This window comes from Acipenser ruthenus, chromosome 5, assembly GCF_902713425.1.
Source record: "Acipenser ruthenus chromosome 5, fAciRut3.2 maternal haplotype, whole genome shotgun sequence".
Lineage (NCBI taxonomy): Eukaryota > Metazoa > Chordata > Actinopteri > Acipenseriformes > Acipenseridae > Acipenser > Acipenser ruthenus.
Genome location: NC_081193.1, coordinates 51,399,700 through 51,543,878, shown reverse-complemented (window position 1 = coordinate 51,543,878; position 144,179 = coordinate 51,399,700). Strand labels below are relative to the sequence as shown.

Below are 144,179 nucleotides of genomic sequence, written 5' to 3'. Positions count from 1 at the left end.
TTGAACAAAGATCAGAAAGAGAAAGATTATTTAATGCACAACTCCTAACATATCTTTCCATCATATATGGAACACCATTGAACCCATGGCATTGTAAGAGATTTTGAAGTATTAGGGATAAATACTATATTACTAATAGATACTGCTTGCACATAGGTTTCAGCAGTTTGTCCCAGTGCTTCATGGCTCAAGTCGTGCCTTTTGTATACAGCAGCTACCTCTAGTGGTTATTGTATTTATTTTATTTATACACGGTGCCTGAAAACCAAAGAACCAACCTCACAGTTTGTAAGAAAAACAGTTTGTAACAATGTACCAGGATACATGTAGGGATACACTAAGGCTATGCGAATATTTACTGTAATATATAGAAATAATTTAGGAAATAGAATTGAAATGAGGCAGGATGAAAACAAGTGTATCAATCTGAATTGCAAATCAATGTCTACTGTAATCTAGAAAGAAAACAGGTACCATTGTATCTACAACCACTACTATGACACATTTGAATACATTTAGATTCAGTGTAATAATAGAAGGGATCACGTTAAAATGATCACTGTTCTGGGTAGTATAAGCTCGCAGCAGTCTCGTTCTCCTGCAGTCTTGAATGCAGCTAAATTTAAAAAACATTCTCTTCACGTCGGTTGAGCCACACTGACCGGGAGCTGAGAAAACACTGAGGTGAACGCACTGACCGGGAGCTGACAGAACACTGAGGGGAACGCACTGACCGGGAGCTGAGAGAACACTGAGGGGAACGCACTGACCGGGAGCTGAGAGAACACTGAGGGGAACGCACTGACCGGGAGCTGAGAAAACACTGACCGGGAGCTGAGAGAACACTGACCGGGAGCTGAGAGAACACTGAGGTGAACGCACTGACTGGGAGCTGAGAAAACACTGACCGGGAGCTGAGAGAACACTGACCGGGAGCTGAGAGAACACTGAGGTGAACGCACTGACCGGGAGCTGAGAAAACACTGACCGGGAGCTGAGAGAACACTGACCGGGAGCTGAGAGAACACTGAGGGGAACGCAATGACCGGGAGCTGAGAGAACACTGAGGGGAACGCACTGGCCGGGAGCGGAGAGAACACTGAGGGGAACGCACTGACCGGGAGCTGAGAAAACACTGACCGGGAGCTGAGAGAACACTGACCGGGAGCTGAGAGAACACTGAGGTGAACGCACTGACCGGGAGCTGAGAAAACACTGACCGGGAGCTGAGAGAACACTGACCGGGAGCTGAGAGAACACTGAGGTGAACGCACTGACCGGGAGCTGAGAGAACACTGAGGGGAACGCAATGACCGGGAGCTGAGAGAACACTGAGGGGAACGCACTGACCGGGAGCTGAGAGAACACTGAGGGGAACGCACTGACCGGGAGCTGACAGAACACTGAGGGGAACGCACTGACCGGGAACTGAGAGAACACTGAGGGGAACGCACTGACCGAGAGCTGAGAGAACACTGAGGGGAACGCACTGACCGGGAGCTGAGAGAACACTGAGGGGAACGCAGTGACCGGGAGCTGAGAGAACACTGATCGGGAGCTGAGAGAACACTGAGGGGAACGCACTGACCGGGAGCGGAGAGAACACTGAGTGGAACGCACTGACCGGGAGCGGAGAGAACACTGAGGAGAACGAACTGACCGGGAGCGGAGAGAACACTGAGGGGAACGCACTGACCGGGAGCTGAGAGAACACTGAGGGGAACCCACTGACCGTGAGCTGAGAGAACACTGAGTGGAACGCACTGACCGGGAGCGGAGAGAACACTGAGGGGAACGCACTGACCGGGAGCTGAGAGAACACTGAGGGGAACCCACTGACCGGGAGCGGAGAGAACACTGAGGGGAACGCACTGACCGGGAGCTGAGAGAACACTGAGGGGAACCCACTGACCGGGAGCTGAGAGAACACTGAGGGGAACGCACTGACCGGGAGCGGAGAAAACACTGAGGGGAACGCACTGACCGGGAGCGGAGAGAACACTGAGGGGAACGCACTGACCGGGAGCTGAGAGAACACTGAGGGGAACCCACTGACCGGGAGCTGAGAGAACACTGAGGGGAACGCACTGACCGGGAGCGGAGAAAACACTGAGGGGAACGCACTGACAGGGAGCGGAGAGAACACTGAGGGGAACGCACTGACCGGGAGCTGAGAGAACACTGGGGGGAACGCACTGACCGGGAGCGGAGAGAACACTGAGTGGAACGCACTGACCGGGAGCGGAGAGAACACTGAGGGGAACGCACTGACCGGGAGCTGAGAGAACACTGAGGGGAACCCACTGACCGGGAGCTGAGAGAACACTGAGGGGAACGCACTGACCGGGAGCTGAGAGAACACTGAGGGGAACGCACTGACCGGGAGTGGAGAGAACACTGTGGGGAACGCACTGACCTGGAGCAGAGGCGCTGAGAGACGAGACGAGACGAGACTGCAATAGACCAAATGGAATCAACCTTGTCGAATATCTGCTAATATAACGCTGTTGTCGGATTGTTTACCTGCTGACTCGAGTGTCTGGACCGATCCGTGGGCTTGTGCTGGTTCTGTGCTGGCTGCAGTAAGGAAGCTGAATTGGGAGAGAGACATGGCTACCGTCTGAAGTTTAAATAAGCGCAATTGCTGTGAAGCAGTTTGCGGTGTACTTGTTTCTAGTACAGTATAACTTTAAAGTGGTTGATTTTATCTCGCACTCGTTCTCTGTTTACATATCTAAACTTTGGGAGGTGGGAGCTGCAGGCATTCTCCCTCATGTGGTGGTTGTGGGAGCTGCAGATAGTCTCCCTCTGGCGGTGGAAGCAGAGGCATCTCCTGCTGCTCTCCCTCTGTTGGTGAAGGCAGAGATAGCTCCTGCTGCTCTTCTCTTGGTGGTAGAGGCAGCTCCTGCTGCTCTCCCTCTGGCGGTGGAGGCAGAGGCAGCTCCTGCTGCTCCCCTCTGGCAGTGGAGGTGGTGGAGGCAGAGGCATCTCCTGCTGCTCTCCCTCTGGTGGTGAAGGCACTGGAGGCAGAGGTAGCTCATGCTGCTATCCATCTGGCGGTGGACGCTTGTGCTCCTCCGTCTGGGCGCTGGACACTCGTGCTCCCCCCGTCTGGGCGCTGGACGCTCGTGCTCCCCCCGCCTGGGTGCTGGACGCTCGTGCTCCCCCCGTCCGGGCGCTGGACGCTCGTGCTCCCCCCGTTCGGGTGTTGGACGCTCGTGCTCCCCTGTCTGGGCGCTGGACAAGATGACTTTGGTGTTGACGTCAGACCAGAAAGGAACACGCAGACAGGCAGTGCTGGCGGGTGAAACTGAGGCGCAATGGCGCTCAGTGTTTTATTAAACAAACGAAAAATAAAAGATTTATACAAAACAAAAGACACAAAACAAAATGGCACATTGGCCAAACAAAACAAACAAACAATTAAACAATTATACTAACAAATAGTATAATTGGCGGTTCCAGCACAATAGCAATTGTTTTAGTTCTTTTACCTTTTTCATTTCTCCTCTCCTTAACTCCTGTTCATTACTCCCTGAACGCTCTCTTCCCGTGCAGTCAATCTGCAGGTCTTTTATATTCTGGCCGAGGGGTTAACTAGCTAGTTATTATCCTATTACCCCTCGGCCAGAGTCTGCACGAGTTTAATAATGATGTGCGACTGTCAGCTAATTAAATACTCAGTAGCTGATCAGTCACGCATCTTCACAAGGTTCTAAAAACACACAAAAACAATAACACATAATGGTGGCGGCTTTCATCCGCGCCACAACGATAATAATACAATAAATCATCATAATAATAATACAAAGGGGCGGGACACTCCGCCACAACCATAGAGTACATACATTATATATTTAATTGTATTGAAACATGTATTTACCTTTTTTAATTTAATATTAAAAGTAAATAGGCCAATCTTGATGCTTGACAAGATTGGCCTAATTGCTTCTCCTAACCTGGACTTTTGTGTTTGATATCACCCCTTTAAACAGCTGTTGCGTTTTTCTAACTTGTATTTTTACATTGACAATATATATATATATAGTGTTGTGAAAAAGTATTTGCCCCCTGTCTGATTTTCTGCATTTTTGCACATTTTTCACATTGTACTTGGTCAGAATTTTTTGTGGGTTGTAGTAGTATATAGAGGGAGTCTGAGAGAAAAAATGACACCAAAGTTTGGTGCTTCTTTCATTTGTTTGGTGTGCAAGGTAATCAAACATGCAATCTTCAGGTGTGAAAAAGTTATTGCCCCCCCCTAGTTAACTCAACCCAATTAAAGGGATAATTAGGATCAGCTGTTTGAGTACTTCGGTTAACAACCAGGCCTGATTTGGGCCAGTCCTGCCCAATATAAATCTGACTAACTTTGGCCCTTACCATCAGAGTGAAGTTGTCAGCACACAGGTTCTAGAGGCACATCATGCCCTGAACAAAAGAAATTCCTGAAGACCTCCGGAAAAAAATTGTTGATGCCTATCAGGCTGGAAAGGGTTACAAAGCCATTTCTAAGGCTCTGGGGCTCCACCGATCCACAGTCAGAGCCATATTGTCCAAATGGAGAAAGTTTGGGACAGTAGTGAATCTCTCCAAGAGCAAGGTGTAAAATTGTCCAGGAAGTCACAAAGAACCCTAGAACAACATCCAGGGATCTGCAGGCCTCTCCGCCTCGGCTAAGGTCAGTGTTCATGACTCCACTATCAGAAAGACACTGGGCAAAAATGGGATTCATGGCAGAGTAGCAAGGCGGAAACCATTGCTCACTAAGAAGAACATGAATGCTCGCCTCAAGTTTGCCAAAAAGCACCTGGATGATCCTCAAGAGTTCTGGAACAATGTTCTATGGACAGATGAGTCAAAAGTGGAACTTTTTGGCCGACATGGGCCCCGTTATGTCTGGCGAAAACCAAACACTGCATTCCACAGTAAGAACCTCATACCAACGGTCAAGCATGGTGGTGGTAGTGTCATGGTTTGGGGATGCTTTGCTGCATCAGGACCTGGACGCCTTGCCATCATTGAAGGAACCATGAATTCTGCTCTGTATCAGAGAATTCTACAGGAGAATGTCAGGCCATCCGTCCGTGAGCTGAAGCTGAAGCGCAGCTGGGTCATGCAGCAAGACAATGATCCGAAACACACAAGCAAGTCTACATCAGAATGGTTGAAGAACAAGAAATTTAAAGTTTTGGAATGGCCTAGTCAAAATCCAGACCTAAACCCCATTGAGATGTTGTGGCAGGACCTGAAACGAGCAGTTCATGCTCGAAAGCCCACAAATGTCACTGAGTTGAAGCAGTTCTGCATGGAGGAGTGGGCCAAAATTCCTCCACGGCGCAGTGAGAGACTAATCAATAACTACAGGAAGTGTTTGGTTGCAGTTATTGCTGCTAAAGGTGGTGTAACCAGTTACTGAGTCTAAGGGGGTGATTACTTTTTCACACAGGGGCATTGGGTGTTGCATAACTTTCTTTAATAAATAAATGAAATATGTATCAAATTTTTGTGTTATTTTGTTCACTCAAGGTCCCTTTTATCTAATATTAGGATTTGGTTGAAGATCTGATAACATTCAGTGTCAAAAATATGCAGAAATGCAGAAAATCAGACGGGGCAAATACTTTTCCACGGCACTGTGTGTATATATATATATATATATATTATTTAACACCAGTTTTAAGCTATGGTAATTTTTCACAATTAACTTTTTAGTACTTACATTCACTGTGGGGTGCAGTCCAATTAATCAGTAGGAGATGTTGCAGTTCTTCTCAGTTACCAGCTGAGGGATATTGGGCTCCAGAGAAGACGTGGCTACTCTAAGCACTGCATGCAGGTTATCATCTGTGACTTGTTTAGCTTCATAAGGGAAAACACCTGTTCACAGATATAAGTGCTTCCAAACAAAGACAGCAATTTCAAAAGTTCTCTGCTAAGATTAGGAAACTGATTGTGGTCCAGTGATCGGTAGAATTGTAGGAGAGGCAGGTCCCTGTGTTTGCTGTTCAATGCAGTGGAACACTGCAGTACAGTAACTTCAAGCTGGAGATCGTCACTTACACTTTATGCATCAACATAGAAGGGAGCCACGAAGAGTTTAAAAGAGGCTCGCAAGCTCCTGAATTGCTCAAATCTGCTGGAAAACGCCCCATGTAGTTCTTTCACTTTCAGGACATTTGCATGGCGTTTCCAGTTGTATGTCTCTTCACGTGGAAAGGCTTATTGACATGTTTCAAAGTGTGTCAGCTGCCCTTTCTCGAGCTGGTTTGTGAACAGTTTTAATTTCATTTCAAACGCACACACTGCTTCAAACAAATCACAAATGAGATGCTGACTTCCTTGTAACTTTAGGTTTAAATCATTTAAATGTCCTGTGATATCAGTCAGAAAAGCCAGATCAGCAATCCAGTCGCTTTCTTCCATGACAGACGTGTCTCTTCCCTTCTCTTGCAGAAAATGTTTTATTTCTTTTCACAGTGAAAAGAACCTCTTAAGGACGTTGCCCCGGCTAAGCCATCTCACTTCAGTGTGTTAAATCAGGTCACTGTAAGTGGCGCTGATATTCTCCAAAAAAAGACTGAAATTCACAGTGATTCAAAGATCGCGAAAGAATAAAGTTAACGGTGGATGCAACAAAGTCCATAATTTCTTTGAACTTCAGGTATTTTGCACACAAGGCCTCCTGGTGTATTATACAGTGAAACTGCTTCAGCAGCGCAGCTTGATCCCCAATGTGCTTTTTTAAACACCCTATAAAACCGTTAGTCTTGCCAACCATAGCCGGAGCACCGTCGGTTGTCACCCCCACCAATTTATCCCACTGCAAATGCCAGCTCCTGGTGTACTTCATATGTTTGTCACTCCACAAACGAAAATTAAAGTTGGGCTGTATCAGTGGCATCATTGCTTTCGTCCAGAGCAGCAGAGAAATATACAATATTTTTGCATTTGCTTTTTATTTTTTCTTTATTTTCTTTGCAAACACCATCACATATATGCATCAGGCCATAGGCATAGGAAATCGGTTTAGTCGGGCTGTAGCCCAACTAAATATTTTGACATTTTTTTCATTTGCATGCTTTTGTATGCTGTTTACAGTCTTTTAGAAAAACGTGCATTTCAAAACTCTCATGTACGAAAGAAATGCCCCTCCCCCACAAGACACAGGCAGTGTCAGCGTGTGTAGAGAGACGCAGTTATCTTTCGGGTTCCCGCGGAGCCTTAAAAAGTCTTATATTTGTTTTTCCATTTTAAAGGCTGTGAAAGGTCTTAAATATGACAGATTTGCAGCTGAAGGTCTTAAAAAGGTCTTCAATTTATTTTTATTCTCTAACACCGTTCGGCGCCCTGCGGATCTGTACAGTGGTGCGAATCAGCGACAGGCAGCTGTACCTTGTTGACTAAAATAACAAGAAACTTGAAAAAATGTCACCACAATAAGCAGCACAACTGCTGCTTTCGATTGTTCTATTAAACATATGCTGTCATTTAAGTTTTTTTTTAGCAAATCACATTTGAAAGTGAAGTTGCTAACAGCCAAACAAAACAGAGAAGGAAGCGATGCTTGCGCTGTGAAGTAATTGGTGCAGTCTGTTAGTATCTCTCGTTAAGAACTGAGGTTAGTTTCTGATATTTAATTAAATATAAAATGATTTTTTTTATAAACAACTATCAATAAGATAGTATTGCTGGATAACCAATCATAGCCACGAGACGTTGATGTAGCTAGCTATCAAGGGAAGTCCGCTTCAGTTTTGGAAAACATCATGGAAAAGCAACACTAAAAAATGCAAAGGTGGGGCTGAAAAGTTAAGGGAGAAAAAAGTAAAGTCCCTTGAGTCAGATGCAGCCACATGTAGGAAATTAAACGACTGGTAGTAGTGCTGCTAGTAGTGCCAATGCCAACAACGTGCATGTAGGAGTCCATGCCGAGGAGCATGCCCCAGCCCCGGTTCAAACTAGAGTAGTAGCAGAAGAAGGAGACAGCGACAGCATAGCCGACGACGATTGTGAGTTTAGCACAAGCAAAGTGAGTGCAGCAGCTGCATCCGAAGCGGTAGGCAGTGGGGAGCCAGGGCAGGGAGGGAGACAGATAACACAGCATCAATATTGTGCTAGCTAACTAGGCTAACTAACTGTACCAGTAACATGATTCCAGCCAGACAGTTTGTTGATTAATGTACATGCCAGCCATATCAGTCATTTCAAGCCCTATTCCTCAACTTTTGTTGAATAGGAACTACACCATATATGATATTTCATATTTTCATCATATTTTTACTATGTACTTGAGCTTGTGTCCTCAAAAGTGAGTACACCTCAGCAATTTATAACTATTTTTACCAGAAAGGTGAGATTTTAATCTTTCTTGGAGTATGCAGCATTAATAGTTATTGTGTATGGCCCTCTCATGATAAATAATTACTTTTGGGTATGTCTATTTAGGTGGAAATCTGCATTTTTACATTACATTCAACAGGTTAATGTTCGTTTGAAGCCCTACTATTTACATTAGTCAGTCCTTGACACAGCACAGCCACCTTTTATAAATTAAATTCATGATGATTCAGCCTGACTATAAGCTATTGTTTCCACTATGTTGCTATATTTATAATCTGTAACTAAAACAACTATGAAATACAACTGAATTTTAGTGCTAAGCTACTTTTCTCCAGCCCCATTCATGCTATACAAATAAAGGTTTATTATTATTATTTATTCATTCATTTGATCAAATGGGGGGGCTGCTGTGTTTTTGTATTTTGTCAAAATACTGGGCCTTTATCATTAATTAGTTTATTCATTAATTCATATCCAGGTTGAGGTTGATGATAGGCCCAGTACAGCTGCAGTGGAAGAGAGAGTCAGGGAGAGCCAGGATGCCAGCCCAACTTTTGATTATTTCAAGAGACCCAAGTCAGATGACCTAAACGTGTTTTTTAGTTTCCACCCTCAACAGAAATCCAAAAACCCTGTGGTGCAGAAGGTTTTCTGTTTTAAAGATGGCACCAATCGAAAGTGACTGTCATACAGTGGATAAAGCCATGCTTTATACTGTTCAATTTGTATGGCATTTGCCAAGCCCACCGACAGCAGTATTTTCATGAGTGGAATGACAGATTGGAAATATATTCACCAAAGAGTAGAAGAGCATGAGAAGAGCAACATGCACAGAAGTAGTGCTGAGGCATATGTTTTAAGGGCCTCCAAAGCAGATATTGAAAATCTGCTCAGTGGCAGTCTGATGTCTGCTCATAGAGAGCAGGTTCGCAAGAGGAGGCAATCATGACAATTCAGTATGTGCTCTGTAGAACTCTTATAACAGTGTACAGAGTGTGTGTGTTCTGTAGCACTCTGAAAATAGTACTGCATTAGTGTACAACAATAGCTGTGATGCAGCTAGGTGGTGGTATTAGGGGCTGGTGTGTGAACGTGCGTGCGTCGGTGGGGCGGGGGCGGTGGAGTATCCGCGGGCCGGTTGTGGTGGGCCGGTCTGGGTCAAAGTCCAGGGCCGTTTTTTAGTCCCCGTCCGTCCCTGACTGTAATATAACTAGTGATACTATCTCTTTGCATTCCGAGTTAACAGTATATGGCATTATTTATATTTGTATACTGGATTGACTTTAACTGAGTTTGTGGGGGAACTCCTTTGGACTGACAGTAATGGCATTGGTCATGCATCCATCCATCCATCCATCCATCCATGATCTGTATCTGCTTTTCCTATAGAGGGTTGCAGTGAGCCGGAGCCTAACCCGGCAGACATAGGGGCACAAGGCGGGACTACACCCTGGACATGACACCAGTCCATCGCAGGGATGGAGAGAGTCCAATCCACCTAGCCAGCATGTCTTTGGAAGGAAACCGGAGTGCCCTGAGAGAAAACCCACGTGAACACGAGGAGAACATGCAAACTCCACACAGACAGACCCCTGAGGCCGGAATCGAACCCAGGACCCTGGAGCTGTGTGACAGCAGCGCTAACCACCACACCACTGTGCCGCCCTTGGTCATGCATTATATTGTTATTTATTTATGATAAATAAAATGAATACTTGACTAATTTTAAATGACCCAGAACATAAAGTAAGTCTGCTTTTATTGACAGGAATACTTGTCTTTGACAGCAATTTTCAAGTGAAAATGAATTGGCTCTTTTATCATGGCCTGTTACATAGCAAAATGCTATCATACCATAACCCACATCTGACACATCTGTATTTTTTTTACTTCAACTTGTACATATGATGATACAGTAATGATTAGATATTGCATTTTACTAAAAATAATATGATTAAAGTGCTGCATTATTTAAATAATTCAACGCATCCTGATAACATAATTTAGGTTTCATCATTAAATCAAAACATTGTATATTGAAGAGCTCCCTCTAGTGGTTTATGTGTACATTTGTGTACCTTTTTAATTGAAACGTTCACTTTAGCTGCTTCTCAGGGTCAAAGTAGAACTGGTACAGCACCTGTTTGCTACTATCACTGACCTCGTAGTTAGCTGCTTTTAACTATCTATAGCCTTTGACAACATATGTGACCTGCTCTGACCTGTTCGGGGGCCGGTAGTACAAATGAGATCATAAAATGGGATCAGATCACTGGAGCTGGATCAGGCTCCACTGATCTGTAATCATGGTCTGATCCTGGAGCTGCACACCCCGTATCTAGGGAAACTGACCAATGACAAAACTGACCAATGTGTGGCACGTAGTTTAAAGACCCTGGATGTAAAATCTGTATACAGCCTGAGATCACAGGAAAAATAGCAAACAGGTGGACAGAGACAGAGACAGAGACAGAGACAGAGGTGTGCTATACTTATCCAACTTTATTTTATGTAAACAACAGGAAAACATTTAATGTTTGGACCTTGTTGTATTATTCACTAATATCATTTAGAATTTACATATTTTTCCTGGGTAGGTTATGGAATAAAATTAGGATTTTAAGGACATTTCGCTGACCTGTTTAAACATTAAATAAACCTAAGTAGATAATATTTCAGAGCACTATAAAAGCCTAAAAATAGTGGTACTTGCTTCCTTACTAAAACAGAGTGCTGTAATTTGTTAAAGGCAATCATGCAACATGTCTCTGTGTTGAGAAGACTTGCCCATACATTGAGAGTGCACATTCTGCATCTACTGAATTGGTTGGAAGTGTAAGGCAATGCTTTGCTAAGTTAGCAACTTTGCTAAGTTGCTAAGTTGATTAGAAAGAGTCCCAAAACTCGGTTACCCAAGGGCATCTGGCAGTCTTTAATAAAGGCCATCTATGCAGCACGTTCGTTGTCATGTTGTTTGTCGGTTGGGTCTGGTAACAAAATTATTAAAGCAAATCACTCTAGCAATGACATAGTGGCTGGAAATATAGCCTTACCAGTTTCTGTATTCCACAGACAAACAGTTGCTTCTCCTTTGGATCTGCACTCCAGTTAACAAAATTAACCCAATGTATACACATATATCAACATGATCAAGTTCTTTCCATTTTGCACCAAGTGCGTGCCTGCCATCTAAGTTGGTCATTTCCAGTATTATATTTTTGATTGCTGGTGGTAATAAAAGATTAAATGCTCATGCTATATCATGAATGTGACTAACAACATATCTGGTAGGCCCAGGAACCATTTTGATGACATTGGAATTTGACAGCCTACCTTGATTCATACATGGAGATGGTGCCCAATTAAAAATGACCAAGTGAAAGCATTTTATTTTCTTCATGCATACAAAGCTACATAGATAAATACTGTACCTCACGTTATAAAGAAAAGAGCTTGTAACCAGGAGGTCCCCGGTTCAAATCCCACCTCAGCCACTGACTCATTGTGTGACCCTGAGCAAGTCACTTAACCTCCTTGTGCTCCGTCTTTCGGGTGAGACGTAATTGTAAGTGACTCTGCAGCTGATGCATAGTTCACACACCCTAGTCTCTGTAAGTCGCCTTGGATAAAGGCATCTGCTAAATAAAATCTGCTAAATATAGGTTTGTGACCCTAACCCAGAACAAGTCATATAAAGGGTGAAGAAAAGTTACATTTGAGACCATAATAGGAGGGTTAAGCTGCGCCAAGTTTTGATTTCTTGCAACATCACTGCTCCGCCCCCTCGCAAGCAAATAGACTTAATCCCTTATCATGCGGCATCATTTACAAAATGGCCAGAATTACAGAATTTATTCAGCGTATTCAAGAAAAGTAATTTTGACAATATTAAGTCATTCTGTGCAAATGTTGTATTCTTGAATATGCTGGCACATTTTCTTAAACCACTGGAGCCATATTTTAATATGATTGGCGACTGTTTGTGTTAATTATGTAAGGAGTACTATCTGGCAAGGTTGAAACCAGGACTTTGTTTAAGGTTTTGAGGAAAACATTGGGACACCAGGACAGTTGATGGGGAAACAAATGCAATACTGAATGCAATATATAAAAATGGCATTAAAAGCGACAAAGCTCCACTTTTTGCTATTGAACCGTATTGTAATTGTATATTGTAATATATATATATATATACAGTATATATATATATATATATATATATATATATATATATATATATATATATATATATATATATATATTTCAACAACAATAAAATATAATAATTCTTATATTTTCACTCATAAAATTATTTATTTCCCGCCTTACGAGCCAAGGCACAAAACTAACCTGGCTGCTGGTTATCAATTTAAAACAATAATAATATACTGAGCATCAGAAGAAACTTATCACTTATATTTCAGCATCAAAAGAAACATATCACTTATATTTCAGCAGCAAAAGAAACTTAGCACTTATATTTGGATAAATTTCACTAGAAAAATGACAAACTCTGTTTTAGAGCAGGTGCAGTGACTTTTTATTGTGCTGATTAACAATTGACATCACGAAGATACTGCAAAATGATCTGTCGATCTTGGGCAGGTGTTGTGACTCATGGTCTCCCAGTTCGTGGCCTGTCATTGACAGGGTGTGTCTGGTTCTACCGTCTCGCCAGGTTTGAAATTGCTGGCTGTGAGTACCCAAGACAGCGAGCCACAGTACGCAAAGTTTCAGAGTCATGTAAACCCCCTGACTGTGACCTTGCTCACTGTATCTCACCTTTACAATGCACTCAGGATTCTAGTATTATTTCTTGAATTTACATATGAGTTTGAGTTTTCTTTTTGAAAAGTTAATTTAAATATGAACCCAGGTTGTTCATGAAGTGTTAATCTTTTTACAGATTGAGTTACCACAACAAGCATACCTGTTTATGCCTATGTTAGGACCCCAAGCCGAAATACAACCCCATCGGGATCCGGTCGATCCCATCCACTTGTCCGGTTGATCCCGAAATCTTGTCGTGTTGGGCTTGGGGTTGTCTTGCGTATGACTCCATCATGATGCAGAGAATTCACTTCACCCGAAGCCGATCTGAAGAAGAAGATCCACTTTACTTTTGAAATGTAAATAAATAAATAAATCGGATGGTTTGATCATTTTATTTAAAAGCATAGGTCTGCAATGTATTTATTAGGCTGCCGCATTAAGGTTTTATTTTTATTTTTGTTATTATTTGTATTTATTTCCAAATAGTTTGACACAATTGGGGTTACCCTAAAGAATAATTCTAACTAGTTATGAAGGAATGAAAACTAAATAAACATGGTCTATGGGTAGAACACAGATGTTTTTTATAAGTTTTACATAAGATTTATAATTGAGTGTTTAAAGTTGTGAATGAACATTCACTAAAAACAATACAGTAGCTTGCATTTCTTTCTTATAGTAAGTTAGTTTTCATTTCACTTCATACAGGATCATCTTCAGTTTCATACAATATTTATAAATAAATAAACAAACAAACAAATAAATAAATAAATCAATAAATAAATCAGTTGGTTTGAGCATTTTATTTAAAAGCATAGATACGTGACGTATTTATTAGCCTGAGAATAATTCAAACTCAAATCAGTAATTCAAAGTAGTCTCACTGGCCCAGAATATCAAAAGTGCTTTCCGACCGTCCGAAACTCACTGTCTCCGTCTGTTTTAACCCGACTCTTATCCCGAATGTTGTTTTCATCATAAAATGAAACCTTTTTCTGCTGTTTTCCGACAGGTGGAATGGGTGCAATTTACATAAAAGTGGCAGAAAAACTATTTATTTAAATGAGAAATCTTTATGTTAATGATGCAAATGACAGTTTTTACGTCATTTCAGGATTTCAATCAATGGACAGGTGGGATTGAAAGGTAGTAAAGGCAGAGAAAAACAAAACAGGTGTGTGTTTCATGAGATATGGAGAGAGAAGATACTTTTAATAGAACACAATAATAAAGCAAGTACATCAAGACAAAGAGAAAAAAAGTACAGTTAGAGAGCTCCTATTTTAATGTAGCCATTTTTTTAAAAAAATGTATACTGTATTCAATTATAGTTTCGGTTATGGAGGATATTTTATGCTAAAATGTAAAATACATTAATAAATTAATTAATGCATAAATAAATATATAAATAAATGGCAAACTAAATAAATACATATATAGACATTTATTTATTTGTTTATTTATTTATTTTGACAAAGCAGCTACATTATCCCTTTCATTATTATTATTTGTTTATTTAGAAGACACCTTTATCCAAGACAACTTACAGAGACTAGGGTGTGTGAACTATGCATCAGCTGCAGAGTCACTTACAACTACAGCTCACCGAAAGACGGAGCACAAGGAGGTTAATTGACTTGCTCAGGGTCACACAATGAGTCAGTGGCTGAGGTGGGATGTGAACTGGGGACTTCCTGGTTACAAAGGGGACTTCCCTTTTCTTTAACCACTGGACCACACAGCCTTTCATCCTCAATATCATAGCAATCTCCAGCAGCACATTGGGGTCCAGTGCCAAAGTAGTCCGTCACTGCACCCCCATCAGACCCTTTTATAGACGAAGCCCGTTTGAAATAGGTTTCCATCTCCATTAGGACTTTTTGAAACAGGCGGAACCACTTCAGAGGGAAAATACTCAATCTGACCCTTTTGATTTTTGCATGGGGGCTATTTTAATGGGGTTTTGCAACTGTTCTCATCCTTCCTGGCCATTTTTGATTTTTGCTCAGAACACGAAAAACAGTCAGAAACTTAAAATCCCTCCACAAAAGCCCTCCCCGACGGTCGGAAAAGCTTTGATATTCAGAGCCACTTTGACATGAAGATGGTCGGAACTTCTGGTATCGGATGGTATCTTCTTCTTCAGATTGGCTTTGGGTAAAGTAACATTTCTGCATCGCGATGGGACCACCCCACCCTGAACACGAAAAGATTCCACGCTTTTAAAAAAGTCAATGAACCACAATTCAATGGTACAATAAATCCTTTCCTCATATGTTGATACATATTTTAGGTACGCAATACTATTAACATGGAAAAGTGAAAAGCATAAACATACTTGCTTATAGAAATGTATGCATATATATATATATATATATATATATATATATATATATATATATATATATATATATATATATATATATATATAATCTGAAGAATTGAAAGAATCAAGGAATTGTTCATTCTTTGCCCGGATGAGTGTTTGTATTTATCCTCTATAATTGCCATCACTAACTGTGGGTTCTCAGCAGGGTGAGAATTGTTTTATTTTCCCTAAGAATACAGACATGACCCCACCTGATAAAAATGTCTACTTACTGATAGTTAACATCCCTTTATCACATTTTAACCCCACCCTTGTCCTTATCAATTGTTTACAATGCAGTTAAGACCTACACTTTTAAAGCTTATATTTATCCTAAAGGATATAGCATGCTGTTTGACCTTAAATCAAGTCTTGGACTACTCCTGGGCTCCACTTGAAAACAATAAGGCAATTGCTTCTTAATGTGGGATAGTCCCTGCATTTGCAGTTTTATAATTGAAAATCAGGAATATGAGGTGAAAAATTGACCACAGTTTGAGTGTTTTTGCCAGGGAGAGTGATTGTTACTTTACTGAAAACAAAATTAAAGTTGTATATTATGTTAAAAGGATTACAATGTATTTTTGAGGGATAAGTGTTCTTTACCATTGTAAACACTGGCTGAGCCCATGGAATCATGCTAAGGAGTTTAATGAGTATAGAGATTATTTTAGATTGACTTCACTGAAGAATTAATACTGTAGATTTTACAAAAAAGAGGTACATGCCATGATGGTAGTGACCCTGTCCTTTTGTATTTTGACATGGGTCAACCAGCTTCTAAGTGCAGCACCAGTGGGTGTCATTTTATGATAATTACGCAGGGGCTATGTAGGTGGGTGTGGCAAAGTGGTTAAGAATGTGCAGGTGCAGGTGATCAATAATCAAACAAACAATGATAATCCAGGTGCAATGAAGGTTTAATCGTATAATCCAATGCCTGATGGCTAACAGCAGTAAACAATAACAATGTTAATTAAGCATTACAGCGGCGTGTATTGCTTATTTATAATTCGCGGGTTTGCCCTGAAATAATAACAGTCTTGTTTTAGTTCACCCACACGTAACACATACATAAACACAAACACCAGTCCACAGTGCGTGCTCTAGTGCTCGTGGTGAGAACAGTTCTTTAGTGACAACAAAAGTGCAGTGCTGTTGATCCAGGTTTAGTGCTGGCCTTTGGCGACAGCTCTGGATCGTGTTAGCCGTCCAAATAATTACAAACAGTATTATTAACGACAAACAAAAACAAACAAAACACTCACGTTTCACAGCACAGGTTCTCCTTCTGGTCATTTAACGTAACCATTCACAAAGGAAGAGATTGCATCACTATGACTCCTTTTTATAATGTCACCCATGACCCCATGCTCAATGAGCGCATCTGCTCCTCCAATCTACAGTTACCACGCCATTGAGTTCGTATACTGTAACTTTGCCCCCTTTCTAGATGGCCGACTTCCACCTAACCCTGGGAATAAACTGTCGTGCCATTTAGTCCAGGGTATTCTGTTCCCTTTATGCAGCTGCCTCGCAGGTCAAGAGGGAGATCTAACACCAAGAATCATTTGATCTCTGTCACAGAGGGGCTTATATTTTAGATCTCACGCATGATAAGAACCATACCATAAATAAAATGTGAATTGCATTAAAATTAGAATGTTTCTGTAATATTCTAAGATTTCAGCAAGCTACATACGGTTTTATTGATTTGAGGTGGACTCAGTTGCCCCAATGCAGTGGTACTACTGTGAGTACTGCGGGAAGGAAAACCACCACCACTGGAAGGAATGTCCAGAGATCCAAGACTGGTGTGGCCATTTATGGCAGAAGTGCTTGCAGCCCGATGGGATGTCTGGGGAGCTGGTGGAGGAAGTCCCTGTTCGGGAGGAAGAGGAACAACTGCTGGCCCGAAGAGGAAGAAGGGGAGGAGTGGCCATCCTCGGAAGAAGTTGGTGCAAGCTCCAGTGCCCACAAGGGTGGAGCCTGAGCATTTCCACTGACAGCATTGCCACTGGAGGAGGACCTCCCTCTGCTGTCAGCATTTTCGCTGACAGGATTGCCCCAGCTGGAAGAGCCAGCCTCACCAAGGTCAGCATTTCCACGGTCAGCCTTGCCACTGCCAGCATTGGTGCTGACAGCATGGCTGTCCACGGGCCCATTGATGCCTCCGTTCCTGGCCCAGGACCCTGACCAAGTCTTTTGGGCTTTTAAGGGAGGTCTTTGAGGCCATGTGTGCTACACACAAGGGGGGAGAAATGTGACGGGGTACACCCTCCCCCTGTGTGTATTTTGTATTATTTTATTATTATTGTTTATAGCCTGGATGGGGTTCAAATGCCCCATCCAGATAAAATCGTGAGAATGCGTGGTCAACAGCAAGTGATTATTGACAAACTGGCTGTTGAGCACGCATATGAGAAAACCTGTGCCGACTGTGGTCGAGGAATAAACTAGGTAATTGATAGCCAGTTAATCCCTTGGCCACAATATAAAGACCTGCAGCTTGACTGAACATGGTTAGTGTGTTCAAGATGTGAGTTGTGAAAAGTGAAACTAAAACTAAAAGAAGATAACAATTGCTACCCGTGTCTGTTTTGTTTGTCTATTTATTTTGGTCACCATGCCATTTTGTTTGATCAGTGTTTTGTTTTGTGAAAACTGTTGGTTTAATAAATATGCGCACCAGCAACCACAACACTGTGTCCTGCATTTTCGGTCTGACGTCACCCACAAAGCCATCTTGCCACAGGTAGTCAAAGGAATTATATAATGACATCAACATAACTCAAAATGGATACGCATACAGCAAATTTCATACTGGGTATCAACTTTGGTTTATTGGAGGACAATGGACAAATTAATCTACTTCCAAGTAATTTTCTAAAACTGTACATGTTTGGTTGCTGCAGTTATATCAGGTTTTACTCTTGCATTGCTGAAAATGCTCTTGTGATGACATAACATGATAAAATTATACACTTATAGTGCAGCTTTAGAAAGCTTTTGTGATAAGATAAATTAGCACTGGAGTAAAAAGCTGTTTCTCTTTTCATTTTGTATTTTTTTAAAGGATAACAAAACAATATTTGTATAATATATTTTTTTATCTGATTTCACTCATATAGGCTCTGCCTAAAACACTTCACCCATTTACTGAAAAAATGTAATAAACAATGATTTTATTTCCAACTCAAAGAATAGCCTCTTTATAAACATCCTGTCATACTTATTCAGCCTAATATTGTTTTCCTCATGTAAAAGCTTAATAATAGCTGACTTAATCACTGAGAGAAAACAGGAAGACGCAGCTTTGTTTAAATCCTGGGATAAATAGTATATTTTCAGAATTCTTCGGCAACTTCCTCTCCAGTGGTGTAGTCCTAAATCTGAAGGTACCAAAACAGCACTAAAATATTAATTAATATTTTATTTGTACACTGAACTTCTAGAAACACATACAATAGGTAATGCATTTATCTAATTTCTACAAGTATTACCACTTTCTCCATCTTGTCAGAATGATTTTCTTTACGTATCTGTGTGTCAGTGGCTTAGTTTGTGTCCACAGTTATAGCTGATACACTGTTGCTGTCTTCGTAAAATAAGTAGTTCTAGAGAAGTTCCTAATGCTCTTTTTATTGCTTCAAGGCGACTGCTGATCAAATCAGACAGTTGTGCAGGAGATGTGAGTCATGTGACTTAGCTTGCCTATTATGTGAGTTCTGGCTCAACTACACCACAGCTGCCTATAGAAAATAGTATCGACTACACCATTGTTCCTCTACTATTTATATAACTGTTAGTAACTCCCATTGCTGCATTTGCCAATTCCAGTTGAATAACAAAATCATTAAAACAATTGTATGAAGTTAGGCCAGACCTAAATATATATTTATTAGAAATCAATAAATTACATACCAAAACTGTAATAATACCATACACTAGTAAGATATGTTGTACATGGTCCACAACTGTTAAAAAACACTTGTGCAAGTCTTGGACCACTTTGATGTTCTACTGGTATTATATTTATTTCTATAAAAGTATTACTTTTGAAAAACAAAAACATAAAAATCAGTGAAATACAAACTGCCTTTTTAAAAATAAAAAAATAAAGGCAGTGTCAAACTTGACCATACTACCAGAGTACATGTAGGACAGAATCATGACAAAATGAAGTGTCTGACCTTCTTTAGTGCACTTGTTGTCAGTTTGGTAAGTCCCCATGTTTTCATCATTGCCTCTCTGCTTACAATGGGACGCACCACTGCATAGCGCCTCTCCAAGTCCTTGACATAGTCACTGGTGTCTGAGCTGAGAAGACACCTGAACATAAAGCTGCCTCCATGGGACTAGTGCAATTTAAGGACTTGTGGACCATTAATGTTGCATATGCTGCAAATTAGGTTCATTGTAATGGGTTGTATATAAAATAATAGTAAAAATCAGTGTTTCTATAAACAGTTTACACATCTTCTGAGATAAAAAAAAAAAACAGATCGTAAAGCCAAATGCAACTGATGTTGTTCTATACACAATTCTAGAGCAATTCCATCTGTAGATGGCTGCAATCCCATATACTTACATTGCTGTCATATACAGTATACAGCTATGGCCAAAGGTTTTGCATCACCCTATAAAACTAATTAATTTTGCTTCATAAAGTCGAATGAAACCTGCTGAATAATGTTATGTTAACATATTGGATTACATACTGCTTTGTAGTTTTCCATATACTTAAAAGAAAACTGAAAAAAATTGAAAAAATATGACATTTCGAAATCTAACATGAAATACTATGGCTTCCGGTAGACTTTTGCAATATCATTTTGCAAATGTAAATACTTAATTTTTTAAAATATTTTTCACGAAGTAAAACTAAAATATATCTCTTTGCCTTTATTGTAGTCAAGGAGATTATACTTTCACCATTAATATTACATGAAAGATGCCTACATTATGTACAGTTGGTTTTCATAACCTTGACACACAAGGGATCAGAATGAATTATTTGAACACATTATTTAAGTCTTCCAATTTGTACACCTTTTATTGACCACTTATAAGGCTGTGCAGTGCCTCTAATACCTACAACTGTAATGGCTGTTAGGTTGCGGGGGGTATAGTAATATGTCAGGCTGTATACTTCCCCTTTAAAGGGCTTCACAGAGTGTAATAAGTGATACAACAGCATGAATGTTTGATATCTGAGCCATGTACTGTATCCCCTGGTGAAGACATGTGAAACCCTTTAAACTCTGCATGACAGGTCTCCAAGTTAGCAGCTCCATTATTACAAAATGAATTTTCATTTGCTCTAGACAGGCAATTTGTTAAACTTGGCCTGGAAGCATGTTAAAGTTGAATACTGTGGAGGAATGCAAAAGTACAAATATCCATGGGAGTCAGATCTGAGCAAATCTTCTCAAAGGCACCATTACACAACAAATAAATTCCAGATGGCACTAGTCTTGTGATACCATGAATAATTGTTTCTTGCAAACTGAAAATTTGAAAAATATATACAGTGAACACTTATGAACTCTGACTAGTGTTTGTGCTTGCTGGGTCTGTATCACTTGCTGACTGGAACTTTACATTATATACTTTGGTCAAAGAACCCACCTGCCTGGCTCTAGCCACATTGAAAATGTAAACTAAATGTATTTACTGTGACATAATGAATGGGTGTGCTACGAGTTAATAATGCAATAAAGCCTGATGAATTATTTGAGCACGGGAGTTTCATTGTTAGCAAGGAATATGGCACAGCAATGTCATTATCACTATCAAACAACATCTTTTTAAATTGATTTATTTACCTTTGTTTGTCTTCAATTGTCATTGTGGTTAAGAGCAGGCTTGAGTGTTCAAGGCAACAGGTGTCATTAATTAGTGTCATCTCAGACATACTTTATTTGGTGCAACAAAATAAAGTATGTCCTGTTGTTTAATCACAAATAAAGAATGTACTGGGACTAATTCAATTCAATTCAGGTTTTAAAAATCATATTAGAAATTACAACATGATCACTGCATATTGTGCTGTAAATAGCAAGCCTTACAAAAATATTGTTTTTTTGTGATCAAATGTTTATTGTGGAGAATACAAAAACATATCATTTTAAATACAATATAATAATTCCCCAACAAAAATATAGACAACAGTTTTGATGAGAAAACATTATTTACAAAACGTTTAACTCATGCTTTTTTAGTTAAAAGTTCATGATAGTTTGGAAAAATAATTGTTAATCTTTTTTATGTTTTTTGTTTAGATCTAAGAGAACTGGCATTAAAACAAGAACATTATTCAAAGGCCAGCTGGTTGTCCTTTTGCATCAGATAGTGTCATGGGGATTCAAAAGAGTAATGTACTGCCAATACAAACAGGCACAAATGATAGGTCAGACGAGGACTTTTAAAAGTAACTCCATGTTTTATTATTATTATTATTATTATTATTATTATTATTATTATTATTATTATTATTATTATTAACTGATTATTAAACTAACCGATTGTGTGAGATCAGATCATGCTTTTTGTTCTGTAATGGAATGTTACAGTTTTTATAATTTTTAAACTGTACTAATCAATTGATCATCTTAAAAACATCAATAACTACCATGACCATACAAGAATCTCTATTTTATAAAGTGCTTTCCATGACAGGATCATTGAAAGTGCTGTTCAATACAAACAAAATATAAAATTGAAGTAAATCCTTAGAGACAGAATTAGATTACAATTTGTTTGCATACTCATGCAAACAAATTGTCTTGTGGTAATTCGAAAGCACGGCAGGGCTGAGTTTGCAAAGTAGGTTTAATACTTATAGATTAATGGGAACTTGCCAGTAATAGGCTTGTAGATTAACCAATGAATGTACTTGTCTTATAGATTTCCTGCCTGAAAACCTCACAAGCTTTCTATTATTGTCAGTCATTGACAACGAGAAACAAAACAGTTTTTTGTTTTTCTTTCTATTTGTGAATCAGAATGGGAATTTCATCAGTAAAGGAAGTAACATACTGTTTGCTGGTTTGTAACATGCACAAAACCTGTATGGGAGAATTTTTTTTAACAGTCAGTGTTGGGAAAGTAATCCGTTACAGTTACAAGTTACTTAAACAAGATGTAACTAGTTACAGTTACAAGTAGTTACTTCTCAAGCACAGCTTACATTTTACAAAGGTACATCTAGCCTTTATATATTGAGAAAGATATGTATAGCATATTGAAAAGTTGGGCAGCTGGCTCTTTGAGCTAATATATATATATATATATATATATATATATATATATATATATATATATATATATATATATATATGGCTATATGATCAACCTTTATAAGTATGATTTGAACACAAATCGGCACAGGTGATATTTCAACAACTACAACAACACCACCTCCTTCTACCCATCTAACACAATGCTGTTGTCAGTTTGCCCCTTATATCTGGGCTGGCCACACCCATGATCCCCGTGCAGGTGTGTTGACCACACCCTGGGTGCTTGCATGGCATTGTGGATATTGTAGTTTCTGCAGGCAGTCATTTTGTGGACTGTAGTCCCTCCTCCGGCTGCTAGAGGACACAGTACCAGCAAAACCTCCACCCTCACATACTTCCCATTAATGACTCTGCTCCAAGGTTTACTACATATCGTCCACCCAGCTTTGACAACATGGGTCGAGTGACAGCTGCAAAGAAGGCATGTACATGGGATAGCCCACCATGTCCTTCCCAGACCTATGTTTGAGGGTAAAATGATACGACTGTAAGCTCAAGAACCATCGCATCACCCTGACATTTTTGTCCTTTGACCTGTGCATCCAGGTGAGCGGGGTGAAGTGTCAACCAAAAAAGTAATACTTCAGGCTTTCTAGGGCCCATTTAACTGCTAAACCTTCTTTTTCTATGACCACGTAGTTCATTTCACGGGGCTCTAGCTTCCAACTTAAAAAAGAACCAGGTGTTCTACCACATCTACCTCCTGCAATAGGACTGCTCCTAACCCCACCTCTGAGGCATCTGTCCGCACTATGAAGTATTTTCTGCACTATGAAGTATAGTCTGGGACTATACCAACACTGGGTTGCTACATAGCGCCTCCTGGAGGTTTGTGAATGCTTGTTCTGCCTTTTTGTCCCACTTAACCAAATTAAGACCTCGGGCCCTAGTCATGTCTGTTAGTGGGGTGGCTATTGTGGCATAGTATGAACCTGCAGTAGTACCCTGTCAGGCCGAGGACGCCCTTACCTTTGTTTTATTAACGGGTTTCATCCAACTCTTTATGGCCTCTACCTTGGATACCTGGGGTCTGACTATTCCCCTCTCTATCATATAGCCCAAGTATTTAGCTTCTTCTAAACCCAGTTGTATTTTGCTGGGTTAGCCGTTAGCCCTGCCTCTTTATTGGCATTGAGCACCGCCTGGACTCGGTGCAATGGCGTTTTGCGCCGTTTTATTTTGAAACAACAAAAATAAAATAAAAGGTTTTAACAAAAACACTTGCTCACATCTCCCCACTTAGTCCCAAAGTCCCGGAAGAGGGGAAGCAAGTGGTCCATGGGGGCGGTCATGGTGGGAGGTCCTCCTTCTCCAATTGCTGAGGGAGGACGCAGGCAGATTGGATGGGCCGTCAGAAGCAGGCAGGCGACCTGTCGGCTGCAGCCCCAGGCAGAGGTGTGAGTCCAGGCGACAGTGCAGGGACGTCTGAGCAACCAGGGGGAGCGGAGCAGAAGACCTGGGGGTCAGGCCCAGCGACCAGAGGTCCAGACATGCAGCCTGGGTGTCTGGGAGCCCAGGTTGAGGGAACCAACCCTCAGGCGCCAGGCTATGGCACAGGGGTGGTGGTCGGAGCTGTGGTGGAGATGGTCTCCTCACCCCCCCCCCTCCCCTTCTTCGTGGCCGGCAGCTCCCCTTTGTGGGGCTCCGGCCACAGTATTCCCTGCTGACATGCAGGACTGGCAGCGACCCCAGATGAAGCAGAGCCGGCAGCGACCCCAGGCGAAGCAGAGCCGGCAGCGACCCCAGGCGACAGCGGCAGCGGACCCTCGGGAGGCTGGGCAGTAGCCTTCACTGATCCTACTTATTTTTATCTTTATTTTTACCCTCCTCTCTCGCTCTTGCTCGCTCCTCCGAACACCCATCCAGAGCGCCGAAAGCTGCAGGCTTTTAGCAGGTGATCATCTCCCGATTAGCAACAATTAAACAATTAATTAACTCGGGAGATGGTCACCTTCTGCACAAGGTTATTAATGTGGATGGGTTTTTAATGTGGAAAGGTTAGGGCTCTGGACTCTTGACCGGAGAGTCGTGGTTCAATCCCAGGTGGGGGACACTGCTGCTGTACCCTTGAGCAAGGTACTTTGCCTAGATTGCTCCAGTGAAAAAAAAAAACTGTATAAATGGGTAATTGTATGTAAAAATAATGTGATATCTTGTAACAATTGTAAGTCGCCCTGGATAAGGGCGTCTGCTAAGAAATAATAATAATAATAATAATAATAATAATAATAATAATAATAATAATAATAATAATAATAATATCATGCACCGCCACCTGTGTCTTACCTGGCATCCCTGAAAATACTTCCTTATTTTTCTCCACAAAGTTCCTCACCTCATGTGTCTGCCCTGGGGAAAGGGTAGGTGCTATATTCACCTCAGGTGTTGCTAGTGGTTGAGTTGGGTATGTCATAATTCACATCAATGCTTCTCTGTCTTTCCAAGCTTTTAACACTAGAACCGCCAATTTGGCCCATTTTGGATTTAAAATATTAATTACTCTTCCGTTGTAAATCGTATGTGTATGTCCGTTTTTGACTTTTCCTAAATATATGAATTAAGCATCCAGACGGCATTTGATAGCCAGAATCGCAAAAATGATATAGTTATAAACAGTTCTACCTAGAACTGCCACGTGGGTCAATGTGCCCCATGCATTCTTTTTCTTTTTTTTTTATATATAACGTAAGATATTCTATTTTTTTGTAAATACAGCAAACAAGACATGCCTCCTCCTCTTAGCACACGATTGTGGATTTGTCAAGATGCAAACTCAGTGAAAGCCTAGTTGCTTATTTTTCAATGTACCTGACAGACAACAATCCATTGTTTTGTTCCACAAATGCAACTGGGAATATATCAGAAGGAAATATTTAATCTTGAAAGTAGTCATTTTTATTGGAATACGGCAAGCTGCACTCAGATGCATACAGCAAACTGAAATGACAGGTAGGATAACAACTTATGTACCTAATATGAAATGTATGTGATATATTCATTTTTTATATATTACTTTTAGAAAAAGAAAAAAAAAATTGGTTTTACAGGTTTGTATGTACCAGTTTACATGTGTTTACAACACAGCTCCTGGATGCAGGCACAGTCAGCTGGCAGACGCGTACGCTCCTCCATAGAGTACAATGCAGCCCTCATACTGGAAGTAGTGTTATGTTTTCTTTTTATGTAGTATTAGAAACAGTGATTTTGGTTTTATAGTTTTGTGTGTACATATACCCATTTACACCTGTACACAGGTATATGTACATACCCGTTTCTTTTTAAATGTGTATTTTATTATAATGTTTGTAGTCCTTTACAATGTTTGGTAACCTCTCCATATGCCCCCAACCTCCTTAATACCTTCCCTAATTTTTTTCTATTCCTAGGTGACCTCCTAATATGACCATGTGCTAGTAGGAGACATCTCTAAATCCGGTAAATCTAATTCCTTCACCACTAGTACTGGGTTCTTCATGATCTATGGCTAGTTCTGTATTCTCGCTAGTGCTAGGTACATTACTTTCCACAGTATTACCATTTTCTTGGTCGTTTTCTCTGACCAAAACCTTTACCGGTGGCTCATCGGAGAATACTCCACTTTTTAGCTTCGGTTGTGGGATAGAGGCTTTTTGGTGGACGGTTCCAAAATGCCCTGTTTTTCTCACAGTTGATACATGTAACACTGATGTCTTGATATTTCTCCAATATAATATTGCATTATCAATTCCATAGAACAAGTATTCCAACAGTTTTTAAATCCATGATAAATGAATAAAGTAAATAGAAACATATAGCTTTAAGTTTTTAATAAAAGTTTTCTGGGTTTATCAAAAAGCCATTTCATATGTTTAAGATACACCACCTAAATACAGATGTAGCAAGAACATTTGGTAAAATCAGTTGTGTAAATCCAAAGGAAACATTGACCTTTATTTCCACCATGCTGCCAGTTCCAAGTGAAAGAAAAGTCAAACTTAACACCCTATAATAAACTGCTACATATTCTACTGTACTTCTTCCCTGTAGGTGTGCTAAATATTGTTGAGACTCACCAAACAGTCATTATTGAGAATGTATTGCTTTTATACATAAATAAGATATTCAATCCTTTTGAAATGTTAACAATAAGCGGTTACCTTTTATTATTATTTTTTTATGTATTGAAGATATTAGGTAAATGTTGATACATGAGAATGCATGGCTGATTAAGAAAAAAAAATATTGGTCATAACAGACTTCACTGCATGAGAAAGGCTTCTTGGGTAACATTGATGTTGAAACTGTTTCTTGAAATCCCATGCAAAAAGGATATAGTGGAGTGGGTGCCTGTATGTGCATTTTTCACACTTCACATGTTATCATATAGCTGGAGAAATGCTTATCCAGTTGTCATGAAACTTGGTGTTCACATTATTAAGCATAAGTAATTGAGAAACAGAGATTCTGGGGGTGTGCAATATGGGGGTGACTGTCTGTCTGCCCATCGGTCCATCTGTAAAGGTAAGTATAGGTTTTTGTCCAGTGCCATTGACTTATTTAAGGAGTTATAAAACAGTGACGGAGGGTCATAAACTAAAGGTGAATCTAAATGTACATGCTTGCCTTTTTACTCTTCATGTAGCACTCTTCAATATAAATGTTTTTTTTTATATAGTTAGTACTAGTATGTTTTAATTTTAAGTAATCCTGTATAAACTATGTAGCTTTTTTCCCCCAGGAATGCAGTACCAAGACTTTTATATATCCTGGACTACTGCCTGTCTTCTATTCCCACAGAATATAACTTTACTACAGTTTAAATTCCTTTGTTTCAGTTTATGCTGCTTCTCAAGGTACAGTAGTTTTCATTCATCTTTAAATGTTTCCAGTAAATAACTTGTAAGTTTCTGCCATGTTGTGTTTGCATTTACTGGTAAAAAGTATTAGATCTGGAATCCTGTACATTTTCCAAATCTGGACAAAAGGGAAAGCTTAAGAATGTATATTCTTCTAAGACAATGCAATAAAATAAACAATCCTGCCCTGTTTATGTTTTGAAAAGACAGCACATCAATGTGAGGAAAGTGACAAATATAATTCTGCTATTGTGCTGGAAACTTCAGACGCTGTTTATAATAAACGCCAGCCCCTTGTATACGAATGGACATGTGGCTGACACCTTGGCATTCCTTGTTTGATCACTTTATCCTTAAAGGGATATGGGGTCAGAGTAAGGAATTCAGCTCCTTGACGTCAAACAGGAATAAGTTATGCAACTGACTGGATTCCTTCTTTCAAACTGCAAGAAAAAGTAAAGAAATCTGGAGTCAGACTGTCTCATAAACTACATTTGATGGGTTATTGCTCTTAGAATCTGTGTAACCCTCGGTTCCTTAAATGTGTAAAAGCAGCACTTCTCTATTGGGCCCCCAGAGCATTAGAAATTGACCAACTGGCAGCTTAAAGATACCAAGCCCAGTGTATCCATTTGTTTGTACAAGTTTAAGCTTATGAGGACTTGGAAAGTGTTGAATAATGCATCCCATTATAAGCTTGATACCTCAGTATGCTGCATCTCCTTATCCTGCAATGTTACTTACTGTACATTAGCATCATATTGACATATGGAGTGATTGGAACGGGCTTACATTAAAAGAAAGAAGACAATACAAAAAATATCAAGTATTTTGTAAATTGTCCTCCTGACCTAAAGCAACATGTCAGGTATTGGCTTACTAAAGTTTTTAATTATAAACATTTGGTCATGTTCCCAAAACATATTAATGTGTTTAATCAGGTGTGGGGTCTTTTTCATTTCAAGACTTCTTTTTACAATATCCCAATGGACATGATGCTATTTCCTCAGCACTTCAGTCTAAATATAATTATTTGAACCTGATTGTCACTTTTACATGTGGTTGATGTAAGCCATTGGCTTATTTAATATGCAGTGGTGCCCAAAAATATTGACACTCTAATTCACGGTTGATTGTATTACCACTTAGGAAATATGGAAGTGTCCACAAAAGAAAAAAAAAGAAAACTGTAACATTTGGAAAAATAAATTCACCTTGTTTATTAAAGGTTAAATATAGATTCAAATGTATGCATTATTCCTTTCCCTTACATTTTCTTTCTTTGTGAGTGGTTCCAATACATATTTTTATATGTTTTGCTGTAGCATTTATTGTACCATGTAACTTGTATCCTCATCTAACTCAAAAAAGGTAAACTGTACGGAAAGGTTTTAATAAAGATACACTATCTTATCTAGCCACTGCATTGTAATGCCATTCCAACAGATACCACGCAGAAACACAGATACAGTTGTAGTCAAAAGTTTACATACCCCAATGAAAATTTATAATTTCTAGAAATTTCTCAAAAACAAAGAATTTTAGGGAAAATCTTTTGTAGCTAAAGTTTTGCTTTAGTGGATGAGGAAAAAAAGTTACAAGAAATAGATGTCTACAATTATTTATTTCAGCAATTTTTATTTTTTTTGCAAAACTCAAAAAATGCTAATTCAAAATCATTCATACCCTTTGATGCTATGATAGTATCGTCTACAACTTGCTAGAAATTTCAATATGCTAATGCGGAACCTAATTCTAGAAAAGTATAGAAAATGCTGGATTGTAGGTGAACATTCTTAAAGAGTATAAAAGGGTTAGGCATGGGATGATTGCTGTCATTACCAATAAGTCAATATGGGAAAAAGTAAAGAGCTATCTGAAGACCTTAGGCAGATAATTATTTATTGTCATAAAGCTGGAGAAGGATATAAGAAGATTTCCAAGCATTTGAGTATCCCAATTTCAACTCTTGTTTCTATTATCAACAAGTACAAGACTCATGGTACTGTCACAACACTCCCTTAGTCTGGAAGAAAGAAGGTTCTTTCACCAAGAACAAATAGAAGAATTGTGAGGACGGTTAATAACAATCTGAGATTGACTGAAAAATATATTCAAAGTGAATTGGCTGCAAGTGGGACTGGGGTTTCCATTTCAACCATAGATCGCATATTGCATGGTGAAGGTCTCAATAGTTGCAAGCCAAGGAAAATGTCACAAGGACAATTGCTTAAAGTTTGCAAAACAGCATTTGAATGATGGATATGAGTTCTGGTCAAAGGTTTTGTGGAGTGATGAAACAAAAATCAAGCTACTTGGTCACACTGATTGTCGTTATGTTTGGAGAAAGTCTGGTGAGGCGTACAAAGAAAAGAACACCATACCTACTGTCACTCCTTCTATGGGGCTGTTTTTCCTCTAATGACACAGAAAATGTAGTTCCAATACATAGTAAAATGGATTCCATAGCATACCAATCATTCAGATGATTGGCCAATCATTGGCCAATCATCTGAAACCCTCCGCTACAAAACTTGGTTTAAACCTGGAATAATTCTCATCGCTCTTCTTTGCACTCTTTCTACAGCAGCAATATCCTTTTTTGTAGCGAGGTGACCAGAACTGAACACAATATTCTAGATGAGGTCTTACAGTTTGTAAAGTTTTAACATTACTTGATTTAAATTCAACACTTTTCACTATATATCCGAGCATCTTGTTGGCCTTTTTTAGGAAGGGGAAGCTACTATCAACGTGCAGACAAAATTTGAGAAAATGTCCCCACAAAGATAGTAACTCCTGAAAAAATGATGTTGTGGGGACACGTTTTTAATAACTAAATATGCCTTTAAAAAAAAGTCGACTTTCACCCTGTGTGGAGTTTTGTCTGAGTGAGAATGTGTGTGTGCGTGTGCGTGTGGTTCCTTTCAAAATAGTTTAATTTAACATTTTGGCAGTTGCCCAATACCACTGCCAGTTTTTTTGTAAAACTATTTACAATTTTAGAATAAAGAACAACGAGAACAGGGCACATTTTTCATGGTATCCAAGCTACATCGTACAAAACAAACAACAATGTTTGAGACATCTTTACTGTGATTGCATTACTGAGTTAACTGAAACCCTGCAAAACAGACTAGACATTAAGTCCAGATGTATTTCACTATTCACATGATGAAAATAAATCATACCTGAAAGAGATTTAGAATTTGTGAAGACTAATTTGCTCACTGTAAGGATAATTATATTAGTTTTTCAAATTATGTTTTATTTCTCATTTTATAGAAGACAAAACCATGAACTTCAGTGTAGACTCTTTTCTGCCCAGTAGATGGAGGCAAAAACAATAGTTTTTTGTTCAACTGTATTCAGGCATGTTATGTGTAAAAATCATTATTTTCGTGTTGAACTTAAAGAATACTTTTTATATACAACATGTATACAAGAGAAGCAAAGCATATAAGATAGCCAGAATGAATGAATTGATTTGTAAAACATGGTAAACTTTAATTTGACTTATTGAAATAGGTTGCAAAATGCATCAACACATGTTTTGTTTTTTGTTTATCATTATTATAAGCTCCATATTTATAAACTAATACATTTTAAACAATAATCAATCTGCAAAACATATTTTAAAATGCTTTTAAACAAATGTAGCTCTATTCATGATATCATATACTTCAGGTCTGATGCTTTCACTAAATAGTTAGATAAAAATGCATTTTCAAAGATGTAACATTTTGCTTTTGATGTGAGACTATTTTAAAATGTGTGAAATAGTAAAACAACATTAAAGGTATAAAATGGGATCACAGTAGTTCTGAATAAGAACAATAAAATTCACAATAAAATGTGAATGCAATAAAAATACATCTGTAGGTCTCAATTGAATATGTTTTTATTAAAAGAGCATGCAAAATCACTTGTGACTAACATCAAACTGCAATTAAGCACCTATAGTAATACATTACTGATTCAAGGTTATTCAAGTTAGACAGAGTATGTTAAATCATTACACAATCAAGATTTATGAATGAAATATTTACCACAATTAACATATGTGCATTTAAAGATATCTCATGTTATGTAGCACTACATAAATGTTTAATTACCTCTTGTACAAAGAGTTTCATGTACCAGAAAATGTAGCATTGTGTTAAAGCAGGAGAGTCATTTTCCACAGCTTTCAGTTTTATTTGACCTTTGGTATATCGACCACTTATCCAGTGGTGTCTGTTACACTACATCAGTTTGATTTCTGCCTGTCAGCAAGACATTGACATCCCGTCTTCATGTCACTCTCTAGTGTGCGGTGAGTGAAGGACTCCCCAGCCAACCTAACCCCTAGCCCACCCGGGCAGCGCTTGGCCAATTGTGTGCCACCCTTGGGAACTCCCGTCCACGGTCGGCAGTGGCATAGCTTGGATTCGAACCGGCAGTCTCCAAGCTATAGGGCGCATTTACCAGATGCGCCACTCGGGAGCCCTTATTTAACTTTTTAATGTTAGAATTCCTTTTCAGTCAGAACAGTCTTGCATTAAATAACCACTTTTATCGTAAAACAAAATCTTACAGATTTCCAAAAACATTGAACCCAAACAATGGGTGAAGAAAAATAAAAATAAAAATAGTTGGAGCACAGCCTCATCCCTTGCAGCATCCTGTTGCCGCCTGCTAAAAAACAAACAATAAATTAATGAATCTATGCAACGTGTTCTCGTATACTCCCCCCCAAAGGAAAAGAGAGGCTGAGAGATTCGGAGAATCCCTATTCGCTCAGAATTGGTGCGTTGTTTTCATCTTGGTAAACAAAAAACAAAAAACAAATAGAAACCAGGACCTGGAGACAGCCGGGTACTGCTCAGTTAGAAACAGCAGGTCCTGAGCTGCAGATCGGGGTCTGGAGGCCAGATATTTCAGCATGGAAGTGAGGGGACAAAAAAAAAAAAAAGAATTAGTGCGAGCAATGTGAACAGTTCTCCTTCCCTTAATTTTTCAGATTTACTTCGTTTACGAAAGATAGAAAACACTCCCTGAACTGCAGCAGGATCCTGCCAGGCAGCCAGAAGGGGCAGAAAAGGGCAAACGCAATCCGCACAACATACTACGTGCTCATCACCCGAGACCTAAGTTCAAGGTGCACATGAACTGCAGCAACACCTCGAGCAGCTAGAAGCAGAAAGAGCAATTCATATGATTAGTACAACATTTTTACATGCTTTAAATGTACGGAATACATGACCTGAGACTGAAGTTTAAGGTCTACGATGCAGGGTCCGATAATGGATCAAGGAACAGGTTTCGGTGTAGCAGAGATGATGTAGTTTCTAGAAGGACATTCTTGAATGGGGAGAAGCATCCAGAGCGCAGAACGTTGACAGAACTCCAGGACTCCTTTGTGATGGTGGTTTGGAAGATGAAGGTTAGAATAGATCTTTAGATGTCCTGCAGCGACATTTGTGACATTTCCGAATTAGAATGGATTTTCTATTGGATCTGTTGAGATGGTTTGCTGATCTGGAGGATTGGTGTATGAGTGAGTGATAGAACATCCAGTTTATCAGGGGTTAGGAGCAATACATTAGAGAAGCAAGTATAATAGATTCTAAGGCGACGAGCAGCTTTTGTAAAAACGTGTAGAGATGTCTCTTTATAACTTAACTGAAGTCATTCCCTCATGGTAAGTTCGTCTAGCCTGTGGTTAGAAAAATAATGCGAATGACAAAATTGAATGTCCCGGGCAAATTACTGTTTGAATTGTTCCTGATCTTGAAGAATTGACTGTTTGGCATTTAGAGAAATGTGGCACATGGAACGAAATGAACCTCACAGTATGATGAAACGGCACTTTTTATGTGTTTATAGCTGAACATTATATTTTGGTTAAATACTGTGAACACCTGTTATAAATGAATCATGGTCAAAACATTTTTGATTAACTATGAATTGGACATTTTGTTCTCCCTTTTTTAACCTGGCCTCATGGTCCACTTCATATCATACACTTAAAATGCCCCCAAATACACGTCATACCGTTATGCCCTCTGCAGACCCGATTGGCAGCAACTCTGGCACGCAGAACACTAAAAAACAATGAAACTATTCCGAGGTGTTTGGAAAGACTAACTTTGTAAAGTATGAATGTTATACTGTGATTCTATGATACGTTACCAACTGTGAACAATGTATTTTCTTTTTCTGAAATTCTGATGTGTGTGACTGCTCTCGCATTAGGCTGTGCTCTATGGCATTGATGCTTCCTGATGGCACTGGATATGTGTCACAGGTTTTAGCACAAGGAGTTGTGCTCAATGCATTTTTGAGGTGAACACCCTCATACCTATTTTTGCCTAAATGCAAGGTGTACTTACAAGCCTTGAAAACAAATGTCTATGACATTTTTTGTTTCCCATGGCTGCCTTGATTGCAGGGTTGGAAATCCAACCTCACCCATGGAGGAGCGCTATAAGGAGGCATATATACGGACCAGGGGTGTGATTGATTTCACCTGGGGTGCTTAAAAGCAGATTTTGCTACCTGGACTGCAGTGGAGCAGAGCTCCAGTACAGGCCCAACACAGTATGCGACTGGCCCATCTTAGTACATCTACCCCTCAATGTTTTACAGTATATACTGGTGCAACTTAAAGTTCAGAGCATGGAGTAAGAAGGATTTGAACACATTTAAACCATCATATTTCTCATCCCCAAGACAGATATAATGTTGTTTTGTTTCTCCCACCACCTCACCTTTCTGCACCTTGCTGCAGGTTTTGGGGGGTTGCTCATCAGGAATTCCCTGGCTGTCTCTTTTGGCAATTGCCTGTTTCCTGACTGAAATATTTCTTTTTCTTCAGCCCTGATGTTAATCAGTGTAGCCAAACTGCATAATGTCATGAACTCTAAGGAAAGATCTGCATTCTGGTTGGGCAGACTATGATCACTATGATCATTATGATTAAGATGTATTCATTAACCTTCAAAAGAACACCTGGGATGTTTTTGTAATTATTATCTATAACAAAAACAAAGTCAATGTTAAAAAACAAGTTAGAAAAACGCAACAGCCGTTTAAAGGGGTGAAATCAAACACAAAAGCCCAAGTTAGGAGAAGCAATTGGGGCAACCTTGTCAAGCATCAAGCAAATAGGCACAATTGGAAAGGTGCTGGGGCTCAACATTCACACAATTGTTGCTTCTAACTTGGCTTCTTCTAAAGTGGAGCAATGAAAAAAAGAAGCCAAGTTAGAAGCAACAATTGTTTGAATGTTGGGCCCCAGCACCTTTCCAATTGTGCCTATTTGCTTGATGCTTGACAAGGTTGCCCCAATTGCTTCTCCTAACTTGGGCTTTTGTGTTTGATATCACCCTGTAACAGGCTGGACGAGTGGTAATGTCAGGTTAGAAGCAGGAACAGAAAAACTGACACCAGTACTGCAGTTAAAGGCACTTGCGCCATTTTATTTAAATAACACAACAATAAATAAAAAGGATTAAACAGAAAACACTTGCTCACAGAGCCAAATAAAAGGTATAAACAAAACAAAATCACGAACACAAAAACAATAAATGATCCAGGTCAGGCTGGGCAGTAGCCTTCACTGATCCTGTATTTACTTTTAAGTTTCATTTCTCTCTCGCTCCTCTCACTCTCTCTGCTCTCGCTCCTAACACCCACTCCCTGTGTGCAGAGAGCTGCAGGCTTTTATGCAGGTGACCAACTAGATTAGCAACAAATTAATCACTTAATATTCGGGAGATGGCCACCTTCTGCACAATAACAAAACACACAGCCTTTCGCCATCATATAAATACAAATAAATCATAAAACACAAATACAAAATAACACAGGGGCGGAGGGGGGAACCCCGTTCTAAAAATAAACAAATAATACATTTAATCAGCAGGGCTTTCTACCGGCCTGCTACACACCCCTTTAAATGGCTGTTGTGTTTTTCTAACTTGTTTTTTAAATTGACAATGTTTTTGTTATAGATTTATTTATACATTTATAATATAGACATGTTTTCATTTCTACATTTATTTATTTATTTAAAAATATTTATTTATAAATGTATTTATTCCTCTGTGCATTTGTTTAAATCATTTATTTATTTCTACCAAATAAATTATTCTGTTATTTATTTTTAATTAAACAAGGAACTACAATTTATCAGAGATCAGAGATTTAGACAAGGAAGCTACATGCCACTCTTGTGTACAATTCCATTCTATGGTATCTACCAAACAAACAGGAAACTGGAAATTTTCAAACAGGAAATAGAACATTTCTAGAATCAAGCAGAGCCTTTAGGTTTTCAGCGAAAGCTAGTCAGGCATGGATGTAAGCTGAAAAAATGAACGCATTTCAACAACAGCGCCGTGGCGCAGGGGGCTAAGGTTGTGTGCTCTTCAAGAATGTCATGTTGCAAGTTCAAACTGCGGTATTTTTTTATTTATTTATTAATTTTATTTTTCCTGCAATATGTGCTGTTTTAAAACATAAATAAATTGTTTAATATAAATGGTGTGGATATCAAACTGCTTGCATTCCCTGGTTTATTTTGATGTTGACCAACATGTGGAATCACATGATTGGTAGATGTCCAGTTATTTAGCTTTTCTGTTTGAAAAGTCGCTACACACCCTTAAAAAGAGGAAGAGGAAGAAAGAGGAGAATAACAATTTTACCTTAGTTTGATGACTTATATCTCATTGTGTATAAGAGGTATGTATGTTTTTTTCACAAAGAAAGTAAGAAAGTTTCAGACTTTTGATACTGGTACAGATGGTAATTCTAAGTGATTTAGTTTTGCCGCTGCAACATTATTATTTATTTATTTATTTATTTATTTATTTATTTATTTATTTATTTCTTAGCAGACGCCCTTATCCAGGGCGACTTACAGTCGTAAACAAATACATTTCAATAATCACAGTACAAGTAATAATACAATTAAGAGCAAGATAAATACAATGACTTTGGTAATATGGTGAACACAGCAAAACTCTTTGAGCTGTATAGAGACTCTCGGTAGTTTCAAACAAGTTCTTCTAACTTGTACGAGGAACTACCGTTCCTCTCAATCTTTCATGAAGCTGTTAAAGGAATATTATTTTATTAAAAAAAATACAGTTAATGTTTACTCTGTAGATTAATAAATAACTTGGTAAACAAATTCCTGAATGATTTTCTTTTCTAGAATTAAAAATATTGTCAGTTTTTTTCATATATTTATTTTATTACAGCATTCCTGATAAATGTTAAAATGTAAACAGATGGGGGTTCCCGAGTGGCGCATCTGGTAAAGACGCTCCGCGTGGAGTGCAGGATGCACCCTATAGCCTGGACGTCACTGGTTCAAGTCCAGGCTATTCCACTGCCAACTGTGGATAGGAGTTCCCGGGGACAGGGCACGATTGGCTGAGCGCTGGTGTCCTCGGATCACCATGCACCAGCAACCCCTGTAGTCTGGCCGGGCACCTGCAGGCTTCCCTGTGAGCTGCCTAGAGGTGCATTGTCCTCCAAAGCTGTAGCTCTGAGATGGCTGCATGGTGGTCCTGCAGTGTGAAAAAGAAGCAGTCAGCTGATGGCACACGCTTCAGAGGACAGCGTGTGTTCGTCTTCGCCGCTCTCAAGTCAGTGCAGGGGTGGTAGCGGTGAGCTGAGCCTAAAAACAATTGGCTATTCCAAATTGGGAGAAAAAAATGATAAAAACAATTGGTGACTACTATATTTAAATTGGCAAACAATTATTATTATTTTTTTTTTTTAATAGATTTTGTACTGGTACAACAGACGACATCTGTACAGTGGAATATTTATGCCTAAAACCAGTGATTTACAGTCCGCAAGAATGTGTTTTGTAGTTTATAGAAGTACTGTACTTTTGCGGATAAAGTACAGGAATGTATTTTATAATAAAATTAAGCAGTTTGCTAAACAAACATTGCAGTCGGAAACAACATAGGAAGCGTTCTGTGCTTTTTGCTATAATATGCCACATATCTGGTGATGATTACAGAGGGGGTGTGGGGAGACACATTTAGAAACTGGAAAAACAATACAAATAAAGAAATTTGAAAGATTTTTTTTATTCCTTCAAGGTTTTGTGACAGCATGGCATTTCAAAACAGGAATCGCTTATCATTTCCTAAGGAAATTCTATTCCTATCTGGAAATGTTAAATCGGCTTTGTCACTAATGGGAAGCTGTTTGAGCCCAATTTATGTTTGTCAGCCAGGCGACTAATAAAAACTTTTATAATGACATCTTCCCACCAAAAATAGCTTGAAAGCAGTGTTATGGGTAACTAGACAGTGTTTCTTGGCCATCTTCCCTAATGCAAATGTTTGCAATAGCCATCATCCCACAGAGAGTTTGAGAGTATATGTTTGGCATCTTCCTCAACAAAACCTTTAAAAAGTTTTTTTATTTTTATAAATCTTCCTAGTAGAAATTTAAGAAAATAGTGATATGAATAACTTGACAGTTTTCTTGTCCATCTTCCCTAATAAATACTTTTATAATATCATCTTCCCACCAAAAATATCTAGAAAGCAGTGATATGACTAACTAGACAGTGTTTCTTGACCATCTTCCCTAATAAAAACTTTGTAATAGCCATCTTCCCAGTAAAAATAGCTAGAAAACAGTTATATGAGTAACTAGACAGTGTTTCTTGGCCATCTTTTACACAATTCAAAACTTGTGCCTGCCAGTGTACTGTATGTAAGGTATACATATACATGTATGAATATGACGTCACTGCATGAATCAGATGGCGGGCCGTACAATATAGGCTTAACAACAACAAACATCATCAAGAAAAATATTTGAAATGCTTACTTCGACTACTTTTCATATTTCTTAAAACCAAAAATTGGTAACTGATAGAAAAACTGTTATTTCATTAGATACAAGTCCTACTCTAGCTTTGAGCAATGAACTAATAATGATACGCTGCTGGCTAGCAAGCAAGACTAAAATGAAATAAAAAGTAGAATTTATTCCTGTTAATAAAGTATTTATTTTAAATATTTATTATAATACATGTACAACAAAACACATTTCCTACCTCCTACCGGTAAACTCTCCACTGCCTTCTTTGCACTCATGAGAGCATAAGACTGAGCCAATCACAATAGCACCATGTCAGTCACATGACACAACTAGTTGCTGGACTTCTAAGCAGGCACAGCAAGCGCTACCCGCATAGATCATGGGGATGATTCATTTTAACAAAAAAAATGAAACTCAACAACGTAATCATATGCAATCATATGCACCTACATATACTAATGTTAAGATGCTGTAAATAATATTAATGATATTAAAATGAATACTTGTTTCCGTTCATTTGTTAGACTTATCAAACATATCATGTATTCACTTTTCTAAAATGACCGTGCACCAGTGGGCCTATTGAAAAATACTGTAATGCCTGACTGTAAGTGGGTTCTGACAGGTCGGAGGCGAGAATAACCAGGCAGAAATAAATAAATAATAATAACAAAACAAATCCCTCTGACACTTGACACTCTGTGTGCAATGCCCCTTTGTACATGCTATCTTTTTTTTTTTTTTTTTTTTTTTACCAATTAACCCCTGGGCATTATCAAATCCTTTTTTCATTGTTTGTTCTAAATAAGAACACACATTACAAATACATTTTCCTAGCTGTAATGGCAACAACGTCCTTTATCAAACACGTCTTAATAAATTCCATCCCCACCCCTCAATTAGTTTTTAGTGTTTTGTGTTACAGTAAATATTTTTTTAACAAAATGTACCCGATATCTAATCGCACCCATATTTGTAATATTTTGTAAAAAAAAAAAAAAAGAAAAAACTAATCTCTCTCATCCATGGCAAGACATAGCAGCTTGTAATATTATTAATATTGGATACAAACATGTACATAAAAATAGGGTATTTTAGATGTGGGTAGATGTAGTTTAATTGTCATTATTATTATATTATTATTCCATTCAGAAATAGTGTATTTTACTGGGTGAAAAATAGAAAACCGAATTCACAAAATGATGAATGGTATTAGAAACAATCGTGCTGAATATTTATATAATCGCTTGACACCAAAATTGCTATAGGATTAAGAAACCTAAGTATTATTATTATTATTATTATTATTATTATTATTATTATTATTATTATTAATAATAATAATAATAATAATAATAATAATAATAATAATAATAATAATATGTATTTAGCAGAGCCCATGTATTAATGTTTTGTCCTATATACAGACATGATTAGAGACAGATTTCTGGTTTTATTTCTAACGATTTTATCCCCCTTGTCTTTACCGAAGGGCAAACATTTGGTATGGTAATAATATGGTAACATCTCTTCAGTAAAAAGCATGCCTCTACTAAGTGTGATTTTGTATTATTCAGTTGAACTTATAAGGGCCCCCATAAGGGCTGAAGAACAACGAGGAGGTGGTGTTATAAAAAACATAAAGCTGTTATTAACCATGCACAATTAAGGAACTAGGAAGACAGCTACTTGAATTTCAGTTTTAGTTGTACGGGAAGTGGAGATATACCTCAACCGCAGTGTGTAATTTGTGCAGAACTACTGTCTAATGAAGTTTGAAACCCTCCAAATTACAGACATTTAATTACCAAGTATGAAATATATAAAAACAACTAACATTCATTTTTTGAGCAAAAGGCTAAGGAATTGCTTGGTAAGGCTAAAGCCGTAATGAAATCCACAACTAGCGTGGATAAAAAGCCATCGTACACAGTGGTACAGAAAACTGCTAAAGCAAAAAAAAAAAATCACATACGATTGCTGAGGAGTTGATAATGCCGTGTGCCATTGAAACTGCAAAGGAAATGTTTGGAGAGCAGAAGGCCAAGGAACTGGCAAAAATACCAATGTCAAATGACACTGTCAAACGACAGATCGCTTTTATGTCAGAAGACATAGTTTCACAGTGTACTGATCAGCTGCGTGACAATGATTTTGCTATACAACTCAGTGAATCCACAGACATTTCTAAAATGTCCCATTTACTCGCCTATGTTCAGTATGTGTGGAATAAGTGAATAAAGGAAGACTTTTTGTTTTGCAAGGAGCTCAAGACAACAACAGTCAGACGATATTTTCAAACGGTTGATGACTGTATGACTTTATTAGAAATCAGCTGGACTAATTGCACTGGAATCTGCACTGATGGAGCCGCAGCAATGACCGGAAAGCATTCTGGTCTTGCGCAAAAAATAAAAGCTGTTGCACCTCGCGCTATTTGGACACATTGCTTTTTACACCGAGAGGTACTTGCTGTGAAAGATATTGAACCAGGTCTTCACAGTGTTCTGAACACAGCGGTAACACTTGTTGATTTTATTAAATCCAGAATGTTTTTGCTGCACTTTGTGAGGAAGTGGGCACAGAACACTATTCTTTGCTCATGCATACAGAGGTGAGATGGCTCAAAGTAGAATGCTTACCCATATATTTAATCTCAAGGAAGAGTTATGCACTTTCTTAGCTGATAAGAAACCCGAACTTGCCGAAGTGTTGAAAGATGACGTGTGGCTGGCAAAACTGGGTTTGCAGACATATTCAGTAAAATGAAGAAGCTGAATAAAACTATGCAAGATGGGAGCACTCATTTTATTGCCCAGCGTGAAAGAATTGGCGCATTCAAAAGGAAACTACAACTCTGGAAAGAGTTTGAGGTCTTACATTCTTTCATTCAAGAACAAAACATTGACTTTGACGTAATCAAACCGCAGCTGGCAGCTCATCTGTCTGGTCTACTCAACAAATGTAATATTTACTTTCCTGAACTCACGACAGAACAAGCCGCTACCCACCTGTGGGCTACAAACCCCATTAGTGAGAATATTGAAGCTAAACTGCCACCCTCTGTCCAATCAAAGCTGTTAGAGCTCACTGACATTTCATCTGACAGCTCCCTCAGAACCAAGTTCAGTGAAATGCAGCTGGAAACACTGTGGTGTGAGTGCTTGTGAACAGGTTGGCTGAGTGGTGACGTCAGAACCAGGAAAGGAAACACACACAGGACGGTGAAATGAAATGATGAAGGCGCTTGCTTGTGCAGGTTTATTATAAATAAAAAGGTTTGAACAAAACAGAAAACAGGACACGGCACTTTACACCAAAATAAAATAGACAAACAAAATGTACTAACACTTAAACAAACAGTGGACTAACAGACAAACAAACATGGTGAGTACAGTGCCTTGCATAAGTATTCACCCCCCTTTTTCCACATTTTGTGTGTTACAACCTGGAATTAAAATTGATTTAATTGGGATTTTTACCATTTGATTTACACAACATACTTAACACTTTGAAGGTGCAAAATATTTTTTATTGTGACACAAAAGTTAATTAAACAAAAAAAAAGACATTTGTTGGTTGCATAAGTATTCACCCCCCTGAATCAATACTGGTAGAAGCACCTTTGGCAGCAATTACAGCTGTGAGTCTTTTTGGGTAAGTCTCTACCAGCTTTGCACATCTGGATCCTGCAATTTTTGCCCATTCTTCTTGGCAAAATTGCTCAAGATCTGTCAAGTTGGATGGGGACTGTTGGTGAACAGCAATTTTCAAGTCTTGCCACAGATTCTCAATCGGTTTGAGGTCTGGGCTTTGACTGGGCCATTCTAAGACATTCAGGTTCTTGTTTTTAAACCACTCCAGTGTAGCTTCGGCTGTGTGTTTAGGGTCATTGTCCTGCTGGAAGGTGAACCTCCGCCCCAGTCCCAGGTCCCTTTGGCTGACTGAAACAGGTTTTCCTCTAGAATTTCCCTGTATTTGGCTTCATCCATTTTGCCCTCAATCCTGACCAGTTTCCCAGTCCCTGCTGATGAAAAGCATCCCCATAACATGCCATCACCATACTTCACCGTGGGGATAGTGTTCTCAGGGTGATGAGCAGTGTTGGTTTTGCACCACACATAGCGTTTTGCGCTAAGGCCAAAAAGTTCAATTTTGGTCTCATCAGACCAGAGAACCTTTTTCAACATGTTAGCTGTGTCTCCTACATGCCTTTTGGCAAAATCCAAACAAGATTTGATATTGTTTTTTTTCAGCAATGGCTTTCTTCTCGCCACTCTTCCATAAAGCCCAGCTTTGTGGAGCGTCCGGATTATAGTTGTCCAATGGACGGTTTCTCCCATCTCAGCTGTGGATCTCTCCAGCTTCTTCAGAGTTACCATTGGCCTCTTGGTTGCTTCTCTGACTAATGCCCTCCTTACCTGGTCACTGAGTTTTGGTGGACGGCCTTCTCTAGGCAGAGTTGCGGTTGTGCCATATTCTTTCCATTTTTTAATAATGGATTTAACGGTGCTCCGGGGGATGTTCAAAGTTTGGGATATTTTTTTATAACCCAACCCTGATTGGTGCTTCTCCAGAACTTCATCCCGGACTTGTTTTGATAGCTCCTTGGTCTTCATGATGCTGTTTGTTTAGATATGCTCTCTAACAAACTATGGGGCCTTCCAGAAACAGGTGTATTTAACCTGAGATCATGTGACACTTTAATTGCACACAGGTGGACTCCATTCAACTAATTATGTGACTTCTGAAGGCAATTGGTTGCACCAGAGCTTATTTAGGGGTATCACAGCAAAGGGGTGAATACTTATGCAATCAAGACATTTCAGTTTTTTACTAAATAATTTTGAAAAATATGTAGATTTTTTTCCCCACTTTGACATTATGGACTATTTTGTGTAGATCAGTGACAATAAATCCTAATTAAATCCATTTTAATTCCAGGTTGTAACACTACAAAATGTGAAAAAGTCCAAGGGGGGTGAATACTTATGCAAGGCACTGTAAGAATAAATAAATAACAATTATTCTTTTAGTATACTTTACTTTTCCTCCTTCTCCACACCCGTTCTCCACTCACCGAACACACAACCGCGAGTAAAACGTGCATCTATATATACTGTTGTGCCGGGATTCAATTACTAATTCATTATTCACTTGAATCCCAGCACGTGAACTAATTCTGTGCAACCCCGTGCTCACATATTATTACATACTTTAAATGCACGTGAAGTGAAGTGCAATCCCCGTGCCTAAATACATTATACATTTTAAACACTCGTGCTCATTACCCGCATTGTATCCCGTGTACCAACTACAATACACCAACATTAACACACGACATACAACATAAAACACAAAAATACACACAGGGGCAGGGCATATTGCCACAGTGCTCCGATGAATACAGCACTGCTTCTTCTGCAGCACTGAAAGTGCTGGTCCCATTCAGTACAACCTAGATTTTCAGCCATGACATTGATGAAAACAAAGTGCCAAGCCAGGATGAAGATTGACCATGGCATGTGTGTGTGTTTGGCAAAGATACTTCCACATCTTGACAGAATTGTTGCTCAGCACCAGCAACAAGTTTCACATAGATTAAGTAAAACTTAAATAATGGACTGTGGACTGAGGCATAGGCGGATATGTGAAAAAGTTGGATTTGCAAACATCTACAGAACATAACATTTACACATGCATAAATTAGGTTAGTGGACAAAAACTACACGTAAACTGCTTTAAACATAAGGACATTCTTTATTGTACTTTAAAAGTAAGCCAACATAAACTAGATTAATACAAATACAATAGGTACTGTATTATACATTGCTATGCATTAACTATATAAGCCATCTGCATGTAGAACTTTTTTTTAAAGAAATATAAAACAAACGGTAAATGTACAATACTGTTACTAACAATTGAAGGCTTCTTAACTCTTAAAGAAGTCCTTAATGCTTTTCTGTTTAAAAGATCTCTTTTTTGCAGCCATGGTAATCAACGATTGTACAAGCATTAGCTGCGCTGGATCTGCTTTAAGCTGTTGCTCGAGCCAGTTCAGTCCCTTTTGGAAACACTCCATTGCTTCCCCGTGTGAAACGCCAGTCCGCTCCTCCGAATCGGAATCCCCATCTTCCAATTCTGATGCTTCATTTTCAGTTACTAAAGCGACAATGTCCTCGTCTTCCAAAATGCGGTTTTCAGGTTCATCACTGTCACAATGTATCCATTCCTCCATTATTATTATCATTTATTTCTTAGCAGACGCCCTTATCCAGGGCGACTTAGTCGTAAACAAATACATTTCAAGAATCACAGTGCAAGTAATAATACAATTAAGAGCAAGATAAATACAATGATGAATACATTATCTCAGATGAGAATTGACTCGAGCACTTTTCGTCTGTAATGCCATTTTGTAGCTTCGATTACACCCTGGTGCATTGGCTGGATCAAAGAGGTGGTGTTCTTGGGAAGAAACATGCACTTTATCTCTCCAGATGATAGCTTATCTTCCGAAGGGTGAGCTGATGCATTATCGAGCAACAGGATAGCACTCTCTGGTCGGTTTAATTCACGTAGCTTGCGCTTCACGTCTGGTACAAAATTATTGTGAAACCAGTCTTTAAATAGTCCCCCATCCATCCATGCATTTTAACTTGATCTGTAGCTCACGGGAAGTGCTGTGGTGCTTATAATTTTAAAACAGCGAGGCTTGGATGACTTTCCCACAATCATTAAAGGCAGTTTGTGTGAACCTGATGCACTGGCCCATAGCAGTAGAGTTACATGATCTTTAGCAACTTTGAATCCTCGTGCTGATTTTTCAGTTCCAGCACTCGAAAGACATTTACAAAAAAGGCCAGTTTTGTCACAATTATAAATTTGGTCTCTTGTTAAATTGCTTTCTGATACCAGTGCATGCAGATCGTTAACAAACGTCTCTACAGCTTCTGCTGCTGCAGAGAGTTTCTCACCTTGGATACACAGTTGTCATATTGTGTGATGCTGCTGGAAGTGCTTCAGTCAGCCAGTTGAAGCCTTGAATTGAGGATCGCCGCCCAGCATAGTGTTGAACTGTTATGCTTTATTGCTCAGAACTGGACCAGATATCGGCATACTTTCGTTTCTCCTCTGTACAAACCAGGTAAAAACTGCTCTGTCCAGTTGATCATCTTGAGCACTTTGCATTACATTTCTCTGTTTGCAAGCATTGAATGATTCTGTTGATCCTACAAATGATTTTAGATTGGCTTCTGTTTTCTTAATATCTGTCACTGTACTTTTGCCTATCCCAAAATCAGCTACTATCTTTTCTCTCAATTTCTGTTCGATTGTTAAAACAACGCTCTTTCTTTTTGTTGCCATTGCGGACACTGTACTTGCTGCCGATGCCATTACTCCCATAGCCTACACAGTATTTACTTATTTATTTAGAGTGGCGGTTGATTGGTCAGGACGGTTACACGACGGTCGGATGTGCGACGTTCCACTGTACATACATACATGTATATATATATATATATATATATATATATATATATAAATATATATATATATATATATATATACACACACACACACAGTCACCTCTAAAATTATTGGCACCCTTGATAAAGATGAGCAAAAAAGGCTGTATAAAATAATCAACACAGGTAATGAGCTATATTTTATGCTCAAATATGGGAAAACCATATTCTTTTATTCTAATACAATTGCTCAAAAAAAAGTTTTTTTTATTAACAAGTAATAAAAAAAATCTCAAAAAGATAGGTGTCAGAATTATTGGCACCCCTAAAGATTCTTATAAATAAAAGCAAACAAAATTAATTCTGCATTAACATTCTACTGCTTTAAGTTCATCTCAGTCTTAAGGAACTGTATTGTGGCCATTCCATGGCTTCCTGTTTCACTGGAGTATAAAAATGAGGTAACACGCATATGAAATCCATTTGTCATCCATCACCATGGGGAAAGGCAAAGAACTCACAAATGAAAAGAGACAAATGGTTGTTGACCTTCATAAATCAGGCAATCTTAGGCAATAATTAAGAAGCTCAAAACCACTGAAACAGTGGTAAACTTGCTTGGTAGAGGACGCAAGTGTATCTTGCCCCCATACACAGTGAGGCAGATGGTTTGGGAGGCAAAGGGAAATCCAAGGGCCACAGTTGGAGAATTACAGAACTTGGTTGCATCTTGGGGTCACCAAGTCTCCAAATCGACAATTAGACACCACCTCCACACCAATAGGCTATTTGAAAGGGTTGACAAAAAAAGCCTTTATTGAGAGCAACCAACAAAAGTAAGAGCCTGGAGTTTGCTAAACAGCATTGGCACGTCGATTGGAACCGGGTGCTATGGTCAAATGAGACGAAAATAGAGCTCTTTGGCCACGCACACCAGTGGTGGGTTTGGCGTCGAAAGAAGGATACATGTGCAGAAAAGAACCTCATACCTACTGTCAAATATGGTGGTGGATCTTTGATGTTATGTGGCTGTTTTGCTTCCACTGGTCCTGGGGCCCTTGTTAAGGTCAATGGCATCATGAACTCTACCCAGTACCAGGACATTTTAGCCAAAAACCTGGTTGCCTCTGCCAGGAAGCTGAAACTTGTCTGCAAGTGGATCTTCCAGCAAGACAATGACCCCAAGCACACATCAAAATCCACAGAACCCCACCAAGGGGAGCTGCTGGCCACGAAGAGGGGGGGGGGGGGGGGGAGGTCCAGAGACCACCAACCCCAGTAGCAGTTTCGCTGCCGGAGATCGTGGGGGAGGTCAGGAGACCTGCTCCCACTGCAGCACTTGCGCTGCAGGAAGTGCTGTGGCCGGAGCCCCACGGGGGGGGGGATCTGACGGCTACGAAGAAGGGGGACGTCGGGGAACTACCTGCCCCCACAGGTGGCCCCAGGACTGCCCCCAGGACTGCCCCGGCTGAAGGAGTCAGCCTGGGAGCTGTCAGCAGTTATGCTGACAGCATTGCCAGTAGCAGCTTGGATTAATTAGTGAATAATTAATTGGTAATTGAATCCCAGCACAATTGTATATATAGATGCACGTTTCACTCACTCGGTGTTCGGTGAGTGAAGAACAGGTGTGGAGAAGGAGGAAAAGTAAAATATACTAAAAGAATAATTGTTATTTATTTATTCTTAATCACCGTGTTTGTTTGTCTGTTAGTCCACTGTTTATTTAGTGTTAGTCATTTTGTTTATTTGTTCAAACCTTTTTATTTATAACTAGTTGCCAGCAACTATAAAGGCTTCCAAGCAGTTATCGCGAAATTTAAGCGCATTGGTTATTCAAGATGAAACGTAATCATCAAAACTGTGCTAATTGTGTCCTCTACATCCTTGTCAAATTTTGTGTGTTTTGGTGCAGCCAATAAAAAGTTAAAGGCAGTTTTATAGCCAGTTGCGTATGTTGATGATGTCATGCATCACGTTTGACCTTTAGGAGAGGTCAGAGGTCACGGACGATGACATTTTTTCATAGAGCACATATTATTCTGACCCATATTGATTCTGCATAATAAACACAGCAATAACTAGAGTTGCGAGCAACTTTACGGCTTCCAAGCAGTTATCGTGAAATTTAAGCACATTGGTTATAATAAATGAAGAGTTATCACAACTGTGCTAACTGTCAATTTTGGCACACATATTGGAATTATTGGTTAGTAGGCAATTTAAATTTTATTTGGATGCACACAAAATTCTAAATAGTATGCAGTCATATAGACTTTGAAAATAATGTATATAAGAGGCTAACATTGTTCTAAATTCTAGATCTTTGTTTGAGTTTGTGTGCGTGTGTGAGCGTGTGGTGCCCTATTCTTAATTTTGCAATATAAAATAAAGTCTACAGCATGTATTGGTTTTTGTATATTTTAATGCCACTATCATTTAATGTGCATTTTTTTAAAGCAATTGAAAGTGATAATAGTGTAACGATTGGCTATCAGGGGTGCCTGGCAAATACACAATTCAGCATATGTAATTGTCAGCAAACTGCTACTAGGACATAACATGTGCACGATTCATGAGTAACACCAATCGAATCGTATGCCGAGGAATTATAAACAGGACAGAGGAGAGAAGAAGCTGGAACAGAACCCAGAGATACAGTAGAAATTGAGCAGTTATTGTGCTCTGCAGGTAATAGACCTTTTGGAGAGTTGGCTCAAATACAGAACAAATTATTTCATAATACATCCAAATTTATATTATAGCACTCAATAGTTAACCATCTGGCCCAACAAACATATCTGGCTGAATCAAAACATCACATTGCACACTAGATAAGCAGTAATTAAAACGGTAATTATTGCACATCAATAGTAGCCCAGTTATATTGCACACCTTAAAAACCCTTTGCGGTCAATTTATTCAGCGCGTCTCAGGTGCGTCAGGTCCAATTTTTTTTCACACGTGCAGTTTATTTTAGACGTGCTGTTTAAAAGTATTTTTTTTCACAGTAAAACAGGTTTAAAAGGCTCTGCATATCAACAGGACACTCAGTACTGCATCTCCAGCACTACCCCACCCCTTGTTCGCTATATTTTTCAAAAAACTCAATAATAGTACATACTGATAAATCATCTTGATAACTCGTTTTATCACCAAACTCCTCAATAATGCGATCCAAGTCATTATTTTATTACTATAACATCTAAAAAAAACTCTGCAAATGTCTGTGATATTCTTTGAGCGCTGGATGTGGAAGCAGCTATCTTGTTTGTTTATGTCCGTGTCATCTATCAGTATTCATGAGATACGCCCTCTTTTTTTTGGCTTCTCTCAGCTCCTATCGGTCTCACTCGGCCATTGAATGGTTTTCTCGGCTTTTTCCGGAGAAAAAACGACTAGAGACCTCTTTTTGAGTCTTTTTGATGAAGTTGGACAGGGTCCGACATAGGACCGCAAATGGTTAATCATGTATATTACACATAAGCTAGTTATATTGCACACCTTGGTTAATCATGTATATTGTGATCAGAGAAAAAAAACCAAAAAAAACTCCATACGTCTTAAATACACTGACTGCTTCGTTGCCACCTATTGAGGATTTGCAATTGTGTTTTTTATCAGTTTAGTCTTAATTATAACTATGAATGTAGTTATGAAATAAAAAAAAAAATAACATATCATATCAGTAAGTATTTTTGTCAGTACAGTATACCCATTCACTTGAATTCTGTATGTAGATAATATTGAATCAGAGCCGATTTATCTGTAAACACAGCCCTATAAATACAATTTAATGTAATTAAAATGAATGATAGAACGTAACTGACATCTGCCATATATCTGCCGAAGTTATACTCATGGTAGCTTTAATAAAACGAATTTGTTCATAAGTTTTACAAACTGCGTATAATTTATCTCGAGACTTTGAATTTTCCCATTGACTTGTCAACACATTGTGGCGGTAGGTTTATACTAGAAACACATACAAAAAAACAAAGGCATTATTGCAGGCAAAAGACGCGACGTGCAAGTTTTTTTAAATAATAAAATAAAAGGTTAAACAAACACTTTGCTCACAGAGCAAAAATAAAATATAAACAAAACAAATCACGAACACAATACACCACAGGTCCTTTAAGGTCAGGCTGGGCAGTAGCTTTGACGGTTCCTTTTTAAGTTGTGTTGTCTTTCTTTTATTTCTACTCTCCACTGTTGCTGTCGTTCCTTCTCTGCACGAACTGGATGCGCTGGAGGTTTTTATACAGGTGACCATTTCCCGATTAGCAACAATTTGGAAGCCCTGAACCGCAGATGAAAAAAAAAAACAAAACAAAACACAGAATATCTCTTAAGTACGTGATAGTTTCACGTACGTACGTGATAAATTTCACGTACGTACGTGATAATCTCTAAAATCATGACGGATTTCGATACAGTGCTTCATAATGTAATTTATCTTGACCCGGGACCTTCCTAAAGACGTGTTTGGTGCATAGGGTAAATTGAAATTATTATTATTTTTTAATAGAGTAACGTATAGTATAGTATAGTATTATATTCACGGTATTTATTATAATAATTAAGCTTATGATTGTCATATTGCTATTGATATTTAATGTAATATATTCCCGAAATGGTTTTGTTAGGGTTTTCTCATAACACACATTTGTTTATGTATCATTTATGGGTGACCCATGATGAATACTGGTAGCTTTATTGAAGTCTTCGCAATTAACAGCTTTGTAGAGTCGGTATTGTAGTTTTGCGTCTGTAGTTCAGGCAGTAAGTAGTTGCAGCTTTTTGTAAATGCGTTCGATCCCTGTAGATCTGGAATGTGTATGTCACATAGTAAATACGCGGAGCACAAAATCTTATAGGACACACTGCGATCTGCTGAAAAGAAATGGAAGAGAACCAAACTCCCTGCTGCCCTAGACCTTTACCGCACTCTCCTCTCCTCCTTCTCCTCTACTCTCTCCTCTGCTAAATGTGCTTATTTCCAATCTGTAATCCAAGCCTCCACTAACAACCCACGTAAACTATTCTCTACCTTCTCCTCCCTCCTAAACCCTCCCCCCTCCTCCTCCCTCCTCTATCTCCCCTGATGACTTTGCCTCCTTCTTCTCTTCTAAAATCTCAGATATCCGCAAACTCTTTAACACCTCTCCCTCCCCCGCACCCCCTCCCGCTCCAACTCCTACACCCACTGCAACCCCTACTAACTCACCCTCCTTCTCCACCTTCTTGCCCCTCTCAGACTCTGACCTCTCCTCCCTGCTCCAGGGTCACAAACCCACCACGTGTGCCTTGGACCCCCTCCCCACTCACCTCTTTCAAGCTGCTGCTCCTGCTCTACTCCCCTTCATCTCCTCCCTCCTCAACACCTCTCTACTTTCTGGTATCTTTCCCTCTGCCTTCAAAAAAGCCTCTATCACTCCCCTCCTCAAAAAACCTACCCTCGACCCCACCTCCCTCCAGAGCTACCGTCCTGTCTCCCTCCTACCCTTCCTCTCCAAAACCCTCGAGCGGACTGTACACCGCCAGCTCTCTGCTTTCCTGTCCAACCACTCTCTGTTTGACCCTCTCCAATCTGGCTTCCGCTCTGCTCACTCCACTGAAACCGCCCTCCTGTCTGTCACCAACTCACTTAAGTGTGCCCGAGCTGCCTCTCTCTCCTCTGTCCTAATTCTCCTCGACCTCTCTGCTGCCTTTGACACTGTTGATCACTCTATTCTACTATCATCTCTTGCTGACCTGGGGATCTCTGGCACTGCTCTGGCCTGGTTCTCCTCCTACCTCTCCAACCGCACTTACCAGGTAACCTGGCATGGAGCAACCTCCACACCTCACCCTCTCTTAACTGGAGTCCCCCAAGGGTCAGTCTTGGGTCCTCTCCTGTTCTCTCTCTACACCCGCTCCCTGGGCCCCCTCATCGCATCCTATGGTTCCTCATACCATTTCTATGCTGATGATGCTCAGATTTTCCTCTCCTTCCCCACCTCTGACTCTACCATCTCCTCCCGTATCTCTACCTGTCTGTCTGCTATTTCCTCCTGGATGCACTCGCATCACCTCAAACTCAACCTCTCTAAATCTGACCTCCTTTTCTTTCCCTCCTCCCCCTCCTCTGATCTCTCTATCTCTGTTCCTCTGGAATCTACCACACTCTCTCCCTCTTCCTCAGCTAAGAACCTTGGAGTCACCCTGGACCCCTGCCTCTCTTATTCCCAGCACATCTCCACTCTGGCACGCACTTGCCGATTCTTCCTGAGCAACATCCGAAGAATCCGACCCTTCCTCACCAACTATGCTACCCAGCTCCTGGTCCAGGCCCTGGTACTCTCCCGCCTAGACTACTGCAACTCCCTCCTGGCTGGCCTCCCTGCGTCCGCCACCCGTCCGCTCCAGCTCATCCAGAACTCTGCTGCCCGCCTGGTGTTCTCTCTGCCTCGCTTCACCCACGCTACTCCACTACTCCGCTCGCTCCACTGGCTCCCGATCACCGCTCGCATCCAGTTCAAGACTTTTGTACTAGCCTACAGATGCCTTGAGCAGACTGCACCCAGCTACCTCCAGACCCTCATCTCTCCCTACACCCCCACTCGACCTCTCCGCTCCGCCTGCACTAGAAGACTGGCTCTACCTCCGCTACGCTCCCCTGCCTCCAGAGCCCGCTCCTTCTCCACCCTTGCTCCGCAGTGGTGGAATGACCTTCCTACAGATGTCAGGACTGCCCAGTCCCTGACCACATTCCGGCGCCTCCTCAAGACTCACCTCTTCAAAGAGCACCTGCAGAACTCCTCTGTTTGTATCCTGGGACACTATCACCCTTCATGTAAATGTGCTTTATTTTGCTCTTATCTGCCCCCTATTTTACTGCATGTAATCCTGTACTTCAGAATACTGTAATCTGCCAAGTGTTTAACCTGTAGTACTTTGTATTTAATCACATCCTGATGTAACTATCACTACTTAATCATATCCTGATGTAACTATCACTATTATCTGCTGTATTATTGAATTGTGGTTTGTCACACTTATACTTTGCTTGAACAAAAGTTATTGTATTTCTTGCTCTTATTGTATTACTTGTATTGTAACACTTGAAATGTATTTGCTTACGATTGTAAGTCGCCCTGGATAAGGGCGTCTGCTAAGAAATAAATAATAATAATAATAATAATAATAATATGTATGTATATACGAATTGGTGCAAGATTGTCCAGTCAGTTGAAAGTAATCATTAATGTATGTGCACATTCGTTACTTTACAGTAGTTTGGTGTGTCGATATTTGTTTATTGCACTGCATTTATTGCAGAGGGCATTCTCACTTCATTCATTCAAAATTAAGATAATAAGAAAAACGTTTCTGGAAACAAACGCAGCATTCAGTATATGTGATACATGTACTTAGTAAGCCGTGCTGTGTGTGTGTTTCATAGTATCGCGCAAATCGTATTTATTTGGTTGGTTGGTTTGTTTGCGCTCATGTAACTAATAGTGGTGAACGGTTGATGTGGGGGACCTTTTCCATAACGAACTCCCAAAAATAAATAAATAAATAATAATAACTTGGTGCCCCTCCCCCAAAGAAAAAGATACATATTTGTATTTAGTATATATTCAGGCAACTTGTAAAGACAATATAAACACTTACTCCTAAAAAAAAAAAAAAAGTGTTTAAACAAAGATGTTATGCCAGATGTGGCAGTAGTTTGCTCTGCTTCATACACAAGTCTTGTTGGAACAGAAAGTTTCTTACATTTAAATTCCTAGCTGACTTCTTCAAATTCCCCTGTAGACTTTCCCTGTACATTTCTATATTCATGTTGCCTTCTATTATTACAAGTACACGCCAAACGTTAATTCTGTCTGCTCCATGTTTCATGGTGGGTTGCAGGTACTCCTCTGTACATTTCACTCTCTCATCTGAGCCAAACAAATTACATTTGGATTCATCTGACCAAATTACTTTGCTTGGAAAAGCTTCTGGCTTCTGAAAATACCTTTGGGCAAAATATTTTCTTCTTGTTGATTGAACTGATGAAGGGCTTCTTTTTAGCAACCCATCCATTCAATCCCTTCTCTACACTCTATTCTTACTGTTTGTTTGACACCTTATTCCTCAACTAGCTCCTGCACAATATCTGAAGCACTCACTTTTCTGTTTCTGCCTAAATAATTGTTTAAAAACATTGGTCTTAAAATCTTTGTTCAAAAACTTTAATATGGGAGAAAAACTGTTAATATTTGCTTTGCAGGTTGCCTAAATACAGCACGTCTCAAAACAAAATTATACACAATTCAGGCATCAAGAATTCAGAGATATTGCTTGACAGTGTTGATTACTGTTTCCTTAGAAAGCCAACAGTAATGCCATGTGCGCTGCCACCTCACCTGACACATGTGCACACGTGTGTTGCTCTGTTGCTGGCCGCTATAATAAGTGCCTCGATGTCAGTGGTGGACACTTTGAACATCTACAGTAGTGTACATCGTAAGTTATGCTTCTTGCTTTCCAATAAAATAAGAATCAGTACAGTAGATAACATGTCTATATTTCTAACAATTAAATTGTCTATACATTTTTTTGAGACACCCTGTGTATACCAAATACAAATTAGTAGTTTTTTCTATGCAATATTTAGATTTAATAGGAAAAATTACAACAACAAAAAACAACAAACGTGGCACTGTCTGAATAATTGTTATAGTCACTGCATATAATTTACCTAAAATTGTTAGAGAAACATTTTAATTACTATGTCATTTAGCATAAACAACCCTATGATATCTGGATCTTCTATATTGTTATTAACTACCACTACTATTACTGCTACTATTTTTTATTTATCATAATTATTATGCATAATAGTATTATAAATATATTTAAATAAAATCACTTATAAACTTAAATTCTGTTTATGTCCTTGAAACTCTAGATTATATGCAAGAATGGCAGACCAAAAGGACATATTTCCATTTCTTCAGGAGCGTGGAGTTGGTGATGAGGCCATTCAGCAGATGCAAAGTCAGAAGGTACACTTGTTCAAAGAATGATTTTTTAACATAAAAAGAACACTTTAAGAGCAAAGAATGTTGTAAAACTTAAATAGAATGCAAGTCTGGGTATACTGTTTACTGATTCTTAAAGACCCAGGGAGAATCTAACCATACAGATACATTATTAACTCCCTTCTTTGTGCAAACCTCAAGCTACAATATGACTTCATGCTTTGCATATTTAAAGATAAACATCTAGCACAGTGGATCATAGGTGGAATACAGAGGAAATGTCCTTCTTGTTGATGACACTTCTAGCTGCACCACACATCAAAATGGAATAGATGAGCTTCAGGTGCAAAAAAGGTACTGCAGAAAGTGAGCTGCAGTGCACAGATACCAACAGGCTGACTGACTGAGATAGTGAGGACGCTAGTTGCCAGAGTGATGTAAGGGACACTGACCGAAGAGTAAAAGAAGATCTCAAACACCTTGTAAGCCAAAAACATTACTGTAGTCACTGTGATTTGTCTCCATGTTTTAATGTATTTATTCTTAAATGTGTATTGTTTTTTATTTTTACAGATTGACTCTTCAACCATTCTGCTGATGGATGATGAAACTTTAGCGAGATACTTGCCTGCTGTAGGGGATAGACTGGCTTTGAAAAGTTATTGCACAAAACAAGCTGGCAGTAATTCACATGATGGAAAGAACACCAACCATGTGAGGAAAAATGTGCTTCTTGAAAAACTCAGGAAAAAAATGAAGTTAAAGCAATCATCAGCAGTCAGTTCTGATTCAAGTGATGATGAAAATCATTCACAACACAAAGTAGGGAAATCAATGGTTGGAAACAAATATGCTGCAAAAAGCAACAGGAAAATAGAGTTTGGCTGGATACATAATGGGAGACAAGTCCGTGTTCGTGGTGGGGGGGACAATCAAAAAGGGAATGAAAAAGAGTTCATTTTTAAAATCTGGGATTTTAAAGAAAATGTGTTACCACTTGGTGTGACTGTAGGGGATGTGTATGAAAAAGTTAAAATGGGGATTGTTCGTTTCTACTTAGCGTCTCTGGATCAAAATAGAGTTGAAACAACTGTGCAAGTGGTAGACAATGTCCCAGAAGAAAGGTCAAGTACTGTAGACTGCAATGTGCCTTTCGATGCTGCTGAGTCTGCACAAGTTCATCTTCCAGAAAAAGTCAGCATGCACCCAGTATCTGAAACATGTACCTCAAATTCTTCCAGAAATGTAAGAAGTGATTCACTGAAAGAAATGCCTGCCAGTCACTGTTTTCTAACTGATTCTGCTGCCACTGAATGTGACATTGGCCTCTGCAGCTCTGGAAACATTATAACATCTGCTTTTGTAAGCGCTATATTTTCTTCTGATTTGGAGGTAGAGTTTTATCCATTCAATGTTGAAAGTGAAGTGTGTGATGACACTGTGCCTTGGGTTACACCAGGCATTCCCAATATATACCAACCAGTTCCTACTTCCCTTAAGCCAATGCTTGAAACCAATAACCCTGTTGTTTGTTCTACACCTGAACACAGACCACCAAACTCACCTGTAAGACGAGAACAATTAATCACCTTCATCACCTCCACAACACCTGCACCCAGCTCTGCTCTGCAACAGGTGCACCCACTGCCACCAAACTCAACACCTGCACCCATCTCTGCTGTGCAACAGGTGCACCCACTGCCACCATACTAAACACCTGCATCCAGCTCGCCTCCACTGCAACTGTCAGATGTGTACTACGTAACTTTACACAGAGTAATCATAGTTCAAGATATGATAGCAGCGTTTAAAGATTCAAGCATTTTGAATGCTTCTCTGAAAATATCCTTTGCTGATGAAGCAGGTGCTGATGCGTCTGGTGTCTCGCGGGATGCATATGCTGCTTTTTGGGCCACTTTTATGCAGAACCGCGCTGAATGAGAGCTGGAACGTGTTCCAGCACTGTGTCCGGAATATGGCAAAGAGGAATGGGAATCCTTGGGAAGAATACTAATTAAGGGATACATAGACCATTCCTATTTCCCAATTCAACTCTCACTTGCATTTGTTGTTGCTATAGTCCATGGAGAGTCCAAAATTACTCCCGAAATATTGATTGATTCTTTTTTGAGCTATATTGCTTCATTTGAGAAAGATATAATAACTGCAGCAATGAATGGTGGCATTGGAGAAGATGATCATGATGAGTTGCTGGAAATTTTGTCTAGAATGGGTTGTCACACAGTTCCATCTCTCGATGACATGAAGAGCACAATTCTGCAAGTAGCACATAAACAGCTGATACAAGAACCAACATATGCCTTGGACATTATGTCCAATATAATCCGCAGCACTCTGCAAATGTTTCTACCAGATGTTTCAGCTATAGTAGCATTGTATGAGGCCAAGAAGGTCACCGTAAAAGGAGTACTAAAACTTATTGAAGCCAAGGTTCAGAATGCAGCCCAGAACAAGACATTGAATTTCTTGAAGCAGTTCATCCACTCTTTGCATGATGAACGACTCCAGAAATTCTTGCACTTTGTGACAGGAGCAGATATTATGTGTGTTGAGAAAACTGAAGTGCAATTTACTACTCTGAGAGGTCTGGAGCGAAGGCCGATTGCACACACCTGTGGACCGCTTTTAGAGGTGCCATGCACCTGTAATTCCTATCCAGAATTTAGAAGTGAATTCCAGAATATTTTGGATGGTGATTGTCACAGAATGGACATAATGTGAATGTTTTAATTAAGGTGGCGTGTTCCATTTATAAACTAGGTATGCAGAGACTTGTGTGCACTTTTTCTGAGAACTTTACTTGGAATTCAAAAGCCTATACCTGGATAAATCTTCTTTGAGCAGATAGAGATGATGATGCTACAGTACATACATGTGAGTTGGTTAAGAACTGATGAAAGATATCTTAGAATTCTAGCAATTTAAATGCAGGTGATAAACTCTGTAAAAGTGTGTTGTTAGAAGCAGCATGCTGCCTTCTCTTAAAAAGTACCTTTCTTGTGCTCATAATCTGCATAGTGCATCAACATTCCCCATTGTTAGCTTTGTTATGAGGAATTCTTCATCTGTGCATAGGAAAACAGTTATACATACAGGATGGATTTTTACAGAACCCCTGAACCACAGAGTGCAAAAGACTAATGTACCTGTATCATCTATATGTGATACCGTAGGTTGGTGGTGCACAACTCTGGCCCTCGAGATCCATTCCAGTCAGGGTTTTTTTGTTTCAGTCAGTTCCTGAATGAGTTAATTGACCCCTAACAGGTATAATTAACTAATTTAGGATCTGCTTGGATTAAAGGTCTGAAATGGAATGGATCTCGAGGGCCAGAGTTGTGCACCACTGTCGTCGGTTCTCATGTGCACATTACATTAACAGATGAGTGGAAGATTATCATTCCACCTCGGAACAAATCTATTCCAATTTAAGAAAGACAGGTGTTAAATTACATGGTATGGTTAAATTATGATGGCCTTCCATAGAACAATGTACTATAATGTACCTTATTCTATATACATTGTTCTGTTTTAAATTGGATTGGATATAACACTTGACTGAAAATGTAAAAAGCATATTGAAAATGAGCTGTCAGCCATTTACATGTTAAAAGCAGGAAACACATATGTCTGGTTTCACAGACCCCAATAAGCACTAATCTTGCACTACCTCATGTTATTTTAGTTAAGTAACCCAAGATTAGTGCCAATTGGGGTCTGTGAAACCAGCCATTTATGTAGACTACGTTTCAGTTCATAGTAAGGTACACTTTTTCACTGTGGTTCTAGGATTGTGTAGGTTGTTTGTACAACACACATATTTTGTGTTTTAATGATGACAGTTGTTGTGGTTTAAGTCATCTAGATTTGTGTTGCCATTCTGGGTCCTGTTCACATGGATTAAAACAATAGTAGGCAGTAAAACATTTATTTAGTCAACATTTCACTTTATATTCCTTTTTTTAAAAGGAATGTAGAATTTTTCTTGTAAATGGACAATGTTTAATTGATCACATTTAAGTCTTAAGTAGGGTACAGCTGTGTGAATAAGGGCTTATTGTGTGCCTTATGATGGTTTTATTTATTGTATTATTTTATTTTACAAATGTTTAAATCATTCATTTTCTCTGCCATAAACATTTAGTAAATTTAGACATGTTTTTTCTTGGTTGTAATTTTTATTTGAAACCCCGCCAGAAGCTACATGTTTTGTAGTCCTTGCTATGATACTGGTTTATGTCAGAATTTTCCTCAGGCCAAGGTATGCTACTTCAAATAAGAATTTAAATATATACATTTTTACATCCAACAGGACCAAAAGTTTGGGGTGGATTAGCAGCTTTTCATTTCTTCCATTTCCAATACCAGTATGTGCCCCAATGTAAGGTGTATTTTAACTATATTTGAGATGTGTTTTAGAATGTGAAAGGGTTCAAATGAAGACAAAAGCACCAACAAACTGGTAAAATGTGTTTTTTTTTATACTTTTATTTAAAAATGAATGTCACATAAGTATGTTACGGATAACAGTTTTCTTCTGAAGGGCTGTATTTCTGAACATAAGTGGATCTTGAGTTAACAAAAGGGAAAAATCAGACTTACTGTATCATAATTTGGAGGGGGGTTTTCACTGAAGTTGTACTGTGTTTGTTATAAAAGGTGTTCTTTTACATTGCAAATAGTAGATAAATGTAGCCAACAGCAATTTATAATAATTAAAACATTCAGATGATAGTGTTTGGTCTGCTTTTAAAATCGATTAACAACAATTTATCACAGCATCTAGTTTTATTTGTGATTTTGAATCTTAATGCGGTCCATTGTCGGACTGGGTCCGACATTGCAATTATTCCTTTCAGGTCCTTTGTCGGACTGGGTCCGACATCATTATAGCAACGCAAAAAACGGGTTTCTAGTCGTTTTTTCTCCGGAAAAAGCCGAGAAAACCATTAAATTGCCGAGTGGTAGCGACAGGAGCCGAAACAAGTCGGAAAAAAAAAAAAAAAAAAAAAGGCGTATCTCATGAATAGTCATACATGGTATCAGGTATCAGATAACGGGGCGGTCATAGTAAACAAGCTGGCTGAGTGCGTCAGCGCACAGAGACTATCATGGACATTTGCAGAGCTTTTTTCAGATGTTATAGTAATAGAATAAGGACTTGGATCGCAATATTGAGGTGTTTGGTGATAAAACGAGTGATCCGGAGATGATTGATCGGTATGTACGACTATTATTTACTTACATAGATGAAAGCGATAGCGAAAGAAAGGGTGTGGCGGGGCTAGAGAAGCCTAGTGAGTGCTTTGTTGATATGCAGGGCCATTTAAACCCGTTTGACTGTGGAAAAAAATACAATTTAAACAGCGCGTCTAAAATTAACTGCGCGTGTGAAAATAAATTGGACGTGACGCGCACTTAATAAATGGACTGCAAAGGGTTAAGTGATCTATAAAAGTTTTGTATTTTTTTTTCCCTCTTCATTTTCACAGTCTCATTTTTCAAGAATAAATATCTGTGAAAGCTGGTTTTACAAAAACTGATATCCTTACAAACAATTTGGTAAACATCTTCTCATTATTGTTAAATTGCTGTGAGTGGATCAGAAGTAATGTTTTAAAACAAATCACATTTTAAGTGTCCAATTAAAGTTCTAAAACCTTTTTTTAAAGAAATCCCTTTTACAAGCATACTATATATTATTATTATTATTATTATTATTTATTTCTTAGCAGACGCCCTTATCCAGGGCGACTTACAATTGTTACAAGATATCACATTGTACATTATTTCACATTATACAGATATCACATTATTTTACATACAATTACCCATTTATACAGTTGGGTGTTTACTGGAGCAATTTAGGTAAAGTACCTTGCTCAAGGGTACAACAGTGGGGACTGAACCCACAACCCTCCGGTCAAGAGTCCAGAGCCCTAACCACTACTTCACACTGCTGCCCCTATCTATCTATCTATCTATCTATCTATCTATCTATCTATCTATCTATCTATATGTGGATTATAGTTTCACTTTAAAAGGGGTATACATTTTCTGTAATAAAAATCCTCCCTTCAGATTTCAAAGTGTTCTTTGGCGTTTCTCAATAAATAAAAGTGTAGCTGAAAATAACATTGTCTCTATTTGTCAAATCTAATTTGTTTATACCTATGTCTCTATTAAACCATGAGTTATTGCTCTGCAATAGCTATACATCCCAATGGAAACAAATGTTCTACTCAAGCTAACACATTGATTGGATACATCACTTGTTTTAATGTAATCTGAGATTTACAAAAGTACATTTTTCATGTTTTTTTAACATTAAATATTAAAAACAATTAAGAAAAAATGTCATTTTCACAATCTTTTAAAAAAGAAATCAACAAACTAAATCACCACTCATTACTGTTTAGCTTGACACCTTAACGTTTGAGAAAACAGCTGAGATTTCTATCCACTGATCTTTTACAAAGTATCTAAAGAGGGCAATCTAATTCATTAACTGTTTTAAACCAATCACTTCTGGCAACTATAAGTCTATCGAAAAACCCATTAAACTACCCTATTCCCATTCTGCATTGCAGTGTGGAAAGAGGCCATTGTTTTAGCAACACAAGTCTCTGCAATTCTGGCTCTCAGTGGTGATTCAAACTTAGGTATAAAAAAATTGCACAAAAAAAAATCTTAATTTAAATGAATAAAGACCAACAATGGGGAAGATTACAACAAATTCCATATCTCCTCTTTCAAAGTTATGTAGAGATGTGTGGCTTGGTCTATATCACCTGGTGGATCAAGTCCACGTTCAACCATCATAAGGCTGCACAGTTCAAACACTGTTTTGTCGCAGGGATAGTTTCTCCTTGTGAGGCATTCTTCTTCACAATTCAAAATTTCATCCCTGCTGCTGGGACAGAGATGATCAGCAACTCCATAGAGATGTGGAAGGGTGTACATTATGAGCGGTCGACCGTGAGGTGTAGTTCGGTTTCGATGAGCACGAATGGGATGGGTGTTCCAAATGTGGGCAACTGTGTTCAGTTCGTCTTGTAGCAAAATAAAATACCGGTATATGTTTTTGTTTAAAAACATTATTATTATTTTTTTAATCACTACATTTGCAAACATAGTATCCCACTGCCATGAACCAAAGTACAATACATTTAAGCATTGTATAAAACACATTTATAAAACCATTAACCCGTTAAGTACCATTGTGCTTATTTGAGGACAGGCTACTTTGTAACTGTTGTAGCGTTAACTCTCTTTACTTTATTACTGTCTAAATTTAACCGCGCGCACACACACACACACACACACACACACACACAACTACTCGCGAGACGAGGTTATGTCTGGAATATTAGATGCCCTGTTTACACTACACAAATCAATCAATCAGTTAATGTTTATAACGCCTTTCACGGCAAGACTATAACAAAGCGCTTTACATAAAAAAATATCACAACAATAACAATATATCGGGGTAGGTGTAACCTAAAACAGTATGAGAAAAACACATGCTACAATATAGGATACACCCAGGATACTTCAACTATATGCTATGCTATTTTGGAATTTCACATATTTGGGGAAACATGTATCCCATTCCCAATGAAGAAGCCGTATTCTTTGCATTTAACTATGAACAAGGTGAAAGAGTATTGTACGATGCATGATGTTTCTATTTTATCAATGTGGAGCTCATTTAAATAGACTTGTGATACAACATCAGCACATTTCAGGACTATGAAGTATTGTTATATTAGAACCATAAAAAACTATTACTAACCTGTAATAGTTTCATGTAACAAAACTGGATCAGAGACTTGTCAAGAAAATCCCCTGTTAACTGATCCTCTTCCTTCAGCTCTTGGAAAAGGTTCATCCAGAACTGGGCGTTTTCTTTCCTCACAAAACCCCAGAAACTTTCAATTCTTTGATTATGGTTACTTGAACCATATACAAAACTTCCGTGTCCAGCAAAACGATCACTGGCATTGCGACGAAGAAATCGCTGCATTTGTTCCACATGGATGTTTTCCGTTCCACAATCTGCACGGACTCTTTTTGGACAGCCAGCTCTTGCTTTTACAGCCTCTATAAAATGCGCTGCTATTACTCTCGGGTCACTATTAGTTGAGTACACCTCAAGCCAGATGACACTACGTGAAAAGCCATCCACGCATCCATTTATACAGAGACCATAAGGTTAAGCTTGTCGTAAGAATCAAGGTGCCACATAAAATTTGGACCACGGTTATTGTATACTCGTCGCCTAAGCCTCCGATGACACCGGTGCATCACACCAACTGGGTCATAATTTTTAACAAAAGCCTTACGGTTTCTCATTTCACAACAAACGCACGCTGTATGCATTTCAAATGCATTAACCGATGTCCAAGGAGTTGTCCTGATATCTCTGTTTCCTCCACTATGTAAATCGCAACATCGACAATATCTGAGTAATGTTTTCGGTGATACAGTCTCTTCTTCTGCAGTGTTGCCTGGAGTGTTCTGAGGCTTACAGTAAGGCCATGTCCAATAAGTTCTAGAATTTCTCTTTGCTGAAGTCCTAAACTGAAGTAAAGCGATGTCAGATTGTCCAGTTCACCCGCCATCTTCACCAACCAGTTTAGTTACCACCTTTTGTTGTTATTAACCAGGCTGTAGAGACCGCTCCCACCTCCCTCACTCACTGTTACAGCACTGGATTGTAGCACTGCATTCTTGCACTACCCACCTATATCCACCACTAAGCGATTACCACGTACGTACGTGAAACTTCTCGTACATACGTGAAACTTATCAAGTACGTACGTGAAATTTATCACGTACGTACGTGAAACTTATCACGTACGTATGAGATAATCTGAGGTTCAGGGCTTACGTAGGAGATGGCCACCTTCTGCACGAGTGTGTGCATGTGTGTGTGCGTGTGCTGCATTTTTTTTCCCAGCGTTAATGCAGCTGCAACAGTTCTTCAAAAATGTTTTCTTAGTTTATAATATGTGTCTTTTTATACTGTAGTGTGTGTAAAATATCAGGCTTTCCAGTGTATTTTGTGTGGTTTAAGTTACACCAGTTAGTGAAACTGATCGGCTAGATACCAGGGAAAAATGGCTGCTTTGAAAAATATTTTTTCCAAGACTGTACTCACGTTTCCATGTTAACAGCTGCCCCTGGTGGTGGGAATGTGTCACTTCAGGGTAAAAAATTGGTGAAACTGGCATGTCACCCATATTGATTGGCTTATGGTGGTCATGTTTGTTGATGTAGGAACTTTTCCTAACTAATTTTTTTAGAGGACAGTACAAAGATAACGGGCTCATGAGGAGTCGTTGTTTAAGGAGGCTGTGTGGTCCAGTAGTTAAAGAAAAGGGCTTGTAACCAAAAGGTCCCCGGTTCAAATCCCACCTCAGCCACTGACTCATTGTGTGACCCTGAGCAAGTCACTTAACCTCCTTGTGCTCCGTCTTTCAGGTGAGACGTAGTTGTAAGTGACTCTGCAGCTGATGCATAGTTCACACACCCTGGTCTCTGTAAGTCACCTTGGATAAAGGCGTCTGCTAAATAAACAAATAATAATAATAAGCGTTTTACGCAAATTCCAACATAGCTGCCACACAATGTGACCGATCAGTTTTTCCTTAAGTAGAATCAATCGTGGACATGAGCGCACTATGTACACAATTTTTCACAGCTGTACTATTTACCATTCATGAGAAGACTTTTGAATATTATTATTATTATTATTTATTTCTTAGCAGACACCCTTATCCAGGGCGACTTACAATTGTTACAAGATACCACATTATACATTATTTCACATTATACAGATATCACATTATTTTTACATACAGTTACCCATTTATACAGTTGGGTTTTTACTGGAGCAATCTAGGTAAAGTACCTTGCTCAAGGGTACAACAGCAGTGTCCCCCACTGGGGATTGAACCCACAACCCTCCAGGCAAGAGTCCAGAGCCCTAACCACTACTCCACACTGCTGCAATATTATCCAAACTTTTCATTAAATTCAAGATGGCTGCTACACCATGTGACCAAAGGCCGCCATATTGACTACGACACAACATCACATAGTCCTCTACATCCGTGTCAAATTTTGTGCGTTTTGGTGCAGCCGGTAAGAAGTTATATGCAGTTTTATAGCCAGTTGCGTATGTTGATGATGTCATGCAGCGTGGACGCCATGATTTTCACAGTAGCAACTTCCCTTGAACAAGCGTAACAGATGACCATACTGAGATGTTTTATTCCAATTTTTGTTTCAATCGGATAAGCGGTTTCAGAGAAGATGATGTTTGAATTTTGATGATTTTATATTTTTATGGTAATTTTATGTCATTAATCAGTGTGGTTGCCAAACCACAGAACCAATCAGCTTCATATTAACAGTTAATCATGGACTATCCCTCAACATGTATAGCAATTTTCAGAACTCTGCAGTAAGCGGTTTCCGATACATGGGTGTTTTAACAAATTCCGCAAAATCCAATATGGTTGCCGAACCATGTGACTTGCGCAAATTTGCTGAATATCACCGACTATCATCCATAGGCATCTACCAGTGTACCAAATTTTGTGAGTTTTTGAGCATGTTTTGTCAGAAAAATATTAATAATAAATAATAATAACAAAAACAATAGGCTTCCCCAGCCTATGGCTTGGAAGCCTAATAATCCTAACAAAAACAATAGGCTTCCCCAGCCTACGGCTTGGAAGCCTAACAATAGGCTTCCCAGCCTTTAGCTTGGAAGCCTAATAAACCGGCGCAAGCAAGCGCCTTCATCATTTCATTTCATCCATCCTGTCTGTGTTATTCATTTCCTGGTTCTGACATCACCACTCAGCCAGCCTTGTGACAGTCAGTGACCATTGTTATTGTCACGCCCCAAAAAGAAGGAGGACCGGGTTGGAACTGAAGCGAGTATCCGGTCTGTACAGTAGCGAGCACCCAGTAATATGTGGTGCACTTGTTCAGGTAGTCCAAGTGGCTCCTGGAAAAGGGACCCTGGACCGGTGACAGCCTGAGGCGCAGCCTGTGCCTGTTGCCTAGGCACAGTGCACTTGAGCTAACACCTACCTCTGCGGAAAGCGCGTGCGGTCTGTTTCTGGGCAAGACCACCAGAGGTTCGGGCATGCTGCGTCCAAGGACAGGTTGGCTTGTTGAACAAGTGCAGCAATGGGGGCCTCCACCGGCAGAAAATGGGTCAGACCCAGTTTGTCCACTTCAAAAACCTTATACAAGGAATCCACAAAGCGGGTAATGACGCTCCTTTGAAAATGGCTGCCTTTAAGTCATGGATGATTCGAGATCAGGCAGTAACATTTTGGTTAATCTTTTCTCAGCAGTACGTCACGTCGCTGCTTGTGTATTCGGGCAGTGACGTCTTTTGTTGCCGATTTTAATACAAGCATCACTATACTGTAATCTAATTTAAGATGCAGGCTATTTTTGAGAAGGAAAAAATGGTTTAAAAAGTGCGTCTTAAAGTGCCTATGACACCCTCCGAACCATGTTTAAGAAATAATGTATGACTAACAAATATTCCCAAACGAGATTTAAAATTGTTGGCAGTGCTAGTTTTTTTTTTTAATAAAATGCGAATTTTAATGTGAGAGGTGCAACTTCCTGTTTCGGTTTTGAAGCAGCCTCAGGGTACCGGTAGTGACATCACAGAGCGAGAAAGTGAACAAAAGACAGATTGACAGTCACAGAGACAGGCCAATTTTTAATAATAAAGTGCCTCGTATTTGTGTTATAGCTGGTTGCTCCAATCAGGCAAACGAACAAAAAAAAAAAATTCACCATTTTCCAATACACAAAAATGCAGCGCATATGGGAGAAAAAAGTACATACAACCCAAGCGAAGTTGTATGTGTCAAACTGGCAGTACACTTACAACACTTACACATGCAGAGTCCATTTCGCGCCAGATAGTTTTGAAGAAAGACCGATGATGATGGCAGAGATGGGCCTGGATATAAAAAGGCATATTTTAAAACCAACCACGGTTCCAACCATTCTGAAGCAACAAGCAGCTGCTGGCATTGATGTGGGCCTCCAAGCGAAACGACCAAGAAAGGCATTTGAGAAACGGGAGAAGTCTCAGGTAAGTTTTGAATTAAACACTACCGGTATACTACTAGTAATTTTTTTTAAAAAAATTTCAGAAAAAAATACAGTACAAGCACAGGGTCTTTAAGCACAATGTTCAATATTATGATGCAATATATACATTTGGTAATAATAAAACAATTGCTTAGTTTTGGGTGGCAGTTTCAGTTTCTAAACCGGTTACTAAGCTACCCGGCTCAGATTTTAGTATGTCAATGACACAATAAACTGTCACTCAAATACAGTATTAAGAACCATTAATTAATTAAAAAAAAAAAAACCACATAGTATTAAAATACTATTTCATAAACGTTCAGGGCGTATCCATCATTCATTTATTAAAAATCGTAGTATTACACATACCCCTTCAACATAGCACTGTAGCAGAACCTCCAAAATAGTAGCTGCTACAGCCAAATTATAGCCGTTGGCATCTCTGCATTATGATTAGGGGTAATATTTATAAAAAAAAAAAAAATGTGCACATCCTTAATACATATGTATATATAGAGAGAGCCATGTTAAATACATACTTACTAGCAGCAATCCACACCGTTCGGTTTGTCTGCTAGTATCAAGAATTCATGTATCAATATTGTTAACTAAAATGACTGACATAACTATACAATTATGGGTAATATGAAATATTTTAAGTATCAATCTATGTTAAAACGCAAGGGTTTTTAACTATTCCGTGTTGCCAAGACGCAGATTCTCCGTGGACATCTGCTGTCCCTCCAGTCCATCCGCGTTGGTGTTGTCAGAGTCTCTCTCCACGTTCGACCCTTCTGGTTCGGAGGCATACGGCTTGAATTGATACGGGAGACAATCCGTTTTCTCTCTCTGTCAGATCCATCACTACATGATTCACATTCATAAGAGGTGTCTGAAACTGATCAAATTAGGCCACTCTCACTTTCACTGTCGCTGTCAGCCATACTGGCAGATGCAAGTATGGCCTGTGGCTATCTCCCTCTGTGACGTCACAGTCTCCCGGCCCCAAACCAGGAAATGGAGATCGCCCTCTGTGTATTTCCGGGTATTACTTGATTAATTGTAGCGTGATTAAACAGAATTTGGTAAAATTAATGTGATTATATGTTAAAGTGAGACCTGTCAATATTATTTTTAATGTTTTTGGCAAGTCAAATTCCATGTCATAGGCTCTTTAAATTCAAAAAGAATACGGTAGTTCTAATTGTTCACATTCCTAAACCTAACCAGACAGTAGAACAACCCAATTAAATAGCATTTACAATCAATCTACTGTAGTCATGTACTGACGTGTCAACTATTCTACACTAGGCTATTCCACATACAAAACAACACAGTGGAAGGGTTCTATTGCCTTGTGGCTACAAAACAAGGCAGTAGATCCTCAATTTAAAAAAAAAAAAAAAAAAGCAAGTGAATTTAGTGCTTATGAAGTATGAGGGTCAATATCTGGTGGTGCAAAATACACCACAAGAGCTTCCCCTCACTGCAAGCCAATGCAAAAGGTCACAATGGACCCATGCAAGAAGTCACATTGGATTAGATACGGATACCATCAAGAATTATACTAGGGGATACCAATACCGACTATTGCTAAAAATCCCCAGTTATTCTTCCTCCGCAGAGGATAATATCTTCTGGAGCGCATGTACATCTACCGTTTCCTGTTGAAGACCACATTCTTGTAAGGAATTACCCATCTTCCCAAGCTCATATTTCATCATTTTGTCTCCTGTATGTATATTAGTGGTGAGTTATATTGAAAACAATGGTGAAATCAAATGAAAATATATTAGTGTACCAGATAGAATATTATTCTTTAAAAAAAAAATAATAAAAAATTGCAGGTATTGATTTTGGAGGATAAACAGATACCATGATGGCTCCCTCAGTGGTTACATCTTCTCTTACTCATTTGTTTTCTGTTTGCATTGCTTGATTAGAACCATCTATATACTGTATGTCAATGAAAATACATACTTCCATAAAGGGAGCAGAAGGAAGAAAGATTTAGTTCAATTGTGCGAAAGACACATTATAACCCTCTCATTCCTCTCGGAGGCATTTATGCAAAGAAACTGGGTGCATTGCCAGCAGTCACAGTAAACAAATTTAAATTTACATAAGCACTGTAAACAATGTGTGGTGACACAAACAAATTAGGAAAATAATCTTTAATATGTTGCCTTCATTTTTAAATAAGCTGAGCCTTTGCCTATGACGAATACTTTTAACATTTTTCACAGACTTTGAACACGGAACACAAATACTTCAGCTTTTACAGTTTTTGTAAGCATATATGCAACAACCAGGTTAACATACATAATAATGTTATATACAACACTAGAACACAATCTATTCGCTAGTAATGTCTACATGTAAAATACCTGATTATGTAAATCCTCAGATGTCCCAGTGTGTTATTTCCCCCCACACAGTATTTTCAGTATGTTCTCATAATTCTTGGAAGCACAGTGTTTGCATATGGTTTCAATGTATGAGACCAGGCCTTACTTCTCATAGACCAACGTTAGTAATGAATAGGTTCAAATAAATATATTCTAAAATGCTTAATAATAACAAAATGTACAGAGAGAAGAAGTAGTAAGAAAAGTATCTAGTTCCTTTCCAGCATCATCTAGTGTCACAGATGATATAAAAACCAGACGAGAACTAGTACAGAAAATTTGAAACACAGCCAATTATTTACCAAATAAACCTACAGCTTTGGCTTTCAATAATAATACTGAGAAGGCCTACATTTTGGATTTCAAAAGTATATGCCTTAAATAACTAGTTGTGTAGTTTTTAGCTATAAAGTAAAACACTACTCTGGACTAATAAATGTACTCATATAAGCAAACAGTTCTATAAAAGGTTTAACTGTTGAATTTGCTCTTACTTAAGTTACTGTATACTTTATTTTGCTTACTTGAATTGATTTTATTGTACTTTCATATCTGCTCTTATCTGTACTATGTAGGTGTTTCCATGCCTCAAGTGACAAATAAACAAAACTAGATATTCAGACTTGAAACAGTACAGCACAGCTTTTCTGAACAATGTGTTGCACATTCCTTTATTTAAACATTTGTTTAGAAACCATGTACACTTAAATGGGTATCATTTTCTTTAATCCTCTATTGCTTCTAATGACTTACAGCCTCAAACTCACAGAGAACCTTTAAAGCTGGGTTATTGACCTTTAGCAAATGCATATGGTAATAATATACTTTAAAAATATAGCACTATATACAGGCAGTAATAGTTTAAATCTGGGCAGTTTCATTTTAACTGGATGTGTTATATATATATATATATATATATATATATATATATATATATATATATATATATATATATATATATATATATATATATATCCCTTAAAAAAACAAGCAAAATATTCAGAATGTCATATTTACTTTAAAATGAGCTGTATCAATTTACTGGAAGCCGTTAGCACTGTTTTCAGTAATAAGATTTTTTTCTTAACTTCTAAACTATGTGCTGCAATAAAACATCTATTACACAGTGGCTGCACAGAATAGATTGGGGTTGTACTTTTTGAGCAATCAGATTAAACTAGAACATGACCAAGGTAATCTTCCATGTTGTTAACTGTTTCAACTGAATGCGTGTGACAGTGTGGCTGACAGTAACTTGGTACACAATACATTTGCTTAGGTGTAGACTCCGCTGTAGAATACATTTAGCTTGGAAATCAACAACTCTGTTTGAACTCCTTTGTTAATTATTTCCTTATTTAGATAATATAAGATTGCTATACTTCATTTGTCATAAGTGGAACATTTCAATCACTACAGGTTTCAAGAAGGCTAAAGTACTCATAAAAAGAGATTTGATCACAATTCACTTTCTAAAGATGAGGCCGTGTTTTTCAAGCACTTTTGAAATCCACTCCTAGACTATTCTTACCTAACAAATACAATTAAACTATTAAATAAAAAAAAACAAAAACACAAAAACGGAAGACAATTGTATTACCAGATTTTAATGTACCTCAATGCTGTAAAATAAATGTTTCCATTACTCACCCACAATGTATTCTAGATGGCGAGAACTGTGTGACGTTATAACTACACTATATTTAATATATTTTAAAAGTTAAAGCACCAAGAAAGAATAAATAATGTGATAGCAGTAAATAAGTGCATATGCAAGACCATACTGTAGATTATTGGGACGCATCAAGAAGTAAAAATATCCTGAATAAGCAGCTGTCCCAATTAAACAAGAGGCATTTGAGACGATCTTAGTCACACTTTTTTGTTTCAAAATGAAAATAAATCACATAACATTATGATTACATGTGAAATACATAATTTAAAATACGAGTCAATTTTTTTTTTTTATTTGTGAACAAAATTATTATTTTTTGATTATTTCTACATGAAATGAAAAAGAATGTAATCACATCTTTATCAGAAGGTGAGGCATCTGCGATGTTGACATGCAACTTTCTTGAGAAACCACAGGACACTCCAAGAGTTCAACCTGGTTTAAGCAAGTCACAGGGCAATTACATACTCACTGCACTGTGCTGTGCGAACCTGTCTTACTCTGAAAAGCCATCTCCTTTCACCATTTTAAAATACCGTATCCCCATTCAACAAAGTGACGTCCCAATTAAACGACAAATAGCATTGGGAAGAACTGTCTTGCAAGAGCTGAATCCCATTTAAGCAGAAATCCCTATACCGACTGTACTGATTAGAGCTACTCTATGCATCTACATATTGTACACATAATCTAAGCAATCACCCATGGAACCAAGTACAGCATGTTAAGTTGTTCTGCATTTTCAATGAGGGAGTCACCGTAAACATCTATAAAAAAATCGGCCACCCGAAAAATCTCCCATCCACAGACAAAGATGCTTTGTAATACTCTGATTCTGCCTAAAGGTAAGCCACTTATCACAAAAAGGTTAGCAAACACAAACCTCCTTGGAACAAACTAGTGAACATCATGATGGCAAAAATGTTAAAATGCATAATTTTAACACGCTCCCTAACAAGTTTTTAGCCTTCTTGAAAAAAAAAATAAATAAATTGCCACAGAAACTTGACCGCAAACATAAAAATAAAAAACAAAACACATAACTGGCACTCCACACAGAGAAGAACAATTCAGCTCCACAACACCTGAAAAACCACAGGAAACTTGCTTTTTTTAAGTTACACGTTTAAACTGTTCACTTTGGTTACAATCATGTCATAACTCCTAGTACAGACAATTGCAGTTGTGGTTTTCTCTGCAGTGGTTTCACATAATGCAGACCTTATTTTAAATTGTGTAAAAGTTATCAAAGTTGCTACTATTTTAAATAAAACTCTTTATGCAGTTCACGCTCTGTCTAGTAACTCACTGACACAGACTAAGTAGAGTGAACCCCCCACAAGTAACACAAAACTTTAGAACTCTGGCAGAAAAAAAAATGCTCACCAGAGATTATAAAAAATACTGCATGGGGTAGTGTGATAAATGAGAAGTGAATGCCCACCATTGGGGTGGGATGCTTGGATAAACCCTTCTGGCTTCACTCAGTTGTGCATTCAGTTCTCATATCACACACTACCCCAATGCAGTATTCTATATATCTGTACAAGAAAGAATAAAACAAGAGAACCAAGATATTTGTTTTTAAATATTATTTTTATGGTAATATGTGCCCTGAGTCCCAGAATATTTTATTATTACTTTAATACTATGAATCATGTATCTACCATCAATTCTACAAGTATAAATGCCAAGACTGCAATCAGTTTCCTTCAGCAACTCAAAGGCTTCTGCACTTCTTGTTTGCTTTCTTTATATTGCATACTAAAAAGCAGAGGTTTAACACAAAAGCTAATTTCATGAAAGCTCAAAATGACCTTCAATAAGGAGTACTACTTCTTTCCTTTGTATGTTCCCCAACCTGTTGCCCCTTGTCTTTTTATTCAGTGATTTTCCTCTTAGAAGGGGGAATAAGATGGAAAGGAATATCGCTTGGCAGCTCATGACCTTCCAACTTAACCTTGATAAGATGGTTAGCCAGAGCAAATTCCTCATCGTCCAGCATGCCATCTTTGTCAACATCTGCCAGCTTCCAGATCTTGCCCAGAACAGTGTTGGGCAGCTTGGACTTCACCATCTCCTTCTTGGCGTTGGCTCCTGTCACCTTCCCGTTGACAGGTGACAGGGTGTAGAAGATCTCATCATACATGGGCTTGTCTCGGGCCACCACCCACTCAATCTCGTCGATGCCTTCGCCTGCTCCTTCTCCATAACCGTGGCCGAAGGGGCCGTTCATGGTGCCCTCAAAGGCGCCGCCCTTCACCACTTGGTTGGGTTTCTGCGTCTCCTCCTGCTGGACCAGCACCATGAGTTGGGCGATATCATGAGCCAGCATGTCGTCCACCGTGTCCAGCAGCTTGGACTTTAGGGGTTGGAACTTATTAAAATCATGAGACTGTAATAGCTCCTAAGAGAAGATACACAATATACATGTGAGGATTTCCTATTTATGTATTCAATGTCATTTTGTGTAGCATGAACTATAATATTATAATAAATAATTATTAACAACAGGAGTAGCATGCCATTTGGAAGGATATCAGCTTCAAATAAATAGAACGTTTTGAGTTGCAGTGCTCCTTTCATTACCCTAGTTTTCCACTGCATTTCAAGTAAAAGGGGGGTTGTGTGTGTGAATACAGTGTTATTAATAACTTCCGCTAAACAACACTGCAACAGGGTTTTAAAGTGGGCCTTTACTTTTCCTGTTATGCTACTTGATAATGTCATATACTCTTTCCTGTAAGTCTGTGATAAGTGTCTCTAGCAGCAAATCTTTTAAAATGTTAATGTAAAATTACTAGTTTACCCTTTTTCCCCAAAACAGATACATAACAAACTAGATATTTATCCCATTGCACAATGTAATCTGAATGTCACTTATGTGAGTGTGAAAATAATGGAAAAATAGATACCGTAATAAAGAGAACACCCCGATTAATAAGAAGTTAATTTTACGAATTTCATTTAAAAAGTCACTCATCAGGAGCCCCTTAACGAAATCAAATTATCATAGCTGGGCCTGAATTAAATGATAGTACTTTGTGATGGCTAGGACACTGCCATTATTTTGATTTAATACAAGCCCCTGTAAACAAACTGTGGTCGGTGGGTGTTGAGACAATCATTTTGAAGCAATTCTGGCAACATTTTCTCCAAACCCATGTCTCTCACCTGCATTTTCTTTAGGTTGGGGAAGTCCCCTGGAGAGATCTGATGTTCCTTCTCAATCTTGCTGTAGATCTCCCCTAAACTGCCAATTAGTTCTTTTTTCTTATGTTCTTTTCCAAACACAGCAGGCATCTCTTTCTTCAGAGAGCTAATAATGTAGGCATGAACCTACAAAAACAATTTAAACAAAATTAATGACAGACCAAGAATCCCTGGCAAATAGATTTTACAACTATGTATTGATTTTTCATGACGGTCAATTTAGCACTATCCTGCTGTATTCAGGATGTAGGTGATTGTGGCCCCTGGGTACTTGTAACAAAGTATAAACTACTCTGTCCCACGTTAGGCAAGTATTTATGAGCACATGCACCATTCCTTGAAATTTAACATTTGTTATATTAGATAAATATATATATATATATATATATATATATATATATATTTTTTGTCAATAAATGCATGCCTATGGCAGGCCATACATTATCCTATAATCCTTCAGGGAGAATTAACGTTTCCACAGTGCAGTGGTTATCATGTTTGCCTAACACACAAAAGGTCCCTGGTTCGTAACCGGATGGAAACATGCAATTATCTTTTCCATCCTTTGGATGAGACATAAAACCGAGGTTCTATTGGAAGTGACTCTGCAGCAGTTGTTGATGCAAAGTTGCTTTTTTTTTTTTTTAAATTTAGTCGTTGACAATTAGTTTTTATTATTTTCTCCCCAATTTGAAATGCCCAATTATTTTTAGGCTCAGCTCACCGCTACCACCCCTGCGCTGACCTCCGAAGCGTGTGCCGTCAGCCACCCGCTTCTTTACACACTGCGAACTCACCGTGCAGAACAACGCAGCTCTGGGCAGCTTACAGGCAAGCCCGCAGGCGCCCGGCCAGACTACAGGGGTCGCTGGTGCGCGGTGAGCCGAGGACACCCTGGCCGACCTAACCCTCCCTCCCCCCGGACGACACTCTGCCAATTGAGCGCCGCCCCCTGGGAGCTCCCGTCCACGGTTGGCTGTGGAATAGCCTGGACTCGAACCGGCGACGTCCAGGCTATAGAGCACATCCTGCACTCTAGCGAGTGCTTTTACTGGATGCGCCACTCGGGAGCCCCCTTGTTGATGCATAGTTGACCCCCTAGACTCTTTCAATAAAAGAGTCTGCTAATTGGCTAATAATAATAATAATAATAATAATAATAATAATAATAATAAAAATAATTTATTATTAATTATTATTATTATTATTATTTATTAATAATAATAATTATACCAAAAAAGTTGCTTTTATAGTTTTTCACTTACTGGAGATCATCTGATGTCAGAATGCTTGTCAATTATGAATGACAGATGCATAAAAACACAGCTATATTTGTCTATACTGCTCTTTAATTGGCTGAATATACAGTACTTTGTGTTTTTGTGTGTAAAGCTTTTCAGTAAAATAATCCCCTTTTTAGTCAGCCATCAACAATAAATACAAGATACCGTAACAAAGTGTTTCAAAAGCTGCAAAATGAAATAAATCAGTAATAAGCAGTAAGGGATAACAACAAATAAAATGACTCGACTTTAAATATGTACATTTCTGGGAAGCCTTGTGTACGCAAATGCCTTTACCAGCCACAATCTCATTTAAAAACCTCTCAATACACCAATCCAAATGGGTATTTAGAAATGCCACAAAAAAAATGTTTCTCTCTAAAAGGAAAGCATCTAGCAGCTACTTAGTTCCATTATAACTGTACTCGTGGATCATAAAGGCCAACAGCCTGCTGGGACTAAAAGCTGGGTTGTTATTACATAAATGTTGACACAGCACGGAAGAGCATAGTGCTTCTGTACTTGCGAGTGATATGACTGCTAGGAAACTACTGCAAGATGCCAGGAGATGTTCTTTTCAGCAAGTCACGCCTGTTTAAAGGCTGTCCTTCGAGTGCTAATAATTGAGAACTCCCGTGGTCTCGTCCTGTTACAAGGCAGCACTAGGGTTATACCATCTGGAGTCTGCACGCTGCAGCCTCTGACTGAATACAGGACCCTTCCAAGGACACAACAGGAGTAGGTGTGCAAAGTGAGAGACTAGGCAATGCTCCCTTTATCTGTCAAATTGCTGTTATTTTCCTAATAAGATCTCCAATTTCCGCAGTACAGTAGTCCCTTGCTAATACAGACACTTATGCCATACAGTCAGATATGCTGGACACAACCTATGTCCCCCAGTAATAACCAATATTTAGTGGGATGTTAGGTCACTGAATTGCATGATCCAGAGGCACACATACTCTAGAGTTGGAAAAGGGCAAGAAACTTTCAAAAATACTGATGGACTCCAGTAGGTTGAAACCCAAGATGTGCACTACAGTAATTAATTCTGAATTTGTAGTCTTTAATTGCTTTTTGCAACAGAAAAAAAAAAAAAGAGTAGCAAGAAGGCTATGTGTTTTACTTGCGGCAATGTGTACACTGTAAAATGTTCTGTGTAAGTTTAAAATGATATAGGTTTGTAAAATGTGCACTGTATATGTAAGGTACTATATGGTATCATAACATGTCAAATTGGCACCATTATCATTTTGTGTTAATTGTGTACTAAGTAGGCTATGGTAAAATAATTTTAAATAATATTTTATTATTTTCGCATTGTACAGTAATGTGTACAATGTAGCAGCATGATTTATTGTGTTACCAGTAGCCTATAGGCTAAAGTAAAAAGATAGTGTGCTAGATATTTATTTGATTTTACTACTGTACTGTATACAGCATGGGTGGCCAAACTTCCTGACCCTGCGAGCCACATAGCAAAATTTCCATATGGTTGAGAGCCGCAAGACACGTACGTACTGTAAAACATGAAATGTTTGCGAGCAAGACATGTTAAATACTAGCATTGTTGTGCAGGACAGTAGTTGTTAGGCTCTCTTGATGGCAGCAAAATATACAAGGGATCCAACATTGCCTATACAGGTTCTGTGTCATTTGCATTGTACTGTAGATCGACAGTGTATTAAAACTTTAAATGTAACATACTGGTGTTTTTCCATTATTTCAGTTTATACTGTACAGTATGTATTATACACTTTAAATAAAATATATTCAGTTATTATGAAGCACAATACAATAACTGCCCTGATTTCCCCAGAAACAACACAGACACATTTTTGTAAAGATTCTTTTTGACAAGCTCTTCCCTTGAAGATCTTAATGCTGGGTTAAAAAACAAACAAACAAAACAAAAAACTTGTTATTGTATGACTGCTGCATGTATTAAATAATGTTGCGCTTTGTGGATGACAAATGCACTGTATTTATTTTGAAAGGGATTACAGTACCTGCTCACGACGAGATGCAAGATATGTAAATATAATATTAATTTTAGACCTGCAATATAACATTTAAACATGCATTCTCTAGTCTAGCGCCAACACTCCAATTTTATAAAAAGATTCATTCATCATTTGCCAGGAGTGATATTCCATGCTTGCCATACAAAACTTGCTTGAGTCGTTAAATCAGCTTCTTTACTTAACACTGAAAGCAGCATCTGCCTTAAGTCTGATCAAGGAGGATATTAGATGAAAATGTGTTGTGATGTGTGTTTCATAATGACGTTTGAGGTTTCTCGCCTTAGTTGTACAAGCTACAGTGTGCAAGCAATTTTTTGCAGATGAGACACAGGTTTACCACTGCTTTCAGTGAAAGCAAACTCTTTCTCCCAATCTGGTTTAAAGTCTCATATGTTAGTTTATTATTCGTGGAGGGTTTGCTCAATGCCATTGTCTCCACAAAATGAACAAGCACTTCATTAAAAATTATGAAATTTACTTTCAGCTGCACATCCGGCTTCGAAATACGCATGCGCCAGCGAGCTGTGACGAAGGTCAACAAGTGACAAAATATCCATGCAGTGAACATGCAAGCTCAAAAGAAACAGGACAGAGAGAACGAGAGAAAAGAAAGAATAATTAACACAAACATATACAGAGAACACAAATAATAGAACTTCTTGTGTTTATTTTTACTTTCTCTGTTTATTATTCTTTCTTCAGTTCATTCGAGCTGCAAAGCATTTGTCATCCAGCATTTCACCGGAAGCCACACTTGAAATGCAAGAGAGCCACATGCGGCTCGTGAGCCACGGTTTGGCCACCTCTGGTATACAGTATATACAGATTTATACTTTTACATAATGTAAAGTGTACAGGAGAACACAATGTTTTATTTCAGCGCAATGCTTTATACATTAAAAATAAAATGAGCACTACAAATGTGTGTGTCAGTATTATAATTTTTTTTATTAATTTTTTTTTAAATTCTAAAACTAAATCTTGTTATTTTTTTCGGACAACTAGTCTGTGAATGACTTGCTTACAATCGTAGAATTTAAAAGAAAAAAACAAACAAACACACACACACAAACACAGTCCAAGCTTTGTGTGGGATATGCTTTTGTAGCATTTCCTTTGCTTTACAGCTGTGGCCTTTATTTTGATTCTAATGCCAGAGCAAGACCATTATCTTCTTTAGACAAGGGCAAGCATTACAGAATTCAAATTAGAGCCCTACTTTTTCCTCTTTCTTCTCCAATATCCAAACATAGTTGCTCTGTATATTTCTATATAATACAGGCAATGCTGTTTTCTGTAAAAATAAATAAATAAATACAAATAAATAAATAAAGCAATTAGGAATACTGCAGCTCTGGCCAATCTAAGCAGGGTATGTCAGTCCTGATCATGTCGGCTCACACAGAGTTTCAGCTGCAATATCGGAATCTTTACTATAGTAAGGGGAAATCAAAAACTCAACACTGACTCAACCGAAGTAAAGCACTATGGAAAACTTCACAACTGACTTCATATGCTGACCTTTTCAGACGGGAGAATTCGTCGAGCCAATGCTTTTCAACACCCCCCCAAAAAATAACCGGCTCAACTTCCCTGAAAGAATTATAGAGATAGTAAACGTTGAGGAATGACCTTATATCCCACTGGAACATTAAATATCTTGCAAACTCGTCACATCATATTAGTGCCATGGTGGCCCTGCAATTATTTGTGGTCCAGTCCTATTAGTTTATTGAGATATAAAGTGCCTATAGTAATTCACCCCCCTTGGACGTTTTCACAGTTTGTTGTGTTACAACCTGAAATCTTGGTGCATTTAAATGGGATTTTTTTTTCCTTTGATTTACACTTTCAATGGGTGAAAAAATGGGGGGGGGGGGGGGGGTTGTGGAAATGCACAGATCAGGGGAGGGGTAGTATAAAAAGATTTCAAAAGGCACTGAATATCCCTTGGAGCACAGTCAAGTTGATCATTAAGTGGAAGATATACGGTACCACCCAGAATCTGCTTACAGGCCGTCCTCCCAAACTGAGCAGCCGGGTAAGAAGGGCATTGGTCAGAGAAGCTAGCAAGAGACCCATGACAACTCTGAAAGACCTACAGTGTTCCATGGCTGTGTTGGAAGAAACTGTTCATGTGTCAACAAATCTGGCCTGTATGGAATAGTGGCAAGAAGGAAGCCATTTCTGAAAAAAGCCCATGTAAAATCCTGCTTGGAATTTGCAAAAAGGCATGTGGGGGAAAAGATGTGGCAAAAGATTCTGTGGTCCGATGAAACAAAAATTGAACTATTTGGCCTAAATGCAAAAAGTTATGTCTGGCGCAAACCCAACACAGCACGTAACACCCACGTAATACCATCCCTACTGTGAAGCATGGTGGTGGTTGCAGCATCATGCTATGGGGATGCTTTTCCTCAGCAGGGACTGGGAAGCTTGTCAGGGTAGAGGGCAAAATGGTTGGAGCTAAATACAGGCAAATCCTTGAGGAAAACCTGCTTCAGTCTGCAAAGAACCCAAGACTGGGACGGAGATTCACCTTTCAGCAGGACAATGACCCCAAGCACACAGCCAAAGTGCCACTGGAGTGGCTTAAAAACAAGAAAGTGAATGTCCTAGAGTGGCCCAGTCAAAGCCTGGACTTGAATCCGATTCAGAATCTGTGGCAAGACATGAAGATTGCTGTCCACCAACGATCCCCATCCAACTTGACAGAGCTTGAACAATTTTGCCAAGAAGAATGGGCGAATATTGCACGATCCAGATGTGCAAACCTGGTAGAGACTTACCCCAAAAGACTCACAGCTGTAATTGCTGCCAAAGGTGGTTCTACCAAGTATTGACTCAGGGGGGTGAATACTTATCTAACCAAGACATTTCAGTTTTTTTATTTTTCATTAACTGTTGTTTTACAATAAAAAATTCTCTTGTCTCTTCAAAGTGTTGAGTAGGTTGTGTAAATCAAAGGAAAAAAAATCCAATTTAAAATGCATCAAGATTTCAGGTTGTAACAACAAACTGTGAAAACATCCAAGGGGGGTGAATACTTATTATAGGCACTGTACCTGAGCTTGTTATCTCAAACCAGGGTTACAGACTTTATTTCATCAAGATCGATGATTGGCATTTCAGGATGTGGTTCAGTGCAGACTATGTACAAAGGAAAGCTCGTTTATAGTTTACTTTTATATCTGCGCTCTACCGCAGTGCAGCAACAGCAAGCAAGCCCACATGCAAGTATGAAACAGAAGAAGTACAGAGCATCCTGCTGCTGCAGCTACTGGCACAGAGACGTGTATATCACTGGGGACAAGTGCTGAACTTTAGTGCATTGAACTCTTTCAAAAACCTGTTGGGATTTGTGGATAAATGTTCTTAAATTTGATTCATCACAAGGGGGAGGGGGGGGGGGGGGGGGGGACTGTAACGCTGTTAGACCTTACAATAATAAATAGGCTATAGTCATGGGAAATACGTGAATTACCAATGACCACATAGTGTCCTGGTGTCATAAAGTTAATGCTGCTTGGTGGACCATGGTCATTATCTAATGAGATTTAGACATAAATAGAAACTGACTGGTAAGAATATATTCCAAGTAATACTGTAGGTTATTTTATATATTAATTGTTTAAAAAGGCATATTTTTTAGGTTTTAGATTGCATTCCATCACTGTCACTGCAGATTAACAAAAACAAAAATAAAACAGGAATGAAAACAAATCAAATGAATACAAGGGATGTTGATGTAAATGATAAGGTTGCTCCCACCGAATGTTACTGATTAAAAAAAAATAAAGTTTTTAATTCACCTTGGCAAGCCTTGCCCTCTTGATCAGGTCATTCAGCTTCCTCAAAGCAGCATTTCGGGGTAGACTCTGAATATCTTTAAAGAGGTCTTGCTCCTCTGCCTCAAAGAGCTTGCGGTTGTCAGGAATGTGCAGCGGGTGAGACCAGAAGGAGCCGATGTAAACCCGGATCACCTCAGGAGTGTTGACAATCTTCCCCAGCGACCACATCAAGGCACCATAGACCCTCATCAGTTGCTGCGTCTCTATCTGGTCAGCTTTGTTCAGGACCACACGGATCTTGTCCTCGTGGTTCTTCAGCGCCTTGATCACATCAGAGAACTCATCTGAGATGTCCAGCTTGTGGGCATCGAACAGGAGAATGATTCGGTCAACTCTCTCCGCAAACCACTCCAGCACCGCAGCAAAGTCATAGCCTGTGAAAGAGAAGGACAAAACTCACTGGGATGCTGCAGCAAATTAAAGAGACAACTTACTGGATCATTATTAGTAGGGTAGGGAATGTTTCCCCTCAACAAAACCAAATCTAATTGTTGAGTTTGTTGTGTAAAACCATGTAGAAAACTGCAGGTCAATTACCTGTATGCACATAGCTCAAACTACAGATTAGTCTTTTACACAGCACAATGTAGGTGGATATAATACCCAGTTTACACTAGCATACCCGTACCGTGAGGGCTCCACGCCCTCATGGTACGGGTGTGTTTACACTAGCAAATAACCGAGCTGAGCCAGAACCAAGCCGTGAAACTCCAGCCCTGCAACATATCTGAATCTGGCTCGGGGCCGAAGCAGGCTGTGGGCGGGGTTACTGCATTTTGACATCACACTCAAGCGTCATTACAAGAAAAAGTGGCAACCCCCAGGACCTCAACCGGTAAATGTTTTCTTAACTCCTTACCTTTATTCCGCAGGACACATAACACACATCTGACTAAAATACTAAATAAAATAATTCCCTCTCTATAATACACACATAGTGAATCAAAAATGTCATTTTCCATGAATTAACCATGCATAAAGCACAATGTAATCAACGCTATATTTTTAACAAAAAAAATAAAGGTAACATTCCCACTCGAGGATCATTTTAATCAGCAGTTTTTAAACTATAGCCTGGCTAAACAGCGGTGGGGAGTTCAGTTCGAAGCGACAGACAAGCAAACTAACAAAATGCGAGAAGGAGAGCGGGTCGGGACAGGTGAAGAGGGAATGGGCTCGCTCCAGGTTCGGCTACCGGAGCGGGGCTGAAGCGTCTCGTCTCCCGGAGAAAGCTGCAGCTCCTCTCTCAGCAAAAAAAATTAATAGATTAGGAAAGATAACCACCTTACAGACCTAATATTTATTTAGTTATAAAATGAATGCTGAATAAGATGTCTGTGTTATAAAGTGCCAGCGCAACTTTTCTTCAGTTCAGATACTGTATCAATAGGGAGAGACAGAAACGGAAGTTACACTGAAAAGTTGTTTACAGTTTGAACACCGGTACTGTATTTACTGTAGAAATATTGCACTTGTATAGGGAATTGGGGGACATGCTGTAGGAGCGTTATATTCCCGAGCGCGTTATGTATACCTTTAATATGCTCCCCCGTCTTTGCTTCCTCTGTTTAGGTATGTATTACCCCGCCCCGCCCCCCGCCCGCCCTCCCTGCATTTTCAGTACTTCTCCGCAATAATAATAATAAAAAAATCCATGGTAAAAAAAAGAGATTTTATTAAATTAATGCTTTGTTCTATTTTTGCAGTCTGTGACATTTAAATGTAATCGACTCAGCACGTTCATTATGCGTGACGTCTCTCGGCTCGGCTCGCCTTTCTCTAGTGTAAACGCAACTCAAGCTACACGAGCCGTACCAGGCTGGCTCGACACCGGCTCGGCTTGGGTGTGCAGGTGTAAATGTAGCTTAAGAGTCTTTAACTCTTTCAGCACGTAGTAACTTCGCAAAAAGACAATACATAATTAAATAGTTTGTGTCTTTCATGGGAAAAAGCCATACAATATTAGAGGGGTATAGCCAATACCAGGATCAGTTAACTGCTCTGCTGGGCTGAGTGGAATGAATATTTTAAATCTTCAGGACATGTTTTCACCATATGGGACAGTAAGACCGCTCTTTTTTTTTTTTTGCATGCGCAACCTGGAAATTTCCATATGTAGTTCATGTATCATTACCAATAAATGGATGAATCTACATAATTTGGTGTACTTGAGCTGGAGTTATCACTACAGGTATTGTTCCTGGAACTCTGTTTCATGTGCAGTGTTTAAAGAGTTTAATCATTATTTTAGTTTCAAAGCATTCAATAGATGTGTTCCTTTATGTTTTCCTTATGAAACAAATGGCTTACCCCTACCCCAATTTAAGTAAATAAAAACAAAAAACTCCAACAATTTTTGCTAACATGCTTGTTTATACAGTCACCACATTTATAATTTTCCCTGAAGGATGTGTGATAGAAATCCTTTTAAAGATCAGGACACAAGTATGTTACACCGATCACAGCTTTCAGAGAGGGAGGAAATCAGGGCATGAAACTGGGTTACTCTGTTTAAGAGCAAAACCAAATGGCCAAAACTGCTTATGTGTTGTACATTCCTTAAACATTTCCTTCATGCATGAAACAGATTAAAAACGCACAGATTCCGGAGGAATTTGATCTCTTCACAGTATCCTGATAAGCCAGAAGGGAATTGTAAAAATCTCCCCCTTGACGGTTTGCACCGTTTAACACAAAAACACAAGCACAATTTACTGTAGGAAATCAATTAAAACATAGAAATATAATATGCAGTACTTTTAATAAACATGTGTACTTATGCAGTGGTGCCTGCAATCTACATCGAAAGAAGATATTACAAAATGTACAAAGGTATTACAAATATTTCAATAACTTCAGCACACTCACTCATAATTCCAAGCTAAAACAAATGTTTAAACCTGCCAAAAGCAGTTCCTGGTAAAATCTCATAATACAAAAGGATAAATTAGGCTTTTAAGGTTATAAAAGTGTCACAAATGGTTTGGGAACACTTCCCCCAAATAATGTACTGTATATTGTTTTATATATATTTTAAATACTCTATCCTGATTGGTCAAAACAGGTCACATGGAGGTGTTGACATTACAGTATATCAACATGGGTGGGCACTTCATTTCAAAAAGGGGCAAATCACTGGTAGATATCCATATGCCACTAGAATTTTGAAAAAGAAACAAAAACAAAACATGGTCGCTATATTAAAATATAAATCGCAATAAACATGACTGACCAGATTTATTTATATTTTGGCCTTTTGGGTAATCAAACTCGTTGAAGATTTTCAACGAGTAAGAATCAGACACCAATGACACCAATTCAAATGTTGAAATAAACCTAAAAGTAAGTAGGCATCTTGAACTTACTGACATTGAAAAAGGAAAAGCAGCAAAAAATACTCAAAAGGAACACTGCCTGGGCATCAGGTGTCCTATTTGACTGCTTAAAACAAAAATCGTTACACATTGATTTTAAAGTATTTCCTCTGCCTGACCTAAATAATCTGCTACAGGAATTTTATGCTAGTGTCTGTTAGTTTAGGATGACAGGGTAGTCAGTGTCAAGATATGTGAACATACGAGCCAGTCTAAACCACTTTTTAAATAGTTCAGCCACACTAGACCGCAAAGTCAGTTTAATAACCGACCCGGTACTTCAGAATAACACTATTTATTTTTATTTACATCCTAGACATCAAGAACAAAAGGTACTTGAATTCCAAAACAGTGTGGTACCACTAGTGTTTTCTACTATTAACAACCTTGACTTGCCTAAAGATAGAAAAACATTGAGTGAAATAGCTTGCATCACTCGATTTTCAAGGTGTGGTATCTGAAGCACAAATCAACAGGTACAGAGAAACATCATCTGTAATTGACAAACCCAGGACTGGAAAACCCAAAAAGCTGTCCAGCATGGATGAGTAATATTTGAAGATAATATCCATAAGGAATAGAAAAAAGACAAGCGTTGAATTGACAAAAGAACTGGCATAAGGCACAGGTGTCGCTATCCATCAAATCAACAGTACAAAGGTCACTCTTGAAATCAGGACTTAAATGATGTGTTGCAGTAAGAATACCTCTGTTAAGAAAGGGGAACAAGACTAAAAGGCTAAAATATGCACAAGAACACAGAAACTGGACTATGGAACAATGGTCAAAAGGTGCTTTGGGCTCCAGAGTGGCGCATCCAGTAAAAGCACTCGCGTAGAGTGCAGAATGCGCCCTATAGTCTGCATGTCGCCAGTTCGAGTCCAGGCTACTCCTTTGCCAACTGAGGATGGGAGCTCCGAGGGGGCGGCGCACAATTGGCCGAGCGCCGCCTGGGGGGGAGGGAGGGTTAGCTCGGCCAGAGTGTCCTCGGCTCACCGCGCACCAGCGACCCCTGTGGTCTGACCGGGCGCCTGCGGGCTTGCCTCAAGCTGCCCAGGGCTGCGTTGTCCTCCGACGCTGTAGCTCTGGGTGGCTGTATGGTGAGTCTGCAGTGTGTAAAAAAGTGGACGGCTAACGGCACACGCTTTGGAGGACAGCTTGTGTTCGTCTTCGCCCCTCCCGAGTCAGCGCAGGGATGGTAGCGGTGAGCTGAGCTAAACAAAAATAATTGGACACTACTAAATTGGGGAGAAAACAACAAAAAACTAACTGGCGACTACTTTAAAAAAAAAAAAAAAAATAAATAAAATAATGCGGCTTTGGACTGTTGATATATATATATATATATATATATATATTATATATATATATATATATATACACACATATACATACGCACTGTTGATTTTATATACATATATACAGTACATATAAACATTGTGAAGCTAAATGAAGCTGGTAATAAATAAATAAATAAAACAAACAAACAAACAAACAAACTCTTGGTTTGGACGCAAATTGGTTAAAAAAATAAATTAACAGCTGGTGGCCAGCATGACAAATGTCCACGTCGAGTCTAGTTGGCTAAACCTTTTCCCTTTGAAACAATCCAAAAAAATAATTGAAAGAATATGACTAGAAAAATGTATTTAACCAGTATTTCCAGATTGCACTTCAGCAGGGTCTGCAAGTAAATGGATAATCATAAATCTCATGTTTTAATATTGCTTAGCACTACATTGGAAGACACACGGAAAACGGAGAGTAAAAATGTAATTACAACAGCAAATGTATATATATTTAATAACTTAATAAACTGTATACCAAAATAAAACATATCAGCACAAAACATAGACCTTTCAATTTACTTTAATGTTACCCAGTGTTTAAAGGTCCTGTGCTGAACTTCTGTATTTTTTATTTTAAACTAATAGTGTTTTTATCTTTTTAGTTATGATTTTTGCCAACCATCAACCCTCATTTTACAAATGTGGCTTGGTGTCTGATGGCTCTTTCCTGTTATACAACTATAAAACAGCAGAGTAGTCTGTTTTTGTTACAGCTGTTCCTAGTGAAAAATTGTTTGTTTATTCACAGCCAGACTTCTGTAAAGATTAAAATCTTGTAAGAATTAAGGATGGCGGTGAGTTTGGACAGGTGATGGAAACAGATTTGGGCATCCAGCTGTAGAAGACTAGACAGATTAATGGTTTGTTTAGGTGTTCTGTATATACAATACCTTTATCAAGTTAAAATGCTGTTTAATGAGTTTAATAGTACTTTAGAAAATCGCACATCCCCAGCACTTGCATGGATATTGGGTTGGTGGCAATCCTCCACCACATTGTGTTGTACAAGATCAGAATGTTTTATTATCCACAGTAGCTTTCGTTAAACATGCATTTGCAGACAAAATAAAAAACTTGCCAATGGTGTATAAAGGAGTTTAAAAGGAAGTACAAACAAGGTAGTCATTATTTTGTGAAGAATTATTGGGACCAATAAGGTCCCACTTGGGCCAATCATTTCTACCTGTACATTCCAGACCAAAATAACCCCCATTCAGAAAACAGCACAACCTGAACAGGACAAGCGGAAAATGTTGAAAAACTAGTGGGAAGTTCAATTCCTTTGTTAAAAGATCATACCAAGGTTCACCATCACACAGCATCTCACTACAGACACATCTTAAACATCTGCTGTGGAAGCTATTGAAGAACGCATAACAAATAACTCCAGTGTAGAGTAATATAATGGTCTCAGTCCAGCAACAGCTGCACCACTAAAAACAATGCATTGAACTTTTCAGTTGAGACTACTTGTAGGGTAGATGCTTGGGTCAATTTCAGTTGCTTGCTAGTCATGGTCAAGAACATAGGCTTATTACTAGGTAAACATGTTTTTAAATATCTTTAGATACAACTCTGAACATAAGTTAAGCAAATAAAACAACACCACCACCACAACCACCACCACCCACACACAAAAAAAAAAAACATAACTTTTGGCTTAATATAGGATAACAACCTCCCCACAAGTTGTTAATGTATCTGTTGACTTGAAACAGGAGTTAATGAGAGATAGGGATATATATACAGTGTCTTGCAATAAGTATTTCACCCCCCTTGGACTTTTCCACATTTTGTAGTGTTACAACCTGGAATTAAAATGGATTTAATTAGGATTTTTTGTCACTGATCGACACAAAATAGTCCATAATGTCAAAGTGGGGAAAAAAATCTACATATTTTTCAAAATTATTTACAAATAAAAAACTGAAAAGTCTTGATTGCATAAGTATTCACCCCTAAATAAGCTCTGGTGCAACCAATTGCCTTCAGAAGTCACATAATTAGTTGAATGGAGTCCACCTGTGTGCAATTAAAGTGTCACATGATCTCAGATTAAATACACCTGTTTCTGGAAGGCCCCATAGTTTGTTAGAGAGCATATCTAAACAAACAGCATCATGAAGACCAAGGAGCTATCAAAACAAGTCCAGGATAAAGTTCTGGAGAAGCACCAATCAGGGTTGGGTTATAAAAAAATATCCCAAACTTTGAACATCCCCCGGAGCACCGTTAAATCCATTATTAAAAAATGGAAAGAATATGGCACAACCGCGACTCTGCCTAGAGAAGGCCGTCCACCAAAACTCAGTGACCAGGTAAGGAGGGCATTAGTCAGAGAAGCAACCAAAAGGCCAATGGTAACTCTGAAGGAGCTGGAGAGATCCACAGCTAAGATGGGAGAAACCGTCCATGGGACAACTATAACCCGGACGCTCCACAAAGCTGGGCTTTATGGAAGAGTGGCGAAAAGAAAGCCATTGCTGAAAAAACCCATATCAAATCTTGTTTGGATTTTGCCAAAAGGCATGTGGGAGACACAGCAAACATGTGGAAAAAGGTTCTCTGGTCTGATGAGACCAAAATTGAACTTTTTGGCCTTAGCGCAAAACGCTATGTGTGACGCAAAGCCAACACTCCTCATCAACCTGAGAACACCATCCCCACGGTGAAGCATGGTGGTGGCAGCATCATGTTATGGGGATGCTTTTCATCGGCAGGGACTGGGAAACTGGTCAGGATTGAGGGTAAGATGGATGGAGCCAAATACAGGGAAATTCTAGAGGAAAACCTGTTTCAGTCTGCAAAAGACCTGGGACTGGGGCGGAGGTTCACCTTCCAGCAGGACAATGACCCTAAACACACAGCCAACTACACTGGAGTGGTTTAAAAACAAGAACCTGAATGTCTTAGAATGTCCCAGTCAAAGCCCAGACCTCAATCTGATTGAGAATCTGTGGCAAGACTTAAATTGCTGTTCACCAATGGTCCCCATCCAACTTGACAGAGCTTGAGCAATTTTGCCAAGAAGAATGGGCAAAAATTGCAGGATCCAGATGTGCAAAGCTGGTAGAGACTTACCCAAAAAGACTCACAGCTGTAATCGCTGCCAAAGGTGCTTCTACCAAGTATTGACTCAGGGGGGTGATTACTTTTGCAACCAACAAATGTCTTTTTTTTGTTTAACTTTTGTGTCACAATAAAAAATATTTTGCACCTTCAAAAGTGTTAAGTATGTTGTGTAAATCAAATGGTAAAAATCCCAATTAAGTCCATTTTAATTCCAGGTTGTAACACACAAAATGTGGAAAAAGGGGGGTGAATACTTATGCAAGGCACTGTATATATACAGTACTTTGCAAAAGTTTTAGGCAGGTGTGAAAAAATGCTGTAAAGTAAGAATGCTTTTGTAGCAGGGCGGAAGAAAAGCCCTGCTGTTTAATGATATTGTTTATTTATTTTTAGATCGGGGTCTCCCCCTCCGCCCCTGTGCAGATTATTGTTTTGTTTATTATGATTTATTGTATTTGTCGGCGAGCGCCGTATGTTTTGTTGTATTATATTTATGACGGCGTAGCGCCGTGTTATTGTTTTGTTTATTTTTAAAACGTGTCCTGGCAGAGGCGAGATCTGTGCTCGTCCTCTGCCAGGAGTAATAATTAAAACTCGTGCAGAAGGTGGCCATCTCCCGAATTAATTAGGTGATTTAATTTGTTGCTAATCGGGAGATGGTCACCTGTTATAAAAAGCCTGCAGCTCGCTAACTCGGGGTGGGAGTCCAGAGGAGCGAGAGTAGAGAGACGGAGAGCGAAAGAAAGTTTATTTAAAAAACGAAACTAACCAAGGATAGCGTCAGTGAAGGCGATTGCCCAGCCTGGCGGGTGGTAGTGTTCGTGAATTGTTTTTGTTAACCCTTTTATTTTGCTCTGTGAGCGCAAGTGTTTTTGTGTTTAAATATTTATTTTATTTTTGTTATTAATAAAAAACGGCAGCCAGCCGATTCTTTCTTTTGAACTGCAGTACGTCCCCGGTGTCAGTTTTATTTTTCCCTTCCTGCTTCTGCCTGACGTCAGACCCTCGGTCATTCCTGTCACACGTGGTGTCCTGCGTGGGATTGCAGCGCCTCCAGGACGCAGGCAGAAGAGGGTACTGCAGCTTTTCAGTTTTTTTTTTTTTCTCGTTTTTTGATTGTGTGGAGTGAAGAGGAGAAAGGAAGATGGGAGGAAGAAGGAGGATGAGACAGCAGCCGCTGCAGCAGCAACAGCCGCAGCAAGTCTGCCTTACCTGCCTGTTGGGGGAGGAGTGGTGCTTCAACTGTGGGGAGCCATGGCACATTTCCCCTGGCACCTTCCCCATATGGCAGGAGGAGGGGACACAGACAGAGGTGAGGAGGAGGAAGAGAGGAAAAGCGGAATGAGGGGAAGAGGAGTGGTGCACCAACTGCATGAGGTACGGGCATGAGGAGCACCACTGCCTGGAGGTCTTCCAAGACACGGACCTGGAGTGGGAGGAGCCCGAGCGTCCTGCGCCTAAAAGGGAGGAGCCCGAACGTCCTGCGCCTAAAAGGGAGGAGCCCGAACGTCCTGCGCCTAAAAGGGAGGAGCCCGAACGTCCACAGCCCAAGAGGGGGGAGTCGGTGCGTCCACAGCCCAAGAGGGGGGAGTCGGTGCGTCCACAGCCCAAGAGGGGGGAGTCGGTGCGTCCACAGCCCAAGAGGGGGGAGTCGGTGCGTCCACAGCCCAAGAGGGGGGAGTCGGTGCGTCCACAGCCCAGGTACCTGCCAGCAGAGGGAGAGTTCCTGCTGGTGCCACCTCCGTCTCTGTGGGAGGACGACATGTCGCTCCCACCACCACCACCAGCAGAGGGAGAATACCTGCTGGTGCCACCTCCGTCTCCATGGGAGGACTGTGTGTTGCTCCCACCACCACCAGCAGAGGGAGCATGCCTGCTGGTTCCGCTTCCACCACCGCCAGCAGAGGGAACATGCCTGCTGGTTTCCCTGTTGCAGCCAGAAGGGGAGGCGCCCCTGCCGCCTTCGCTGCCAGAAGGGGAGGAGCCGCCTTCGCTGCTTGAAGGGGAGGAAGCCCTGCCGCCTTCGCAGCCTGACGGGGAGGAAGCCCTGCCACCTTCGCAGCCTGACGGGGAGGAAGCCCTGCCGCCTTCGCAGCCTGACGGGGAGGAAGCCCTGCCGCCTTCGCAGCCTGAAGGGGAAGAAGCCCTGCCGCCTTGGCAGCCTGAAGGGGAGGAAGCCCTGCCGCCTTCGCAGCCTGAAGGGGAGGAGCCCCTGCTGTCTTTATCGTCAAGAGGAGAGGAGCAGGAGCTACCTCTACCTCCACCACCACCACCATTGGGAGAAGTGGAGTTCCTGCTGCCGCCTTCATGGCCAGGGGCTCCCCTCCCGCCGTCGGCATTGCCTGGGGTCGCCTGTGTTTCCCTTGCGTCTCCTAGGGTTGCTGCCGGTCCTGCGTCGCCTCCCGAGGGTCCGCTGTCGTCTCCTCCCGAGGGTCCGCTGTCGTCGCCTCCCGAGGGTCCGCTGCCGTTGCCTCCCGAGGGTCCGCTGCCGTCGCCTCCCGAGGGTCCGCCAGGGATCCTGGGGTCGCCAGGGATCCTGCTTCGCCTGGGGTCGCCACACTATGGCCGGAGCCCCACGGAGGGGAACGGACGGCCATGAAGAAAGGGGGAGAGGTCCGGAGACCAGCTCCCCCAGCCGCACTTTCGCGGCCGGAGATCATGTGGTCGGAGCCCCATGGAGGGGAACTGCTGGCCGTGAAAAGGAGGGGGAAAGTCAGGAGACCAGCTCCCCCAGCCGCAATTTCACGGCAGGAGAGAGTGTGGCGGGAGCCCCGGAAGAGGGAGCTGCCGGCCACAAAGAATTGGGGGGTGTCGGAGATTCCACCATGGCCACCCCCCAGAAGCAACTTGCTTCCCCCTCTTCCGGGACTTTGAGACTGAGGGGGGAGGTGGCCGTTGGGGCCATGTGTGCTTCGCACAAGGAGGGGGATATGTAGCAGGGCGGAAGAAAAGCCCTGCTGTTTAATGATATTGTTTATTTATTTTTAGATCGGGGTCTCCCCCTCCGCCCCTGTGCAGATTATTGTTTTGTTTATTATGATTTATTGTATTTGTCGGCGAGCGCCGTATGTTTTATTGTATTATATTTATGACGGCGTAGCGCCGTGTTATTGTTTTGTTTATTTTTAAAACGTGTCCTGGCAGAGGCGAGATCGGTGCTCGTCCTCTGCCAGGAGTAATAATTAAAACTCGTGCAGAAGGTGGCCATCTCCCGAATTAATTAGGTGATTTAATTTGTTGCTAATCGGGAGATGGTCACCTGTTATAAAAAGCCTGCAGCTCGCTAACTCGGGGTGGGAGTCCAGAGGAGCGAGAGTAGAGAGACGGAGAGCGAAAGAAAGTTTATTTAAAAAACGAAACTAACCAAGGATAGCGTCAGTGAAGGCGATTGCCCAGCCTGGCGGGTGGTAGTGTTCGTGAATTGTTTTTGTTAACCCTTTTATTTTGCTCTGTGAGCGCAAGTGTTTTTGTGTTTAAATATTTATTTTATTTTTGTTATTAATAAAAACAGCAGCCAGCCGATTCTTTCTTTTGAACTGCAGTACGTCCCCGGTGTCAGTTTTATTTTTCCCTTCCTGCCAGACCCTCGGTCATTCCTGTCACAGCTTTCAAAAATAGACATGTTAATAGATTATATTTATCAATTAACTAAATGCAAAGTGAGTGAACAGAAGAAAAATCTAAATCAAATCCATATTTGGTGTGACCACCCTTTGCCTTCAAAACAGCATCAATTCTTCTAGGTACACTTACACAAAGTCAGGGATTTTGTAGGCATATAGTCAGGTGTATATGTAGGTTGAAACACAATCATAAACTGAAACAGAAACAGCTGTGTAGGAGGAATAAAACTGGGTGAGGAACAGCCAAACTCAGCTAACAAGGTGAGGTTGCTGAAGACAGTTTACTGTCAAAAGTCATACACCATGGCAAGACAGAGCACAGCAACAAGACACAAGGTATTTATACTGCATCAGCAAGGTCTCTCCCAGGCAGAAATTTCAAGACAGACAGGGGTTTCCAGATGTGCTGTCCAAGCTCTTTTGAAGAAGCACAAAGAAACGGGCAACGTTGAGGACCGTAGACGCAGTGGTTGGCCAAGGAAACTTACTGCAGCAGATGAGAGACACATCGTGCTTACTTCCCTTCGCAATCGGAAGATGTCCAGCAGTGCCATCAGCTCAGAATTGGCAGAAAACAGTGGGACCCTGGTACACCCATCTACTGTCCGGAGAAGTCTGGTCAGAAGTGGCCTTCATGGAAGACTTGCAGACAAAAAGCCATACCTCCGACGTGGAAACAAGGCCAAGCGACTCAACTATGCACGAAAACACAGGAACTGGGGTGCAGAAAAATGGCAGCAGGTGCTCTGGACTGATGAGTCAAAATTTGAAATATTTGGCTGTAGCAGGAGGCAGTTTGTTCGCCGAAGGGCTGGAGAGCGGTACACGAATGAGTGTCTGCAGGCAACAGTGAAGCATGGTGGAGGTTCCTTGCAAGTTTGGGGCTGCATTTCTGCAAATGGAGTTGGAGATTTGGTCAGAATTAATGGTCTCCTCAATGCTGAGAAGTACAGGCAGATACTTATCCATCATGCAATACCATCAGGGAGGCATCTGATTGGCCCCAAATTTATTCTGCAGCATGACAACGACCCCAAACATACAGCGAAAGTCATTAAGAACTATCTTCAGCGTAAAGAAGAACAAGGAGTCCTGGAAGTGATGGTATGGCCCTCACAGAGCCCTGATCTCAACATCATCGAGTCTGTCTGGGATTACATGAAGAGAGAGAAGCAACTGAGGCTGCCTAAATCCACAGAAGAACTGTGGTTAGTTCTCCAAGATGTTTGGGCCAACTTACCTGCCGAGTTCCTTCAAAAACTGTGTGCAAGTGTACCTAGAAGAATTGATGCTGTTTTGAAGGCAAAGGGTGGTCACACCAAATATTGATTTGATGTAGATTTTTCTTCTGTTCACTCACTTTGCATTTAGTTAATTGTTAAATATAAACTATTAACATGTCTATTTTTTAAAGCATTCTTACTTTACGGCATTTTTTCACACCTGCCTAAAACTTTTGCACAGTACTGTGTATATATATATATATATATATATATAATTTTTTTTTTTTTTTTTTTAAATCAAGCTCTACATCACATCACGTTGCCAGAAAACTGACCCACTATTAAATGATTTAGTTTTTATTAAAAATGTCACTCATAACATATAAATCTCCTTTTAATTAGGCAACAGACTATAAATACGGTGTTGAACAATCCAAGCTGGTCATAGTACAGTACAGAGTAAATTATCCGAACTAATTGGGACCAATACTAGTTCGCATAATCAACTTTTATGGATAAATCGTAACAGGTATTAACAATTACTGTACCTTTAATAATGTATAGAATAAAGTTAACACTTGCAAGTCCTTACTACACAAGTACCTAAGATGATATATAGCTATTAACCTATTCTATCACATTAAGCATACAAAATTACAAAGCTTTACAAAATCATTAAATTGATGCAATTCAGTAAAACTAACACCTACAGTTAAGGTAATGAAATACTGTAATTAAAACATACCATATAACAAACTTTGAAAATCAAAGAATACAATTTAGTACACAGGTTGGAGGAATTCATTTTGTGTTTTGTTACAACTGTTTATTTTTGGCTCTGTGAGCTGTGTTTTTTGTTTGCCTTTAACATCAACCCACGTCCTGTGTCTGTATCAACTTCCTGGTTTGGATACATTACCACAAAGCCATCCTGCCACAAGGCCTTACTGACGAAATAGAAAAATCAAGAAACGAGGGGACTGTTTTAATTGGCTTAACTGCAACAATTTAAAAGCACACAATGCTCCATCTAAGGTTTTGGTGATCTGAATAATTCTGTAACTTTCATTTTGCCTCAGTCTGCTGGTTCTTTTGTGCATAATACACCACATATAGCCTAATTCATCACGCGATTACAGGTGTGTTCGGTTCTTTAGACAGTACAGTTGATCAAAGATCGGAAAATTGACTAATGTACAGGGGACTCAACCTTTCAAAATATATACTGTATGATAATGATTGGGAGGTCAAATGGTAATATTTACAGTCAGCTGATCAGGGATGATTACTGTATGCACATTGTACTTAAACAGCAATCAGTATGAGGAAAATCACCTCCACCACACAATTCAGATTTTTAAAAAGGTTGTGAAAGTGCAAGATTCTACAAAGCAAACAATTAAATTGTTTAAAACCTACAACTATTTCATGTTCAATAGTTAAATACATAAACTTGTTTATTTCTGTTACATTGGTGGATGTGGTTTAGTATCTCATTGACTATTTTTTTCTGTGTCACTCAGCAAAAAGGAAAGCAGATTTATTTTATAGTAGAATAATGTTAACAATGCCTAAAAGGTTTGTGGAATAAATGGGGTCTATTTTGAAACAAAGTTCCCAGGCCCTGTTTGGCAACAAGAATGAATCTAATTAAGTATGAAAAAGTGAAGGTTCTACATGGTTTTCAGCTTTGTTTACAGAAAAAAAGGTATGCCTTCATTTCTAACATTGTAATGACAAGATAGGCCTGGATTAAGTCATGATTTTGGCACCCCCACAACCAGAATTTTATTTAATTCAGGCCTATGAAAGCAGTCATGGAACTATACAAGGCAAAAAGGTCACTTTACCACTTTATGCTGCTGTTGTGGAAAAAATGAACACTAACATTTACCACAGAGCAATACAACTTGGTGGAGGCACCAAACAAAAACGATTCTACAACTACCATACAACCACAGGTCACAAAGGGTGCTCTAGTCGATGCCTTTGAGTGAAATATATTAAATGCTCAATTCATATAAAAAGGAGGAAATGGGATGCAATATTTTCACTTTTTAAAATCACCCTGATTATAAATTAAATCAACAACATTGTGAATAGCATTACAGTAAAACCTGTCCAATCCGGCATCGCTTGGGACCAGAATATTGTCTAATTAGACAGTGTGCTGGATTACAGAGTTATGGTTAAAAAAAAAAAAAATCTTGCCAATAATCTTGCTAATACCTTATGTTGTGTATTTAAGATATTTAAAAAAAAACAAGCCATCTGAATGGTATTAACAGGGAATACTTGTATTTGTTATTCCTTGTAATTGGATAACATTTGGTACACCCCTGCTCTTGTAAGTTAGCTACCTTATTAAATCTATTTATAGATACCAAGATATTTACTGTAGTAAGCAAACGGCCTGAGTGGGTAAAAGGGGTAACACATTTCCCACCACCAAACCCAATAAACCAGCAGGGGTTTTACATGTAAAATTAGAAAATAGTTTAAATGCAATTAGTAAGTTAATCATTGTAATCTCCAATGACACGGAAATGTAAGTTGTCTGCCTGTTCTTTAAACAAGTCCACTTCATTTCATAAGGGTACAACCAAGATCCCAGTTTCAAGGTTTGGAATTGTTAAGCACTTTTGAGTCACATTTCTATTCATGGAAGCTCGGCTGAGCTGTACTGGGAAATATCTGACATCTTTGGAATGTGGAATCTAGTGACCCCACCGACAAGCTAAGCAGGATTTTCCAACACCAGCACTGTCTAGACTTATAAAATGGCTTGGATAAATTAAGTGCTGCGATTGGCTTAACAAGATCACATGACCGTGCGGCAAGCATTGTCTTACCGCACAGCTATGACATCATAGACCAACTTACTTACCTGATCTATTAATATTACTACACCTTAATAGTAACAATTATCTAAACAGTGTTTCTGTAGGTAAAAATGTCAACATACAACTGAAACAGCATTTAAATCACCCAACAAACAATGTTTTTTCTCGTCACTAAGAATTACAGAGAAAATGGCAAATACTGTGGTATTTAGTCAGAGAACAGAACAAAGAAAACTCTGGAGGTAAGAAGTAGCAGTAACACTTTATTCAAGAGCCATCTGCGAAATCACTACACAAGTCTCTCAGCATGTAATTTATATGCAGCAGCGGCATCTACTTATTAAACTAAAATCGCCTTATAAAATTGACTAGTGAGAATGCGATTTTAAAATTAGACACAACAGATATATCTCACCACTACCCTGTGACTTCAGAAACATTTTTAAGACAAAATTAAAATCTCTCCTGCTCTCTGCAAACACAACCACTGGGCTTTTAAACAAGGTCGGGTTTGGCATAGAATTCTATTGTGCTCGCCACGGACGGGAAGGACTGCAGCACTGCGCAAACTAACACGGAAGTTGTTTAGTCCACATGTCACCTAATGCTGGTTTACAAACTAAAGAAATAATGCCGGTTACCGGCCATCAGTGTGAAAAAAATTCAGTCAGCTTCTCTTGAAGACCGCAAAACCTGAGTAGGATCATTTCCTACACACAAAAAAGCAAAACACCTCGGAAGCTCCTCAAGGTCAAGTGCCAGTGCAGTGTTGGTCCGTGCTCCGTGAATCCTCCCTCAGATGTGGGAAATCAGTCTGTTTTCATTTCCCAAATGCCATTTTATCTCAAAAATGTTACTATAAATGGGAATGTTCAATGTAATGTTTATGGCAAATAAAAGTACAAAATATATGTATTTCAGGGACTTTTTTTCAGTGGAAGGATACATAAGACATTTCTAATTTTTTCCTTAAAAAGAGCTAGTTTGTGGTAAGAATTGTCTCAACACACACCCTGTTGTGGGTTATTTCTTACTTAATAAACTCTGGTACATAATATACCATGGTAAAAAATGTAATATACAAGGACTAGTACAGTAGCTAGCTAGAGTGAATCCTAAAGACTTGCATTACAGCAGTGTATTATTGGACTGGGAGTAGTTCAGTGTTAATATCAAGGGACTTGGCTATTAGGGGCAGTTCTTGAGAGATGCAGCAGTGGCACTTTGCCAACAGCTCAAATGTCTTTTTCGAAAGCTGCCATCATTAATGCTGCAAGGGCTTAGAAGCCATTTCTGCCTTATTTCTTAAATACCTCCATACGGGCATCTATGGAGCAAGCTATAGCCCCTCTCTTGAGCTGCACAGGGGAGCAATGAAAATAGCAAGAAAGGATAAAAAAAAAATTGCACTGGAAAAAACAAAATGTTAGTTTAATTATAATTAAGATACACCAGTTTATGATTTTCAAAACAGGGACCACAATTAAATCATTATTAATATTATTAAATGCTCCTTAATAGAAGAAATGTCATGACTGACCAGTAATAGTAATGCATTTGTTTTTCTCCACAGGTAGTCTCAATTTGAACAATTAAACTCCAGTTGGGTTATCCGGTTAACCTGCCACCAGTTCGATCCCTGGATTCACACAAATGGTCAAATGGCATTGAACCCAGAAAACAAGGAGAACGCTAACTGACACAAAAGCCAGAAGAAACTACACAATGAGCCTGTGGCAGGGTTGAGGCCCTGCACATGAGAAAAAAAATAAAAATAAAGTGTTTTTGTTTCGTTTTTTCGTTCACAGGTTTTGTGTTTGTTTTTGTAAATAGTTAGACAGACCGTCTGGGATATGCTACCTGTTGCATTTGGTTGTGGGGGAAAAGCAGCTGGTGATTGGCCAGCTGAGGATCCCTAACTAACAGATGGACGTGTCCCAACGGAGCATCTCATGATAAAAGGGGTCAGCTAACACACCTTGAGGCTGCTGAAAGGCCTTAAATAAAAAGGACTAAGACCATCCACGTCACCCGGACAATGAACATTTAAAAGACCCAAATCTTCTGATCACCATGTGTCGAACCGGGATTGGAAGTCCAAAAGAAAGAAGCCAAAGTCACAGACGACCACGTTGGGTTTTAATTGTGTAAGGAACAAGGTTTAGTTTATGGATTTTAAAACCCACCCAGTATAGGAGTGTGTGTCTGCAGCACTTCCTTTATAGCAGAGTAGCGCTTGCTGTGTTAACCACAACTTTTGTTTCTTAGTTTTGTTTTCAGTGTTTTTGCCCATGACCTACCACTGTTTATGCTGAAGCACCGCAAGTGCAGCCTGTCTCATTTGGCCACCAATAAAATGTAAGAAAAACTACAGGAAGCAAAACAAAACAATATAGCATTACAAACATTCCATAAGAAAGCGCTGTGTACTATCCTTGTATTATTTGTTAAACATTTTGACATCATACATATTTATTATAAATCTATTATACACATCCATATATAATATATATAAGTTTTCTTACAGAATCGTAGCTTCAGCAATTCAGATCCTTATAGTCAGGGGTACACAACTTTTAATTTAAGAAATAGGAGCATGCTGAAAAAAGCATTTGCAGCAATGTTCTGTATTCACAGGGTGCTAAAGGCTCAAATAAATGTTAATTAAATAATCAAAAACGCCAAACACTCACCAAATGTCAGCTATCAAGCTTAGACTTGTGTCTAGCTCCACCCCCTCCTATACAGCTATCTAAGCTAGGCAGCTATCTATCAGCTTAGATAGCTGTCTAGCCCCACCCCCTCCTCCTCCGACAGTACAAACAATTGGGATGGCAGTGTCAGCAACCACAACAATAGTTTGTGGAGTCTGTATTGCTGGTTACTACAATGTTTAACAAATCACGCATTCTCTATTTATTTTGCTACTCTAGCACCACCACCATATTGCTACCCTGGGGATTCAAAAGCAAAAACCCCAAAACTTTGTCACTTCAGTTGTTGAACATGTTAGCTTGACGGCACAACGGTATCTAAACAAGGATAAAATTAAAGTAAAATGGGTACGTAAATGTATTTTTTATAAAACTCACATTTAAATATAAATGGCTTTCAAATGTCAACACCTCCTCCATCCCCGCTCAGTTATTGCCACTCCTCGTAACTGCATCTCACTTCTCTGAATGGACGGCTTAATAGAGAATCCCTGCTATCATTGGTTATTTCAAGTGCCTATTAAAAGAACATTACTGATCTTATGAACCGGAGTGGTTTCACCTATCGCTCCCCATCTTTTAATGAAAACTTGAAGCAGCCACTGACAGAGCTAGCAGGGAGGGACTGTAGTTAAATTGGAGCCCTCCCGAAGGTTGTTCACACAGCCCAGAGACCCCTGAGTCTCCTGGAAAAATCCAGAGGTTAGGCAGGTATGGCTCTCCTTGCAAGCGTGGGCCTTTATCAGAAATGCTTTTCTGTTATGTGTACTGACGTACGGTATGCCTTTGCATCTTAAAAAGAACAATACCAGCACTTTAGGTTTGATATAAAAATGATCTAGTCAAAATTCTTAGTACAGTACATTTTTTAAATACTGGTAGTAAAATCGCCCACATTTCCCACTTAATACTACTATATTGTCTAGCGATTTGTAGCGCCTTTAGAGTTATACATGTAACCACACAAACACTTAAATATTTTAGGACAGACTTGTAGCAGACAAAGTTAAATCAAAACATATTTTTTGTGATTGATGATTACTGGGATAATCTTACATAGATTTCAAAACTGCTGAATTGGATATGCACACACTGTCCTCATAGGGAGATGTGTGGCGGGGTACAACCCGCCTCTGTGCGTATTCTGTGTTTTAACGTTCTTTTATTGTTATTATTGTTTCAGAATGGGGTTAAAATGCCCCATCCAGCTAAAATCATGAAACTGCATGGTCGGCAGCTAGAGATTATTGACAGATTGGCTGTCGACGACTTGTATGAGAAAGCCTGTGCAGAATGTGGTTGAGGGATAAACTAGGCAATTGATAGCCAGTTAATCCCTCGACCACAATCTAAAAAAACAGCAGATTTTGCTAATCGGGGTTGGGTGTTCAGGGAGTAAGAACGAGAGAAGGACAGAGAGGACATTTAAAATATAAACAATTGCTCCTTGTGCTGGATTAGGACCAGCACAATACTTGTTTGTTTGAGTGTTTGTCTCTGTCTGTTTATTTTGACCATCGTGCCTTTTGTTTTCTGTTGTTTTGTATAACCATTTCAGTTATTATTAAATACGCTCAGCTTTTTTTCACATGGGCAAATCAGTCCGTCTTTATTGCAGTTACACAGCGCTTCCTCCAGTTTCACCTGACAAACGCAGCAACAAAGCGAACGAGAACAGCGATTCCATCTGCGGTTGTGTAAAACAGTTAAACTGTTTTAGATATGTATTTAAAAAAAAAAAAAAAATCTGATAGAGTTGCTTTTGTGCATTTTCATTTGCAAGTGAACTGTGATATTAGGGCCTTATCGAGCAGCATTATAGTTCTGCAATGTTGAATACTGACTTCGATACAGTTTTAATTCTGGATACTGTGTTTTTTTCTGATTCTTGCTAAATTGCATTGCCTTTTACGTTTAATGGAGTTCTGTGCGTGGATAACATTTTGATTTCATTTTGCTGTTGGGTTTTTAATGGGGAATTTTGCATACTGCTACAATACGTACCGGATTTAAAAGTATGCACTGTATTAGTCCACGTGTCCACAGTCGTCTTTTGGCAAGTGATATTTTCAGCATCATATCGGTCTGAATTAAAATGCTTCTGTTGACAATATAATACTGTACCAACAAAACCAACTACAGTACATCTACATGGAAGCCTACTTATTTTAAAACACAGTCCTTTCAGCTATGTATTTTTGACATTTTTGTGTTCCCTGAGAAACTGACAAGGGTTGGAACGGGCCAAAATGAAATAATTAGATATGCATCACACTTTTAACCGTCACTAGAGTCAAAGTTTTATTGGATATGTGAGTGCTAACTGTATTACAGTATATTATTTAAATGTTTAATTCCAGAACTCATCTTATTTTATTGAATGTCAAGTCAACCATTTAATCAAATCAGGCATCACATTGAACTTTTAAAAAGATTAATTTTAAATTATGTTTGACGTACCCGGTGTATAGAGTCCAGTGTTTTGGACACAGGCTTCACTTGCCAATCGGTAAGACATTTACCTTATTTTAGTAACAACATGAATCTACCCACCTTTGTGTTAGAGTATGTTTAACTAGCATTACTATTCCGTTGTAGTAAAGCAGCCTAGAGACCAAGTACCTTGTATTATTTCGCTGTCACTTGCCCTAGGGTATGCCGCGTTACACTAGCTATATTAAAAATGACTTACTTTTAATATTGAATATTAAACTATATTGCCCAATTTTTCTGTTGTATGCTAATAAACGTACTTTGTATATATACATACAATCCATGGCAAAAGAGTAAGTAACTTACTATGGTAAAATATATGTATTTTATTTTTTTCTCAGTCATGGTCTTATAATACTTAAACCCTTAGAAAGGAAAGCATGTTATGTTTTGCAAAAGATTTAAAACGTGTTGTATTAGAAGCATTTTGGGCCTGTACTATTATATGAAAGCAGCTTTTAAAAGTACTTCTAGTTTTATATTTTAACATACAATTGCAAAAAAAAATATCATGATATATTTTTTGAGGTATATCACCCACCTCTAGGTGTATTACATCTTTTAGCTAAGGGACAGAAAAGTCTAAGCCTAAAGCAATCAGCTATTCGATCACCAAACACAAAGATAACACAAGCGTAGAAGAAAAAAAATTGTCAATTGTACAGCTTTTTAGCGTGAGAAGGAGATTTACCTACCCTTTAAAGTTGTACAGTATTTTAGACACACACTTCCTTAGCATGGGGAATGTGCGGGGTATGTGCGTGCTATGTCACATAAATCATGACGGTGGTGAGAGAGTATTGACTTTCTAAGCTGCGTGGAAACCCGGCCACTGTCTCTTTTCTTTTGTGTTGTGTTTAAAGATATCCTGTGTGCCTTAGTGGCGTGTCAACACTGCCTTTATGTAAATACGGAAGTAACCATCTTTCAACTTAGAATTTGTCAAAGTATCTACCTGTACAGCAACTAATAACTGTAACACTCAACTGGTTTATAGCTGACACATGTATGCATGTGCTCTGCTTCATGAAGAATTATTTTTTTTTTTTTTTTTACAGGGACTGGTAAATTGGAGAGAAAAATTAGTATATAAATGTAAAGCAATCGATGAACAGATGCTGTACACCACTCTGACCTATATTCAAACATAACAAAATAATTCATGGCAGTCCAGCCCACAATTATCATCCAATTACAACCACTGAAGACGTGGGATGTGCAGTCTTCATTTTTATCCTCCTGCAATGTAGTGTAATGTATTTATGAGATATGTAGGTCATTTTTCATATTTTTTTCTTACACAAAGTCCTAAATTTCCACTAGAACAACTGCCAGCACAGGAGGTGATGAAGGGATGGTTAATGCTCGGTCTGCTTTGAAAGGCTTTGCACTGCTGACAAGCAGAAAGAGACCCTTTGATGTAACAGTGCCATAGTAAACAAACATTGAATCCTGCCATTCACATTCCTGCACAGGTCCCAAATTACTATGCAGCAGGCCCAGTTTCAAAAAAACAGACAGCAACTGATTTTAGTTTTATTTTAAGCCTAAACACAACTGTAGAGATAGAGTTATGATGACATTTAAAAGGAAAATAAATGACATTTAAATTTGGGAAACCTCTTAGTGGCCATTTGTTTAAAATCAGGATGTAAACAGTATCAGAAGTCAAGTCTTTCACAGTGCAGGTATCTGTCTTGGTGAAAGCAAAAAATAAACAGTTAAAAGTTAGTCTAATTTTAACTACCAACTTTAAAAGCATTAAAAATTTGATTCACAACAAATTAAAAAAAGGTAGCCATTGAGGAAGAAAATCATAACAGCATACTGGTAGACACACCTCCCCATAATGAATACACAGATAAGTAAGGATGACAATGAAATGACCCTGTGCAAATCCAGCCACTCATTAAAATCAACCTGTGAATAATCAGTAACACCCTCCTAAACTCTGTTTTGCAAGTGGTGCCATTTTGGCTCCACAACAACCTCCTTGTTTCGAGCCAAGCCAACCTGCCAGTTGCGTCCCCAGGGTCCTAAAACCCTACCAGTACATATCACCAACACACACACACACACACACACACACACACAAATCACTATTTTATTAATAAATAAACAAAACCCACTATTTACACATGCAGGACATTCAGCCCTTTTTTAATGTATATTAAAATAAAGTGCTTTGTGTTTGTGAAAGTGTGGTAACAGTACATACAATGAATTATAGAAAAGTGTCATAAAACCATCAGCTGTGATACAATATAAATAAGGTGAAAATATTACGGTTCCCTAAAAATCGGAATATTAACCATTACAAATGGGTGTTTCCCCTTTAAGACACCCAAACCTGAAACTTTATACCAAAGACTTCTCGTCAGAGCAGTGTGACGCAGCTGCTGCTCCGCCCCCCCCCCCCCGAGAGCATCAAGGAGCTGCGCACACTGACAACAATGTCATTTTCCTTCAAGGACTGCGACCATGAACGCCACGACCCTGAAGTTAATGGATAACATTGCTATTTCAGGGAACCAGGGTTATGATAATAACCTAACGTTCCCTTTCAAGTAGGGGATATTAACCATTACAAATGGGTGAAGTATACTCAAGCTGTCGAAAGGACATGGTAGTAACTCACTGAGCTACAAAGCTGAGCAGAAACCGCCTTGTGCTAATAATCAGCATCCAGCAATAGCTGGAAGAGACAGAAGATGAAAACTGACCTAATGTTCTGTTGCGAGGGTGGATTGGGAAGCCACCCTCATAACTCTAGTGTCAAAAACCAGGGTTACACAGATCTACAACATTCAGTCGGTAGAACATAGTAAAAGCATGGGGGGGGAAGCACACACTGCTGCACTGCATATGTCCTGGACAGATGCACCGTGGAACAAAGCCCATGAAGTCATCTGACCCCTGGTGGAATGGCTAGTGAACGTCTCTGGTGGGGGCAGATTGGACAGCAGCCTTAACAGACAAAGAATTGTTCTGACTGCCTCCAGCTTTTAGTCCCATCAACATAATATGCTAATGCCCACACAGGGCAAAGCGTATGGAGCTGTCAGATTGGAAAGGAGGGGGATGGAAAGCCTCCAACAACTGGTTAACATGAAAAGTTGGGTTAGTACGAAGGGTATCCTTCGTTCTGGCCGTTGAAAATATTAAACAGGCTTTCGATACAGAGAATGCTTGCATTTCACTCATCCGCTTAGTGGAGGTGATTGCAAGCAAGAAAGCCGCCTTGAAAAGACACATTTGAGCTCAGCTGAGTGCATGGGCACGGAGGTTTCATCAGTACATTAAGCACTACTTTCAACCTCCAACGAGGAACCTCATCCTTCACCGATGGCCTAAGCTGCCGAGTGCCTTTTCAAAAATCGCCCTGCCAGGAAAGGAGCTCCTGGGAGACCATCTATTTTTTTACATGGCACATGAGATGGCTGCCAAATAGACCTTTAAAAGTAGATGGGGATTTCCTCTCATCAAAAAGGTCCTGTAAAAATGGAAGTATAACTGCCATGGGGCATGTTGTGGGTTCAAACCCACGAGACAAACACCACGCTTGAAACATGCCCTACTTGTGTAGAGGCTGCCCTGGCGTTTTGCAGGGTGTCAGTTACCCTGTTCGATAACCCCAGACGGCTCAAATGCAGCCGTTCAGAGGCCAGACCCTTGACGAATGAGAATTGTAGCTGGGATCCATGAAGTGTCTGTATTAATAAAATACAAAATACCAAAATAAAATGTTGACTTTAGTTACCACATGTAAAAAGGTGTAGCGGAGAGGTACCCCACCAGAAACAAATAAAAAAAAAAAACGCTTTGTTGGTTTTACTCATGTTAGTGACAGCCGGACTGCAGCTGCCCTTTTCCAGCAAGTTGATGCAGTGTGCCAGAAGTTTAAATGTGGTGAGAAGTTGGTTGCTCAGACATACAATAGTGCAGCAGTAATGGCAGGCGAAGTAAGTGGACTTCAGAAAAATGTGCTTGAAAAGTTCCCTTGTGCACTTTTGTTCACTGCTATGCAAATGTTTTAAATCTGGTCTTCTGTTTTGCAGCAAAGAATATTAAGTAATGCAGGATTTTTTCCAAAAATTAGGAAGGAATAGCGTTTCTCTATCTACAAAGCGGTCTGAGCTTCTTCGCAGCACAGTTAAAATGAAGACTGCATTCTGTTTGGAATTTTCACTTTAAGCTTGTACAAACTAGTAAGCAGAGCAAAGAAGCTCTGATCAAACTCTTTGAAAGTGTGGTGCAAAATCCAGCAGACTGGGACACTCCATCCTATTCCTCAGCAAAGCTTTCTGACCATGCTTGACGATGTTGAGTTTGTGTTTCTCCTCTGCCTCTACAGCGACATATTCGAAATAACGTAAGTGTTGTTCGACATGCTTCAAACCAAGATGTACGATATCGGGGTTTGTATTCAGCAGATAAGAGAGACATCTGACCGAATTCGCCGAAAGCAACAAACATTTGAAGAGGTGTTGCAGAGTGTATTTGAACCAAAGGCAAAAAAGAGCGAGACAAAGTTCAGATGACCAAACAAGATATAAAACTAGAAAGGAAGGGGAGAGAAAACAAAAAAACAGAAGGGAGACAACATCAAAACAAGGGCGACAACTCAGGTAAGACAGCCATTAAATGTATTTTTTCTGAATGCTAGAAGTCTCAGAAACAAAATGTTAGAAGTTGAAGCTACTGCACTAACAAGTAACTACGATGTGATAGGTGTTACAGAAACTTGGTTGTCTGAGAGTGATGGAAATGAATATATTACTGGGTATACACTGTATAGGAAAGACAGGCAGGACAGAAGAGGCGGAGGTGTAGCACCATACATAAGAAATAGTCTTGAAGCCTAGGTGTTAAATCTGGATGAAGAAAACAACGCTGAATCAATATGGGTCAGAATAATGGACAAAAATTCAAAGGGCATAATAACAGAAGCATGCTATAGACCGCCAAATTCAGACGCCGAGCAAAATAATCTGTTATACAATGACATTAGAAATGCGTGTAGCAAAGGAGAAGCCATACTAATGGGGGATTTCAACTTCCCCCATATAAAATGGGATAACCCGGTGGGGAGCACGATGGATGAAATTGAAATGGTGGAAATGACTACTTCCTAACGCAATTTGTCAAGGCACCGACTAGAGGGGTGGCATGCCTTGATTTAGTGTTTTCAAATAACAAAGACAGAGGTCAGAGAACCATTGGCAAACTCAGACCACAACATGGTCTCATTTTAAGTGATTTTTAAAACCCAAAAGCAATGACGACAAAGCTAAGGTTTACAATTTTAGAAAAAACAAACTATGAAGGTATGAAACAGAGACTACCAGAAGTAAATTGGAGTAAAATAGAGAAAACATCCACAGAAAAAAGATGGCTGTTATTTAAAAATGTAGTACAAATCTAAAAAGTAGACAAATCTAAATCAAAAACAAAATGGCCAAAATGGTTTAATAGATCAATTAAAAAAAAAATATTCAGTGACAAAAGGCACTTTACAGAGTGTTTAAAAAGGGACCAAAAACAAAGTACACAGAAAGAGTACTTGGAACTGCAAACGCAAGTCAAAAAGGAAGTTAGAAAGACAAAGAGAGAGATAGAAATAAACATTGCTAAGGGGGCTAAAACCAATTCCAAAATGTGTTTCCAATATTATAACAGCAAGAGAACATTCAAAATAGGAGGTTAAATAAGAGATACAAATGGCAAAATCACAGACGAAGAAAAGAAAAAAAAAATAGTAAATATATTAAATTATTACTTTTCACAAGTTTTTACAAACGAGGACACGGACAACATGCCCCACATGTCGACCTGTTCCTATCCAGTTTTAAATAACTTTAGCATAACAGAGGCAGAAGTGTTAAAGGGACTAGGAGCTCTTAAAATAAACAAATCCCCTGGGCCGGATGAGATCCTCCCAATAGTACTCAAAGAAATGAAAGAAGTTATTTTACAAACCGCTAACCAAGATCATGCAACAGTCTCTTGACACAGGGGTTGTACCGATAGACTGGAAAATAGCAAATGTAATACCGATCCACAAAAAGGGAGACAAAACCGAACCAGGAAACTACAGACCAATAAGCCTGACTTCTATTATATGTTAACTTATGGAAACTATAATAAAATCCAAAATGGAAAAGTACCTATATGGTAACAGTATCCTGGGAGACAGTCAGCATGGTTTTAGGAAAGGGAGATCGTGTCTAACTAACCTGCTTGATTTTTTTTTGAGGATGCAGCACTGACAATGGATGACATAGTTTATTTAGATTTCCAGAAAGCTTTTGACAAAGTCCCGCATAAAAGATTAATTCTCAAACTGAACGTAGTAGGGATTCAAGGAAATGCATGCACATGGATTAGGGAGTGGTTAACATGTAGAAAACAGAAAGTACTGATTAGAGGAGAAACCTCAAAATGGAGCGAGGTAACCAGTGGTGTACCACAGGGATCAGTATTAGGTCCTCTGCTATTCCTAATCTACATTAATGATTTAGATTCTGGTATAGTAAGCAAACTTGTTAAATTTGCAGACGACACAAAAATAGGAGGAGTGGCAAACACTGTTGCAGCAGCAAAGGTCATTCAAAATGATCTAGCCCACATTCAGAACTGGGCAGACACATGGCAAATGACATTTAATAAAGAAGTGTAAGGTACTGCACGCAGGCAATAAAAATGTGCATTATAAATATCATATGAGAGATACTGAAAGTGAAGAAGGAATCTATGAAAAAGACCTAGGAGTTTATGCTGACTCAGAAATGTCTTTATCTAGACAATCTAGGAAGCTAGAAAAAAAGCCAACAAGATGCTTGGATATATTGTGAGAAGTGTTGAATTTAAATCAAGGGAAGTAATGTTAAAACTTTACAATGCATTAAGGTCATTGACAACACCGGTGAACAGTAAGATTTGAAAGCGTAGAGAAACTTGAGTTTGTTCAGTTGCTGAATCCAAAAAGATTCACGGAGCTCCAGACACACATTCCGGTTGATGCTATGAAATCTCTGAAAGCATCCTATCTGAATGCTTTTGACAGTAGTCGGTTTCGTGCTGAACTTTGTGCTGTGTATAACTCAGATCAGCTGCATAAGAAAGGCGCGTTAGAACTGTATAAAACGACGCTTAAGATGGACTTACAAAACTTGCTTTTCTGAGGTTAACAAGTTGGCAGCATTAATTCTATTCATTACCTACTCTACAGCCACAGTAGAAAGATCTTTTTCAACTTTAAAGTTGATAAAAGATATTCACACAGAACACCCAGGCCGGCAAACGCCTGTCCAGCTTAGCCTCACTGACGATTGAAAAGGAGCTGCTGAGAAATCGACACTGAGGAGTTTCTGAAAAATGACAGACAGCCAAATGGAATTTCGATTTCAATAGAAAATTAAGATAAGTCTGTCTTTAATATTCCCAGTGCATGTTAGAAAATGTTTTCATGTCATGTAAAAAGTTGTTGCATGCCTTGCTAAGAAGTCACCGCACGCCATTGTTGACTACCAAACTCTCTCCCTCCTCCTCAGCTAAGAACCTATGAGTCACCCTGGACCCCTGCCTCTCGTATTCCCAGCACATCTCCACTCTGGCAGGCACTTGCCGATTCTTCCTGAGCAACATACAAAGAATCCGACCCTTCCTCACCAACTACGCCACCCAGCTCCTTGTCCAGGCCCTGGTACTCTCCTGCCTAGACTACTGCAACTCCCTCCTGGCTGGCCTCCCTGCGTCCGCCACCCGTCCACTCCAGCTCATCCAGAACTCCGCTGCTCGCCTGGTGTTCTCTCTGCCTCGCTTCTCCCATGCAACTCCACTGCTCCGCTCACTCCACTGGCTCCCGATCACCGCTCGCATCCAGTTCAAGACTCTTGTACTCGCCTACAGATGCCTTGACCAGACTGCACCCAGCTACCTCCAGACCCTCATCTCTCCCTACACCCCCCACTCGACCTCTCCGCTCCTCCTGCACTAGAAGACTGGCTCTACCTCCTCTACGCTCCCCTGCCTCCAGAGCCTGCTCCTTCTCCACCCTCGCCCCGCAGTTGTGGAATTACCTTCCTACAGATGTCGGGACTGCCCAGTCCGACCACCTTCCGGTGCCTCCTGGAGACTCACCTCTTCAGACAGCACCTGTAGAACTCCTCTTTTTCCCTCTGGACGCTTATCACTCTTCCTTAAATGCGCTTTACTTGCTCTTATCTGCCCCCTATATTACTGCATTTAATCCTGTGCTTTAGAGTACTGTAATCTGTCACAAGTGTTATTTAATCTGTAGTATTTTGTATTTAATTATATCCTGATGTAACTATCACTGACACTTATCTGCTCTGTTATTGAATGGTATTTTGTTATACTTGTACTTGCTAGAAACAAAGTCATTGTATTTTTTATCTTGCTCCTAATCATATTATTACTTGTACTGTGATTCTTGAAATGTATTTTTGTTTACGACTGTAAGTCGCCCTGGATAAGGGCGTCTGCTAAGAAATAAATAAGAATAATAAAAGTTCACCTTTGTGTCACTACTGGGATTCGTTCCCAGGTCAGGTAGTGAAGTAATGTCCTGTTGTCTGTTGGGAGGCTTTTTTTGCTTGCTTTTTTTTTTTTAAATGGAGTAAGGTCCAACAAGCTAGCCCATTTCCTTGCACACAGATGGCCACAAATGAATGCTGACCAGATTGTTTTTTCCCCTCGCAATGAGAAAGGATAATAAGCAGGGGTAGAAAATTCCCAAAATCTAAACATGCCCGGTCAGGCATGTAGCTCTAAATTTGACATGCCCAATGGAAAATTTTATACGCCCAAGTGTGAAACTGAAAAACCGTTTTCTGCTGCTGGTGATTCCACACCGATAGAGGACTTCTGGATTGCATGTCCTGCTGTGTGTCAGAGTGTCTCATGCCAACAGTCTCAAACATCCAATGTTCCACTGCTGCATCCTCTTATTTACCATTTTTTTCCATCAAATAAGCATACATCCAGTGCTTAATTTGTGCCGGGAACCTCTGGGCGTACAGAGTCATATTCCCGGTACCTCTAGTTAAAAATCTCATAAAATGCTTTATTTTTAAATTCTCAACACAGTGGTATCAAGTCTGCAAGTACTTGTGGGAGCGCTAAAAGAGAGACCACTACCACATTTGTAGCCTACTTTATATTACTTAATGATTTCAGCTTGCGTGCATAAATATTGCAGACCGTGGGTCAAACCAATGTTCATGTTGGGGTGCGGAATTTTTTTTTTATTTTTAAATCAATGTTGTCCTTCTGGAGTCCTCTGAATGTCTTAATTTGTTTGTTTTTTAAACCATTTAAATGCAAAACCATAACAAGCATGTAAACAGCCTTTATTTATTATTTGCCCTGCGGTTGCCTTTAATGAATTGTTCTACATGTACTACTACTTTGAATATGATGTAGAACACGTGAAACACCTAACCATCTAACACTAGTACGTACAATACTCTTTCAAATAAATGTTATGAGTTTGCATGTGCGGTTATTAAGGATGGTATTATTGTTATTGCTTGCACCCAGGACCTCTTTCTTTACAAATTAAGCACTGTATACATCCAGTTCACTATCACGTAAACAAAGTGTTGGAGGGGGGTGGAACGTCCAAAATAGTGTACTCAATGACACAAAACATTATTTTAAAATAAACTTTAAAAGCTCAAAATGTGCTGAATCTTTGATGAAACGCTTTTTGTTTCCTTTAAAAGACTACAGGATTCACTAGTACTAGCACTCTGACTCAATGCGAGACAGGGAGCTAGCAAGCATATTTGGAGAAATCGGTGTATTATTGCCCTCTAAAACATGCTTTATAAAAACATACCCTATTTTCCCGGACTTTGTTTAAAAAGTACTTAATTCATTCCTCAGACTTCCAATTACTCGTGAATGTAGCCTGTTCTATTTTATTGCTTTACCTTCTTAAGTTAACGGGCCATTGTCCAAATACCAATGAAGCCCATGCACGACATCATATTTGACACACTTGGTTCATATTGCAAATGAGTAAAAAAAAATCTCCAAACATCCACTGTGTTTAATATAATAAAATACAATTGAAACAAAACAAAACAAAAGACTGCCAAACAGATACTAGGCCTGTAGCATGTCACACCAAAAAGTGTCCTAGTGCCCAATTTAAACAATTCACAGGTTTGCTAAAACCTGGACTTTCAGCTATGCCAACAAAGCACAGACCTTTCTCATTACACCACACTAAAGCAACACCAAAGCTAAATTTGTCTGTGACACTGGTCTGCTGAGATGTTTTGCCTGACCCAGTCCAAGGATTAGAAACCATGCCAAACACATTTTCAAACCAACAGGGGAAAAAATAAAGTGTGTGTAATTCTTGTATTGTAGTTTAATAGTCTAGCTGCTAGGGGTGCAACAATTAATCAATGCATCTGGCCTTAATTTCCTGAGCTTCGAATTACATATTGGTAAATCGATGCATAAAATTAAACCCAGTTTGAAGTCTCCTGTTGCCGGTTTGCATTAAAACCTTTAATGTGTGAGAGTGCGCTTCTTTTAGTGCTAGTACAGTAGATCAGCGCGTTGCTAGGATACACACTTTAGGCCTCCACATTCACACTGGACAAGCCAAATCAGAAGTAGGCCCATCGTATGCAAGTTTTCTTGATTAAAAAATTTAGGCAATATTTTTTTTTTTGTTTTAAATCTACCGATTGATTACCTTCTTTTGTTTCAAAGCATGTTGCGTTTGGATTATATGGCAATACTATATACAAAGCTGAATTTAGTACGATAGGCAGGATTTGTAAGATTAATTGAAATGTTTTTTTTAGTATGTCCCTCCTTTGCATTTTAGAGAAGTATATATATATATATTTTTTTATTTTTTTATATTTATTTATTTATTACACACACACACATTATATATATATATATATATATACATATATACACACACACACAGTGCCTTGCAAAAGTATTCAGACCCCTGACCAATTCTCTCATATTACCGAATTACAAATGGTACATTGAAATTTTGTTCTATTTGATATTTTATTTTAAAACACTGAAACTCAAAATCAATTACTGTAAGGTGACATTGGTTTTATGTTGGGAATATTTTTAAGAAATAAAAAACTGAAATATCTTGCTTGCATAAGTATGCAACCCCTGTGCTGTGGAAGCTCCCAGTTTACACCGATGAAAGAAATTGCCCTAACGAGGACACAATTACCTTACCATTGGCCTCCACCTGTGAACCATTAAAGTTGCCGTCACATTTTCTGGATAAAAACCCCACTGTTGAAGGATCATTGGTCAGGTTGTGAATCTGATGGAAAATGAAGACCAAAGAGCATTTTACAGAAGTTAGAGATAAAGTAATACAAATGCATAGATTAGGGAAAGGGTACAAAATAATATCCAAGTGTTTGGATATCCCAGTGAGCACAGTTGGATCAATAAATCAGGAAGTGGAAGCTGCATCACACCACCCAGGCACTGCCAAGAAAAGGCCGTCCCTCAAAACTCAGTGCTCAAACAAGAAGGAGACTTGTGAGAGAAGCCACAGAGAGGCCAACAATCACTTTGAAGGAGCTACAAAGTTCAGTGGCTGGGAGTGGAGTAATGGTGCACCAGTCAACCATATCAAGAGCTCTGCATAACACTGGCCTGTATGGGAGGGTGGCAAGAAAGAAGCCGTTGCTCAAAAAGTACCATCTGAAAGCACATCTGGAGTTTGCCAGAAAGCATGAGAGTGACCCAGCTGCGATGTGGGAAAAGGTTTTGTGGTCAGATGAGACAAAGATAGAGCTTTTTGGCCAAAACTCAAAGCGCTATGTGTGGCGCAAACCTAACACTGCCCATGCCTCAAGACACACCATCCCTACAGTGAAGTATGGTGGTGGCAGCATCATGCTGTGGGGATGCTTCTCATCAACAGGGACTGGGCATCTTGTTAAAATTGAAGGAAGAATGGATGGAGCAAAATACAGGGAAATACTGTAAGAGAACCTGCTTCAGTCTGCTAAAAAACTGAAGCTTGGGAGGAAATTCACCTTTCAGCAGGACAATGATCCCAAGCACAAGGCCAAAGCAACATTGGAGTGGCTCAAGAACAAAAAGGTGAATGTCCTACAGTGGCCCAGTCAAAGTCCTGATCTCAATCCCATTGAGAATCTGTGGCACAATTTGAAAATTGTGGTCCACAAACGTCGTCCAACCAACCTGCTTTTAGCTGTGTGTTTTTGGTCATTATCCTGTTGGAGGACCCATGACCTGCGACTGAGACAGAGCTTTCTGACACTGGGCAGTACGTTTCGCTCCAGAATGCCTTGATAGTCTTAAGATTTCATTGTGCCGAGCACAGATTCAAGGCACCCTGTGCCAGGCGCAGCAAAGCAGCCCCAAAACATAACCGAGCCTCCTCCATGTTTCACTGTAGGTATGGTGTTCTTTTCTTTGAAGCTTCATTTTTTTGTCTGTGAACATAGAGCGCATGTGACTTGCCAAAAAGCTCCAGTTTTGACTCATCTGTTCAAAGGACATTCTCCCAGAAGGATTGTTGCTTGTCAATATGCATTTTAGCAAATTCCAGTCTGGCTTTATGTTTTTCTGTCAAAAGTGGAGTCCTCCTGGGTCTTCTTCCATGGAGCCCACTTTCGCTCAAAAAGCGACGGATGGTGCGATCAGAAACTGACGTACCTTCACCTTGGAGTTCAGCTTGTATCTCTTTGGCAGTTATCCTTGGTTCTTTTTCTACCATCTACCATCTACTATCCTTCTGTTCACTCTGGGGTCGATTTTCCTCTTGCGGCCGCGCCCAGGGAAGTTGGCTACAGTTCCATGGACCTTAAACTTCTTAATATTTGCAACTGTTGTCACAGAAACATTAAGCTGCTTGGAGATGGTTTTGTAGCCTTTACCTTTACCATGCTTGTCTATTATTTTCTTTCTGATCTCCCCAGACAACTCTCTCCTTTGCTTTCTCTGGTCCATGTTCAGTGTGGTGCACACAATGATACCAAACAGCACAGTGACTACTTTTCTCCATTTAAATAGGCTGAATGACTGATTGGAGACATGTGTGATACTAATTAAAGAAACTAATTAGTTTGAAATATCACTATAATCCAATTATTTATTATCTTTTCTAAGGGGTACCAACAAATGTGTCCAGGCCATTTTAGAATATCTTATTCTATGACATACCAAAGGCATGCAAGTATACATGATAAAATAGCTTTTAACTTCATCACTTTTCAGGAGGAATTAAGCATTATTTCAATGAGCTGTAAGGGTACCAACAAATTTGAGCACGTCTGTATATAAAATACACACACACACACACACACACACACACACACACAGGTCTCAGGGCAGGGAGTGGGGGGCACTGCGGCATACATAACACACATCTGACTAAAATACAAAATAAAATAACTCCCTCTCTATAATGCACATATAGTGAAGCTAGGGTGACCAGATAGCAAAAGTGAAAAATCGGGACACTTTCAGTTTGTGAGGGGAGGAAAGAAACCTTGTGAACTACTGCAACGCATCTTTCTTCTGTAGCGTGGCTTTTTTTTTTTTTTTATTCCTTCGCCTTCCTGTGTGCATTGCACTTAGGCAAAAACTAAAACAGAGAAAAATATATATATATTTTTTTAAAATACTCCAAAGCGGTTAACTATCTTATTTACTGTTCAGATGACAGCGATGTTTTAATCAGTCTATCAGTGCATCTGTACTGGCTTTTCTGTGACCTGCTGTATGGTACGTAGTAGGTGGGACAAAGCAGTGCTGCATTGTTTTATTTAGGTTGCTAAAATCTAGTTGTTTTCAGCATTGGACATAAAATACCAAAAATGGACGACAAAGCAAAACAAACCAAGTATATTTTGGCTGAGGATCGTGTCAAGACATTTCCCAAAGAAACTGTACATGCAGATGGAGGTAATTGTTTTGCACATCACACAGAGGATGCTGAACAAAACATAAAACAAACAACAGCTTTCAGAAAACAAACTGGAAAGTCAGCACAGACAAAAAAAGTATTCCTGTGTTGGTTGTACCCAAGTTAAATCAGTAATACAGGTCCGATCTAGCACAGCCACCTCGCTTCAAACAACCTGCCGTTTCCTTTTTAAACGCAGTTAGAATTTTAGACCCACATAGGCACGTTTTCTTTGTTTTGACTCAGTACTGATAAAATAAATTCCTGGATGGGACAAATAACATGACAACGAACGTACTGCATATATGGACTTTATTAAAGAATGCCAGATACCTTTGGGTAACCGAGTTTTGGGACTGTTTCTAATCGATTCCCACATCTGTATAACTTGGCAAAGCTTTGCCTTACATTTCCAACCAATTCAGTGGATGCAGACGTGCAGTCTCAATGTATAGGTAAATCCACACCAGACAGAGAATGTCGGCAGCAACTTCTGGGGAATACTGCACGATTGCCTTTTAACAAATGACAGCACTCTGTTTTAATAAGGAAGCATGTACCACTATTTTTAGGGTTTATAGTGCTCTGAAATATTAGGTGTATTTAATGTTTATAACAGGTCTGCGAAATGTCTGTGAAATCCTAAATTATAAATCATAATCATATGATTGAATCCATTTTTCCCCCCCACTGCGTTAGGTACTTGCACTGTCTTTTTTACTTTTTAGTGACAGACTCGTCAACACCAGCCATCATGACACTTTGCTAGTAAAACCAGACACACGCACCAAGAAAAACACAAGACGCATACCGCATCACATGACTGCATGTTAACGTGATTGGATAGCCGCACAGATGCAATGCAAACAACTCACTCAAACAACACGCCCTAAACCAGTAGAGTATGCTGTTGCACTGCATATCATTTTACAACGTTTACGCTAAAAATCAGGACAAATGACGTCCCGACAGTCCCTCGATTGGGATGCGGGACAAAGCCCCTAATAAATCGGGACGATCACGATTTTAATCGGGACGTCTGGTCACCCTAAGTGAAGCAAAAATGTAACTTTCCATGAATTAACCATGCATAAAGCATCATGTAATCAATGCTATAATTGTTATACAAAATTTAAAAAAAGGTAACATTCCCACTCATGGATCATTTTAATTAGCAGTTTTTAAACTATAAATAGTGTGCAGATACGTTTTTTGATTGTTGTAGTATTGTTTCTTGGGATAACAAAATACTGAGCTCAAGTCATGATTTTGTGATGATGTGGGGAGGAATCTCCTTTAACACAAGAACACCTTGGGCAACCTTACTGCTCAGTGATACATTGACCACGTCCTTGAGGCAACAGTTTTTCCTTTCCTGCAAGCCAATGCGGAAATGTCGATTTTCCCGCAGGACAATGCAAGACCACACAGTGCTAGGATTACAACTGCACGACTTCAAGACCTGACCGAAGGCACAGGTGTCGTTGTCCATCCATCATCAGTCCAAAGCACCTTTGACCATTGTTCTATAGTCCAATTTCTGTGTTCTTGTGCATATTTAACTTTTTAATCTTGTTCCCCTTTCTTAACAGAGGTATTCTTACTGCAACACATAATTTGAGTCCTGATTTCAAGAGTGACCTTCGTATTGTTGATTTGATGGACAACGACACCTGTGTCTTCTGCTAGTTCTATGGTCAAATCAATGCTTGTCTTCTTTCTATTCCTTAAGGATATTATCTTCAAGTATTATCTTCAAGTATTGCTCATCCTTGTTAGACAGCTTTTTGGGTCTTTCGTTCAAAATTAAGCGCAAAATGTTTTATCCACAGGTGCTCCTCTGAGCCATGGATGCACCACCGCTGAGCGTCAGGGCCAATGTCATTGGCTAGCGGCACACCGGTGTAGCCTCTGGGAAAAATAACAACCTCGCAGCAAAACAGAAGCACACTACAAAACTACTAATTTTTTAACTAAACATTAAAAAATGTGGAGACATTTCACTAGGTTTAGCAAGCCTGCTGAAAAGAGGAAACAGGTAGATGAGGAACAGCAAACTGAGGAAAAAAAGAAAAGTGAGTGGAAAAATAGAAAGTGGATGACAGCGGGCAATGTCGGAATTGGCTCGTTTTTGACAGCGCAGATCAATGCATGTTCTGCTCAGAATGCCGATTGTATGCCCTGGAGAAAAAACGAAAAAAAAAAAAAAAAAAAAAAAAAACTTAATTAAAAATCAATCAAAGACCATAAAAATTGTCAAAGACAGCCCCCTCCTCAGAATCTACAGCAGTGAGAGCCTAACCTCACTGAAAGCCGCCAACATTGAAAAATTAAAAATAATGTTCAGGAATGTACATGCCGTCAGAAAGCAGGGGAGACCTCTCTCAGACTTTGTCTGGATGTGCGAGTCAGTAGACTTTTGAATGTTATAACATATTGTGTAAAAAAAATCTCATACCTTTAGCTACTCAATGACATTTATTTATTTATTACCCAAAGCTGTGCAGGCAGTTTGTAATGAGACATTTCAGTAACACCCATCTACATATGTGCAACAGTATTCTAAAGGAATCGATAACTTTTAGTCAACATTTGTTCCCAAACTATAATTTGGATTTTTTGCTCAACACTTCGATATTTAATAAGACTTTAAAAAATTAGGATATAACTCCCTAACCCAATACACAATTTGTTTATAATGAATTGTATGGTGAATTCCTCTCATCATGCATTTTCTCCGATACTCTTTGCTCACATCTGCGATAAACAAACAACATGATTAAACGAAACCACTGAACACTTACAGTATTATAAGAACATTTTATATGCATACAAACGTGTGAATGTGAAAGTGTACATTGTACATAAAGTGTGAGGAGTCCGACAACATTACAAATACATTTAGGCAAAATCCACATCAATAATCTCGATCACATTCCTAGTGGATCTGTGTCTTTGTACGCCTGTTCTTTGTTCCTGTGTGGATTAGACACAGGTGTTAAAAGCCAAGGCCGAGTTGCAAATCCAAAATCAAACCTAAGGAAACTTTATTGTAACATCTAATATGCCATTTTCTATGACAAGATTTAATTATTTGTACAATTCAAATAAAATCTACAGTAGAGGTCATATAATGTACGTATCTAGAGTTCAGATAGGCTACAGTTGCATTGGTAGTAACATTACACTGGGTGCAAATAATGGGATACCATTTTAGCAATACAACAAACGTTCCATAAGATTACAAATGGTTAAAACAAGTGAATAAATCTCACTCATAACCACAAGTATAGAAAAGGCTAAAATATTTTAACTACAAATATTGAATCATCTAGGTAGTCTAAGAAATTAACTCTGTACACTCTCTGTATCGTCGGCGTCACAGTCGCAGTCTGTTAAATTTGTTTAAAAAGGCGAGTTATATAGTCTTCCGTTAATTAAATCCCCCCCAAGTGCAAATTAACTGATAAAAAGTACGACAATTAACATGCATTTCCTTTTAAATTTCCACGCAAACAAAAGAAATAAAAGAAAATTAACATTTCATAATTCAACATAATTTCAGAAATCCCATTTGCATGATTATTTAACAAGATAGGCATAATGATTAGGGCTGTAAAGGTTTAAAAACGGTAAACGTGGATTAAAAATATTTTCGTTTAAAATTTGTATTATACGTTTAAACGCAATTTAACAGTAAAATATTATCAAATTATTTTTGCATATTTTCCGCAAAGATACGTTTCCCTTTCTATGGTTTTCCCCTTTAAGGAAACCTGACCTGTTTTTCCACGTGATCACTCTAAATACGTCTTGCATAAATTAAGGACAGACCAACTTCCTGTGTTGTTGTGTATCTCCATCGCATTGCCTTTTTTCAGGTCTTACAGGGCTCTATAGAATCCATGTTAATGAGAGCACGGACGGAATTACGGAATCAAAAGAATATTAATGCGGAATTAAGTGCTATACGAAAAAATGTATTTGGCAGTAGAGCATTAAGCTTGAGATTTACATATTTGAAGAGAAAATGTGAAACTAATGGTCAGTACAGGCAGTGGCGTAACTTTGGTTTCAGAAGTGGGGGAATGGATGGCGGGGGGACGGTTTCTGTAGCTGGGTTAAAAATGAGGCGGGGTATTCTGTGAAGGATAAACAACGAGAAGGGCTGAATCAGTGAAAATACTTAATTCACCGTTCTAGTGCGTTAAATAAATGCAATCATGGAAAATAAATAGAAATCTTTTCAAGGACTTAATTAGACAATGTTGCAGACTATTTTTAACGTCTGTATTACAACACAAAAAGTACTTCACACAGACTGCTATTACAGCAGTCACTTTGAACAATATGATCCCAATGTTCACACAGAGAAGATTTATGGAGGTGAAACCATGGGCATAGCAGTAATACAGAATTGATCAAGTTCGAAACAAAAAAGTTATGAAACGTGCCTATCTGTTTGCTTTGGAGCGCCCCACACTGCACAATGCAAAAAAAAAAAAAAAACACAACACACAACCCGTTTTTAAAGTTAACAATGTTATTTACTATTTAAATGTACCTAATTACATTTAAAAAAAAAAAAAAAAAACGGTAAAACACAGAAAATCAGAAAAAAATAAAAAATGGGAATCAGAACAAAATAACACAAATTCTATAGGGCCCTAGTCTTAGTACTGTACATTATTTCAGAAAAGTGAATAGCCTGTGTGATTAAGGCAACTCACGGCTCCATTCACGCCACAGTAAAACACTAACACATTGGAAAAGAAAAACATGTAGCTACTATTTATTTATTTATAAAAAGAACAGCGAATAAGACATCTGTTACAAAGTGTGCACAACTTTTTATTTGTCCATATTTTATTGTGTGTGTTCAACAGGACATCTGCAATCTGCTTTTAATTATTCAAGCGAGCTTAACCGAGAAGCCGTGAAAGAGCGGGACGCTGGGAAATGAAGTCTATTTTTTCACGTGAATGTGCAAGCGCCGCTGTGAAGGGGAGGGACGCTGGGAACTAGTATTGTATCAGACAACGGCTTTGATTTTTAATGAAAAAAACAAAAGGTTTTTGGTTCTGGACATGTTTTGTTTCCTGCCAACAATATACAAGTGAATGAAACTAAAAATGTGGTCTTGTCACTGTGTTACGTTTAATTTAAATAGAGTTGTTTAATGTTTTTTTCGATGTTGGATACACACACTTTTTATGGAGCTTCTGGAGAAATGGTACGTTGTAAAATCGACTATGAATGGTTTTTTTATGCTATTAAAAAGGATTACATTTTAGTGCTAATTTACAGTCCTCCTTTATGCTTTTATGTTTACCATTGTTTGTCTTTAAGTGGATTTATATGGTACGCGCTTTGAATAACAAACCAAGGTTAAAATATGACTTAACATATTGGAAGTAAAATATAAAATGAGTGAAACATTAAATTTATGGCTGTTTAAATGGTTAAAACAACTGGATTAACAATGTGTTTAAAGGTGTAGTCAATTAAAACATAGATTTACAGCCCTAATAATGACCTCTTAAATGCCAAAATCAATGCTACATACCGATTTGTTGATTAACACTGGAGTTACCATTTACAACCTTTTGAAAATCCTGTACTGTATGACTTATACAGAAAATACCACGTTCCAGGATCTGCTTGTACCTAGTGACTACCTTAGGAAAAAAACAGTATGCCCGCAGGCTTCCCACTACTTAGTTGTACCAAATGTTTTTTGATGTTCTATGCCAGGCCTGCTAAATAACCCAGTACCATATAATTTGTTTTTCTTTTCATAAGTGGAAAGAAACAAACCTCTGCTGATCCTCTGTTTCTCCCCGGACAGGATACCTGGTGTGTCAATGATACTGATGCTCTCCAGCACTGGGTTTGGGAGCTGGGCACACACAAACCTATAGGACACAAAGAACGTTGCTCAAGTAAGTTCATAACTTACAGGACGACCGGCTTGTATTCCTGGCAAACAACTTGTAAATAAATTGTGCACATTGAAGAAAACAGACACTATATAGTTTGCGATTCTTTGGCGTTTCAAAATGAACTGTTAGATAATGAATATTTAACAATAGTCAATAACGTTAAAATAAATAAACGACCAGTGATGTTTTAGGCAGGGATTTCCAGTAAAACTGTTTGCCAAACACACAGGCAATTTTCAAATAACTATGTAGATTGGGCTAAAAAACAAACATCTAAAAAAAGTTATTTCTTTTTTATTTTTAGAAACATCCCCCTGTTCAGCAGACTTAAGTTTTGCATCCAAATATTGGCACACCAAACTTTGTTCATTTATAGATTTCTTAATTTTTTAAGAATAAACCCCCTAGAATCTCATAACTGACACTTAACATAAAAACCTATTAAACCTGATGCTGCAAAAATGTATCATAAAACTGTTTTCTAAAATGCTTTTCTTTAGTCTCTATAAATGTAGAAAATAATTAATATAAAATGTTTTTTTTTTTTTTTTTTATTTCAGGCTCTCATAACTGACACCTATTATAAACTATTACATCATTGTTGGGTTTTTTATGAAAATACCAATTATGTACCATAAACAATACTTACATAAATATTAAGCACTGTGAATGTAGAAAACAACTACAGCATTACTTTAATTTTCCTATTATATTTTGCATAAATTGTGGTACCAAAGGTACCAATTTTAAGCTTTCAATGAAAAACAATATATCAGATGAAAGAAAAACAAGATGAGTCATTACTTCTGAAAAACTTATTTATTTATTTATTTATTTATTTTAATTCTTGAAATAAAATGTTGCATGTAGGTTAATGCTGGTTTATTTAACGTGTTATAACTAGGGGTCTACTTAAATCGCGGTAAATTTAAGTATTTTTAATGGGTATGTTGCGGAATAAAATTAGGATTTCGGGGACATTTTGCGGACCTGTTTAAACGTTAAATAAACCTAAGACAGTATTTCAGAACGCCATAAAGCCTAAAAATAGTGGTACTTGCTTCCTTACTAAAACAGAGTGCTGTCATTTGTTAAAGGCAAGCATGCAGCATTCCCCTGCAGTTGACTTGCCCATACATTGAGACTGCACGTTCTGCACCCACTGAATTGGTTGGAAGTTAAAGCAAAGCTTTGCCAAGTTATACAGAGGTGGAAATCGATTAGAAAAAGCCCAAAAACTCGGTTACACAAGGGCATCTGGCATACTTTAATAAAGGCAATGTATGCAGCACGTTCGTTGTCATATTATTGGTCCCATCCAATAATTTATTTTATTAGTACAGAGTCAAAACATAGCGAACATTTCTATTCGGGTCTAAAATTCCAACTGTGAAACAATAAGCAGCAAGTTGAAGCGAGGTGGCTGTGCTGGATCGTTTTAGTACTGATTTAACTTGCAGACAGGAATACTTTTTGTCTGCGCTGACTTTCCAGTTTGTTTTCTGAAAGCGGTTTATTTTACGTTCTGTTCAGCAGCCTCTGTAGTATCCTTTTTTTTAAATGTATGATTCTGAAGCTAAATAGTGATCGATCGTATTTTCTCCAAGGACACATTAAGATATGCAAAACAATTACCTCAGTTTATTTGGGAAATATCTTGACACGATCAATCACTGAAATATACTTTTGCTTTTTTTTGCTTTGGTCGTCCATTTCTACTATTTTACCTCCAATGCTGAAAACTAGATTTTAGCAACCTAAATCAAAACAATGCAGCACCAACTTTGTCCCACCTCCTACTGCACAGTACCGAGCACATAAAAGCAGTAAAGACGCACTGATAGGCTGATTAAAACTTTGTCATTTGAATAGTAAACAAGAACGTTAACAGTTTGAGAAATTTTTTAGTGTAAATGTTATTTGTGGACATTTTTTGTTTGTTTGTTTTTTGCTTAAGTGCAATGCACACGGGACGGCAAAGGAATAAAAAAAGGGCTATCACAGAAGGAAGATACGTAGTTTGCGTCACTTGCGTTGTGCAGTAGTTCATTAGATGATGTGGTTATTTTTGATGTGGTTATTTTTGTTTTTAATAACCCACTGGAAACATGGGGGTTTTAACCTATTTAAAATGTTCTTGGCCAATTATTTAACACTAGAATCAGCATGCGTGTCAATATGCTTTAGGATTTAAAATGTAAAATTACTCTGCGTTGGTGAATGCCATGCAGTTGTCCATTCTTGACTTTTCCTAAATACATGAAGTAAATACCCAGGCGGCGGTTCTAGTGTTAATGCCTTTTAATTTTATTTACAGTGGTAGCAATTATTAGAATGCCATGAATTGAGGAGAACTCACTTTTCTAGTAATTACTTTCCTACCATTTCCTTTATTTTTTCACAGTTTTTGGTCAAGTTTCGAATGGCGGGCACTGTTTTGGGCTGGTACCACAAAATGTGGTTTGATTAGACCCAGGACATCTTTCAGTGTGTAATAAATGTTGTCCTGATCTCCAACTGTTGACCAGTATAATCTGTCTTTGCCTAATTTGTTCATATATTTGACTTCGATGCAATCACCCATTTCGGTTGTTGCCATTCCTGTAATGGTTCCAAGGATACGCATCTCCATCATAACACACAACACACCATTGGCCTACAAGATTATGTCTGCTTCCCCTTCATTTTCCACATGACACTCAACTGGTTGTTGAGCCTTTTGAACTGTTACAGGTGAATAACAGGAGCAAAACTCAGGCATCTTACAATGGCACGACTAGGGATGTCACGGTATACCAGTTTTACGGTAAACCGCGGTATAAACTGCCACGGTTTTGAAACCACAACCATTTTTCTATACCATGATCACTGAGTTCACACGGTTTATGGCGATATGGGCGCATTTTTGTATTCACCGTCTGTCCATCGGTGAGCCACTGTGTTCATTAGAACTAATTAACATAGACATCTCAATTTCTGAAAACTGCCATGCATGAGATTATCCGAGTAGACTATTAAATAAGTGACATCATATTTAATATAAACCGTCCTACTAAACAATGATCTCTAGCAAACATGATTGTCAGTAAATGAAAAACAAATACTCCAAAATACAGACATGCTCAAATTTGTTGGTACCCTTACAGCTCATTGAAATAATGCTTCATTCCTCCTGAAAAATGATTAAATGAAAAGCTATTTTATCATGTATACTTGCATGCCTTTGGTATGTCATAGAATAAAGCAAAGAAGCTGTGAAAAGAGATGAATTATTGCTTATTCTACAAAGATATTCTAAAATGGCCTGGACACATTTGTTGGTACCCCTTAGAAAAGATAATAAACTATTGGATTATAGTGATATTTCAAACTAATTAGTTTCTTTAATTAGTATCACACATGTCTCCAATCTTGTAATCAGTCATTCAGCCTATTTAAATGGAGAAAAGTAGTCACTGTGCTGTTTGGTATGATTGTGTGCACCACACTGAACATGGACCAGAGAAAGCAAAGGGGAGAGTTGTCTGAGGAGATCAAAAAGAAAATAATAGACAAGCATGGTAAAGGTAAAGGCTACAAGACCATCTCCAAGCAGCTTGATGTTCCTGTGACAACAGTTGCAAATATTATTAAGAAGTTTAAGGTCCATGAAACTGTAGCCAACCTCCCTGGGCGCAGCCGCAAGAGGAAAATCGACCCCAGATTGAACAGAAGGATAGTGCAAATGGTAGAAAAAGAACCAAGGATAACTGCCAAAGAGATACAAGCTGAACTCCAAGGTGAAGGTACGTCAGTTTCTGATCGCACCATCCGTCGCTTTTTGAGCGAAAGTGGGCTCCATGGAAGAAGACCCAGGAGGACTCCACTTTTGAAAGAAAAACATAAAAAAGCCAGACTGGAATTTGCTAAAATGCATATTGACAAGCCACAATCCTTCTGGGAGAATGTCCTTTGGACAGATTAGTCAAAACTGGAGCTTTTTGGCAAGTCACATCAGCTCTATGTTCACAGACGAAAAAATGAAGCTTTCAAAGAAAAGAACACCATACCTACAGTGAAACATGGAGGAGGCTGTTATGTTTTGGGGCTGCTTTGCTGCGCCTGGCACAGGGTGCCTTGAATCTGTGCAGGGCACAATGAAATCTCAAGACTATCAAGGCATTCTGGAGCGAAACGTACTGCCCAGTGTCAGAAAGCTCTGTCTCAGTCGCAGGTCATGGGTCCTCCAACAGGATAATGACCCAAAACACACAGCTAAAAGCACCCAAGAATGGATAAGAACAAAACATTGGACTATTCTGAAGTGGCCTTCTGAGTCCTGATCTGAATCCTATCGAACATCTATGGAAAGAGCTGAAACTTGCAGTCTGGAGAAGGCACCCATCAAACCTGAGACAGCTGGAGCAATTTGCTCAGGAAGAGTGGGCAAAACTACCTGTTAACAGGTGCAGAAGTCTCATTGAGAGCTACAGAAAACGTTTGATTGCAGTGATTGCCTCTAAAGGTTGTGCAACAAAATATTAGGTTAGCGGTCCCATCATTTTTGTCCATGCCATTTTCATTTGTTTTCTTATTTACAATATTATGTTGAATAAAAAATCAAAAGCAAAGTCTGATTTCTATTAAATATGGAATAAACAATGGTGGATGCCAATTACTTTTGTCAGTTTCAAGTTATTTCAGAGAAAATTGTGCATTCTTCGTTTTTGTGGAGGGGTACCAACAAATTTGAGCACGTCTGTATCAGCAAGAACAAGGCACTGTAACTTTTCACCACTGTCTTCCTATTAATTTACCAAACCATAGAAGTAAAAGTAGCTATTATCTATTGTATCGGTCAAGAGAAACACAGTAAGCACACACCAATGCAGATAATCAAAAAGTTTATTTACTACTATATAACTAATTCTAAGATGCTACAGGCATTTGTATTATTTTTATTTTAAAAAGATATTGTAAAGATGTTGACATCTCCTCGAGTTGATAGTGTTGATAGTGATAGGGATTTTGGTTTTATTTCCATTTAAAAAAAGTCCCCTAGATGCCGCTTAACTTTGCAATGGTGTCACACCCACCTTAACTTTTCTTCTTTCCTTTGTGATCGTTGCTGTTAACAAGCTGTCTTCTCATCATTAAGTTTTGCACTCAGTGGGCGGGCACTGCATGTCAACACGCACTCGATTGGCTATTGCTAGGTAAAACTTTGCTTCAACTAATAGGATGCCGTCCAAACTGATAAAGACGAAGAGGGTATTCAGTTGCAGGGGTCCATCCTTACCCCCTATCGTTCCAGACTGAGACCAGAAAATGTTAATATGTTGGTGTTTCTCCACAGTAATTTGAAATAAAAAAGCAGCATTATTTTGCTGAGCCTGTGTGAGATGGAGTGAACAGTACTTTCAGTTAGGTAGTACACCAGTGTGTTGTATTTGTTTCACAACTTTAAATTAAAGCTATTTTTCTTGTTAAAAATGACTTCACTTGAGTGCATTTCTTTAAATAGCCATTTAAAAACAGATTACAAAAAAATGACATTATACCGCTGTACGACGATAACCGTGGTATGTTTGACGGTTACCATACCCTGTGGTTTCTTAGCCCACATGTGAAAATTTGATGAATTTTTATTCACAGGTTGAAGAGGACTTGCAGGCATTTGTTCTTCGATTTTGCCTTCTGTAGTGATGAGATCCATCGAGTACTTGCAAGTTCTTCAGCATCACCGATATTTATGATCTTTCTATAGAAGACAGCATCCACTTTCATTTGAAGATTCTCATGCGTTACACACTAGCAAGTCTGCCTGTCTCGGTGGAACAGTCCAGAATGCTCTATAACACGTCAACTGAGCATGTGACATTCTGACACTGGAATTGAACTGAGCATGTGACATTCTGAGACTAGAATTTTCTTGTTTGAACTGCAGGAACAACTTTTTCAATGGAGCAGAAAGAAGTCGCTTTCTCTTTTTTTACTTTGCGCAAGGTGTTGCCAGGCAACACCCAACTTACATCATCACAGGAAAAAAATTTGATGATCAACTTCTGTTTTTGGCTAGCAGATAACTTCTGTTTTTGGCTAGCAGATAACTTCTGTTTTTGGCTAGCAGATAACTTCTGTTTTTGGCTAGCAGATAACTTCTGTTTTTTGTTTGAAGTGTTGGTACTAGTAAGAGACCTGTGATCTTTCTGAAAGTAATCTGATGCGTAATATAGCAGTTTGTATTTCTTGAAAATGGCATGATTAAACAACTGGAAAGTAGAAGCAGCACATAACTAATTCTCAGTGTGACAAACTGCCTCCACATGTCGTTTTCTTATATGTGTAATTGAGGTGATATCTTTGTAAATGCATCTTTTTGATGTTTTATTAGGCTTCCAAGCCGTAGGCTGGGGAAGCCTATTGTTTTTGTTAGGATTATTATTATTATTATTTTTCCTTCTTTCTGCCAAAACATGCTCAAAAACTCACGAGATTCGGTACACTGGTAGATGCCTATGGATGATAGTCTGTGATATTCAGCAAATTTGCGCAAGTCGCATGGTTCGGCAGCCATATTGGATTTTGCGGAATTTGTTAAAACGCCTATGTATCGGAAACCGCTTACTGCAGAGTTCTGAAAATTGCTATACATGTTAAGGGCTAGTCCATGATTAGCTGTTGTTAATATGAAGCTGATTGGTTCTATGGTTTGGCAACCACATTGATTAATAACATAAAATTACCATAAAAATATAAAATCATCAAAATTCAAACTTCTTCTCTGAAACTGCTTATTTGATTGAAACAAAAATTGGAATAAAACATCTCAGTATGGTCATCTGTTACACTTGTTCAAGGGAAGTTGCTACTGTGAAAATCATAGCGTCCACGCTGCATGACATCATCAACATACGCAACTAGCTATAAAACTGTGTATAACTTCTTATCGGCTGCACCAAATGCACAAAATTTGACACGGATGTATAGGACTATGGGATGTTGTGTCGTGGTCAATATGGCGGCCTTTGGTCACATGGTGTGGCAGCCATCTTGGATTTAATGAAAATTTTGGACAATATTCAAGTCTTCTTCTCATGAACGGTAAATAGTACAGCTGTGAAATCTTGTACATAGTACGCTCATGTCCACAATTGATCAATTTTTCCTTAAGTATAATCAGCCACATAGTGTGGCAGCTATGTTGGATTTTGCGTAAAACATTTAAACAACTGCTCATGAGCCCTTTGGCTGATTGACATGAATCTTGGGTATACGTTATCTTTGTACTGTCCTCTAAAAAAGTTAGTCAGGAAAAGTTCCTACATCAACAAACATGACCGCCATGAGCCAATCAATATGGGTGACCTGCCAGTTTTACAATTTTTCACCCTGAAATGACACATTCCCACCACTGGGGACAGCTGTTAACATGGAAAAGTCTGCAAGGTATGGAAAAAATATAGCAAGGTATAGCAAAAAGTATGTAATTTATTAGATGTGACTTTTGTTGTTTTACAAAACTGGTGTGTATGTGATCACTATAGGTAATGCAAGTAGTGTAATGTGTAATGCATATATAGTTTTATATAGTATGGTTAAGTTCTGCTAAAGGTCAAATTTAAAGCTGGCTGTAAAACTTCCCATAATTTCTTATTGACTGCAGATGGTTGTTATATAACATGCAGAGTTCTGATTGAAGCCAAAATGAGCATACATGATCTAAGTATGATTCTCTTTTACAGCTGTTCAAGGGAAGTTGCTACAGTACAAAACATGGCTGCTGTGGGCCAATGAGATTTCACCATTGATCATCTAACCAGTGATTCCAATATTTTGGCCAAAATTGACAGAGTCAGCTGTGTCCAAAATGATTTGTGATAACGTTTCATCTATAACAACCAATGCGCTTAAATTTCACACTAACTGCTTGGAAGCCGTAAAGTTGATCGCAACTCTAGTTATTTCTTCAAATTGAGGGTGGGAAATGTGGGCTGCGTCTTAAATTCAAGGGCGTCTTAAATTTGAAGGAATACGGTATTAACGCTACACAATACAGTATGTAGGGCCTAATTTGCTTTTATTATAAATATATATTTTTGTTCCAAGGCAAGTAATAAATTAACAGCATTTAGCATTCCAGAGAATTTGCATCAAACGCTATTGTACACTAAAAATAGGTACAGTCTAATTTCACTATAAGGAACCCTTCTTATAAACAAACCCCCTTTAAAACGATTGAAGCAGCAAGAACTGTTTTTTTCAACGGAAATTAGCCCCATTAGAATGATCGCTTTTACAAAATCAACCAGGATAAAACGATCTCGGAAGTGACTGACACTGAACTTTCTCCAGTGTGAATGTTTTATTCTCTCAGTAAAAACAAAGACCTTGGTAGGCTAACCTATTGTAGTGCGAGTCATGTGTGACGAATGCAACCATTGCCATCTACAAACTACAACCATGGCAACAGGCTTGAGGAGGTAACAAGATTGAAACAGCATGCATTGAGAAAAGCACGAAAAATATGAAGCAATCTACGTGGGATATGTTTTTCAAGAGAAAGGGCACGTAATTACTGTATTCAGCATGTAAGAGTACTTTTTATTTTTTTCACTTCTTTACTGTTGTCTTTTAAATACAATTCAAATGTTGATCAAGGTGAAGTTGTTTTGAAAGAACTACTGTATACAGATGTTCAATTCAATTTGGGACTTACTTTATTATTCTGATACAGCAAATTGCCAAACCCTATTATAGTGAACAACCTGATACACAGTGCCGTGAAAAAGTATTTGCCCCCTGTCTGATTTTCTGCATTTTTGCATATTTTTGACACTGAATGTTATCAGATCTTCAACCAAAACCTAATATTAGATAAAAGGGACCCTGAGTGAACAAATAACACAAACATTTGATACATTTCATTTATTTATTAAAGTCATGCAACACCCAATGCCCCGTGTGAAAAAGTAAATCGCCCCCTTAGACTCAATAACTGGTTACGCCACCTTTAGCAGCAATAACTGCAACCAAACGCTTCCTGTAGTTATTGATTAGTCTCTCACAGCGCCGTGGAGGAATTTTGGCCCACTCCTCCATGCAGAACTGCTTCAACTCAGTGACATTTGTGGGTTTGAGCAAGAACTGCTCGTTTCAGGTCCTGCACAACATCTCAATGGGGTTTAGGTCTGGATTTTGACTAGGCCATTCCAAAACTTTAAATTTCTTGTTCTTCAACCATTCTGATGTAGACTTGCTTGTGTGTTTCGGATCATTGTCTTGCTGCATGACCCAGCTGCGCTTCAGCTTCAGCTCACGGACGGATGGCCTGACATTCTCCTGTAGAATTCTCTGATACAGAGCAGAATACATGGTTCCTTCAATGATGGCAAGGCGTCCAGGTCCTGAGGCAGCAAAGCATCCCCAAACCATGACATTACCACCACCATGCTTGACCGTTGGTATGAGGTTCTTACTGTGGAATGCAGTGTTTGGTTTTCGCCAGGCATAACGGGGCCCATGTCGGCCAAAAAGTTCCACTTTTGACTCATCTGGCCATAGAACATTGTTCCAGAACTCTTGAGGATCATCCAGGTGCTTTTTGGCAAACTTGAGATGAGCATTCATGTTCTTCTTAGTGAGCAATGGTTTCCGCCTTGCTACTCTGCCATGAATCCATGTGCCCAGTGTCTTTCTGATGGTGGAGTCATGAACACTGACCTTAGCCGAGGCGAGAGGCCAGCAGATCCCTGGATATTGTTCTAGGGTTCTTTGCGACTTCCTGGACGATTTTACTGTTTGGAGACTACAGACCCTATGGTGCATTTCGAGTTACCTTAGTATTCACGCAAAAACGTGCACTATCCTTGGTGTTGAAAGTGGTGGACAATGCACTACCATACAAGGAAATGAAAGATGTTGACAGAGATTTCAACAGTCCGACAAACACTTTGTCAACCATTCTAAAAAAATGGGATACAGTAATACAGGCTTAGTGGATACAAGTTGTCAAAACTGTGGGTGCAAGTTGTCAATGCTTCCAATTTGCTCAATACCCTAATGTTGAGGACGCCTTGCTTTGGTGGTTTAAACCTATGATCAGAAACACACAGTATTTTTAAATGTATAATACTCTTCATTGTACTGTCATTGAAATTTGATTTCAGTGTTACTTGAACTTCAATAAAAACTGACAAGCATTTGGCTTTAGATTCCTGATAATACAAATTACTGATATGACTTTTTTTTTGCTGGTCCCTTGAGATTTGAATTAATGAGAATTGACTATTTATAAGCAGTTGTGCTGCCATGCTGAGTTGCTAACACTGAGCTAAGGGGAAAGTGAAACAGGAATTACCAAAGCAAAACATAGCCATAGACTCTGTTCTTTCTAATTTAAGCAGCCGCAATGGTTTTGCCATTTCCTAATGTATATAAATGTAGGACAATTCTTGTCTTGAGGCTACAAGGTACAAATATAACTCTATATTAGTTTTTGTGGCTTCTGAGACAAAAGTTACTAGATAACCACATTAAAACTTAACTCAGCAAAAATGACTGAAACAGCAGTTTTGCTTTGTACTGTTTTGTACGCCTGAATTCACTTCTTATTTGACATCTGCTTGTTTGTCCTGTTTTTGTTCTGTTTGCATCTGTGCAAGATTTAAAAGAAATGTTATAAAACTAGTAAACAACTGAGAATATTAATTGTACTGCTTATGACTAAAATACCCATGTTGTTTCTTACTAGTTTTACAACATCAAAGAGTTACTTCAAATGTAATCTTAATTGTTATTTTACATACATTTCACTGACTACCTTATTTGTTTACAATCATTTTGATTAGTATTGTTCCAATACTGAATTAGCACGTTTTCCCTCTGCCTTTACCTGGCTTTGAGCATCTCTGTAGAGAGCAGGCGACTGAGGTGGCAAGAAAGATCATATTGTCACATGATTTCAATGCAATCAGGTAGGCGTTTCAGTGTCAGCACTTGGATTCTACAGACAAGCACAAAGCAGGTTCGAAGCCAAAAGGTAAAAGACTAATTTAGAGAAGAACAACAACATATTATCAGTAATACTGCTTATGCCAAAGTTGCTAACACTGAGCCAAGGGGGAAGTGAAACAGGAAGCAAAACACAGCCATAGACTCATTGGGTCAATTACAACGAACTTGCAGAGTTAGTACGGAGCAGTGTACTAAGTTGCGTACCAGCTAATACAGTACTCTCTCAGGATCCCCCAGCTGCATACTAACTTAATACCAATTACAATGAAAAAATTTAAATAAAATAAATGTTTTATAAGTGGAATAACACTCCAGGGCTTGTGTGTTATGTTTCATTAACATACGGCTTTGGTGGTTGAACCCAACTACAGCTGTATGTTAATGCAACACAACGCACACCTTGTCATGTGTTATCCCCTTACTTTACAAGTTGCTGTGTAGAGTGCACGTGAGCACGATACAAGAAAAGTCCCTAGTAAATCATACATTTGACACTCCAAAACTATATGACGGAGAGTTTAGATGTTTTTTTTTTTTTTTTTTAAACTTGGAGGTATTCTCCATGTAGCATTTTCTACCTGCTCCTGTAGCTGAGTTTTTAAAGATCTTGGGTTTGCAGTGGGATATACGAACTACGCTGCCACTTCCTTTCCGTAATTATGTAACCTTTCCACGGACCACTTGAAGGGAGCCGGCGGACAACCAGTGGTCCGAGGACCGCAGATTGAGAACTGACTGGGATTACTGCAATTGGACACATTTTAATATGCAGATGGGGACAATCTTGAGCTGCTTAGTTCACTGCAATTGGTATTAATTTGCGTACTAGTTTAGTACTGTCGTCCGTACTAACCACGGGATCATCCACAGTTAGTACATTCCTTTCAGTTCATTGCAATTGACCCAGTGTTATTTTTTTGCCATTTCCTAATGTATATCTTTTAGGACAAATCCTGCCCTCAGGGTTTAATGAACAAATATAACTATATTCGTTTTTGTGGCTTTACAACAGCTGAAACAGAAGTTACCGTATGCACAGTGCTTAGGGTGACCAGATTTTCAAAGATCAAAACCGGGACACAAATAATTGATATGACTAATTAAACCAATTTAAATAAAGGCTATTTGTGGTTATTTAAATAGCCACCCTTTCACTCTTAGTATTATTTTTTTAAGAAGCTAGCTCATTTCAGTACACTCCCAGGTGTTTAAGTGACTAATTAGTATAAGTTGCCATACTGTTATATTGCTACTTTTTAATTGTGTTTATTAATAGCAATACATTAAATAAATAATTCGTTTTGTAGCTCGTCGTTAAATACATTTACATTTTGGCATTCAGCTCTACTTATTGACGTTGTTGATGTGGTTTGACCTAGTGGATTTTCATGCTTGCAACTTCTCGCTGCTCTGCCTAGTTAGTGTCTGTGCTAAATCCAGCCAGAACTCAGCTACGAAATTACTGTATTGCATATAATTGTAGATTCATATTGAATATAAATTAAAATGAAAACGCATGGCGCAGTGAGGAATAAGCACATATCTCTATGTTAATCAAATTAAATCTAGTACCCTATGTTCTTGATTACCCTAGTACCTTTATTTATTTAATTTTGTTTCACTGCAGGTGCCATAAACATATAGGAAGCGGTTGTTCACGTTATTTTGATAAAAGGTATTTAGAGTGTGTCGCGTTAAAGGAAGTGGCTGAAAACAGGGACTTCCAAGATTAAGAAATTTCAGGACACCGGGACCTTTGATGGAAAATCAGGATGTCTGGTCACCCTAAGGTCCTGATAACCACAGTCGGCAAAAATAATTGCAACAACAGATGCGCTGCGTACAATCTGTTCTGTATGCCTTAATTATTTTTCTCATTTGAGAGCTGCTTGTTTGTCATTTTTCAATTTTATTTGTACTGTTTTTGCTATGTTTGCAGCTGATTGCTTTTAAATCATTTCCATTTTTTGGACAAGATTAAAAAAAAAAAAAAACATCCAAGTTGTTTCTTTCTAGTTTTAGAAGAAAAGAATTGCTTCAAATGCTTTGACCTTGCCTGGAGAGAGTAGGTGAGGTGGCAGAGTGGAAAGATCATATTGTTACATGATTTAAATGCCTTCAGGTAGGTGTTTCAGCACCAACACTTGGACTCTACAGACAAGTACAAAGCAAGTTCAAAGCCAGGTGTAAGATTTAGAGAAAAATAATAACTAACATATTAGCTACTCCAAGTTCAGAATCATTCACTATTTTAGGGTGGGGTAGCGTGCCAATTGTAGCGTCAGAGTGGGTCATAATATCATTCTGTGTATGAAATCAACAGAATTGGAATATACAGAAGGGGGTCCTAAGCCATTCTCTGTGTCTACTTGGTTTCTGGTCACAAACTCCCCAACTGACAAAGAATAAATCCTGTCGCGCTGGCGGTGTCTTTCAAAAGGTAAAACCAGACAGTTTTTAATGCCTTGGCACTACTGAGAGAGAACAGCCAACAGGGGGCGAAACGGTGGACCAATTGAGAACAATGGGCCGTCTTGGAATGAGAACAACTAGTGGACTCGGGCACAGCCCAAAATAAACAAACTATCCAATCACAGGGGTGAAGAGAGAAGTTACAATAGGACAAGCACGACATTCAAACAGGGCTCCCGACATGAAACCCATAATGTTAATTTGTCCCATATTGAAAATACCAGTAAATGAATAAATGCAGAGTAAAATAGTCAAGAACCTTGGCTCTACAAAATGTCCTGCATTGTTCCATTAAATCAGAATCTGTCACTGATTATGCAATTTGAAGTTGAAGCAGGATCATGCCCATGTGACTTGCATAGTCTGAGTGACAACCAGCACACCAAACCAGCAATTAATTATATTTTAGTTTACTATTAAACTACACTTTGAGATAGAGTGCAGAAAGAAAAAAAACTGTAAAACTAACCTGTTAAGAAACGCATTGCCAAATGCATTCAGCTTCCGGAAAGGTTTTTTGGGGTCCACAACCAAGGCATTTCCTGGGACTATCCCCTCCACATCACCGTGCATCACTGCTATGAAGGAGTCAGTTGTTGGTTCTGGACCAATTCTCATACCAGGGAATTCCTGCTCCAACAGGTACCTGGTAAAATAAAACAAGCATACAGCATTTAATGAAAATCACTCAGATGTTATAAATAGTGTGCACTTTTCTGCGACTACATTTCTTTTAAAATATTTTATTAAACTGCAAGCTTTGTTGAATCGGTACCATGAGCTTCCTCCTGTAGAATGACAACTGCCAAGAGAGTAGATGGCCAGTCCCAGGGTAAATCTGAGACCTATTACAATTCAGCCACAGTATTTCACTCCATTCTTTTAGTACTAACATAAGTGAGGTTTCAATTTAGAACAACTTTTCAACATATTTGTCCATGTCCTTGTTTAATTTTGTAACTTAATTTGTTTTTAGTACCATTACCTGAAATGTAAATTAATATGCAGTACTTAAAGTTGTGATTTTGATCCACAAAGTTGATTTTCCACCAATCAATCGATCAATTTGTACAAAAAAGACACCTGAAACAGATGTACTCATTTATTACACAGTGCCCAAAATTGCATTGCACACCTCAATAAGTCCCAAATTAGATGGCCAATTGGAACTTAGCAATTTCGTTTTGGATACGTAGTAATTTCAATAAAATATTCAAAATTCACACAAGAAATAAGGAATGGAAGACATTTTTAAACAGTGCATATATGTAAAAAAAGTAGGACATTTATGTTGATAGCACTAGGCTTACTGTACAATTGAACAGCAGTGGTCAAGACTACTTCCACTGCAGTATCACTAATAAAAACTACTGTGAATATATACATTTGTAAAAAGCAGGCAGGGTGCACAATATGTCTGTTGTACTTCACCTTGAGCTAGTACCGATATGTGAATTTGTTGGTGACTTAAGTTTGGTCTGTGCATAATAAATATGGCTCCCAAAACATAAAAAATGTTAATTAGCAATGTACTACATTTTTCTATAGAAAATTAGATCTTAGGATAGTGAGGGAATTAATCAAGAAGCCTACATTATTAAATCAATAAGCCTACATGCTAAAACATTTGTGATTACACATTGCTGTAAACGGTTTAGGTTTAGTCATAGCCAGAAGCAGTCTGTATAATAGGAAGGAACTACTCCCTTCTTTCTTGTTACTGTTTGCAACATAAAACAGATGGATTTCACGGAGCTGCTTAATATCTTCCTCAGTCATTAATAAACATTTAAATGAAAATGAAGTAACACTTAAGGAAACGGTTGCTATTTGTCAGCTGTTTAAAATAAACTCCAAAGCACAGGCAGATATTAAAATAGTCTATTTGGAAACTGTACTACTGTATACGTGTATCTGTACACAGTAAGCATATATATGTGATATTTATTTTCATTCCATGTTAAAATGATACTGTGGATCAGACTAGAATACGATGCCGTTCAAGCTCCAAACAGTTCCTGGGACATGCGGAACTGCTATCTAAGAGCTAATCGTGCAAGGTTGATCGTTTTGGCTGGATTGTTCAACTTCAGTCTGAAACCAACAGGCTGAATGTGAAATTCATATTGAATGTGAACAAAAATATTTTGTCATTATCAGTCGTTATTTTTGTTCACATTCAATATGAATTTCGCATTCAACCTGCACTATACCTGCAGCCTGTAATTTTGGCTACTGCAGGTCAATTGTTAAATGTTGTCAATAACACGATGTTAACTTCAAATAGAGGTTAATTACATTGTTAACAATGTTTAATAAAACACAATCTTGAATGAATACATTACCGAATGAAGGTGGTCTTTCCAGTGGAGTACTGACCAACCAGCAGGACCATGGGCTTGTTGTCAAAATCGGCATCTTCCAAGGATGGCGAGTGGAACTCGTGAAATTTGTAATGATCCTCCAAGGGCAGCAACTTGGTCCTGTAGAGCTTCTTGAGCCCCTCGCTGACAGTCTGGAACACCTCAGGATCCTTCTTCCTCCTGTCATCATTACCCAACCAGCTGAACATGATGCAGTTTGATAATATAGCGAATACCTTTCCACAATATTTTAAAATGCTATTGAATTATGCAGTACATAAAATAGAACGATTTACTATGGTTTTGTTTTTCAGGCCAAACTACAATATTTCATGTAAAATATACAATTGTATTTTCGTTTTGCTTCAGTAGAGACGCTTAGAAAATGCAGTTGGTTGCCAGTATTTTTCTTTCTTTCTTAAGACAAACAGTAGCAACAAATAATTATAAATAGGCTTACTTAAACATTTCCTTAGTCCTTTTCCGCGGGTAACGGAAATATTTTATTTTTGCTTTAAAAGAAAAAGCTTGAAAAATGCATTCAGGTTTACGGGACGACCGCACTATCGTGAGTAAACTTACAAAAAAATCGAAACATAAAAATTAAAGCTTATCATTCAAAAACTGGAGGACCCACACAACACGACTCTTCTTGGATTGAAACACTGCAGCGGGAAATTAATTATTTCTTGACCTTAAACATTAGACACAAAATTACAAGTATTTCTTAAAATAAAAGGCGAGTAAATTTTAAAATGATGTCCTACTACTGCAGACACTCTCAGCTAACCACAGGTACCTCCGGCTCATTACTGCGGCTGATTTAAAAATGCCAGTCTAAAATGACCTAACAGGAAATGCCCAACTCCTGGCAAAGCTCCTCCCTTGGTTTAGAGCGGCGAAGTAATTGATGGTGGCGCCATGTTGGCTGGGCGGGGTTTATCTCATTGCCTGCTGGTCTTGTCGTGGAAACGACTGGAGAGAATCTACATGATACGTTTACTTGTTTGATTGCTGTGGCCTATATTGTGTGTTGACTAGCGTCTAGCTCCATCTAGCTGTTGTAATTGGTACTGCTTACATATAAATATTCCTACGTTGTCCTACTTACCAGTGGTTTGATCATGATCACTAGAGGTAATTCTTGACGGATTTAGAATATATAAAGGTCGGAAACGTTGGGAAGCCAGATGTATGTTTGATAGGCGTCTTTTGAAACGTTAGCAAGCTGATAAAAATGACTACAAGTCCCTGTAAATGTGCTCTTTAAGTAAACAACAGATGCACTGTTGACCACTCCTTCAATTTACATTCTAACAGTTACTTAATTATTTAATTGACCATTGCCAAACATGTCAGATCACACCAAATGGGCAATTCACAATTAAAAATGTAATTCATAAGTTGTGTGTTATAAGTTGTCATAGAAACAAATACAGACATGATACGGGCAAGCATATGCACAACAAACATATACAGAACATAGCCTACACCTGCTCTAATGCCTGTCTAGGAAGTGAAACAGGAAATTAGGGCATGCAAATTGAGAACTTTCTTTAAGCTAGTATGGTACCAGCTGGGTATTAAAAAAAAAAAAAAAATGAAATTACATATTTCCAATAATATGAGCATCACCCTGTTAACAACCTAGTGTACGGCTGTGTGTATAGTAATTGATAAGGATGGGGTTAAATTACCTGTTAAAAGCTATTTTTCTGTACTGCAAGTTGAACTGGACAGTTGTGAATGTGCCTTTTCGATTAGAAACTACTTGATCTATGAAGTTGGTATAAAACGTGACTGAACCTCCATGTTAATTAGGCTGTTATGTTAACTTATTTTATCAATTGCCTTTGTAAGGTATTTACGCACAGGCAGTAGTTGTGTTTTTGAAAGGAGATAAGACAAAGAGTCGTGCCAGTGGCAGCTGGTGTGTGCGTGTGCGCGTGCATTACCATCAATGTGAGAGATGTATTCAAGTTTTTGTTATCAAAAGGGTGCTAATAACTATGATAGCCACTGCATGTTACCTTTTGTAAATTTAGATTTGGTCTCATACATACTGGCTACAGTATGTTATTTTGGGGTGCCACCTGCTGGACAAGACAAAATGTTTTATGTAAAATGTAATAAAATAATTTAAGATTGTAATATATATGTTTGATCTTGTGGATATACAGTAGTTTCAACCTAATAACTGGACTTTCCCTTTTAAGAGGGAGGCTAAAGTCAGGTCCCAGTTTGTTGTTCGTTGTTTGTTTACAAGTACATTTTTAATAATGATAAACAAACAACAAACTAGTTTATTTTTTGGTATTCAGAAGTTGTAAAATGAAAATCAAATGAAAACAAACTGCTTCCTTGTCCGTTTTTTGCTTTTCAAAAGTCGAAAAGGGGAAAGAAATATTCAACTGTGAGCCTATAAAAAGGGGAAAATGAACCAGCTACTTCATTAGCCTATTACAACGTTGTATAAGTTAAACTGGGACAGTTTGTATTTGTTCAAAGATTGAAAAGGAGATAAAAACAGTTTTTTTTTTTTATACTAAAAGGTTGAAAAAGGAAAAAAGTGTAATCAACCCCAAAATACGAGTCTGTTATGTTTTGGATTTGGATAGCACATTTCAGCTACTACCAAACCAGTGGCATTGCTGTGCCAAGAGCACACTTGTACTCCACACGCAGCTCAGATAGAGGGTGCAGAGCCCCCCCTTCAGGTCTGTTAACTTGGGGGACTTGATTGCTTGCACCATGCGGCAGGGTGCTGGGACTTGGTGCTGGATCAGGCAGTCTACACGGGGTCACCAGGTGCTGTTCATGTGAACCCCATGCAGCTGTACAGGACTCTGATTGGTTGAGGAATGTTATAATCTGTTACATTGTTGTTAGTTAAAGGTCAGTGGGCTGACTGGTCGAGCCTCACGTAATTGTAACTGTTTTCTGGGTCTGGGTCTGTGGGGCGATAAAAGAGGGTGCATCAGGTGTGTGAGTGTGTGGATTCAGAGAGTGGAGAATCGTGTGCTGTGAGCTGTGTTACTTGTTGTAAACCTGCTGCTGCAAAGCCTTCTGGATATTGAACCATGCTATGCTGTCAAGACTGCCTTCTTTTTTCCGATAGTCTTGGCTCACCCAGCCACATCATCATCCACACCGGCACCAACGACCTGCGGGCCCAGCAGGACAATGTGGCCAAGTCAGATCATAAGACCAAGTCGATGACCAAGAGGGCCACCCAGGAGTTCCCTCACTCCAAAATCATAATTTCTACTCTGCTGCACAGAAGGGATTTCCACCCACACACCATGAAAAAGATAAATGCAGAGATCTCCTGAGGGTGTGCGCTGCTGCCCAATGTCCACCTGGTCCACCACTCCACCACCTGACCCCAGCACCTGTATGAGCACGTACACCTCCATAAGTAGGGAGTACCAACTTTCACTAAGACCTTAAAGGACGTCACCCTGGGCCGAGATCCTACCAGCCCCCCACAGAGCAGCAGGAGAGCACCCAACTACAGAGTGCAGCGCAGCCCAGAGCCAGCCAGGAGGACCCCCAGGAACCTGAGACCACAGCAAGGACAACACCAACGGCACCTGCCCAGCCCAGCCCTGCCCAGCAGACCCAGGCCCGGCCCGGCACACCACCCCACCCAGCCAGCCCAGCAGCAGGTCCAGCACAGCTACGCCGGGAGATATGCCACCTCCTCAACCTCATCTGCACTCGGCTCATGAGCTAAGTAACTGTTCAGTAAGGTATTACAAAACATGTTACATAGATTAATAGATTTAAGTTACTGTTATACAAAACATCCAGCAGATGGCAGTGTTACATTATGCTATATAACAGTGTGAATGTACTAATAAATAGTCTTCGCTTGATAATTAGTGTGGTGTGCAGTCATAGAGAATTTGTTGATGACCCACTCCCCTTATGCAATGGACTCAACCACAAATACAATGTGTCATATGACCCTATCAGAAACATCATCAAATTTGTTTACATATATATAATGAGGGTTGATTTTATTCTTAATACAAGGACAGTTAAACACGACTGACATGTATCTGAGTGTAGACTATCCGAGTGCTGACTGTATATATATACACACACACACACACGCACATACATACAGTATAATATGTTGGAGACTCATGTTTGTGTTTTAATTATTTTATAGGATGGTAAGCATGTTACATATACAGTATAATGTTTGATAGATATGTTCCTGCAGGGATTAGTTTCTCAGTTATTGTTATTGTTAAATGTATCATATTTAAATACTGAACTTTTTTAAGCATTTTCCAAATCCAAAATCTGTTTGTATTTACATAATTTTTTAAAATGATAACTTTTTGTTTACAGTTAAACTTGAGGACCTTTTCACCTTTCAGTTGCAGTAATCATGTTAAATACTAATTTCACTGACACATCTTGGATGATGTCTTTGTACAAGAAAAGCTGAAGTAAGAGCTCTAGCTAAAACTAGCAGCAGTAGTGATGCGTGAGAAGAGAGAAATATCACTGCAGCGCTAGCCAGCTGTAATAACAGGAGCAGCAAGAGCAAGACAGCTCAGGAAACGCTGATGAAAACTCATCTGATAACATTGTTTTAGGCTCTGATTGTGTTGATTGCAGGTTGTATTTTGGCTGTCTGACGTCATGACCAAAATTTAACCAACATACGATGTTGCTACGACGCCATGTGCCTGCTGGGCTATATGTTTAACCCTGTAATACCCATTTCTGTGTCACTTGTAATACAATGCTTAGCCACCCCTCAAGAAATGGAATCTAGTTACATAAATAAAGTAGGTTTCCTCATTTAAAAATGCTTGGGCGTTACAGGACTAAGATCAGATTCGCCATGACAGGTTTTGATAATGGGCAGGGCTGTATGGGCAGGGCTGTATTTGTTTACAGTACATCATGGTCTAAAACTATATATTCTAACTAAACAGGTAAAACAGGAGGGGTAGGAAGGTGAGGGGAATCAGTCAGATAAAAAATAAAGGGCAATGCGCTCACACAACAGCGTGAGTGCATTGTGCTTTTCATGCTGAAGATCCACGGAGGGCGATGGAGACCTGGGGGAGTGGGAGGATAACACAGAGTCCATGTGTAGCATAGACTCTGAGAAGTTGTCCTCTTTCTTCTCCAGATATTCCTGTAGTAGAGTTCTGGGTTATTTGGAGGCCACGATTTCCCAGCAGGAAGAAGGCAGAGCTGGCCCTAGACAAGTGGAAGGATTACCAATCTTACGTTCTGTACAATCCTCCCTCAGGGCCAGCAACGGAGAGAAAACTTTGGGCTCGGGCACACACATTCGAACCAGAAAGTTGCACAATCAGTTGGCGAGCTACGGGAGAACTCAGAGTCTCCTCCTGTGAGTGTCACATCAGTACACTAAACACCAGTGGGTGTAAGGACCATTTCTGCAGGGCCCAGGTAATCTACCTGAAAAAGGAAGGTTACTCTGTGTGCTTCCTGCAGGAAACACACACTACTCCAGAGGCTGAAGCCAACTCCGACCTCACTGAAACATCTAGTGGGGTGGCGACGCTCTTCTCTGGCCCGGGCCGTCTGTTACATCACTGTATCCAGGAAAGAGATAGTATCATTCCCTTCTTGAATGTATAACAAGTAACAAGTAAAGTTACTTGTAAAGTTGAGTTGGAAGGAGTTTCAGTGATGGTGACTGTGCAGCCTGAAATGATGAGGTGTTGTTTATTTAAAGTACCAGTATTTGTAGTGCTTTGTTTGAACCTTTTATTTTGGTCTCTGTACCCTATTGATTTGTTCCTGTGATTTTCCCATTTGTTTGCTAGTAAGCTTGTGCATTAGCGCTTTAACTGCAGCTCTCTGTCTGTGAGTCTCATTGCTGCCAGTAACAGCTCGGGCTGTGATGTTATCCTGTCACATCTGTATTGATTGAGTTTTTTCACACCTTTAAAAGAAAAAATCCCATAAACAACATTTAAATTTAAGTTGCAGAATGATTAAACTCCTAGGTCTTTTTCATAGATTCCTTCTTCAATTTCAGTATCTCCCATATGATATTTATAATGCACATTTTTATTGCCTGCGTGCAGTACCTTATACTTTTCTCTATTAAATGTAATTTGCCATGTGTCTGCCCAGTTCTGAATGCTGTCTAGATCATTTTGAATG

At 39.1% G+C, this 144,179-nt stretch overlaps 1 protein-coding gene across 3 annotated transcripts; it reads right to left on the bottom strand.

Moving 5' to 3' along the window:
• Positions 1-71,121: 71,121 nt before the first annotated feature.
• Positions 71,122-139,246, bottom strand: LOC117403115 (EH domain-containing protein 3-like). 3 transcript variants are annotated; one of them, XM_059024317.1, is made up of 7 exons: positions 139,123-139,246; positions 137,994-138,191; positions 136,118-136,294; positions 122,057-122,154; positions 81,538-81,950; positions 74,380-74,544; positions 71,122-73,612 (listed from the first exon to the last, which is right to left on the bottom strand). In XM_059024317.1, the coding sequence occupies exons 2-7, from the start codon at positions 138,041-138,043 to the stop codon at positions 73,085-73,087; spliced, it is 1,431 nt and encodes a 476-aa protein (XP_058880300.1). In that variant the 5' UTR covers positions 138,044-138,191; positions 139,123-139,246; the 3' UTR covers positions 71,122-73,084. The 3 variants fall into 3 exon arrangements, with proteins under 3 accessions (XP_058880300.1, XP_034777182.2, XP_033861008.3); XM_034921291.2 differs by lacking the exon at positions 139,123-139,246 and adding an exon at positions 138,472-139,113; XM_034005117.3 differs by lacking the exon at positions 139,123-139,246 and having other exon boundaries at positions 137,994-138,465.
• Positions 139,247-144,179: the final 4,933 nt, after the last annotated feature.

Excerpts from the sequence above, each read along its gene's own strand:
- LOC117403115 (XM_034005117.3), bottom strand. The coding sequence starts at position 138,220 with ATGTTCAGCTGGTTGGGTAATGATGACAGGAGGAAGAAGGATCCTGAG. Across the intron at positions 136,295-137,993 it reads GGAAAGACCACCTTCATTCG|GTACCTGTTGGAGCAGGAAT; the intron begins GTAATGTATTCA and ends TTATTTTACCAG. Across the intron at positions 122,155-136,117 it reads GGCAATGCGTTTCTTAACAG|GTTTGTGTGTGCCCAGCTCC; the intron begins GTTAGTTTTACA and ends TGTGTCCTATAG.